Source organism: Hyperoodon ampullatus (genome assembly GCF_949752795.1).
Source record: "Hyperoodon ampullatus genome assembly, chromosome: 4".
Classification (NCBI taxonomy): Eukaryota; Metazoa; Chordata; class Mammalia; order Artiodactyla; family Ziphiidae; genus Hyperoodon; species Hyperoodon ampullatus.
In genome coordinates this window covers 51,956,648-52,100,826 of record NC_136917.1, presented here as the reverse complement: position 1 = coordinate 52,100,826, position 144,179 = coordinate 51,956,648, and the positions used below count along the sequence as shown (strand labels likewise).

Sequence of the window (144,179 nt, the reverse complement as noted above, 5' to 3'; positions counted from 1 at the left end):
AGGCAACCAGTCTTTTTGGAGAATTGAAGGATCATGCCAAGTTTTACAAAAGACCATTCCTAACCCCTGAGAGACCCAGCTTGGAGCAGAGCCACTGAAACTTCTGTGCCTCTGTACCCTACAGAGACCTGTCCTGAGCCCAGTGTGGAGGGAGGGTGGCTCGCTCTGGGGCAGCTGGTTTTTCCAGCTTCAGGGCCCCGGAAAGTGGAGGAAGACATTCTTTGGGAGATTGATGACTCAGTCAGAAGCACCTGTTAAGAAAGGTAGCCCCAGATCTTGGCCACTGCCAAACTGTACGGTAGCTGGAAAAGGGAAGAGGATGCAGTAGAGAGAACAGTACCTCAGGAGACACCTTGCCAGTTTCTAGTTTAACCAACCATTAACCTGAATTTGACCTCATGGCAACTTGAAAGTGGAGAGAGTAGAAAGAGCATGGGCTTTGCAGTCTGTAAGACGTGGGTATGAATGCCAGCCATGCCACTTACTAGTTATGTGACCGTGGGCAGATCTCATGGCTTAGCCTTTCTGTTCTTATCTGGAAACTGAGAATGATGGTAATAGTAATGAACATTCATTGAGTCTCCACTATGTGCCGTGCAGTCACTCAACTAGACTCTGGGCAAAGACAGGTGAGATGCCTGCTCTCAATGAGCCTACATTTTAATTAGAGCATAGGAAGAGATAGGCAGCACACAGATAACGTAGAGACTTGCAAATTGTGATACACACATGATGGAAAGTAACTGCAGGGTTGCAAGTACCCACTTTAGCTGAGGTAAAAAGGGATGGGCTTCCTGTATAAGTGACACTTAAGCTGAGGATGATTTTATTTATTGCGTCCGTACCACGAACCGGTCACCTACCTTTGAATGCAGGACCTCATTGGAGGTAAGCACCAGTGTTATCCTCATTTTATACCTGAGAAAACTCTGGCACAGAGAGGTTAAGTATCTTACCCAAGGGCACACAGCCTAGGAAAGGGCCAGGTAGGGACTTTAACTAGGACTTTATGACACCAAGTCCCCTACTCCTTTTTTCATTCTATTTATGTTACAAGGTGTGCTGAAGCTCGAATAAGAATATATGTGAAGTGCTCAAGCTGCTTATTCAATAACAGCCCTGCCCTTAATCCCACTCCTTTTTTTTTTTTTTTGCGGTACACGGGCCTCTCACTCTTGTGGCCTCTCCCGTTGCGGAGCACAGGCTCCGAACGCACAGGCTCAGCGGGCATGGCTCACGGGCCCAGCTGCTCTGCGGCATGTGGGATCCTCCCGGACCGGGGCACGAACCCGTGTTCCCTGCATCGGCAGGCGGACTCTCAACCACTGCGCCACCAGGGAAGCCCCATGTCTAATCTTTTGGGATGTCTTTCCTGGGGTCTTGAGGTTAAGCCACTAGAGAGCAGGCCCCCAGGCCTTGATCCTGGAGGATTTCTACAATGAAATAAGTCTAAATGAGGTTCTGCAGCTGGGACCCCACCCCTTTCTAGACCACAGCCCAGCAAATGGGCAAGGGAAGTAGGGATCAGTTCAGGGCAGGAAGACATTAATCCTTACCTAGATTTCCAGGTGAGCTCAACAGAGTGTATTGTTCCAGGAACGAGAAGCCATTGCCCCAAGGACTATGTCTCTTAAGGCGGGTTTCGGAACCCTGCCGTGTCCCCCACCTCCTTTTCCCATTCTGGCATGCTCCTTAATATCCGGCTTTGCGTCTCCCGAGAACTGGAGCCTCGGAGATGAAAGCCAAGAAAACGCGACGAGCCATCGGCGGCACTCACTCAATTGATTTTTACACAAAATTTGCCTTCATGCACGAAGGATGGAAAAATGATCCCATAAATAATGGATAACAAAAACAAATGCAGGGAGGAAATCAATAGTCGCACACTTGATACCGCAGGGAGATGGGAGAGGAAAATATGGAGCCCGCTCCGGCTAAACAACGCCCCAGGGAATCCCTTCCAGCAGGGGAGGGAGAGGCACATGTTGCCCTAGCAGGCCTCAGGGGACAGTGAGCTGGGAGAGTTTGTCTGAGCTTCTCTCAATGTGTCAGAGTCGATCTCAGGACAAAGAAACTATCTGCCCCTCAAGGATCACCCTGATTTGCTGCCCACAGACCAGGGTACCTGCCCTGGTTCTTTTCCTGAGCCGTCCATGGCCTCAGGAGCTCCGTCTTTCAGAGATGCCAAAAGGCTTCCATGCTCTCTCTGAGGTTTTCCCCTTTTTCTATTCACAGCAAGTTGCCTCCAGATCTGGTTACCTGCTCTGGTGCTATGGAAGCCCCGTGAGTGGTGTGGGGTTAGGGGTTTGAATGCTGGTTCTACCATTTCCTCTACCTGTGTGACTGACTACTGGTAAGTCATGTAACCTCTCTGAACTTTCGGTTCTTCATCTGTAAAATGGGGCTAGTAAAATCTTTTATGCTGGTAGGAAGGATTAAATGACTCGATGTGTATAAAGTGCCTGGCATATAGTAAATGCTCAAAATAGGGCAGGTAAAATCACCCTCGCCTGATCCCCCAAATCTGTGCCCTTCCTCCATGCTCACCTCCACTGACTCCAGGGCTTCACTGCCTCACGATTGCATGGGTCAGTAGCCTCGTAGTTAGTCTCCCTGCCTCTGGCCTCTTTCCTCTTGGGTTGTTGCTTCTCACAATCTTCATCTTCCTGAAAAATATGTCTGATCATATCATAACTTTTTTTTTTTTAGTTTTAATCATATTCAATTCATTTGACTAGGTGTTACATTCACATGGTTCCAAATTGGAAAGGTGCCAAATGGTATACAGCTAAAATCCCTTCTACTTCTCTTCCCATCCACCCAGCACTATTATCAATTTCTTGTGTGTCCTTCCAGAGAAATTTTACTAATTATAAGCATATGTATTATTTATGTATGTGTGTATCAATACATATTTATGTATATGTGTTTTCATGTATTCTTTTTTCTCAAGATGGTAACAAACTATGCATACTGTTCTATGCTTTTCTTATTATACTTAATATATCTTGGAGCTAATTCCCTGTCAATATATAAAGAGTTTATTCTCTCTCTCTCTCTTTTTCTTTCACAGCTTCCCATTGTATTCCATTCTAGGGATGTATCATAATTTATTCAACCAATCCCTGTTCATGGAATTGAAGGTTTTTTCCAGTCTTTTGCTTTCACAAGCAATGCTGTGATAGGTAACCTTGTACCTATGTGACTTCACAACTTATCTCTAGGATAGATTACTAGATGTGTCATTCCTGGGTCAAAGGGGATATGCATTTGTACTTTTGATAGATATTGCCAGTTTGTTCTCCATAAAGCATATGCCTTGAACGTACCCAACAAGCAATGTGAGAAAGTGCCTCTGTCTCCCACTCTGGCCCGGTATTCCCAGGATGTCTTCACCATGCCACACAAGTCCCTTTACCCATCTTTCAGCCTCCACTCCACGTGCTCAGGCTCTGCATGGATTCTCTGCTCCAAACATTCAGAAGTATCCCTGTTTTCCTGTTATGTCATACTCTTTCCTGCTGTCATAACTCTCACATGCTGTTCCCTCTCCCTGGCAAAATTCCATCCATCCTTCAAGTCCTTACTCCAAGGCCACCTCCTGTGTGATGCTTCCCTGTCTTCCCTGGGCTGAGTCAGCCAGTAGCTCCTTTCTCTGTTCTCCCACACGACGTGCCGTTTGTATAGCACTCATCCCACATGTCATGTTTGTTGATGTACTTATTCTCCAGGTCTTACTCATCTGTGTAACCTCAGTAAGAACTGTAAGCGCTGAGTTAATACTTACTGGAGGGACATGCAAGGTACTACGCTGAACTGTACTGGGGATACAGCAAGAAAGAAGGCAGGGGGCCTCCCTGGTGGCGCAGTGGTTGAGAGTCCGCCTGCCGATGCAGGGGATACGGGTTCGTGCCCCGGTCTGGGAGGATCCCATATGCCGCGGAGCGGCTGGGCCCGTGAGCCATGGCTGCTGAGCCTGCGCATCCGGAGCCTGTGCTCCGCAACGGGAGAGGCCACAACAGTGAGAGGCCCGCGTACCACAAAAAAAAAAAAAAAAAAAAAAAAAAAAGAAAGAAGGCAGGATCCCTGCTCTTGAGGAACTTGCAGAGCTTATTAGAACTCTTTGATCTTAGATAAGTGGACAGCTGTTCATTTTAATCATTTTTATAGCTGTCGCAGAATTCACGTGAACCTTGCAGTGAACTCTACACAGAGGTTAGGGAATGTATATGTGCCCTAGAGATAAAGGAATATGCACATAAGCAAGCCCATCCTCATCTTAAATAGGTTTTCTTTTCTTTTTCCTTCCATCCTCCTTCCCTCCCTCCCTCCCTCCTTCTCTCTTTCTTTTCTTCCTTCCCTTCCTCCCTCCCTCCCTTCCTTCCTCCCTCCCTTCCTTCCTTCCTTCCTCCCTCCCTCCCTTCCTTCCTCCCTCCCTTCCTTCCTTCCTTCCTTCCTCCCTTCCTTCCTTCCTTCCTCCCTTCCTTCCTTCCTTCTTTCCTTCCCTTCTCTCTCTCCACTCTCACTCTCTTTCTGGAACAGGTAAGGGAAAAATGACTTTGCCCAAGTATATAGGAACATTTGAAATGTCAGATGCATGCCAAAAACACATTGTCCTGCTTTCTGCTTCTAATATGTGTATTTCACTTTAAGACCAAATCAGAGAGCTCTCAGGAAGAAGTCATAGCAAATACAGTTTATACTTCAAGAAACCACAATAAGGTAAAGGAAAAGTTATAAGGAGGAGAAAACATTGACATGAGACAGAAGCCAATCCTGAGAAGTGAAGCTTGAGCCCTGCCAGCACCAATCACTTCACTGAACTGGAAGAGAATTTAGAGCTTCTCATTCCCTTGGCTACCCGATTTGAAACCCCAAACCTAGCAGAGGAGCTTGATTCTTAATGTGGATTATTATTTTACAAATTATTAAGAAGACCAATATCTCTCTATTTACTGAATGTCATAACAAAAGAGATAGGAGGGAAACCAAGACATAGTCTACCCAAAGAGCCCAGCATTTGGACAGTGTAAAGTCACTAAATAATTCAGCATCTATTTGAAGGTATAGTGTTTTGTAATTTCGACAGAACCGTCTTAGTCTGGCTCTCTGTAGCACAGAATTTTAAAAAGATGCTTGCCTTCATGAAGATCTATTTCTAGGAGAAACGGGAGTCGGGTAGAAACGCTGGGCAGGAGAAAGAGGGCTGTCTAATTAGAGAGCCTCGTGTTTACTCGGATGTTAAACTTTCATGAGCCTGCCGAGGGTCTAACCATTTTCTAGTAATATCTTTCTTTCTCTGTGCCCACACACGTGCTCTAACTATACAGATCTGTGCCCTGTATGCCCATGGAAAGGGAGAGCATCGTGTCTGAGGTGATCATAACATATTGACAGAAAGAAGAATGGAGAAAACAAATGTAGCCCCATGAACTGTTGCAGTAAGGTTGATCGTGTCTGGTTTGTCTTGTTCAGAATAGTTGGAGACTCCAGCCCAACGGCACCTGGGAGAGGCTGCACCCTGACAGGACGGGGGTGGGATGAGGCAAGGAGGAGGAGGGCTGATTCCAAAGGATGCCATCACTTATGATTTGCTTGTTTGTTTCTGACCTTACTACAGGGAGGATTTCATGCTGCTTACCGTGGTGCACAAAATTAAAACAAAGCATGCTTAGTATGACTGGGAGGCAGAATAGCATGATAAATAAGAGAGTGCTTGGGTTGGTATCTAGGCTCTGCTACTCCCTGGCTACATGACCATGGGAGAGTGACTTCAGCTCTGTGGGTCTCAGTGTCCTGATTTTTTTTTTTTTTGGCGGTACGCACGCCTCTCACTGTTGTGGCCTCTCCCGTTGCGGAGCACAGGCTCCAGACGCGCAGGCTCAGCGGCCATGGCTCACGGGCCCAGCTTCTCCGCGGCATGTGGGATCTTCCCGGACCAGGGCACGAACCCGTGTCCCCTGCATTGGCAGGCGGACTCTCAACCACTGTGCCACCAGGGAAGCCCTCAGTGTCCTGATCTTTAAGATGCAGGTCATCATTGCGCTTACCTCCCAGGGTTGTTGTGAGGATTCTACCAGAAAATAATGTAAAGTAGCAGAACAATGCTTGGCACGTGGTAAGTGCTTACTATGTGTCAGCTACTATTATTCCTTTGCCATTAGTTCCTCTGAATCCCAAGAATTAGGGTAGGCAAGTAGCTAGTTATAGGAGCTCTGTGTTTTATGTGGCTATTGAGTGAGAGCCTCTGCAAGTGCTTATTGGCAAGACAGACTCCTGTGGATGAGTTATGTAAGTGGCATCCCAGAGGTCCCGGCATGGATACAAACCAATTAAGTTAAGCACTTACCGCAATCACAAGTGCAACTCATAGGTTTAAAAGTGGATAGAGAGGATATGTGAACTTGGCTTTGCAGAACTTGGCTTTGTCAAAGCTACTAGAAATACAGCCCGTGAATTCTTCACTCTTGTTCTTCTAAATTCTGAAATACTTTTTGTCGAATGAAGTGTAGAATTCTGGCTCTATTTTTTCCTACGCTGTGCAATCTTGGAGATCTATTTATATCTATTATATTTATACTCTCTTAAGACTCAGTTTCGTTATCCATAAAAAAGGTTCAGTGTAGGAATCAGAAATCACCCTAAGAATTTTGAAACACAGAGATTTATTACTGGGAATGAAGTACTTACAAAATTGCTGGAAGGGCTGAAGGCGTGGGCTGTAAGTTGGACATGTAAGGATGACTCTCAGAATATTATGGGAGCTATGACCTTTGTCACAATCTTGACAGTGAGTAATTGGCAGCTCACTGGAACAACTGAGGTCCAGAACGTATCATCTTGCTGCTATCCAGGAATCAGGAAAGCCTCCAGTGCCAATGCAATGTCCAATGTGGACACTAGATCACTGAAACCAGCTGCCACTACCACTACAACTGCCTATGGAAGCTGGAGATGAGACATTAGTGTCTCCATGCTTTTTCTTGCCAGCTGAAAACAGCATAATAGTAGGAAATTGCCCTTCACTTTATTTCTGCCTTCTAAATCTTGCCTGAGCATATCTACTTCATGAAATCTATCTCACATCTAGAGTCCTACAGGGGAGCCTGGAAATGAATTATTAGCTTTCTAGCCTCTCCAAAACAGGAAGCTACCTTAAAGAAGATGGAGATTGGGACTCCCCTGGTGGTCCAGTGGTTAAGACTCCACACTTCCAATGCAGGGGGCGAGGGTCTGGTCCCTGGTTGGGGAACTAGGATCCAACATGCCGCATGGTGTGGCCAAAAGAAAAAAGAAGAAGAAGATGGAAACTGATGCCAAGTAACAACTGAACCATATCCAGACCAGAAAATAATAATAGTAACCATGTCATAGAGTTATTGTGGGGATTAAATAAGATAATGAAATAGTTTGAACACTAGCAAAAAGTAGACAATCAATAAATTAATTATTTCTAACACTACTCCTTCAGTGGGATACAATGCTTCATCTTCTAAAGATAACCAAAGGGCATGATTCTTTCTTCAGATGCCAGGCTTAATTTCCGGCAAGGATAGGAGAATTCTCTACCAGCTTAGTGTCCTCAGTGCAACCAATGGTTCCCTCCCTACCTGAGGTGATAGCACAGGTGCCTATAATAGCCCTCCTTGTCTATATGTCAGTGCTTCAGGGAAACTTTCCAGGCCATTCCTCCTGTTCTCCATTCAGCCCCTTCACACCCCCACTCCCCATTCTGGACTCTAAGTTCCCATCCTGTTGCTTCAGGCCAAATTCCTAATTCTCTGCTTGCCCCTGTCATGGTGAGACCTGAGTAGAATGAATTATTTGCTTCATCTTTGTTTTATTCCTGGTCAGTACTGTTCCTATTTCATACCTAGCCCAGGCCTTTGAACCCTGTACTAAGCGTGGAGACTTAGACCCCACTAGTCATCAAGGAAACTATAAATAATTAGGTCAAAGATGGAAGAAAGACTGAGAATTCCAAGACAAAGCTCTAACAAAATAGGTTGGTCTATGGCAAACACAGAGAAAATTTATCTTTAATGTCTTCCAAACCCTGTTTTGTTGTTAGGTATTTTCCACTTACATATTGAACTTGAGAGTTGCCTTTTTACTTGGTATCATAATAGATATTCTCAACCAGCCTTGCTTGTTCTACATCTCATTTTTTTCAGGGTTTTATAAAGTGGCCAGTTGGCTCAGGGATTCTCAAGACTGCTTGTGCCTCACTTCAGCTCAGTTGAATCTGAATCTCAAGGGGGACAGCTGAGGTCTGGGCAGCAGTATATTTTAAAGCTCTCCAAAGATAATAATTATAATGTGAAGCCATAGTTGAGAACCACAGGGCTAGCTAATCTGACAATCTAACTGGGGTTGACATGACAATGGGTGCAAATGTCTTAATATACTGGCCCAACTAGGGCAGTCTGGTTCTCTTTCACAAGGACTGTCTTCAGGCAATGCCATAAGTCAAAAAGTAAGTTCATGATGGCATCTCCAGGCCCACTGGCAGGAGAAAGTGATAGGTGAAGTTCTGGGGTCAGGACAATATTTTAATATCCCTCAGGTTATACCGTTTAAGCAGGTGACTTTTACACCTATTCACAAAACTAGTTCTGGCAGTTAACATTTAATTCTTGATAAAGAATTTTTTATTCTATAAAATGAAATTATACTCTTAATTCTCTATTCTGCTGTGTAACCCCAGGCAATTACCATTTTGTGTAATCTCTGATCCCTGATTTCTTCACTTATTCAATAGGGATAATAATAGTAAGAGAGTTGTACTGTGATAGTTATATGTGATTGACAACATATGTAAAATATCTGGCATATTAGAGATGAAAAATAAATTTGATCTACTATTAGTATTATTGAATTATTAGTGTTTATAAAACTAGGCATAGTGTTTATAAAACTAGGTGATGTCAGCAGGTAAACTGGACATTTTCTGGATAAAGAAAATGTGGCACATATATACAGTAGAATATTACTCAGCCATAAAAAGAAACGAAATTGAGTTATTTGTGGTGAGGTGGATAAACCTAGAGTCTGTCATACAGAGTGAAGTAAGTCAGAAAGAGAAAAACAAATAACCGTATGCTAACACATATACATGGAATCTAAAATAAAATGGTTCTCATGAACCAAGGAGCAGGACAGGAATAAAGACACAGACGTAGAGAACGGACTTGAGGACACGGGGAGGGGGAAGGGTAAGCTGGGACGAAGTGAGAGAGTGGCACTGACATATATACACTACCAAATATAAAATAGATAGCTACTGGGAAGCAGCCGCATAGCACAGGGAGATCAGCTCGGTGCTTTGTGACCACCTAGAGGGGTGGGATAGGGAGGGTGGGAGGGAGGCTCACAAGGGAGGGGATATGGGGATATATATATATACATAGAGCTGATTCACTTTCTTATACTGCAGAAACTAACACAACACTGTAAAGCAATTATACTACAATAAAGATGTAAAAAAAAAACTTACTTGATATAAAAAAAATTGGACATTCTCAGTTCTGTGATCAATGGAAGAAATAGAAATGTGTCCTCTCTGGGAACCGGTGGAGTACTACTTAACATGGAATAACCCTCATGGAAATTTCCAGTAAGGATGGCACGTTTAGGGTTACCTGCTTGGTTTGTTTATCCAAGTTGAACTGCTCCTGCTTGTGAGCTGCAGAACCAATGAAATAGGTAACATGTTCTGAGTTGTTTACTCCACCACTTTTCACATGAAATGGATTATCAAAGTTCGTTATATGAATGAGGCTAATATAGATGCAGGGAGAGAAGGGGTGATCGAAAATCCAAGATGTTCTAACTACCATATGTTCACAACAGCATGAATGAAGATCTTGAAAATTTGGAAACAATTCACTTGTAGCCATACGCAAATACCAAAGTAAACTATGGTGTGTTCACTCAATTTAATGAGCTTTAATGGACATTTAAATGTGTGCCAAGCACTGAGCTAGTGCTAGGAAGAAAAAGATAAATAAGACATAGGCACAGCCCTCAAGAGGTCAAGGACCCCTGGCAAGATTGATAAATAAAGAAATAATTATTAAACAGTGTGATCGAAAGTAATGTTTTTTGGACTATTTGATAACATTGAAAGAATAAGGAAACATTAACTTAAAAATGTAAGATATGGGCGTCTCGCCTTCTGAGATGGCCCACACTCTGTGTGTGGAGTGTGTTTCTCCCTTGGCTTCTCCTAATTTCTGAGATGACCCCATACCCTGGGGCTGCTCTCGTCTTTTGAGATGGACTGCATTCTGTCTATAGAATGCGTATCTCTCTAAATAAATCCTCTTCTTACCTAAAAAAAAAAGGTAAGATATGAAGTGACGTATAGAGTATAATTCTCTTGATATTAAAATTTGCCTAGAAAAAGACTGAAAAGAAATACAGTATATCAAATCATTTTGCTGGACACCTTAAACTTATACAGTGTTATATGTCAATTATTTCTTTAAAAAAAACTGAAGAAAAAAAAAAGTGCATGGGACCAGAAAAAAGAAAAGAAAAGAGAATTGATGGATTAAGATTCCTGTAATTTGCAAATTAGAGAAAGCTTACCCTACTATCAATGCAAGAAGTTCTAACTAATAAAATGAATGTATTTAAAAGATTAATTAATTTAAAAATATAGCATATAAAAATTCTGGCTAGTAGTTTTATTAAGGTGGTGGTATTATGGCTAGATTTTCCCCTTCAGTTCTCTAGTTCGAAAGTTTCTCTATTTTTTAAATATATTTTTTCTTAATGAATTCAAGCATAAAATATTTTTGAAAGTCCTGAATCAAACAAAAATGATCCACCTTCTATCTCTTTACTCGCCCCAGCTTCATACTTGCCTCAGTTTATATGTTTCCTGAAAGCCGAGACACAAACTTAGGAGCAGATATTTTCTTTGGGAGGTGATCCCGGGAAGACTGATTGAAAGAATGAGGAAAGTGAGACACAATGAAGAAACGTTAATACACACAGCGTGCACTTGTGAGCTGGTTATCACTGGAGCAACTGGAGCTCAGCCTCCCTAGCAGTCCTCTGAGGAACCACGTGATCTGTGCTTCAGCTGAACGGTCCCTCTGAAAGATGGGAAGCTGGGCATTTATCCACTGACATCTATGCACCATTGACTGAGGGTTGCTCTTGGAAACTTCAACTCCCTCCCAACTTCCAGGCTCTGCTGTGCCAGGGCTAAGTGGCCACCCTTGGCCTTGGAGAAAGCCTGGAAGTAGAATAGCAGAGAGACACCAGAGGGAGAACTAGATGCTGACCGTGTGTGCTGAGCTATCCGCCACTGCACTGAAATCAGGTGCACAGAAGGCGTGGGCAGGGCACGCAAAGCCCCTGCAGTATCCAGACATGTTCAACTTCAAGGCTCTCTCCTCGCTGCTGTTTAATGTTTATCAACAACTTAGAAACCTGAAAGGCGGGCTTATCATGTTTGGAAATAGCACAGAGTTGGGAGATGAGAACAAATTCAATGAATATCAAGTTCTAAAATATCTCAAGAGGTTGGACTGATGGACCAGATTTAAGAATGGAATTGAAATAGTGAGAAGTGCACATTAAAAATGTATACGTAGTTCCAAACAAACAATTGCAGAGGCAAAGGACTGGAAAACATGGTTTAACAAAAGAAAATTTTATGCAACAAAACACATGTGGGTTTGAGTCAAGCCTAAACATGAAATATGAACCAACAGAAATTTCATCTCACACTGCAATGTCTTCACGGCCTGTGGGGAGTATAAGGCCCATGGTATTCTGAATGAACTAGCCAGCAGGAGTGCTGGGCTGGGTTGTGGGCACCCACCTTGAAGTGGGGCGTAGACCAAGTGGAGAGTGGGTACAGGAGAATCATCAGCGTTGGCCCCCCAGTGAGGGGGAGTCAGAAACCATTCACTTTGGGCTAAAGAGACTGAGGATTTTCACCTAGAAAGAGAAGCCTCAGAGAGTCAGGAGGGGATGGGGGTAACATGAGAGCTTACTTCAAGTATCTCAGGGGTTCTTGAGAGGGAAGCAGTGAGAGGCTGTGTGGCACGATGGTAAAAAGCATGGGGTATTGAGTCAGACACACCTGGATTTATTGGAATCCCATTCCAGTGTTGACTGATGGCCTTGTTCAGGTCATCTGAAAGATGAGAACACTAATGATACCCACGTCACATGGTTGTGTGTGGATTAAATGAGATGTGTATGTAAATTGCTTAGCATAGTACCTACCTACAGGTGTGCTCAAATAATGATGATAGTTAGAAACCCACTTAAAAGAGGAATTAGACTTGGTTTCCTTGGCCACAAATTGGTGAATTAAGACCACTAGAAGTTAGTAATTTGATGTTAATCTACAGAGGGTCTGTGGCACCATCAGAATGATCCAAACATTGGATAGGCTGCCTTTGGAATAGTGGTGTCCCTGACACTGGATGTATGTACTCAGCCAGATGGTCTCTGGCTGAACCCTTAAAGGAGATTAGAGAGCTCTTTAAGTCTCCTACATCTGGGGTTTTCTCTAGGCTTTTGCTGCCCCCTGTGACTGGCATGGAGTCACGAGTGGCAAGGGTTTCCATGGGAACCATGAGGGGCTTAGAATTCTGTATCTGAACACTGCATCCCAGAGGAAAGAGGCAAGCACTGAAGCAGTCTCCCCCGTAATAGTATTCATTTTTTAAAAACCTGTCTAATTAAATATTAACCCCAGAGATGGAGCATTAACAGGTCTCTTATGTAAACTTTGTACATCTCATAACCAACCGGGAAAGGACTTAGGTAGAACACTCCAAGGAAATTTAATCTATATACTTGTCTCTTTCTTCCATGCCGTCACCAGCAAACGGCACAGAGGGTGGTCCTGGGCTCACCGCCCTCTCTGTATCTCCTTTATTGACCACGGGTGCTTGGGAGGAAGGTGGGGTAGAAGTGTCAGGAGGGAGGGCCCAGGGCCAAACCTGACATCCTCTGTGCGCCTATCCTGCCTTTCCTTCTCACCTTCTACATTTTGTCCATCTCTGCAGTCCTAAAATAATGGATTCTTGGGAGGTGATGCAGGCAGAAGTAGTAGGGGTGGTTAAAGAGTTAGGGGATAGAGGTGAGTGGGAGATGGGAACATTTAGTGGAGTAGCTGGGAATCAGGAGACATAGGTTTTTGCCTTAGTTTTGTGATTGTGGACAAATCCAGTGATCTTTCTGGGCTCTTCTGGGGGAAAAAAAAGAGGATTTGAACTACAGCTCATGGATTTCTTGAGCAAGAATTTTTGAGCATTTCTGATGCACCTGGGATACAGTAAGGAAAAAGGTCCAATTCCTGCCTTGGAGGACCTCACAGTATAGCTCAGAGGGTCTCAGTCTGGGGTCCATGTATATCCCTTGTGGTCAAGGAAGGGCCTTCAGGGGACCTGCAAGAACCTTGCCTTTGCACCCTAAATTTGTGAGTATTTGTATTTGTGTGTGTGTGGTGCAGGTGCAAGCGAGTCCTTTGCTTTAATCAAATTCTTAAAAATTTTTTTTCATCAAGTTCTTATAGGGATGCGTGACCCTCCAAACTATTAAGAATCCCTGGTTCTCTTGCAGTTCTCTGTCATTTGTGTGTCCTTTATCATCTTTGCCCTCTTTGCATATCAACTGTGTGTAATTTAATATTTCTTTAAAGTTGAACGCTGGAGTATATCTGCTTTAACAACAATATTAATGAAATTGTGAGTATGGGTTTGATGAGTGAGCTACATCTCCGTTTCTATCTGTATCTGTATCTCTGTCTCTGTCTCTATTTCTTCTCTGTCTCTGTCTCTATTTCTATCTCTAACTCTATCAACTTTAAAATAAATACAGATCCATGAAAATAAAAGTGTTATCACCCCAATACTCTCCTTACCATCGACACTGCATATTTCGCCAGCAGCGTATTTCCAGAAACACGGGTCTTGTTGTTCCCCCAAATCCATCCCAGCTGTGGGCTCCTTAGGAGTGTTCCACCCATTTTCCATCTACTCCCTCCTCAGCTTCCTCTGGGGCCAGTCAAGGGGCAGATTTTTTTTTTTTTTTTTACATCTTTATTGGAGTATAATTGCTTTACAATGGTGTGTTAGTTTCTGCGGTATAACAAAGTGAATCAGCTATACACATACATATGTTCCCATATCTCTTCGGAGGGAGGGAGACGCAAGGGGCAGATATTAACGTCCCTCCTTTCCACATTGTCGGAGGCAGCTGCCAAACTCCAGAGCTGTCCCCAGACGCCAGCTAGCGGCAGGGAACGCCAAGTTTCCACCTTGAGCATCCCCTCCCCGCCGCCAGGGCCCGCGCCGCTGGCCTTGCCGCCGCCTAGCTGACTTCCGCGTGAGTGACAGGGGCTGGCGGAGGGCTGGCAGTGAGTGGAAGCAGTCCTGACACCCGAGCTGTGTGAGGCGCGCTAATTACACGGGTGTGGGGTCTGGGCCGCTCGGTCCTTTGCTCAGAGGAAGGATGCGATGCAGGCGCGGGGAGCGAGCGGCTCTACAGAGGAAGCAGGGGAACAGCAGCACCTACGCGCATCCATAATTTATAAAATGCCAGCAGCAACAAAGGCAAAGAGGGACTAGAACCAGGAGAACAGAATAGCATAAAGCTTTTTAATGGTCTTTTTCTATTAATGTCAGATGGGCGACCGTTTTTCAAGTGGGTGGAAGGGTTCCAACGCCCGCACAGTTCAGTCACAAAAGCTAAATGCTGCCATTTACCCCTCCTCTCCCAGCTTTATGGAAGAGCTTAGCTGTCCTCTAAGCCAAGTGTAATATTTGAGGTTCGAGTGGTCATCTGATCCTCCTAGAGAAGCTGCCTGCTCTTTTAGAGGAGTTTCTAGCAGAAGAACTGACACTGCCCTGTTCTTTTGTAATGATAATATCCCCAGCAATTTAGTATTTCTAACACTTGTAGAAGGCTCTAGAGTGCAGATTTGAAGAGCACAGACTCTGGAGTTGAAACTCATCAGCAGTGAGACCATGGAAACCTACTGACTATCTCTGTGCCTCAGTTTCTTCACTTTTCAAATGGAGATGATAAAATTATCTACCTCTTGAGACTATTGGGATGATTTGGTGATAATGTATATAAATTGACCTAACAGAGTAAGGGCTTGTTAGCTTAACACTTTCCAAGGGCTTCCAAATTCAGTCTTATTTTTTCTGCTATTCACATTCTCCCAGAAGTAACTGGTCTGCTAAAGTTAGGCGTACTTTACCCATGCCCATTAAAAAATTTTTTTTTTTTTTTTTTGCAGTACGTGGGCCTCTCACTGTTGTGGCCTCTCCCGTTGCGGAGCACAGGCTCCGGACGTGCAGGCTCAGCGGCCACGGCTCACGGGCTTAGTCACTCCGCGGCATGTGGAATCCTCCCGGACCGGGGCACGAACCCGTGTCCCCTGCATCGGCAGGCGGACTCTCAACCACTGCGCCACTAGGGAAGCCCTATATTAGTATCTTTAAACAACTTCCTATTTTGGAGATTTGTCCATGTCACTACATGTAGCTCTGCTTCATTTATGAATTCTGCTGGACAGAATCCCATAATTGATTTTTCTGTTCTTCTGTTGCTATTCAAAATATATAATAATTAGATCATTCCAATTCTCTTGCTTTACTCATAGTCCCCACTCTGTCTGAATCTACCCCCATTCTCTCTTTTATGGATTTTCCACTTGGTTTTCTAGTAAGGAGCCTGCACCAGGCCCCCAGAATTATTTTCCCATTGGATCAGCATTTCTTAAGCATTAGATTTAGAAAAAATATATATCTTTGACAAATATTTTCTTCTTACACATTTTCTGGAGGCAAGTTTTCTCTAAGAGTCAGTCTCCCATTGAATCCAGGAACACCTTGGGATCAAGGATACCTTTTATGTCTACTGTATACTCATAAGTAGCCTGTGTCATTGAACACCGAAACTGGAAAAATTATCTGACATATTAAGCAGGAACAAAGTAAATGCTTTCAGTTATATTGAACAATAGCTAATCCCCCAAAGTGCTGTGCAAATGTTTTAAGCTCAAAGGAACTTTAAGGGCTCAGTGGATAGAATTAGGCCTACAGAACAAAAAGCAGAACGGTAAAGAGCTAAAAAAGACCAAAAACAAACAAACAAAAAACCCAAACCAAAAAACCCTAAAAAATATCCATGGTGACAAAGGGAAGAGAAATAGATGTCAAAGCAGATATCCAGTAACCTCAGATCATTGATCTTTAGTTTAGATGCCAAGATTACTCGTTCCAGTGTGCATTAGTTTCCTAGGGCTGCTGTAACAAAGCACTACAGTCTGGGTGGTTTAAACAACAGAATTTTATCGTCTTCCAGTTCTGGAGGCAAGAAGTCCTAGATCAGGGTGTCAGCAGGGTTGGTTCCTTCTGAAGGCTGTGACAGAATCTGTTCTAGGCATCTCTCTGAGCTTCGGGTGCTCTTCTGTCAATCTTTGGCATTCCTTGGTTTGGAGATGTTTCACCCTAATCTCTACCTTCATCTTGGCCTTCTCCCTGTGTGCGTATCTCTGTGTCCAAATTTCCCCTTTCAATAAGAACACGGTTGTCTTAACTTGATCATCTGCGAAGACCCGATTTCCAAGGTCACACTCACCAGGACTAGTGGTTAGGACTTCAACTTCTTTTTGGTGGACACAATTCAACTCATAACACCATTTATGGGAAGCATTTTAGAGATCTACTAGATTTTTGAAAAGTTTTTACTTTTCAAAAGGATTCACCACATTTGGCCACAAAAAATCTGTACATGAATGTTCATAACAGCATTGTTCATAATAGTCAAAAAGTGAAATCAATCTAAATGCCCATCAACTAATAAATGGACAAATTGTGTTATAGCCATAAAATGGAATATTTTTCAGCCATAAAAAAAAATGAAGTACTGATACATGTTACAACATGGATAAACCTTGAAAACATTATGGTAAGTGAAAGAAGCCAGACACAAAAGGCCATATATTGTATGATTCCATTTACATGACATGTCTAGAATAGAGAAATCCTTATAGACAGAGGATAGACCAGTGGTTGCCAAGAGCTGGGGGAGTAAAGAATAGGGAATGACTAGTAGTAGGTACAGGGTTTTGGGGGGGATGATGAAATTTTCTGAAATTTGATACTGATGATTGTCTCACAACTTTGCAAATGTACTAAAAACTACTGAATATTATGAGAGGGTGAGTTTTATGGTATATTAATTATATCTCAACAAAAAATTTTTTTTAAAAAAAGATTCACCTGTAGGAGCATGGTTCCTTTAATTAACAGTTATTTTAATACTTGGAAGAACTGAGTACCAAAAAGGCATCTATATGCATGAATAACATTAGAGTGTTAGGAATGATATCTCTCAGAAGTGGATTAAGGATCATTATTTATGTTTTTCTTTATTCTTTCTTTATATTTTCCAAATTTTCTACAATAAACATTTACTAATTTTACAATAATTTTTTTTTTTTTTTTTGCGGTACGCGGGCCTCTCAGTGTTGTGGCCTCTCCCGTTGCGGAGCACAGGCTCCAGATGCGCAGGCTCAGCGGCCATGGCTCACGGGCCCAGCTGCTCCACGGTATGTGGTATCTTCCCGGACCAGGGCACGAACCCGCGTCCCCTGCATTGGCAGGCGGACTCCCAACCACTGCGCCACCAGGGAAGCCCAATAAAATTTTTTTAAAATAATTGTTTTCAAGTAGTGTTGAGCGTAGCTAGAGAGCACAGAAATTTAAAGAAGAGCTAAAAGTAATAATAACTGCTAAAATTCATTGGGTATTTTACTTTGTGCCAAGTACTGTGTGTTGTTATGCACTGTTCACTGAGACCAAGACAAACTCTCTTTTACACACATAGAAAACGGGATTCGAAAACAGTAAGTAATGGGCTCAAGGAGATGTAACTATTAAAAAGTGGAGTTGAATTCAAACTCTCCAGCTGGCTGCTTCAAAAGCCAGAACACTTTACTGCCACATTATCATACTTCGAAAGGCTGAAGCTTAGGCCGCAATGAAGCAATTCTGAGCTCATTAGCCAATGGGAAAATGAGTATTAGTTAATTTAACAACACCAAACAAAACACTTCCCAAATTATTTACAGGTATCTTTGCAGAAATACATCTCTGCAAAATGACTCCTGTTTAAAAGTCTTATTTACCTATCACCCTTTTGCTCCACAGCTTTTTCTCCATGATTGAGTTTAAAAGGGAAAGATCTTGACATTTCCTTTTTCATACAATTAAGTGATGACTGGGATGCACAAAGGACAGTTGTCTGGGATAACAGTGAATTGTGTGAGGTTATTTACTACAAAGGCATTAGGACTCAGCCGGCTGCATGTGCCCAGAACAAAGGAAAGTGGGTATTTGATAGCTCTCCAGTCCTCCTGTCTGGGGATTCAGCCAAATGGAATCATCCAGACTCAACACACACTTTGGGGTCTGAATTTTCTATTGCAGCTGTCTCCACTAATCAAATGAACTAGGTAAGAGAAGTACGGAGCTCAGATGCTCTATCCATCAATGTCCCAGGCTGAATTTGGGGATTTGAAACTCTAATTTGGAGGAAGGAGGAAGATTGGCCAGAGAGAGGACAACAGCATATTCTGCTGTAGTGTCCGAAGACTTGTCTGTATGTTTAAGCCCAGGAAGGAGATAGAGAAAGAAGGGGCAGGTGGAAATCATAGCCAAAGGAGCGTTGCTGGTAAGGAAAGCCACACTGTAAGGAATCTTGGTTTGAATAATTATCATTCAAAGATCAACTATATGAGGTCTTATATGCAGCTAGGTACTCCAGACTTGAATCTCCTAGGGGCTGTGGTGAATGTCCAACCTCTATTTCCTGTTCTAGCACCTCACTTGTCCTTGGGGGACATCCATTTTCCCTCTTGATGAAACTGTCAATCAAGGCATCTTTGCATCTCTTGGACAAACTAGGTTTGTGATCCAGGCAGGCCACACTGTTCCCTGAGAGCGCTACCCTCAAGAAGAGTTCTTATCAGTTCCTGCCACATAGATACCCCAAGCCACTTTGGTTTCTGCCCTTTCTGGTTCTTTAAGTTTTCTGTGTTTGTGTGAGCTCCTCCATAGCTTTTTAACAAGTGTCCTCCCCCTTTTTTGGCCCAAGTTAACCAGTCAGTCTTTTTCACCTAGATGATGAGTCCCTACCATGTAAACCTTTCATTCATGATGCATCAGTGGTTGAATAGAAACTTGAAGGATTTGGAAAGCATTCTGAGGACAGTCACAAAAATGATTAGCAGATGATAGATTTGTGGGGCCCACTTAAAGAAACCTCATTTTGGGCTTCCCTGGTGGTGCAGTGGTTGAGAGTCTGCCTGCCAATGCAGGGGACGTGGGTTCGTGCCCCGATCCGGGAAGATCCCACATGCCGCGGAGCGGCTGGGCCAGTGAGCCATGGCCGCTGAGCCTGCGCGTCTGGAGCCTGTGCTCCGCAACAGGAGAGGCCACAACAGTGAGAGGCCCGTGTACCGCAAAAAAAGAAACCTCATTTTGTCCCAAGAAAGGAAATTTGTGCTTAGAATAACCATTTTTGTCTGAGTCTATGCTCTCAAACAAGATGAAGAATTGAGAAAATTGGAAACTCATGTGAAAATGTTTCCCCTGAAATATTTTAACATCTAGGACCAAGGTGTCTTTTAAGAGATAATTTGTGTGAAAATTTGCACCCAATTCTCCATTTTATTTTCTCATTTTTGCACGGAGACATATCAAACTTCTTCAAAGAATCGTTTACATTTGTTGTCTACAAGTTTTCATGTCCATGTCACTCTTTAATTCACTACAGTCTGGTGTCTACCCTCACAGCTGCCACAGTCAAATCTAATGGGCCTTCTCTAGACATCATTTTACTTGGCCTCTTGGCAATATTGGACACGGGACCACTCCTTTCTTCTTAAATCACCTCTTCCTTTGGCTTCCATGACTCCACATTCTCCTGATTTTTTTCCCTCCCACTTCTCCAGCTGATTCTTCTCATCTTCTTTTGGAAGCCCCTCTCTTGCCCATCCTTTAAACGCTGGTATTCTTTAGGGCTTGACTTAGGTCTTCCTTTCTTTATACTCCATAGAGAGGATGGGTTGTTTTATCCGCTCCCATGGCTTCCATTGTCATCTAGTTGCAGATAAATCTTAAATGTACATCTCTCTCTTTCTCACTTCCCTAAGTGCCAGACCCTGTGTATAACAGCCCCCAAGAATATTCTTTTGAATATGTCATGCAAACCCAAATTTTCAAAACTGATTTATTTATTCCCTCATGTGCCATATTTCAGCAAATGGCATCACCAGCCACCCAGTTTTCCAGGTCAGAAACTGGAGCATCCTCTTTGACTCATCCTTTTTCTTGACTCCCCCAAGCCAACAAATCACTAAGACCTATTAATTCAACCCACTAAAACATCTCTTAAATCTATTGCTTTCTCTCCAGCTCCATTGCCACATCCCTATTCCAGGCCACCATCAACTCTCACTCCATGGCCTTTTAGCTAGTCCTGCTATCCCCAGAGGTGTTTTCCTCTAACTCTTTACCCACACCAAGGCAGCAAGAGTGAAGCTTTCAAAGCACAAATTGATGGTGTCCCTTCTCTGTTTAAAACACATCAGTGCTTCCACTGCCTTTAGGATAAAGTCCAGGTTCTTAATATAAATGGGTAGCCCTTCCTAACATGCTCTTGTCAGCCCCACCCGCCTCATCTTGGTTGCTTTTCTCTTGCCTCCCTGTGCTCCTGGTGCACTGAATGTCTCACACTCTGCTCTCTCCCACCCTCAGCCATTCACACATATTCACACATGTCCCTTTTGCTTTTCATCTAGTCTTTTTTTTTTAAACCCAAGTTCTTTTTATTTTATTTATTTATTTAAAAAAATTTTTGGCTGCGTTGCGCGGCATGTGGGATCTCAGTTCCCCAACCAGGGATCGAGCCCGCACCCCCTGCATTGGAAGCATGGCGTCTTAACCACTGGACCACCAGGGAAGTCCAGCTTTTCACCTAGTCTTTCTCATCTTCCACATCTCTTCTTCCTGGAAGCCATCCATGCGCTTCTCCTTCCCTCCTTCTCTACATCAATTAGATTACTGCCTCTGTTATGTGTTCATATAAGACTCTGTTCCACCCCAATTATACCTCTTATCACAGTATATTGAAATCACATATATTTAGCCACTTGACTGTATAGTTGGGGAGATAAAGGACCATGGTTTCCCACCATTCTACACCCAGTATCTAGTTCACAGTCAGTACTCATTTTACATTTCATGAATGAATGAATTAGTAGCATAAAAGAATATAAGCAAAGCTGGCAATTCATTTTTTATCACTACCATGAATACGTGATGAGCAAATAATTACATAAGAGCAAGGGAAGTTTGATTAAGCTACTTGGGAAATATTTCTGTAAGCTTGGGTTATTCAACATTAGTCTTAGCTTTCTCTGGGGAATGGTGGCATCTTCTTAGGAAACAAAATACAAAAGAGAGTCTTGCCTGCTTAGGAAAGCAGACAGAAGATGGTGACATCTTCATGGTGGTCCTATGAATTTATGAAATCTTGCCAAATTTGGGATCTGGCTGACTCGACAAAGTGCTTTTTATCCATTTCTATGCTACAAAATCACACCTTCATTATGAAAATGCACGTTATTAAAAGATAAATAGCTTAAATACTGAGAGGAATTATTATAATGATTCCTCTTCATATATCCTTAACCCCTTGGCTCTTCTGTCACTTCTTCACAGTCGATGAAAACCAAAGCTTCTGTTCATTCTAACACCTACATACTCTGATCCTGTATCCATGCAGCTGAATGTGCTGGAGGAAATCCCACCACCACACTGACTGGATTCACTTTAAAAAGATGACTTTGAAACTCCAGTGGCCCCCTACCAGGCAATCATATTACTTGTCCTGGGTTCATTCATCCTCCTATATCCTACACAATTATTTCACACATTACCTTTCCCATTTCCTAATACCTCCTCCCCAATCCTCATTTTCAACTGGTAAGTCAGTTTTATGCTTCACTGAGAAAATGGAAGCAAACAGCAACCAAACCCAAACCTCCCAGTGTCTTCGTTCACCTACTCTGCCTTCTTTTTACTGTAGAGGAGCTTTCCATATTCTTATCTAAATCCAGTACCTTTGCTTCTGTGCTAAATCCTCTCTCCTCTCAAGATGTAACTTCGAAAAGTCTGTCCTCACTCCCCACATAATCAATTTTTGCTCTCTACAGCATATTAATCCCATCTTACAAAAGTCTTCTCTTGACTCCATTCCCCTCACCAGCTACTGTTTGCTCCCCTTTTCATCAAAACTTCTCTATAGTTGTCTGTGCTTCCTGTCTTCAATTCTTCTTCTTTGCATCTCTCTTGAATCCAGTTCACTCAAGTTCCACCCAAACTGCTCTATCAATTTTATCAATGACCTCTACTTGTCTAAATTCATTGGTTAATAATCAACCCTCAGCATCCTAAACCCATCAGCAGTATTTGACCAGTTGATCACTCCTCTCTTTGATGCACCTTTCACTTTGCTTTCAGGATGACACGTTCTCTTGGTTTTCTCCTACCTCATTGGTTACTCCTTCACAATCTCCTTTGCAGGTTCCTTCTCTTCTCTCCCAGCTCTTAGCGGCAGTGCCTCAGGCTCAGTCCTTGGACTTCTTCTCTATCTACACGCTCTCTACTGACCATCTCATCAAATCCCATCTCAAGTGTGTTGACTCACACATATACATTTCCAGCATTCATCTCTCTTCTGAATTTAAGACTTGTATATCCTACTGCTGACTTGACTTCTCTATTCAGATGTCTAATAGACACCTAAAACTTAATATGTCCAAGGACAGAACTCCTGATCTTCCTCAGTAAACCTGCTCTAGCCCTAGCCTTCTCCATCTCAGTTTATTGTAATTCCATTCTTCCAGGTGCTCAGGTCAAAAAACTCAGAGTCATTCTTCATGTCAGTTCATCAGCAAGTCCTGTTAAGTCTTCCTTTGAAATAGATCTGCCCACTTCTCACTGCCTTCATGGCTACTACCCTAACCCAGGCTGTCATCATCTCCTAGGGTAGCCTCCTAACAAATGGGTTTCCCTGCTTCCACTCTTGCCCCTCTTTGGGCTGTTCTCAACAAAGCAGCTAATATAAGTCAGATCATGTCACATCTATGCTCAAATCATTCCCTTGGGGTAAATATCAACATATTTACAATGGCCCACAAAGCTCTGTGTGATCTAGATTCCTGCTCCCTCTCTGTCCTCAGCCTCTCCCTGGCTTACTCTGTTCTGCACTCTGGCCTCCCTGCTGTTATGTGAACATGCCAAGCCACTCTGTCTTTGCTGTTACTGTTCCCTCTGCTTGGAATGCTCTTCCCACACATATCTATTTGCCCATCCTCCTCACCTCTCCGAAATGTTTGTTCAAATCTCACCCACTCACTTTCTGACCATCCTATGTAATACTTGCCATGTCCCCTACTCTTGACTCTCTTTACCTTGCTCAACTTTGTCTTTCTTGTTGCAGTACCTATCACCTTCTAATTTACTTATTACTTTAACAATCTGTTTTCTGACTCCTTGTAGAATTTATTCATCTTTGTCTGTTTTGGGATATTACTTTCCCAAGCCTCTAGTACAGGGTTTCTCATCTGCAGCACTGTTGACCTTCAGGCTTGTGATGGGCTGCTGTTCTGTGCTTTGTAGGATGTCAAGCAGTATCCATGGCCTCTAAACTCTACTTGTCAGTAGCGCCCCTTAGATGTGACAACCGAAACCGTCTCCAGACATAGCCAAATGTTCCCTGGAGAGCAAAATTGTCCCCAGTTGGGAACTAAGCTTCTAGAAGAGTGCCTGCCACCGGCCGACATTCAATCATTATTTGCTGAAAGAAAGAAAACAAGGATGAGCAATTTTAGGTGTGTGTATTCCTCATGGGTTCTCCCAGCATTCATAATTTACCATAGTCATCTTAGGAGCAGCTTTCACCTTAGAGCAGTAAAAGCAGTAAATCTCACTGAACACAATGGCTGGCTCTGTCCTTGTTTTTGTGCAAGACAACGTGTGGGAGAGAAAGGTACAAAGTTAAGGATAGTAAAAGAAAATTAGGTATCAGAATAAAGACACACTGAGAGGCAAGCTGTCTAGGAAGGTACTGCTTATGAGAATTATGTGGATTTGTTCAGGAGGATTTATAAATCTCGGGACATTGAGTATTTTTCCGTACTGCTTCCATTCCCTTTTACAGTCATCTTTCCTCCTCAATATACATATAAATCGGTCTGAGGTTTCAACAACTGGTTCTGTCCAAAGATAGTAGTAATAAAAAAAAAAAACTAATAATAAGAATAATGTTTGTTGAGCCCTTATGTGCGCTGTCATTTAATTCGTAACAGCTTTGTGAGGCAGGTCCTACTATTATCCCGCATTTTACATATGAAGAAACAGGCTCAGAAAGGTTAAGTAATTTGTCCAAGACTCACAGCTAGAACTGAGAATGAGCTGGAATGATAAAGTATATTAATGTAAGTATATTAGAAGTATATTATATATAGTACTACTTATTAAAAAAATAGGTTTTATTAAGTAATACAGTGCAATCACAAGACCCATGCAAAAGTCAGTCTCACTGACAGCTACGAATGCTGTCTGAGGCCGTCGTTTCTTTTCCACAGTCAGAAAAGATATAGCACACCAAATCATAAAGACAATAATAATTTAAGACTTTGGGCTGGTGCTTTGATTTGAGCGTTCTTTTTTATTTTCAAAGGAAGAGTACTCTGTAGGAAAGAATGAGGCCAACAGTTCTGTTCAGTGAATAGACTCAGTGGGTTTGACATGATCTGAGGGATAAGGAAAGGCTGCCTTTACCAAAGAGTATTTTTCCTAAAGGATGTGTCCTAGGAGCCAGGATTCGGTTGAGCTTATTTATTTATTTATTTACTTACTTATGTATTATGTTGAAAGGCAAATCATGCACATGGTACAAAAATCAAAAAAAAAAAAAAGATCTAGAATGAAAAGTCAGTCTCTCTCCCTCTCCTGTCTCCCAGTCACCGAGTTTCTTTTTCTAGAGATGACTCCTGTCTCCAGGTCTATGTGAGTCCTTCCAGACCTCTGCATAAACAGGCATGTAGGTGAATTCAGGACTTCATCTGGAGAGGGTTTCCTGTTTCCAGAGCACATCCACATCCAGAGCATCTTCTCTTCTGATCCTCTCCGCAAACAGCCCAACCGTGTGAAGGAAATCTGCTGATTAGCTCCACACGTGTCCCCTTCACAGCGCTCATTCAGGGTCCTGAGACATTTAATTAGGTCTGGTGTTTCTCTCACAAGTGGCTACTCCCTCTCCATCCTCTTAGAAAAAATCTGAACACAAATGTCCCACAGGTATTTAGTCATAAAACCCAAATAAAATGGGTAAGCACTTGCCAGGGTTGGTTTTGTTTTTTTTTTTTAAGTAGTGATCCTTAAATTTCCCTACTCAGGCACACTTCTCCCCTTCTCTGCTGGGCTCAGATGCCAGCTGTATGTTGCCATGGTCTGAAGAAGGACCTGTGGGTCTCCCCTGGCAGATGCTGCCACTGTTTTAGCCTGAAGGCCCTGCAGGCAGCCCCTGGCAACATTTTTAATTCAACATCAAACTTCAACTTGAAATTTGAAAAAGAGGGGGAAAAATGACAAGATGTCAAAGTCTCGGAACCCAGCAAGCAGGGCTTGCAAATGTACCCAGTCTGGATTGCTTTGAGCAGGGAGGTGTGTGCGGAGGAGTTCAATGGCCCAATGTGGCCGTTGAAAGTGACTGTACGCTATCAAAGGGACCCTAAAGGATGCTGGAAGAACTCGAAGGGGCTGCTATATCTCAAGAAGAGTCCTCCAGGGCTTCCCTGGTGGCGCAGTGGTTGGGAGTCCGCCTGCCGATACAGGGGACACGGGTTCGTGCCCCGGTCCAGGAAGATCCCACATGCTGCGGAGCGGCTGGGCCTGTGAGCCATGGCCGCTGAGCCTGCACGTCCGGAGCCTGTGCTCCGCAATGGGAGAGGCCACAACACTGAGAAGCCCGCGTACCGCAAAAAAAAAAAAAAAAGGAGTCCTCCAGATCTGGTCAGAGAGCCTTTTAAGTGAAGTCAGGTGAAAAGCTTTCCAGGGTGTATTTTTAATCAAAAGAGCAGGTTGCGAAACAGTGCATATAAAAGGCCCCATCCTTGGAAAAAAATTATGTGAATATATAGCAAAAATTTTGGCAAGCTATACTCCCTAAAATTCACAGTTCTAAGATTGTATAATATTTAAAATTTCTTCCTTATACCTTTCTCTATTTTCTGAATTTTTTTTGTGCAGAGACCCAATGTATTACATTTATAACCACAAAAATGCTATCTATATAAAATTTGAAAATAAAAACAATAACAAAGCTGGGTGCCTGTCCCCTCAGTGCCCACAGACTCCTAGAGCAGAAACCAGCAAGTTCTCAACTGCCCAGGCAGCTTAGCACTCAGATCTCCAGGTGTATAGAGTTCAGGGGGCAAGTTCACTCAGCACAGTGCCTGGCGCAGCGTGAACCAGAGTTCAGTAATAATAGGGTCCATCTGGATAGAGCTTCAGAGCACGGCACTGCTTTCATCATCTCATTCCATCCCACAGCAACTCTGGGAAGTATACAGAGCAGCCATTTTTACTCTCAATTTGCATAGAAAGAAACTGAGGCTACTGAAATGTAGAAGGTAAGTAGTAGCCTGGGACTTGAAGTCCGTAGCGTTTACCACCACATATTTTAAGATGTGCGCGCATTTGGGAACGATCTCGTGAACTCCGAACCATACACTGCTCATCTGGGGTGGTGATGAGAAAATTTTCCTCTAGAATCACAAGTGTCAACTTGGCAGTCATTTGGGGTGAAGACTTCTGAAGGTAATACATTACCAACCCCAGTTAGTTGCATTACTGGAAACAGATCTGATGATCAGGGAATTGTGCTGTCCTACCTGGCCTCTAACGAAGATTTTGCAGGATTTTAAGGGACTGAAATTTGGGCAGGGACTGCCTCTTGTTCTAGCTTTAGCTCTGGCCCCTAGCATGCGCGTGACACAATGTGATACTCTTTTCTTTCTTCCTTTTTTTTTTTTTTTTTTTTTTTTTTGCGGTACGCGGCCCTCTCACTGTTGTGGCCTCTCCCGCTGCAGAGCACAGGCTCCGGACGCACAGGCTCAGCGGCCACGGCTCACGGGCCCAGCCGCTCCGCGGCATGTGGGATCTTCCCGGACCGGGGCACAAACCCGTGTCCGCTGCATCGGCAGGCGGACTCTCAACCACTGCGCCACCAGGGAAGCCTGATACTCTTTTCTTGATGAACAAAAGAATGAATGAATTTGAATCAGAGCCTTAGAGGGAGACCCTTCCTTCTCTGTCCCAAGTTCTGAGTCTGTTTCCCCACATGGCTCACCTCTGATCCTCTCTGCTTCTCATCCCCTACCGGACTCCTCCCCTGCCTCTGATTAGAACTTCAACTTGGGGGTGGGTGGCATGGAGGGTAGAGGTGAGGGAAATATGGGGAGTATAGAAAATAAGATATTCTAAGAAGAGGGGTGAGTAGTCAAATCTAAGATATTTAAAAAAAAAAGGAATCCCTTTGCTCCCCCATCTCCCAGAAAAGGAATGCAATTTCCCCTCAATTCTAGCTGCCCTGGGCACTAACCGTAAAAATACTAAATGAGAAACGGAGTTGGTTGTTGTCATTTCAAACACAAATGGGCATGTACATTCAGCCTTTATGGCTAGATAACTTTCACTTCCAGTGGTCTGTATTTATTGGCTTTGACTTATCGATAGAACATCCTGGGGCCTGAAGTCCTCCTTCCCACAGAGCAAAGATCCCATCAGCAACCGCTTTCTCCTCTCAACCCATGACTAATAATGTGGAGGATGATGATGGTGTTATTATTATCATTTGGTATTTAGCCAACGTCTTTCCCCGAAGTACTTAAAGCACTTTATAGGCATTGCCTTATTATTCCTCACAATACCTCCCCCGAGAGAGGGCCAGAAGAGAGATTTGATTTCCATTTCACTGAGAGGAGAAGCTGAGACCCAGAGCGATGAAAGGGCTGCTCCAAGGTCACCTGGAAAAATTGGGCCGAGGTTAGGAGAAGAACTGAGGGCTCGTAATGGCTGTTTAAGGGCGCCTTCCCACCCACCTTGAGGGAGAAGGAGTCATTAGCTCAGTCACTGAACATAAGTGTAATAGGATATTAAAAGGGAAATTTTCACTGAGGCACTTTCTAAAGGGAGGTGCTTGAACAAAACAAACATTTTCAAAGGGGGCGGCTGAGAAACCCCTCACTTACCTCAAGGGCATAAAAGGGCCATTAGTTGGAGATGAGAGGAGTTTCGAAGAGGATTTCTTCACCCCAGGGGGAGGGTGGAGGTTGAACTTCACCTCAAGTTCAGGGAAAAAGACTCTAAGTAAACCATCAAATTGCTTAAAATGAGTCCTTTGCTATTCCTGGTGTACAGTGGACGGGTGTGAGCCATGTCCGAGAAATCTAAGGAAGATGAGGTTGGCTGGAGTGGCCTCTGGCACTGAATGGAGGCCTGAAACTTGGGAAATAATTGCTCTCCTAGAGTTTAATGGAGCAAAGGATACGTGAGTATTTCCCCTGATCAGGTGTGGACCATGTGCAAGAGAAAGTCAGCCTGGGGTCATTGTGGATTCTGCCCAAGAAGACCACCACAAGAGGCAAAGGGGTCTTGGTAGAAAGAACATGGAAGTGGAATCCAAGATGCCCAGGGATGATGGGTGGAGGCACGAGCAATGACCAGAATAGGCGTGCAGTCATTCACATCAAGGAAATGGAAGCAAGCGATCTGCATTGATGGGGGTCTCCAAAGAATCCAAGAAAGCGCCTCAAGAGAAAGGGTGAGCTTTATGCTTCTGCCAAGTCTAATATTAGCATTGATCAGGGAGAACTTTCCTTCTTCTGTGTATGGTCAGGTCACTCAAGACGGTTGTTCTCTTGCTCTCCGTACACCCCCTGCCCAACCAGTGCCCGCTTCACCTACACCCTGTGCACGTGACTGACCTTCCTACGTACTTGCCCCAGGCCCAGCTGGTGACTGTTCTCATCAAAGGGGCGGTGAGGGGAGTGCAGCTCTGCTGGTTTCCCTGGTAACTAATGAGCCAACCTGATGTCAGTTCCCCCTATAACTGGCAATCTCTTCCTCCTCGCAGAGTGAAGGCTGCCGCTATGTCCTGCCCACTGTCCGCTGCACACAGTGGGGTGTCGCTCCAGGACCTTGCTTCAGACCTGTAAGATCCCCCATCCATTAAACCACTGATGTCTCTGTCACTGACTCTGAGCTCTTTCTTTGGCCTTAAAGCTGGGCAAGTGGAGGGCTTGCAGGCCTGTGAGGTCCAGTCCAACATCCTGTTATCTCTTCTTCCTCAGCCCGCCTGGCCCTGCAGGACTTAGGGGGAGTTAGGAATAAGCAGTACTTACCGAAGTCTGTCACATCCCATTCCCCAACTCCAGCTCTAAGGCAGGAGAGCTGAACATTTAACTTTAAGTCATATTAGATATATTTATTAGTACAGGGGGACTGGGCATCTTAGTTACCAAACTGAGATGATGTTTTATGAATTAAAGTGAATAAAATTTGCCTAAGGGTAAACAGCGTAGTCCTGGGAACCTGCCTAAATGTTTATCCTGTGGCAGAAGACCTCTCCCCACAGGGCAGATTTAAATGGACAGAGGGGTCAAACATTAAATTTCTTTGTGATTACACCCCACAAGATGTGCTTGTTTAACAGAATGGTTATATAAGCTTTCAGGAGGTCAGGGGTGGCACCAAGAAGCAATGCTGTGCTGCAAACCTGTGATGTTCACCATCATTTATACCCAGTTTTATCCAATATCATGTAAGAACAGCTACCATTTTAAAGCACTGATTTTGGGTGAGGCACTGACAAAGCACTTCACATACATCATCTCGTTTAATGCTCTAAGTTACCCTAAGAAGTAGATTTTTCCTCCCATTTTCTAGATGAGGAAACTGAGGCACAGAGAGGTAAAATAAACTTGCCCACAGGCATGCAGCTTGTTAAGTGGCAGAGCTAGAACTCACCCCAGGTTTGTCTGACTCCAAAGCCTTGCTTCTAAACCACGCTACAAGTCTCCTTTAGAGTCATAAAAACTGTTCTGGGCCCCTTCTTTGTCCAGTGCTCTTCCGAGATAGGGTGGCACACATTTAACCTTTGATCTTCTGTGCATCTATATCACAGTCTGGAAGTTTGCCCAAATTGAGTACCCTGAGCTCAGCAGTGTCTTGGTCCATAGTCGGAACTTAAAGGCAGCTACTGACTGGCTGAAAACACACATTCAACTGTGGGCTTTGGAGTCAGGTCGACATCTGCCATTTACTAGCTGTGTGATCTTGGGTAAATTACTTATCCTCAGTTTCTTCATCTGTGAAATGGGTTGATAATGCCTTCCTGGGAGGGCAGCTGGGAGGATTGAATAAGCCTGTTATCACTCTATACGCCTTCAGTAGTTGGTGTTGAATGAAATCACTAAGTCTGGTGCTGCCTTGTGTTGTTCCGTATTCACACATTTAAAGTCTTATCTTTCCAGTCAGCTCAGAGGCTCCATAATGGGTCAGCTCTCATCCTCTGTACAAGTGTTAGGCAGCAGTGCTGGGTGGATGTTAGCAGCTAATTGACATCATCTTTGCCATGGAAGACTGCATGGTCTGGAAGCCCTCCTATCAATGTAGAGAAGTATATAGTCAGGGAAGTGCATTTCAGGGAAGTGAAGTAAGGGTACATGGCTAATAAAGGTGCTCAATTAAGTTGATGGCTAAAAAATATATGTTATGAGTCAGTGCATATCCGAAGTGCCTTACGTATAATCTCACTGACTCCTCACACAACGCTGTGAAGTAGACTCTATTATTGCATCCTTTTTTTTTTTTTTTTTTTGGCGTGAGGAAACTGAGGCTTAGAGACGTTAAGTAACTTACCCAAGGTCACATGACTATTATGGGGATGATGGTATTGAAACCCATTAACCATTTACTGGACCTACGAAGTCTGCCCTTAGTAATTCCTACTTCTGGTCTTCCTTATACATAATTCTAGTGCTCACCTAGCATGAAATCAGTTGTTACATGTCTTTTCTTACCTATTGTTTTATAAGCATTTTGAATTCAGAGACCATGTCCTCCCCATCCTTGTGTCTTTTCTGGGCCTTGTTCAGAGCATGTGCTTAATAAAGTCTTGTTAAATACACTCTTGGCCAGATCGACACCCCAAATATGTATCCGATCTGTCCACGTCTCTCCAGCTCCACTGCAACTCCAGTTCAAGCTGCTAATATTTCCTCTGGAGAACAGTAAACCAGCTTCCAACTTTCTCTTCAATTTCCACACTGCAACTGCAGAGATGTTTTTATATCATTTGTAACAGTAATAGTAACTTGGAAAATTTAAACTAATATACCATTCTTTTCCCCATGAAGAAGAATCTCAAACAGCTGATTGGCCACCGCAGCCTCTGGTGAGAGTGAATGGTGATGTCTCTTCTGGAGGAAGGAGAAAGTGAAACAGGAAGTCCCGACCAGAGGAAGAAGAGGAGGGAGGCTGAATCCCTCTACCCCAGGGGGCTGGAGGTAAGATTAGGGGACAGAGATGGTGAAACACGTGTGCGCAATCTCCCTTGTTAGGTGGATTGAGGGGAGACTTTTACTTGGCTTCCTGATTCTGATTTGGACTCTGGGAGGAGACTGCCTTGCTGGTGCCATCTGAGCAAATGTAGAAAATCCACTTCAGGGTAAAACCAGTGGCATAGCATCAGTAGAGTTAAATCGCAAAGAAATCCAACCTTGGCCCCTTATAGCATGGAAAGTATCCAGAAGCTCCCATGTGCTCCGTGGAGGGATGTAGCAGAGCTGTTTGGAAAGCTTACTGACCGTGGAATAACTGAGGACTCTAAGGCTGACCCCCAAGCCCAGAGTTGAATGGGAGTCGAGGACAGGCTGCAGGTCTGTAGCACCAGCAAGATCAAAACTGGGTCAACTGGGCTGGGTTGTTGTGGGTTGGGAACACCACTATGGATAAAAGAGGCATGCTCACTTTTTACGGCCTTTCTGCACCAGGGAGGTAAGGAGAGGAAAGCAAGGGCGCATTCCTGCTGCAGAGTCTAGAAAGACTCCGAGACCCTCACAAGGACCCACATTAGGTCCAAGGCCCTCCCCCAGGCACCACAAGGATTTGTGTGTAAGCTTCCATACCCCAGGGGCCATCTTGAGAAGAAAAAGGCCAAATCCTCCTGACATTTTCTGAGACCAAGATACGATGAATACTGAAAAGCCAAGTTCCTGCTGGAGTCAGGAAAATTTTAAGATTGGCCCCACGTGAGGAAATAGAGACTGCATTTTCTTTGCACATCTGAACGCAGTGGAGTAAGTTTCCACTTGCAGGTAAGTTATATGCAAGCTCCTTCCCACGGCCTACAGAGCTCGGCACCATCTGGGCCGGGTCAAACTCCCCCGACTCACGTCTGACCTTGCGTCAGTTCTGCGAGCATGCGCACCTCTCTCCCGGGGACTCGCATCTGCTGCTTCCCTCCCTGGACCCTGCCTCGCCCTGTGTTCTCACAGCTGCATCCTCCTCTCTCTTCAGGCCTCAGGTTACAAGTCACCCTCTCAGAGAAGCCTTCTGTGACTACCTCAGCGAAAATAGGTGCCTCTCCCCCCTTGTCTGTTATCCTCTCTCCCGGTACTCGACTTCCTTCGGAGCAATGGTCACAATTTGGAATTATTTTGTGTGTTTATTCACTTCCTTGTTCACTGCCTGACTCCTTACTTAGACTCTAGCACCCTGAGGACTAGTTTACTAAAGTATCTGTTGGAGGGAGTGAGGAAAGGAGGGAGGGAGGGAGCCTCGTTCACAGATATTGTCAACGTGAACAGAACTGCTTAGTCATTCTCATACTCTCAAAAACTGTTTTTCTTTTTTTTTTTTTTTTTTTTTTTTTTTTGCGGGACGCGGGCCTCTCACTGTCGTGGCCTCTCCCGTTGCGGAGCACAGGCTCCGGACGCGCAGGCTCAGCGGCCATGGCTCACGGGCCCAGCCGCTCCGCGGCATGCGGGATCTTCCCGGACCGGGGCACGAACCCGCGTCCCCTGCATTGGCAGGCGGACTCTCAACCACTGCGCCACCAGGGAAGCCCTCAAAAACTGTTTCTTAAGCACCGTAGCAGACGCAGTTGGTACCCAACCTGGATCCCTTTACCAGGGCAGCGCACCCATCCCCCAGCTGCTGCAGATGTTGGCTGCTACCGGCTCCCATACTTGTACTCTTCTCTAGAGCGCTATCCGCGCTTGCAGAGAGCCTCATGGTGGGAGATGCCTGGGAGGTTACCTCCCACCCCAAGGGTGGGAATGACATGGCATTTGGCTTCTTAATGGGGGTAGCATAACGGTCTAGCCCCTTTACCTGGGCAGGACAACCTTGGAGATGCAATTTATCCTGCAGAGATCCCAGGGAGATTGGATCTAGGCTAGGTTTTTCCTAAATCCCATCTTCGCCCAGCTCCTTTTCCTGCCCCGTTCTCCTTCTCGCCCTCTTTCTCTCCCCTCTCCCCTGACCCAATAAAGGCTGCTTCTGAGGGTAGTCCCTCAATAAATCACTTGCACAAGAATCGCCATCTGGGCCTCTGCATCTAGAGAACCTGATTTAAGACAAACTTCTTTCACGGACATGGCGCTGGGCAAGGGCGATGGAGGAGGGGGTACAGAGAAGAGGACACAGGCCACCGCTGAGGCTGCTGTGAGGCCACATCAGTGTCACCTTCCTCTTCCCCAGCCTTCCCACCCCGATTCAACCCTGAGATGCCACGGACGTGCCACTCAGAGCACCATCAGTTATGGGAGAAGCTCCGAAAAGGGGGGATTGTAAACGAAGATGAAAGATTCCAGTGGAAGACACACAGGTCCCACTGCTTGGGGAGGACCGAAGCAATCATGTCTGGGGGAAAAAGCGTTTTAGTTTCCTGCCGTGAGAAAGCTCCAAATGCTTTGGAGCCTGAAGAAGCAGTTCTGACACAGACAGGAGTTTGAGGGCGGGGCTGATGGGTCTTTTGCATCTCCCCTCTCTTTAGCTGATCAAGAGGCAGGCGCTGTAAATCTGATGGCAAGGGCTGAGATGGTAGCAAACCTCTTTTCATCCCCCCTCTTGTGTTTTGGAGACAAGAAGGCGTGGGAAGCCAGCCAGGCCCCAACTATCAGGAAGGTGGCAGCCTCAGAAGGAGAGAGACCGGGTCTGGGGAGTCTCGTCCTGGTCCTCAGGTTTGTATGTGTGTGGGGGGTCAGCAATAACAATGCCTGTGTGAGGCGTAGGATGGCAGTCCCTTCCCAGTCATCCTCAGGGTCATGTCAGGCACTTGCAGCCAAGGAAGAACGGGAGTGAATTCAGGTCAAGAGTAAAATCAAAGCGGGAACATTTTAAAAGGGATATTTAAATGAAGTGTTTTCATATGAAGCAACCTGGCCACCCCCCACCCCTTTTGGAAGCCTAAATGTCAAACAACTACTAATATTTATTAAGAACTTACAAGGATGCAGCCACTGAACTAGGCATTGATACAAGTCCCAGCCCCCCAAAATGAGACATGCTCAGTGGTGGATTCAAACCAGCCGAGGAATCCAGTCGTGCTGAAGATGTGCATCTTCCACCACATCTGTGGATGGGAGTCCAGATTTATGATTCAGGCTCGATCGGGACGCTGGGGAGGTTGCAAGCTCCTTGAGAACAGGGGGCTTTTTCTGCCTCCTTCCCCGGAGTATCTCCAGTGTTCAGAATAGTGGCTGGGACCTAGAAGGGGCTCAACAGATGTCTGTGGAATGAAAGAATAAATGGGCAAGATGAGTGTACTGACTTGGGAGTCACTGACCACTCAGTTCCTTTTCTCATGAGCCAGGTTTCTTGGGCAAGCTATCTTGAATTTTCTGAGCTTTGGTTTCCTCAACTATAAAGTGTGAAAAAATACTATCTGCCTCCTAGGTTACAGATGAGGTTTGAACAAGCTATGCTGTACGTAGCACAGCGGATGGCACAGGGTAAGCACTGCCAAATAGGAGTGACTGTCATTATGAAGCCTTGTATATTTCATAGGACAAATGAACAACAAAAGAATTTTATAGGAGTGAAAACTGAATGCAAAGGAAATCTGTGAATAAGCAAAGTAAAACAGGGCAGTGACATCCACATTTTCCTGACCGATTATTTTTAAAAGTGCCAGAAAAAACTAAGGCCGTTCTTAGTTGTCAAGAAGCCTAAAATAGCAATTTTGAAATAAAGGAGGCAGTAATGTGTTACAAAACCCAACGTGTCTATTCACATCTATTTCAAAAGACTCAAAATTAAATGATCATAAAAAGATCTTGGAGAAATACCATTAAGGGAAGAAGGCTAGTTATCTAATTATGTACTGTGTGAATTATATCTAATTCTAATCCAATTTAATATAAATGCATTCATTTATAATAAAAACCTAATGATGATTTAAAAGCATCCTATTCAGCTTTGATTTTAAAATGAAATACTTACTCCCTCACACAGATTTGATGTGATATGTCCCAGACAGCCTATGAATATTCATAGCCAGTATATGAACTACATGTCCATATTCATACAATACACTTCTTACCCAAGCTGAGAGATGCACCCTTTTTCCTCTGGAAAGAAAATCATGAAAGTGTAGTGGAAAATGGAAAAGCCAACAGTCCCTTAAAGAAAAGGTACAGCATCCAGAGGGGCTGCCAGCCTAATAAGTTGTTTGTTTAACTGGTTTGGGATGATGAGGTTGACAAGGCAACAGGAAGCTTAAAAAGGAAATCTGCCTCGGTGGCTGATATGCCTGGGGCTCAGGCTGCCTGCGGTGCCTCCATCAGGCATGATGAAATTCTCAGAAGCCCTACATGCTCTGCTGGAAGTAAAGGCACAATTCACTGACTGTGTCAGTTGGAGGTCTCGCCTAGCCCCTTCCAACCACAGGCAATCCTGATCTTGGGACCCAGGAGGTTCTTTGCTACTTAGTGTTGCATCTGGCTGCTCCACCTCTCAGAGGACTGCCAGGTGGAGACATCTCAAATGAGAGGCTGGGGTCCTGAGCCAGGATGTGGACGTACACAGGTGGACGTCATTTTACTCACTAGATGTGGCCCTTAAAATCACTTGCGTGTTCAACAGATTTTTCTAAGTTGACTTGTTTTCCATGTACTATACAGTAAAAGAATCCTAAAACAAAATCTGTTGTAAAATAAGGAGTGCTTTTGGAGAGCTGCTTTCTCTTCTACAATTATGGGGTGCAGTCTGGCACACAAGGAGCTCTCAGAAAATACGAGGGAGTGGCTTAGCAATGTAGTGCCTGGCCTTTGGGGTCACACATTCTATTGAATTTGGGTTCTACCACTGAGTGAAGTAAGACTGTTTATCCTAGCTAAGCCTCTGAATAGAGGAATCTTCATCTCTAAAATGGGGATAGTAATATCTGCCCTATAAAGGATCAGAGAGAAGGAAATAAGCATGGACACAGTGACAGGAAATCCTCACTCAGTGTCAGCACTCATTAGTTGATGCTCCTCGAAGTGGAAAGACCCCCCCCTCCCACACACACACACACTCACACAGGATCCAGGCAAGTCAAGACTGTAACTCATACAGGGTTGAAGAGGGTAGACCTCCAGGCAGACCTCCTGCTACTCCTTTCCTGCTCCACAGCCTTTGTTGGAGCCTCTGGGGAAGCTCTTACTCTACTCTCCGCTGACTGTTTGCATGTCTGTCTTCCCGTCTAAACTGAAGCTCTTGGAGGGTTGTCTTAGATGTGGTATCAACGTGGGCCCAGCACAGTGCTTGGCACACACTAAGTGTGGAACTGGATTAATTCAAATTGCTGTTTTAAATATCTCCACATGTGGCTTTGGGTGGCAAGAAAAGGGGAAAGAAAACCTTGTAGGTTAGGATTCTTTGATTTGTAAGTACAGGAAACTCAATTTCAATGGGCTTAGACACAGGTAACTGTGAAGTCCAGGAGTTGGGTTGCCTCAGGTGATGCCACCAGGAACTGACTTCTCTCTTCCTCTGTCATTTGGCTCTACTTTCTTTGATTGGCTCTGTTTCAAACAGGTTGTTTGCCTCTAGCTAGCAAAATGGCTGCTTAGCTCCAGACCTAAAACTTGCCCAGTCTCTAATCCAGCAGGAAAAAAATAATATCAAGAGTTTTTGTCCCAGGAGGAGACTTGTGCAGCTTTATTGTGGTCATACGTCCATCTTTGAGACACTCTTGATGTGACAGGTTGACTGGCTTAGACCTGAGCTGTATATTCCTCCCTGAGCCAGAGGTGAGAACAGCTCCCCTTTAATCATGAATTGAGATTGAAGTTGGGGTGGGTTCTCAGGGTTGATACTTGTTTTAAAATGTACCTAGGGCACTTCCCTGGTGGCGCAGTGGTTAAGAATCTGCCTGCCAATGCAGGGGACAGTGGTTCGAGCCCTGGTCCGGGAAGATCCCACATGCCAAGGAGCTACTGAGCCTGTGCTCTAGAGCCCGTGAGCCACAACTACTGAGCCCACACGCCACAACTACTGAAGCCTACATGCTCTAGGGCCTGTGCTCCGCAGCAAGAGAAGCCACCACAATGAGAAGCCTGCTCACTGCAACTAGAGAAAGCCCGTGCACAGCAATGAAGACCCAACACAGCCAAAAAATAAATTCATTAAAAAAATGTACCTAGGATTTTGTTTTTATTCAGATATGGACAGGTCAACACATCAGGAGGTGACTGCTGTTGAAAAGATAGTTTGTTACCCAGAGTTCCCAAGAGGAGGGGCATGCCACGCCATGCAGGGCCACAGAGGGGAAGCACCAGGAGTCAGATGGAGCAAGGGCAGAGCATGAATAAAAGCCTTTATTGTGGCTTCCACAGGAAGCAATGGGCTAGGGAGGGTAAACAGCTGAGCAGGTTTAGAGTTTGAATAATTTGAATAATCTTGGAGGGCTCTGGACTGTAGGGGTGGTCCCTAGTTACCTGGTATCTAGCCCTGGGTGATTTAGGGTAGGGGGATGGTGTCCGGGAAGGCAGGAGCCTAGTAAAAGGAGGTAGATATGGGGTATGGGCTCAGGATTGATTGGTTTGCATATTAAAGATGCACTCACTGGTAAATTGTTTGCTATTCTAGGAATTAGCTACCCCTGGGAGGGGCAGTTCTTCTCTGGGTCCACAGGGCCTCAAGATGTCAAAGCATCACAAAATATAGAAAGTTAAAGACATGAGTAATAACAGTATGGGGTGATAAAAAGCCACAGATATGTACTACGAAAACCAAGGTCTAACATAGGGCTGTCATCTCACTGATTTAGCCATTCATTCATTCACTCATTCAGTTATTCACACAGCATTTACTGAGCAAGTTTAATGTACCACACCCTGAACTAGGTGCAAGGGACACAGAAGTGAACAAACCAGGCATGGTTCTGCCCTCCTGATAATTAGAGCCATTGATCAAATAATTAGAATTCTTTTTTTTTAGTGATGACTTTTTATTTATTTGTTTGTTTGTTTGTTTGTTTATTTATTTTTGGCTGCGTCGGGTCTTCGTTGCTGTGTGCGGACTTTCTCTAGTTGCGGTGAGCGGGGGCTACTCTGTTGTGGTGTGCGGGCTTCTCGTTGCGGTGGCTTCTCTTGCTGTGGAGCATGCAGCGCGCAGGCTCAGTAGTTGTGGCTCGTGGGCTCTAGAGCTCAGGCTCAGTAGTTGTGGCACACGGGCTCAGTTGCTCCGCGGCATGTGGGATCTTCCCGGACCAGAGATCGAACCTGTGTCCTCTGCATTGGCAGGCGGATTCTTAACCACTGCACCACCAGGACAATCCGTTAGAATTCTTAAGAATGCTTCGTTCTGTCCTACTAGGACCTGTTCTACATGATTTGGGATCCAATAATTCATTTTTAAAGGCTTTAATCCACTTATTTATTTTAGGCTACAGTGAGATGTTTGGCCTGGAAGTATATCCTGGGCCACTGGGAAAAAAAATCTGATACCCATAAATAAAAGCACTACAAGTGAGGCTAATCCTTCATGACATGTACAGCATTTCAGAGATTACAAAATGCTTTAACTATTCTCATGTATTCCTCACAACATCCCCATTACAGAGATTATTATCATCTCATTTTACAGCTGGGGAAGCTGAGGTTTTAAGAAGAGGTGAAGTGATTGGCCCGAGGATTTATAATCAGCAAGTGGCCAGGCCAGGGCTAGAAACCAAGTCCAACTCTCCTTCCATTTTACTGGTACTTTCCAAACTAGGGACCGCTACCAGTGGCACACAGGCAAGAGCATCAAAGTACATGACCTCACCTGGTGAGAAATTTATTTCCACTCCACTTCTCCTTCAATCTTAGTTGCCCTTTAGTTCTGCCAAGGGCAAAGTCTCCTGTCTGTGCTAATATATCTTTAACACCTTTTACTTGCTAATCTCCCTCTCTCTTTAGAAACCAAGAAAGTGCAGGACTCTGTCTCAGAACCTTTGGCAGATAAATTCGATCTAGAATCTAATAACATTGTTTTGCTTTATTTATGACAAGCGATATTGGTTTTTCCATTGATGGTTGAGGTACTTAGTTTCCCTTTGAAATAAATTTATTTTTGAAGTTAAGGCAAGTGTTGATTTAAAACAAATGCTAAATAAACAATATATAGATGATTTGTGGAGATGGGCAAGTCGTGAAAACAATACCCAAATTACTGCAACCTGGGAACACTGCATAGACCAAGCAAGTAGGAAGAGACACCTGGAAGGAATTAGAGGGTCTCTCTCACTTCTCTCTTTTCCAGGGGGGAAGAGGACTGGGTCAGATCCCACTCCCCATAGAAGACATGGTCATGAGCCTGGAAGACAGTGGTTCTCAAGCCAGGGTCCACAATCCAAGATGCTGTTTCCAAATCCTTTGTGAGAAGAAAAATAAGGATGCTGTGTATGTCAGGGCAGGAATGCCAGTTGTTCTTTCTTAGGTAAGAATGTGCTTTATTCTGGCATTATGTTCTTATTTTGGTATCAGTGCATGTGTGTTAAATGTTCATACTTTAGTGGTTGCCTGATGATAATAGATGGCCATTGTTTCTTGTGATTGTTCCAATAGCTTTACTTGGCAAAACAAAAAGCTGGCAATCTTATCTTAACAATCTCCTCCTCTATTTTTTTTCTATATATCACTGAATCTCTGTTCTAGGGGACTTCAATTGCAGGAAACAGCTTGCCTTCTATAGTTAGAGGGAAAAGGTATTGATAGACCCGCCATTATAATTGTGGTTAATAGCAATGCAAAAAAGCAAGCCATAAATCCTTATTGAACCCAGGAGCTGCTGTTTATCACTGAAGAGATCATTCTTTCTCTCCAGTGTAACTAAATAAAGATGGGAGATTAGCGAAATAAGATAGCTGTTAAATTAAAGAGGGAAAAAGTTCAAGTTTCAAGGAGGCTGTTACAAAAACAAACAAATATACAAATAAACCAACCCCCAAACTCCTAGACCAATATGTAGCTCTCAGTGACCTTGAAGACCATCTCACTTGAGATGGGCAAGCTGATAGCCCATTAAAAATGGAGCCCCACCCCCTCTCATACTCTGATGATGGAAATGCAAACTGGTGTGTCAGGCTAACTCCTTTACCTAGTGATTCCTTTTCCACTCATTTGCCTGAGAAAATACCATAACTGGGCACAAGCAATTAATTACAAGGCTACTTAGCAAAAACATCACTTACAGTAAATAGTGAAAAGCTAAATACAACTTAAATATCCAATCCCAAGAGATTGGTTGGGTAAGTCATGGTACATCGATAGACTAGAATAGTGGAAATATATAAAAATATGCTGTAGAAAAATACAAAATGTTGCATAAAGATGTTAAGAATATATTGTTAAACGAGAAAAGCAAAAGAGTGAAACAGGTACAGAACATCGGATACAGGATGATTTAATTTTGACTTAAAAGACTGGTGTATTATATCTGGATGGTGACATTATGGGTGAGTTCTCTTTTCTTCTTTTAGTGTAAAGGTATTTTCTAAAAACGTCTGCAGTGAAAATGTACTACTTTTACTTTAAGGGGAAAAAAAAGGTGATTTCTTTAAATCGGGCCCCACTTAACCTGTTTAAATGGGTCAGCAACCATACGCCTAAGCTTAAAGGTATGTATTTGTGGACTTGCATTTTGCAGTGCTGACGTGCTTCCCCTAGAACCAAAGGGAGACACTAAACCTCTCTGCAAACTCTTTGTAGATTCCCATCTGTGACTTGATAAATATTTGATGCAGTGGCCAGTCAACATCCCTACATTAGTGAAACTTCTGCCCAGGAGCAACTGCACAGCTCTCAGCGATGAGATCGGAATAAGTTAAAAAGAGTGTATTCATTAGTTACTTCAAAAGGTTTGGTTTTTTTAGCTGGCAACTTCACAGACTGGATTATTGGCTCTGCTGTCTACTGCATGACAACCAAAAAACATACTATTGCAAGGAGGAGCCTGCTTCTTCCCTTAACAATATTTTCTTTCCTTTTTGTTCACAGCCCAGGAGGCAAGTGCAGCATGACTCACCCCCTCCCTTCCCCTTGGTTAAACAGCTGTGAATATCTAAAATGAATTTAGGGTCTGCCCAGTAACCTTGATGCCCCAAACCTGGAATCTGGTCCCCTTGTCTGATATAGTTTTACATAATGAGATGGACCACTTATTCTCTCCACACGTTCATGGTTACAATGGATAATTTAAAAGTCAGCACTTTTGTTCCTAAGTAGCTCGAGTTGACAAGTAGAATGGGTGAACAAAATGTAGCAGGGCAGAGAAGGGGCCTGAAACTAGCTGAAATTAATTGCAACTGTAGGGGCCTCCAGAAGGACCTGGGCAAATGCCTACTCATTCCTCAAACCTCAGTTTAAATGTCACCTCTTCTTGGAAGCCTACCAGGATCGATCTCCACTATTTCAGGCTTGGTGTCCCTCCCCTGAGCTTCCATAACTACTGTGATTCTCCTGCAAGAGCACCTAGGCTGTATTATAGTTACATGCTGGTTTCTAGCTCTCTGTAGCCAACTGAGTTTCAGGAAGACTGTCCCGTTCACCACTGCCTAGCATAGTATCTGGCACTTTGAAAAGTGCTGAATAAATAGTTACGGAATTGAATACATTTGTCTGGAAATTACTACTGCAGAGGACTTAGAACATTGCAGGATCATATGGCATCACATTTGAAAGTTTCCTCCATTCAGTGCTCCATGCCCTACCTGCCATAGCTCTCCAAGCAAGCAGTTGTTCAATCTCCTTGCACACTTCTAATGACAAGGAGTTCACCTCCTTCAAAATAGAGGTAGACTTTGAGTGACTTAGGAAGATGAGTAAAATAAAAGATGAGCATGACCAGTCCTGAGCTAAATCAGGAAGTAGTTAATCCAGCTCCTCATTTTTCTGCTGGACCTTTATCTCAACTGGGGAGGTCAAGTAAACCCCACCCAAGTGCCCACTAACAGCAGTTTAAGGCTCTGCTTTCTAAGCCAGAGGGCTGGACAGTATGCCAAGGAGTTCTTGAGCTCTAAGAGGAACATGGAGTGAAGCATCATTTTTACTTGGAGATCTGGAGGGAAACATTTTTATATTAAAAAATATATATATATATATTATGGAGAAAAATATATGCATGATTTTAAAGAAATAACGCAAGACTTAAAAGAAATTGACCAGGGCTTCCCTGGTGGCGCAGTGGTTGAGAGTCTGCCTGCCAATGCAGGGGACACGGGTTCGTGCCCCGGTCCAGGAAGATCCCACATGCCACGGAGCGGCTGGGCCCGTGAGCCATGGCCACTGAGCCTGGGCGTCCGGAGCCTGGGCGTCCGGAGCCTGTGCTCCACAACGGGAGAGGCCACAACAGTGAGAGGCCCGCGTACCGCAAAAAAAAAAAAAAGAGATTGATCAGAATCTTTTGGGCTGAGCCTTCAAACTCCTGGGGGTTAAGAATTCAACTTTGGTCCGATGGGTTACTTTGGTGGAAAAAATATGAGAAATACTCCTGGCTTCACATGTTAGCATCTTTTACCCGCTGGGAGGATTTGCATTTCCATTGGTTTCTTTTGGAGACTGGAAAGGCTTTAGAACTAAAAGCAATCACTGTATATAATGATGGAATTTCAGGCAGCATGAATTGGGATAGAGTGACAGACATTTCCCAGAAGAGGCCTTGCATTTATAAAGCCCATTCCCTAGTACTCTGTCAGCCCTAACAGTTAGTCCCAGTTCAGGATGGGTACAGTAAATGTCCATTTGATTCAATTTTGACACTGTTTGAGCAGTGACTTTAACCCCTCTAAAGCCTTAGTTTCCCTAGCTGTAAAATGAAATGAGAGTATTTGCCTTGTAGAGGTGTTGTGAGCCTACTGTATAAAAAGTACCTAGCTCGGTGCCCAGTACATGATAAGCACTTAATGGTAGTTCTTGTCAGCATTACTTATAAAATGAACATGTGCTGAATTAGACCCACCCCTGAATTTGTGGACCTGGGCAAAAATATAAATGGAGAACCATATGTCTAAATATTTAAAGTTATAAACAAGCTAACAACTGTTAAATATAGTAAAATATGTCCTATCCTCCTACTGTTAAAACAAAATTGAAAATAGGTCCTTTTTGTCCTTAAACATAAAAAATTTTTTTTGTGTGTGGTAAGAACATATAACATGAGACCTAGAGAACAAGTTTGCTTATTTATTTATTTGGCTGCATCGGGTCTTAGCTGAGGCACGTGGGATCTTTGTTGTGGCGCACAGGCTTCTCTGTAGTTGTGGCATGTGGGCTCAGTAGTTGCGGCACACGGGCTTAGTTGCCCCACGGCATGTGGGATCGTAGTTCCCCAAACAGGGATCGAACCTGCGTCCCTTACATTGGAAGGTGGATTCTTAACCACTGGACCACCAGGGAAGTCCCTACAGAACAAGTTTTATATGACTGAATATCAGCAGGCTTTAAAGTTGACCGCTCTTCTTTTTGTTTTAATTTAATTTTATTTATTTATTTTTGTATACACCAGGTTCCTATTAGTTCTCTATTTTATACATATTAGTGTACACATGTCAATCCCAATCTCCCAATTCATCCCACCCCCCACCCCACCCCCACGCTTTCCCCCCTTGGTGTCCATACGTTTGTTCTCTACATCTGTGTCTCTATTTCTGCTTTGCAAAGCACTTCATCTGTACCATTTTTCTAGGTTCCACATATATGTGTTAATATACGATATTTGTTTTTCTCTTTCTGACTTCACTCTGTATGACAGTCTCCAGGTTCATCCACGTCTCTACAAATGACCCAATTTCATTCCTTTTCATGGCTGAGTAATATTTAATTATATATAGGTACCACATCTTCTTTATCCATTCATCTGTCGATGGGCATTTAACTGCTTCTGTGACCTGGCTATTGTAAATAGTGCTGAAATGAACATTGGGGTGCATGTGTCTTTTTGAATTATGGTTTTCTCAGGGTATATGCCCAGTAATGGGATTGCTGGGTCATATGGTAATTCTATTTTTACTTTTTTAAGGAACCTCTATACTCTTCTCCATAGTGGCTGTATCAATTTACATTCCCACCAATAGTGCAAGAGGGTTCCCTTTTCTCCAAACCCTCTCCATCATTTGTTGTTTGTAGATTTTCTGATGATGCCCATTCTAACCGGTGGGAGGTGATACCTCATTGGAGTTTTGATTTGCATTTCTCTAATAATTAGTGATGTTGAGCATCTTTTCATGTGCCTCTTGGCCATCTGTATGTCTTCTTTGGAGAAACGTCTATTTAGGTCTTCTGCCCTTTTTTTTTTAATAAATGTATTTTATTTTATTTATTTATTTGTTTGTTTGTTTGTTTGTTTTGGCTGCTTGGGTCTTTGTTGCTGCACGCGGGCTTCCTCTAGTTGTGGCGAGCAGGGGCTACTCTTCATTGTGGTGCACGGGCTTCTCATTGTGGTGGCTTCTCCTGTTGCAGAGCATGGGCTCTAGGTGCACAGGCTTCAGTAGTTGTGGCACACGGGCTCAGTAGTTGTGGCGCACAGGCTTAGTTGCTACGCGGCATGTGGGATCTTCCTGCATCAGGGCTTGAACCCATGTCCCCTGCATTGGCAGGAGGATTCTTAACCACTGCGCCACCAGGGAAGTCCTTCTGCCCATTTTTTGATTGGGTTATGTTTTTAATATTGAGCTGCAAGGGCTGTTTATATATTTTGGAGATTAATCCCTTGTCCATTGATTCATTTGCAAATATTTTCTCCCATTCTGAGGGTTGTCTTTTTGTCTTATTTATAGTTTCCTTTGTTGTGCAAAAGCCTAATGAAGCAAAAGCTTCATTAGGTCCCATTTGTTTATCTTTGTTTTTATTTCCATTACTCGAGGAGGTGGGTCAAAAAAGATCTTGCTGTGATTTATGTAAAAATGAGTGTTCTGCCTATGTTTTCCTCTAAGACTTTTATAGTATCCGGTCTTACATTTAGGTCTTTAATCCATTTTGAGTTTATTTTTGTGTGTGGTGTTAGGGAGTGTTCTAATTTCATTCTTTTACATGTAGCTGTCCAGTTTTCCCAACACCACTTATTGAAGAGACTGTCTTTTCTCCATTGTATATCCTTGCCTCCTTTGTCATAGATTAATTGATCACAGGTGCATGGGTTTATCTCTGGGCTTTCTATCCTGTTCCATTGATTTATGTTTCTGTTTTTGTGCCAGTACCATATTGTCTTGATTACTGTAGCTTTGTAGTATAGTCTGAAGTCAGGGAGTCTGATTCCTCCAGCTCAGTGTTTTCTCCTCAAGATTGCTTTGGCTATTTGGGGTCTTTTGTGTCTCCATACAGACTTTAAGATTTTTTTGTTCTAGTTATGTAAAAAATGCCATTGGTAATCTGATAGGGATTGCACTGGATCTGTAGATTGCTTTGGGTAGTATAGGCATTTTCACAATATTGGTTCTTCCAATCCAAGAACATGGTATATCTCTCCATCTGTTTGTGTCATCTTTGATTTCTTTCCTCAGTGTCTTATAGTTTTCTGAGTACAGGTCTTTTGTCTCCTTAGGTAGATTTATTCCTAGGTATTTTATTCTTTTGGTTGTGATGGTGAATGGGATTGTTTCCTTAATTTCTCTTTCTGATCTTTCATTGTTAGTGTATAGGAATGCAAGAGATTTCTATGCATTAATTTTGTATCCTGAAACTTTACCAAATTCATTGATTAGCTCTAGTAGTTTTCTGGTGGCATCTTTAGGATTTTCTATGTATAATATCATGTCATCTGCCAACAATGACAGTTTTACTTCTTCTTTTCCAATTTGTATTCCTTTTATTTCTTTTTCTTCTCTGATTGCTGTGGCTAGGACTTCCAAAACTATATTGAATAACAGTGGCAAGAGTGGACATCCTTGTCTTGTTCCTGATCTTAGAGGAAATGCTTTCAGTTTTTCACCATTGAGAATGATGTTTGCTGTGGGTTTGTCATATATGGCCTTTATTATGTTGAGGTAGGTTCCCTCTTTGCCCACTTTCTGGAGAGTTTTTATCATAAGTGGGTGTTGAATTTTGTCAAAAGCTTTTTCTGCATCTATTGAGATGATCATATGGTTTTTATTCTTCAATTTGTTAACATGGTGTATCACACTGATTGATTTGCATATATTGAAGAATCCTTGCATCCCTGGGATAAATCCCACTTAATCATGGTGTATGGTCCTTTTAATGTGTTATTGGATTCTGTTTGCTGCTATTTTGTTGAGGATTTTTGCATCTATATTCATCAGTGATATTGGTCTGTAATTCTCTTTTTCTGTAGTATCTTTGTCTGGTTTTGGTATCAGGGTGAAGGTGGCCTTGTAGAATGAGTGTGGGAATGTTCCTTCCTCTGCAATTTTTTGGAAGAGTTTGAGAAGGATGAGTGTTAACTCTTCTCTAAGTGTTGGATAGAATTCACCTGTGAAGCCATCTGGTCCTGGACTTTTGTTTGTTGGAAGATTTTTAGTCACAGTTTCAATTTCATTACTGTGATTGGTCTGTTCATGTTTTCTATTCCTTCCTAGTTAAGTCTTGGAAGGTTATACCTTTCCAAGAATTTGTCCATTTCTTCCAGGTTGTCCATTTTATTGGCACAGGGTTGCTCGTAGTAGTCTCTTATGATGCTTTGTATTTCTGCAGTGTCTGTTGTAACTTCTTTTTCATTTGTAATTTTATTGATTTGAGTCCTCTCCCTCTTTTTCTTGATGAGTCTAGCTAAAGGTTTATCTTCTCAAAGAACCAGCTTTTAGTTTTCTTGATCTTTGCTGTTGTTTACTTTGTTTCTATTTCATTTATTTTTGCTCTGATCTTTATAATTTCTTTCCTCCTACTAACTTTGGGTTTTGTTTGTTCTTATGTCTCTAGTTCCTTTAGGTGTAAGGTTAGATTATTTATTTGAGATTTTTCTCATTTCTTGAGGTAGGATTGTATTGCTATAAACTTCCCTCTTAGAACTGATTTTGCTGCATCCCATAGGTTTTGGATCTTTTGTTTTTGTTGTCATTTGTCTGTAGGGATTTTTTGATTTCCTCTTTGATTTCTTCAGTGATCTCTTGGTTATTTAGTAAGGTATTGTTTACCCTCCATGTGTTTGTGTTTTTTACTTTTTTTTCCCTGTAATTCATTTCTAATCTCATAGCATTGTGGTCAGAAAAGATACTTGACATGATTTCAATTTTCTTAAATTTAACAAAGCATGATTTGTGACCCAAGATGTGATCTATCGTGGAGAATGTTCTGTGTGCACTTGAGAAGAAAGTGTAATCTGTTTTCGGATGGAATGCCCTATAAATATCAATTAAATCTATCTGGTCTATTGTGTCAAAAGCTTGTGTTTCCTTATTAATTTTCTGTCTGGATGATCTGTCCCTTGGTGTAAGTGAGGTGTTAAAGTCCCCCACTATTACTGTGTCACTGTCGATTTCCTCTTTTATAGCTGTTAGCATTTGCCTTATGTATTGAGGTGCTCCTATGTTGGGTGTATATATATTAATAATTGTTATATCTTCTTCTTGGATTTTGATCCCTTAATCATTATGTAGTGTCCTTCCTCGTCTCTTGTAATATTCTTTATTTTAAAGTCTATTTTATCTGATATGAGTATTGCTACTCCAGCTTTCTTTTGATTTCCATTTGCAAGGAATACATTTTTCCATCCCCTCACTTTGTCTGTATGCGTCCCTAGGTCTAAAGTGTGTCTGTTGTAGACAGCATATATATGGGTCTTATTTTTGTATCTATTCAGCCAGTCTTTGTCTCTTGGTTGGAGCATTTAATCCATTCACATTTAAGGTAATTATTGATATGTATGTTCCTATTACCATTTTCTTAATTGTTTTGGGTTTGTTTTTATAGGTCCTTTTCTTCTCTTGTGTTTCCTGCTTAGAGAATTTCCTTTAGCATTAGTAGTAGAGCTGGTTTGGTGGTGCTGAATTCTCTTAGCTGTTGCTTGTCTGTAAAGTTTTTGATTTCTCTGTCGAATCTGATGAGATCCTTGCCAGGTAGAATAATGTTGGTTGTAGGTTCTTCCCTTTCATCACTTTAAATATATTGTGCCACTCCCCTCTGGCTTGTAGACTTTCTGCTGAGAATCAGCTGTTAACTTTATGGGAGTTCCCTTATATGTAATTTGTCTTTTTTCCCTTGTTGCTTTTAATAATTTTTCTTTGTCTTTAATTTTTGTCAATTTGATTACTATGTATCTCAGCGTGTTTCTCCTTGGGTTTATCGTGCCTGGGACTCTCTGCGCTTCCTGGACTTGGATGGCTATTTCCTTTCCCATGTTAGGGAAGTTTTCGACTATAATATCTTCAAATATTTTCTCAGGTACTTTCTCTCTCTCTTCTCCTTCTGGGACCCCTGTAATGTGAATGTTGGTGCATTTAATGTTGTCCCAGAGGTCTCTTAGGCTGTCTCCTTTTCTTTTCATTCTTTTTTCTTTATTCTGTTCCACAGCAGTGAATTCCACCATTCTGTCTTCCAGGTCACTTATCCATTCTTCTGCCTCAGTTATTCTGCTATTGATTCCTTCTAGTGTATTTTTCCTTTCAGTTATTGTATTGTTCATCTCCATTTGTTTGTTCTGTAATTCTTCTAGGTGTTTGTTCTTTAATTCTTCTAGGTCTTTGTTCAACATTTCTTGTCCTTTCAAACAGTTCTCGATCTTTGCCTCCATTCTTTTTCCAAGGTCCTGGATCATCTTTACTATCATTGTTCTGAATTCTTTTTCTGGAAGGTTGCCTATCTCCACTTCGTTTAGTTGTTTTTCTGGGGTTTTATCTTGTTCTTTCATCTGGTACCTAGTCTTCTGCCTTTTCATCTTGACTATCTTTCTGTGAATGTGGTTTTCGTTCCACAGGCTGCAGGACTGTAGTTCTTCTTGTTTCTGCTTCTGCCCTCTCGTGGATGAGGCTATCTAAGAGGTTTATGCAAGCTTTCTGATAGGAGGGACTGGTGGTGGGTAGAGCTGGGTGTTGCTCTTGTGGGCAGAGCTTAGTAAAACTTTAATCCTCTTGTCTGCTGATGAATGGGGCTGAGTTCCCTCCCTGTTGGTTGTTTGGCCTGTAAGCTCCAGCACTAGAGCCTACAGGCCCTTTGGTGGGGCTAATGGTGGACTCCAGGAGGGCTCATGCCAAGGAGTACTTGAGAGAACTTCTGCTGCCAGTGTCCTTGTCCCTGTGGTGAGCCACAGCTGCCCCCTGCCTCTGCAGGAGACCCTCCAACACTAGCAGGTAGGTCTGGTTCAGTCTCCTATGGGGTCACTGCTTCTTCTCCCGGGTCCTGATGAGCACACTACATTGTGTGTGCCCTCCAAGAGTGGAGTCTCTGTTTCCCCCAGACCTGTAGTCCTGCAATCAAATCCCACTCGCCTTCAAAGTCTGATTCTCTGGGAGTTCCTTCTCCCATTGCCAGACCCCCAGGTTGGGAAGCCTGACATGAGGCTCAGAACCTTCGCTCCAGTGGGTGGACTTCTGTGGTATAATTGTTCTCTAGTTTGTCTTGACTGATGTTTAATTTTTTGCACATATGTGAGAGTTTTGTTGTTTGGCTAACAAAGGCATATGTAGTTCATACATTATGATATATGTGTACTCAGCCATAAAAAGAAATGAAATTGAGTTATTTGCAGTGAGGTGGATGGACCTAGAGACTGTCATACAGAGTGAAGTAAGTCAGAAAGAGAAAAGCAAATACTGTATGATAACACATATATATGGAATCTTAAAGAAAAAAAAAAGGTTCTGAAGAACCTAGGGGCAGGGCAGGAATAAAGATTCACATGTAGAGAATGGACTTGAGGACATGGGGAGGGGGAAGGTTAAGCTGGGATGAAGTGAGAGTGTGGCATGGACATATATCCACTACCAAATGTAAAATAGATAGCTAGTGGGAAGCAGCCTCATGGCACAGGGAGATCAGCTTGGTGCTTTGTGTCCAGCTAGAGGGGTGGGTTAGGGAGGGTGGGAGGGAGACACAGGAGGGAGGGGAAATGGGAATATATGTATATGTATAGCTGATTCACTTTGTTATACAGCAGAAACTAACACACCATTGTAAAGCAATTACACTCTAATAAAGATGTTAAAAATTTTTTTTTCTTATTTTCACTTTAGCAGTATTGCTACTTATGTTGCTATAATTAGGATTTTTACATAATTTGTGTTCCAATGATAGTAATACCAAATTATTCAACCTTGCTTAAGTCATTGTATTTTTATTTTTAAATTAATTTTCCTATGGAGAAAATTTGCTGTTTAGCCAATGGCAACTGAAATAGTCAATAAAATTATTGTAGTAACATTTGCATTCAGAAATCAACAGTGAATTTTACAGATAAAGTTCAAGTAGTGTGATGGAGTCTTATGTTAATTATTATCATAAAAATATTATAAAATATTCTAAGTTCATCATATAAATCATCACTTGTATTGCAATTTTCACCTTCTCTAAAAGCAATATCTAGATCCATATAATATTGAAGTCCTTTTTTAAAAATTTCAAGTCTGAAATATTGTAAGGAAGACCAAAAATTGATAATATGTTCTACGATTTATTCAAATCTCTATTTAATTGACACTGTACCTTGATCCATAGTAACCCAAAAATAGTCTCATTAGAAGTTAGTTTGGAGATTATTTATATGTGAATACTCTTTTAGAGTGATGCAAATATTTTTATTTACTTGTTTCGATTTTCTTATACTTTATAAGAATGTCACATTTGTTACATACTTCACATACCGTTTATTTCAATTTAGGAAAAATAGTTTCTCTAAATTAAAAAGAATTCATCTTAAAAAGGCAAAATAGCCAAACTTGTATCAGTTTGAGTTTTTGGAGTTTCTGCAAGCTTTGGCTAATATTATTATAGCAAGCAGCAGTTCACAGATAAATGTGGGTAGTGCAAATTCAAAAATAATTTTTTGTCAAAGATCACCATTCTCTTTACTTAAGGATCATCTTTTCTCTCTTGTACAATTCTAGTGCATCTTGTCATCTTGTGTAAATTAACTTTTATTGGTTTAATGGTGTTTAGTCAGCATTCCCTTTCTGTGTCTGAAAGTGGTTGTAGTGGTAAATATGACATGTTTTTCTTATCAAGATATTTCATATTTGGGCAAATATAGAAAATATCTTATGTAATCATCAAATTGCTCCGAAGATGCCACACTTAGTACAGTTGAGAACATGTCTCTGAATAAGGAATTCAAATGATACATTGTCCATAGATCACACAAAATGCTTGTTCCTTCCCAATGGCTATTATTGTTAGCTTGCCCTCACTAGTCTTTCAATCAATGCCTGAAATTCAAAGTTATTTTTGCAGTTCAACATTTTACAGTCAGCATGAAACCAATAAAATGTTCATTAACTTTGACTTCCTCGATTTTTATCTTTTGATAGTTTGACAGTACATGTGATGAATGTTATTTGTTCAATATGATTTGTCCCAGTGTACACTAGTTAAATTAGTTATCATTAATGTTAAAAATTGTATGTGTAATTTCTTTTCTCATTTTTAATACTATTTTGAATTCTCTCTATTTTTATATGATTTTTAAAAAATTAGTTTTTAATCTATCTTATATTCTTGGCCATTCTGGCATCAAATTTGAAAGTAATTTTTTCTACCAAACTAGAAAATGTCCATTGTTTTCTATCAATGTTGTGCTGTTGCCACACAAAGCTTAGCTAAATATGGAACACCTATGATTATTCTTTTTTTTTTACTTGAAGTATAGTTGATTTACAACGTTGTGTTAGTTGTAGGTGTACAGCACAGTGATTCAGTTACATATATATACGTATATACATATATACATACATATACATACACACACACATATATATTCTTTTTCAGATTCTCTTCCCTTATAGGTTATTACAAAATATTGAGTCCTATGACTATTCTTTAAGAATATCATAGCAATATTTTATATCAGTATTTACATGTTTACTGGTTTCTTGGTTGATTACTATTTGCTATTCTTTTAGGTTTTTTTTTTTTCAGTTCTAGTATTTGCATATGCTGGGGTTTTTGTTTGTTTGTTTGTTTTTGGTACAGGTAACATCTTGTATTCTTTTAATTGAGAACCTCAGCATTTCCAGTCACAAATAGTTTCACTGGCCAAAGCTAATTGTGAAATATGTAACAATAGTAACAAAATACTTCGGTCTTTTTCAACTTAAAATATTAAAAAGTTTCTGTGGTTTCTTTCTCTGTTTGAAAAACATTTTATTTTGATGTGAAATAATTAAAATAATTAAATTTTCTGCCATGTTTATTCAGTGGAAAATTCATAGCCAATAATTTGAGTCATCTTACATTTTTCCTGAAGTAGTCTCATGATTTCAGAAGGGTATGACAGACTTTTTCCAGGATACTTTCCAACAAACAGTAAAGAGCCAAAGTTTTCATATTTCTCATCCAATTTGCCAATTTTCTTGCAAGTTCTTTATCTTCTGATGGGCAGGGCAGAATTGCATGTGTTTCTTCTGAGTTGTGAATTTTATAGGAAAAGTATGTTTTTCATTGTTTTCTTTTGATCAGGAAAAAAATTTCATTAGTAAAGAACATAAAGTAACAGGTGTTTCATTCAATCTTTTCCAGTTGTGGATGCTAAGAATACTTTGGTTGCGTATTTTCCTTGTTTTGCTCAGTAACTAAAATACATTAAATAAAGAACTTGTCATGCCTGTTTGTGAATTGTGTGTGGGTCATGCTCAGCAAAAGTCTGTTTACTTTCAATGTCTGCAATTTAAAAAATTGAAGCAGACCACCTCTTTGAATGTATTTTACTTATATCTTTTTAGTCCTTAGTATCCTTAGCCCCACTTTCATATTTTGTGGATCTACCCCAATCTCAACTTGTTCTCATTCTCAGTGATCTATAGAATTAAAAGATAAAATGTAATCATATTCTAAAGATTCCAAAATTGAATATGTGTCAGCAAAAATATAATTAACGTAAATGTTAAAATATTGAAAAATTAAAATTATTTTTCTTATTTGTTGTGTCTCACAGAATAGGGATCCCTGAGGAGAGGGACCTCCTCTCCTCAAAAAGTCACTTTTTTTCTAAAATATCCAAAATAATCTACTAAAATTAAAAAACAAAATAAAAATAATAATTAATGATCATTAAAATTTAAACAAAAATTATTCAAATAAAGCTTAGTTTTTACTTTAGTTTTTAAATGTAATTATATCTTATAAAATATTCTCATAAACAAAATTATTTTCAATTCTTGCATTCAATATCCATCAGTTGCTAATGCCAAAAACTGGTATTATGCTTCATGCCTCAAACATGTTATATCTAGAGTATGCATAAAAATGATTTAAGGATAATATTGTTTAATATTGCAAAATGTTCTCTGGTTGCCTCATGTAACTATTGCAAATACTGCAGTAATTCACAAGTGCTTACAGGTCTAGAAACTGGAACTCGAAGAAAGGAAGAAAGTAGATGCTCAGCGCTCCTGGGAAATGACACTTTATTATGCAAGAATCTATAGCATTCATGATATCTGAAAGGAAGGATTTGACAAGTGAATTAATTTGTCTTTTCTCTTACCTAAATGCTTCCACAGCTCAAATTCTCCTTACGCTCCTAAGCAGTGTCCTTCCACAATGCTGGCAGCAAGACAACCCATGATTCTTCTTGACATTTGAATCAAGTCACCTTTTGCTTTCAGGACAGAGGGCAAGAGATGTGGAGAAGCATTTCCTGTGACCTGAATGGTGTTAGTCATCAGTGTGGATGTTTAGGGTGATGGCTGCTCTGTGTCAGCAGTGGGTACCCAATCTCATAGGTTCTTTAATAAGCTTACCTTTTTGTTGTGTGTTTGCAATTTTCAGACTAATACATGAGGTCCAAGGTAGGAGCCCCTCTTGACCAGATCTGAGGGTCATCCTGAGCTCAGTAAAAGAATTCAGGGCTTCCCTGGTGGCGCAGTGGTTGAGAGTCCGCCTGCCGATGCAGGGGACATGAGTTCATGCCCCGGTCTGGGAAGATCCCACATGCTGCGAGCGGCTAGGCCCGTGAGCCATGGCTGCTGAGCCTGTGCATCCGGAGCCTGTACTCCACAACGGGAGAGGCCACAACAGTGAGAGGCCCGCATACAGAAAAAAAAAAAAAAATTCAACACTACTTATCTCTGCAACCCATATGTATAAACTGGAAATAGCTAACCCCCACTAGTACCTGAATAAATTACCATATAAACAGTTGGATGTTTCTTTTTCTAGGCAACTTTTACACTAACGTACACACAAATATATTTTTAACGTTTTAAAAAATATATAAATGTTATCATACTATAAAAACTTTGTAAGCTTCTTCTCTGACTTAACATATTATATACTGCTTTCCATATTGTTATATAAAATTCAACATTGACTTCACCTTATTAAAAACTACAATGATATGACTAAATTTTTAAGCCAGTTCCTTCTTGATTGACATTTGTTTTTTCAAATTTTTATTCTAGATGAACAAGATATTCTCATGAACCTCAAAATATGAGCAGGTGGAGGAAAACTACCAATAGCTCAAGAACCACATCGTATCAGTGTCTGCACGGGAGGGAGCCATGAGGTATCTGACAGACCTGAGAACAGAACTCTAAAACTGGCAATAGTACTCACTGAAAAGTGGGGTAGACCAATTTGAGAACAACTACTAAAACTGGGAGGGGGTTTTCTACACTTCAGTAAAGATGTGGGTGTGTGGGGTCCAAGATAAGGCCTAAAGGAGCTGGTGTGGTTTTTGGCTCTGTGAACTTCAAATTACAAAGCTCCTTTTCAGAAGAAAGTCTCACACCAAAAGAATACTTCTGAGAGTAGAATCCAAATGAAGAAGGATGGGGTAATAGAAGCAAAGGAAAAAGAAAGTCTAGATAAAAGAGCAGAGGAACTACATCTCAGAAAGTACAGGACATTAAAAAATTATTGGTAAGGACACCAGAAGAAGGAAATCTAAAGTAATGAAGCCAGAAAAGTTATCCTGATTCACCCTTCCTTCATAAAAGAAAAAGTAAATTCATATAAAAATGAACAATAGAATAAGATTGTGTTCAAATCCAACACTAAGTTAGATGTGTTAACTAACCATATTGTGGTGATCATTTTGCAATGTATAAGTGTATCACATTATTACGTTGCACACCTTAAACTTACACAATGTTATATATTAATTATATCTCAATAAAGCTGGAAAAAAATCCAACACTAAGTCATTATAAGTAAAAAAGAGGACTTCCCTGGTGGCGCAGTGGTTGAGAATCCATCTGCCAATGCAGGGGACATGGGTTCAAGCCCTGGTCCAGGAAGATCCCACATGCCACAGAGCAACTAAGCCCGTGCACCACAACTACTGAGCCTGCGCTCTAGAGCCCATGAGCCACAATTACTGAGCCTGCATGCCACAACTACTGAAGCCCGTGTGCCTTGAGCCCATGTTCTGCAACAGGAGAAGCCACTGCAATGAGAAGCCCATGCACTGCAACTAAGAGTAGCCCCTGCTCGCCGCATCTAGAGAAAGCCTGCGCGCAGCAATGAAGACCCAACACAGCCAAATATAAATAAATTAATTTAAAAAAATAAAAGAAAAAGTAAAAAGAAAGGGCAGAATAACATTTTAATAGTGAAAACATATCAGAAAGACATGCTTATAAAACAGATGAAAAATTTATTATTTCAAAATGAGATAAAAAACTAATAAAATAATATCAGAGGGGAAAAGACTATATAAATCAGAATTAGAGAAGCTCAGAAATGATGTAGGAGAACTCAGAATTAATATTAATCATTTGAGAGATGGGGACTAAAATAGAAAAAAAAAACAGAAGAGTGAATAAATATATCAGATAACAGTAGGTGAAAAGGAGGGAATTCCAACAAATCAAAGAGATCTGTGAGAAAGTGGTAGATGTAGAAAGGTAAACAAATGAACAAACTATGTATAATAAAAGAACCACAAAAAAAAGCAGAGGAAATTTTAAAATAATTTAAATTTAAGAAGCAAACATTTAAGAAAAGTTTTCCTGAAGTAAAAAAAGATTTGACACTAGTACCTAGGAAAATCAATCCAGAATGACCAATGTCAAGGTATATTCTCAGAAAACTTCTGGACTTTACAAGAAAAGAAAAAAATCTTTTGGGCATCTAGTCAAAATATCAAGTCACCTAAATGGGAAAGAAATGATTATCTTTGAACTTTATTCCAGAAGAAGTAGAGAAACAGGGACTTCCCTGGTGGTCCAGTGGTTAAGAATCCGCCTTCCAATGCAGGGGATGCGGGTTTGATCCCTGGTCGGGGAACTAAGATCCCACATTCCACGGGGCAACTAAGCCCGCGTGCTGCAACTACTGAGCCCACGTGCTCTAGAGCCCATGCACCACAACTAGAGAGCCTGAGTGCTCTGGAGCCTGCACGCCGCAACAAAAGATCCCACATGCTGCAACAAAAGATCCCGCACGCTGCAACAAAGATCCTACGTGCCACAACTAAGACCCGAAGCAGCCAAATAAAGAAATAAATAGAGTAACATATTGAAGATATTCAAGGAAAGAAAACATGAGCCAACGATTTTATATCTAGTCAACATGCCACAAATGATGAACATGAAAGAACCAGAGACTACTGCTCCCGTGAATTTACTGAAGAAAGGTTTTTTAGACAACCAAAATGGAAAGACATTGGCATAAGGACTGATGGTAAGCATAAAATATGTATTTATCTATAAAACTATGATGGTTATAAGAAGAGTACATGACCAGGCAAAGTAGATATTATATAATAATTAAAAGGGAAGAATGGCAAGAGGGATGAAATATAGAATATACTTGTTGCTGATGAGGATAAAAGGATATTTACTCAAATGAGATACTGCTGGATAGGGATAAGAGAGGAAAGAAGAAATTATTAATTAATTTCAATATTGTTGAGGAACCAATAGAAAATAACAAAAATAAGATGGGGGGGATGGAGTTTATTTTAGTTTTAGTATAAAAGTAACCATTAAAGTAAAAATAAAACCTTCCTAAATACCAAATACATTTGAGAGAGCAAATAAGGGAAACACCAGTGCTATAAAACACTTGCATTTGTATAACATAAAACAATATGAAGTGAAAACAATAACGTGCAAAAGAGTATATGTTGTATACTACTATTTGAATAAAAAAGGCAAAAATGAGGATATATGTCTATGCATGTACATATACATATATATTATTTGCTTATTTTTGCAATTAAGAAAGGATAAACCAGAAACTTATGCGCAGGGGTTGAAGAAAACTACTCTGAGTTACATTTTATATAGTTTTGACTTTTTAACTATGCTACTGTTTTACATATTCAAAAAATTAAATTAGCTCTTGCTTTGGCAGCATGTATACTAAAATTGAAATGATACAGAGAAGATTAGCATGGCCCCTGCACAAGGATGACATGCAAATTTGTGAAGCATTCCATATTTTTCTTATGGATGTTAACTAAACTTTGGTAATTGTATCAATATATACATATGCCAAATCATTATGTTGTATACCTTAAACTTACAAATCTTATATAGCAGTTATATCTCAATAAAACTGGAAAAAAATTAAGAAGCCCACTATCACAAAGAAAAAAATAAAGTCAACGAGGAAAGGAAAACTCTAACACTGAATATAAAGAGAAACAAATGAACCTATTTCGAGGTTAAAAGTTTTTTTAACAGATCTTTTTACCTTTAGTGGGCTATATCCTAGGGATTAAAAAAAAAGCACTGCAAACAATCTGGAACTTTTTTTTTTTTTTTTTTTTTTTACGGTACGCGGGCCTCTCACTGTTGTGGCCTCTCCCGTTGCGGAGCACAGGCTCCGGACGTGCAGACTCAGCGGCCATGGCTCACGGGCCCAGCTGCTCCGCGGCATGTGGGATCTTCCCAGACCGGGGCACGAGCCCATGTCCCCTGCATCGGCAGGCGGACTCTCAACCACTGCGCCACCAGGGAAGCCCAATCTGGAACTTTATTAGTAGATTTGTTGTTGGTAGTGGTATTGATACAGTAATTCTGATACTATTGGGTGTATTGTAGGGAGGAGCAAATGAGTAAATATATTGATGTTGGATTGAAAACCAGGTTTTCACTGTGGGAGAAAAGAGATAAAAATATGGACTGAGAAGAAAAGAGGAAGAATCCTGAGGTGTTGGATTGGAGTTGGGGAATCAAGATAAATTTATGATTTAAAATCAAATAGGGGCTTCCCTGGTGGCACAGTGGTTGAGAGTCCGCCTGCTGATGCAGGGGACGTGGGTTCATGCCCCGGTCCGGGAGGATCCCACGTGCTGCGGAGAGGCTGGGCCTGTGAGCCATGGCCGCTGGGCCTGCGCATCCAGAGCCTGTGCTCTGCAGTGAGAGAGGCCACAGCAGTGAGAGGCCCGCGTACCGTAAAAAAAAAAAAAAAAAAAAAAAAAAAGACTAAAATCAAGCATACTTCCTGGCTCTGTCCACTGAAAGGACCTAGACACAATGACACCCCAACAGCAATGAGCACTCTTACCACCCAGTTTTTGCTTTCTATGAACTACTTCTCACTAAAAGTAATCAAGTTATCTTGGGGAAATGGCTGATTCTAGGTCTGAATCAAAGGAAAGTACAAAATGAGCTTGGGGTTTCCTCTGCTAGAGAGCAAAGAAGTGCTCAAACAATGATGGGGTTATGTCTGAAGGACAGAGACCAGCTGGAAGGGGCTCCCACCTTGAAGGGGCCAAATTTGGGACAAATTGAAAATCGAAAAGAAAATGAGTGGTAATGAAAAACTGAGTTCATAATAATACTCAAGAAAATTTAAAAGTGAGTGTGAGGGAAGAGAAAGCTCTTTTCCTTAAGCAGTAGAATGCCAGCTAATAAATGTAGAGAGGAAATGATAAAATTCAAAAAAATGTGATCTTTGTAATCACATAGTTGATTCAGGCAAGGTTTACTAATGGCTGCTAAAACACTGGGTGAAAGTTGTTGGGGAACAAGATATTCGCAAAGTACTATCCCACAGATTACTTATTAATTGTAAAGACATCTTTTCAAACTCTTTATAATGGAGAATTCTAGCAGATAGCACCTTAATCAACTGATTAAACTTAGCCCGACCAATAATAGGACACAGTGGCTTCCTGTGCCTCTTGTGATGTGCTAAGAAGGACCCAACATCACCTCTGTAGAGTTTTTGCTAAAAATCTTTAACGAAATCTAATTCTGAAGAAACAACCAGATAAAAACAACTGGCCTGAAAGTGACAGGAAAGACCAAAACAAAAAACAAAAAAACAGAAGAGCTGTTTTAGAATAAAGGAGACTGGACCAAACAAACCAAAAAAAAAAAAAAAGCTCCGAAGGACATTACTGAGAAAACTGAAGAATTTAGCAAGATTTTTATATTAGAGAATAATCAATATTAAATCTACTATAATGACTGGTTATATAGGAAAATGTTCTTGTTTCTTAGGAGATAAATGCTGAAGTACTTTGGGGTGAAGCTTCATAAACTCTCTAACTTACTTTCAAATGGTTCAGTGAAAAAAATAACCTCATATATATGGAAATATTATACAATGAACATATACAGCATTTAGCTGCATATGTTAACAATCTAGGTGAGGGATATTTCAGTGTTCACTGTATTATTTCCTCAACTTTTCTGTAGGTGTAAAAATTTTCATAATAAAAGTTTGGGGCAGGGGAATAAACACATGGATTGGAGGTAGGTGTGTGACAGGATAGCCAGCTAGTGACCTGGAACCTGAGTGATCTGGCCTGAAAAGATGAGCTATACTGTATCGGTCAGGATCCTTTTGGCTTCATGTAACAGGATACTGGAGTCAAAGTAGCTTAAACTGTAAGGATACCTAATTATCTCATGTAACAAGAAGTTTAAAGGTACATGGCTCCGGGGTTGGTTAATTTGTCAGCTCAAGGCTTTGTAGCCCGATTCTGCCAGTTCCTCTCTAAGTCTCTTGGCTTTACTTCATGGCTGCAAAATGGCTGCCATGGCTTCATATATCATGTCCTCACATGACATATCCAAAGTAGGCAGGAAGGGGATGGACTAGCTCCTCCTTGGGCTTTGCCTTCTTGTATCAAGGATAAAATTCTTTCCATAAGCCTCCCAAGAAGATTCCTTTTACATCTCATTGCCCTTAACAAACCAATTCTGGTTCATCACCTTGGGTTGTTCACCTGAACAAAACTGATTTGGAGGGATGATTGTGGGATGGGCAGCCAATAGTGTTTTGCCACATGAGCCAATCAGACTCTCTTGCTCAGAAATCTGAGCCAAGAAACCCAGCCTGGGTTTGCTGTTAGTGAATGGACAGCAAACCAGAAGTTGAGTTGAGGCCATGACACACCAAGCCATGTACAAGCTAAGGTTATGAAAAGAAAAATTCTATAGAGAGGGTGAGGAAGCCATTTGGTAGAGAAAGGAGAATGGCGCACATCTGCAGAGGTGGGTGGAGCTGCCCTGAGGGTTAGAAACAGTTCCCTAAACTGCCTAGATCCCTGATGTTTTCTGGTTATGATTTCACTTCCAGGCTAGAGAGAATGTACCAGTTAGGACTCAGTAAAAAGCAAACAAACAAAAACTGCCCTAGCACAAAAGAGGAATTAGTTATCAATGTCTTTCCTACCCAAGGCAGGAAGTTTACCCTGTCCTTAGGAAGTACTGGAACCAGAAAGAGCCAGAATGAGGTGACTTCTGTCTGCCTCTTCCTCTGTGTTTCTCCATAGTTTATTGCATTTTTTTGAAGTATAGTTGATTTACAATGTTGTGTTAGTTTCAGGTGTACAGCACAATGATTTAGTTATATATATATTCTTTTCCAGGTTCTTTTCCATTATAGGTTATTACAAAATATTGAGTATAGTTCCCTGTATACAGTAGGTCCTTGTTGGTTATCTATTTTATATATAGTAGTGTGTATATGTTAATCCCTACCTCCTAATTTATTCCCCATCCCCGTAGTTTATTTCATTCTTATCTCTGCAGTAGGATATCTCTGCTTCATGTTCCCCACATTATCATACATCCGCCCACATCTTCTAAATTTGCGTTTAAGTTTTGTCCCCTTGAAGAATCCAGCTGGTACTCAGTCCCTGGGTCCTAGTTTCAAATTCCCAAAGGAAAGAAGCTGAGAGACCTAAGTTGGGTCAGATGTCCAATCTGCCCAGTCCATAGACTTCAGGTCACAACACACAAGCATGGAATAGTGAGGAGCAGAGCTAGGAGAAAAAGGGGTCATTGACTCAGGCTGGAAAGACACCCCCAAAAGATTTCCACCATGATCCTTAAAAGAATGGCTTTCAAGATTGGGGGGTAGGGACTTCCCTGGTGGCACAGTGGTTAAGAATCCGCCTGCCAATGCAAGGGACATGGGTTCGAGCCTTGGTCCGGGAAGATCCCACATGCTGCAGAGCAACTAAGCCTATGCCCCACAACTACTGAACCTGAACTCTAGAGCCCGTGCGTCACAACTACTGAGCCTGCATGCCACAACTACTGAAGCCTGTGCGCCACAATTACTGAGCCTGCGAGCCACAACTACTGAGCCCGTGCGCCACAACTACTGAAGCCCGCGAGCCTAGGGCCCGTGCTCCGCAACAAGAGAAGCCACCACAATGAGAAGCCCGCACACCTCAACGAAGAGTAGCCCCCGCTCACTGCAATGAGAGAAAAGCCCGCATGCAGCAATGAAGACCCAATGCAGCCAAAATTAAATAAATAAATACAATTAAAGAAAACAAAAAAAGATTGGGGAGTGGGAATTTGCCCCTCAGGGACATTTTGCAATGTCTGAAAACATTTTTGGTCATCACAACTTAGGGGATGAGTACTACCTGTATCTAATGGGGAGAGGCCAGGGATGTTGCTAAAATCCTAGAGTGTTCTCACAACAAAGAATTATCTCATCCAAAGTGTCAATAGCACCAAGGTTGAGAAACTCTGCCTCCCTTTTGATTCTAGTAACTGTTCTTTCAATCAAATGGATCATCTGTACCCACAGAGCACACACCCAGGCGTGGTAAGTCACAGGGCTCAGTAAATATTTGTAGGGCAGAGATCAAATGAAAACACCATCCTGGGATTCTGTGGATGCTGATTCTACTGCTGATTACCTGGATTCAGGGTGCATTCTTGAAGGAGCCCACAAAGGCAGGAGATGCCGAGGTTCCTGCCCTGGGTGGGGGATTGTTAAAAAAAAAAAAAAAAGGGAAGATGGAATAAGCAGAAACAGATCCAAGCAGAAGACAGAACTAGAAACATACACACAACTTGCTCTTACAAATGCTCAAAACATAAACAGCAGCTGCCTAGCTGGTACCTGCTCCTCCCCAAACGCCATAAGGGAGAGCCGTAAATCCTTATGTCCCAAACAGCTGTTGGTGATGACAGGAGCATCTTTTTTTCCCACACTGACTTGTCTGGCAGGGAGGTACAGGCTCCAGGCCATTGGGTTTCTTTTTGGCTTAGTCAATACAACATCTGCTATCATCTCCTAAGGAGCATTGTCCCTGGAATCTTAAAGCAAACAAACAAAACAAAAAACCTGTAAATGACTCAGAGAGGAGAAAGCTTCAGGAATAAGGAGAAGAAAGAAATTTTAAGGCAAGACATTTCCCTGAAATTCCTGATAAACTCGACGCTGCCATTTGGCAAAGGGGAATAAGTTTTCAAAAGTTTCTGGAGGGAAACCCCAGAAATTAGATAACTTAGGGTCTTTGCTGCCCTCTACTGATTATGATGAAGACTAGCAGGGGGTTCGAGATGGAGAGCGGTGTTTCAGTGGATTGCTTCATTCCTTCATTTAATTTTCAAACACATATTTACTGTGTATAAGTATACTTTGCCTATACCCCGTGCAGGTGCTGTGCTAAGCATTGGTGCAATGGTAAAAAAAAATACATGTCCCTGTTCTCCTGGGATGTACATTCTAGCAAATGAGACAGACTATGTGGAAGTCAACAAATAAGAAACATTTAAAGTTTGTTCAGATGGCTCTGAAAGCACTTAACAGGCAATTTAAGACTCGGGGGCTGGGAGGTGACACGTGAGCTGAGACTGGGAGGTTGAGACAAACTCAGCTGAGCTGAGAGCAGAGCCCAGGGCTCTGCGGGCAGATTGAGAAGTGGGTCCCTGAACCTGGCGTGGGAGCAGGGACCAGTGTGGAGGGAAGGCCAGAGGGGCGGGTAGGGGCCGGGTCATGCAGGGACCCTGCCGTCTGCGAAGGAACTTGGATTTTCTTCTGAATAAATCTTACCCAATAGAGGAAGCTGTTGAAAGGTCGCTATTTTTGTTTTTAAAAGATTATTCTGGGACTTCCCTGGTGGTCCAGCCGTTAAGACTCTGCACTCCCAGTGCAGGGGGCCCAGGTTCGATCCCTGGTCGGGGAACTAAGATCCCACATGCTGTGACTAAGCCCCTGCAACTACTGAGCCCGCGTACAGCATCGAAGACCCAGCACGGCCAAAAAAATAAATAAAATTTAAAAGAGATTATTCTTTCAGTAGGACATTTTCGCTCTAGGATTTCCATAAAGATTTTTCCAGAAGTATCAGAAAGTTTACAGGTGCGTACATGAAAGAACTGAGTAAATATCTAGAGGATCACTCTGTCTTCTGTGTGGATCATGGAAGGTAGGGCAGGGGACAAGCCTAGGAGGCAGAGCCAGGCGGGGGCTATGTGGGAGGTAGGCTGGACCAGAGTGGTGCCGTGGACATGGGCAGAAATGGATGGACAGAAGATGCCTTTGGGAGCTGCATCTTCAGGACCCACTGATGAGTCAGACGTGACAGAGGATGACTGACAGCTGCCAAGGCTATGAGGGCAAGCCGATCAGCCATGACACGCGATTGAGGAAATATGGCACCTGCAAGGCTCCGATCCGGGCTCTTTGCGGGTCCGGGGGTGAGGACCATTACTCACAAGCCCTTGCTCTCTCCTTCTGCTTGGCCTGGGTGACTATACCTGACAGGTCTCAGGGAGGCAGCCCTCATAAAAATGGCTGTAAAGCCTTTTGCTAATACGCAGCCTCCCATAAATGTCAGGGGATGAGAATTACAGCCCCGCAGGCTCATCAAAGAGAGAGGGGGCCACAGCTCGAGGAAGCCACAGTGACTGTGAGGGCACTGAGCTGTCTTTCCAAGCTGTATTTTAGTGTCAGGGAAGATGTGACCAGAGGAAGTGGAGTGCTAGCTGAGGCCAAAGTGGCCCAGAGCCTTTCTTGTAAGTTTAGTTATCAAATCTGTCTGCAAAGCTCCTCTTCACTCAGCCCAGGGCTTCTTCAAGGTGAAGAGGAGCATAGTCTTCACTTGTACCAGTTGAGCCAGGAGGAGTGGCAACGTTAGGGAACCTGGCCTCGGGGCAGCCTCTCATTCTGGGAAGTAAACAACATACTGTTTCCCGCCTTTTCCAACCCTTGACCCACCTGTCAGCTAATTAGTACCTAGCACCTAGGAGTGTTCCCCTGCTCACCAGCTGTCTGGCAGTCCTTTGATGCACCGCATATGTCTAACAGCCCTGACCCCCAACTCCCTTTCTTTCTCCCCTTTCATTTCACTCTTTCTTTAATATGCACTCAACATACAGCTAAAAATCACTGGGATCATATGATAAGCATGGCATTGTATTGGGGTCCTGGAAACTGGGCTGGGGAGGGTGGGTAAAGAAATAGGATATGAAGACCCTATTCAGAAGAAGTTATTCATCTAGCTGGCTGCCAGCTGTATGAGTAACTTCCGGGAGCACAGACACACTGAAAAAGTAGAACAATAACAAGTAATGGTGGCTAACATCTCTTCCAAGGGCAGACTGAAAGCCAGGTACCTGCCAGGGGCATTGTCTCAGGGGGTCCTCATGATAACCTTACGAGGTGAGTACTATTGCCATGCTTGCTTTCAGATGAGGAGGCGGAGGCTCGGGGAGGTGGTGACTTCTGCAGGGTGACAGCTAGTGAGTGATGGAACCCTTTTTTAACCCAAGTCTGACCAATCCTGAAGCCTTTGCACTACTCTGTCTCTGGCCCATCAATTAGGTTAACAGATTACTAATAGCATGGGGGGTAATCTACATGCTGCTCCATTTCTGAGGCCATGCTGCCTTTTGTTTTTCCCTAACTTCTACACACTTGTGCACACAAACACACACACATACACCCCTCGATCCATACCGCCATCCTGACCCTAATTTTTTGGACCCTAATGGCATTTTTGACATTGAATCAAAATTATACCAACACTGTTACATGTTCATTGAGAAAGCATTTTCAGGATCAAAATCCAATAAAACATAAACCCCAATAAATAATCCTCCCCCAAAACACCAGTACTTTTCTGGATCAGTTTTCTGTATTAGACAGTATTTTTTCATTTTTTGCTATTAGTTTTTTATTTACTAAAGTTTCTTTTTTAAACAAATTATTTATTTATTTTTGGCTGCATCGGGTCTTCGTTGCTGCGCACGGGTTTTCTCTAGTTGCTGCGAGTGGGGGCTACTCTTCGTTGCAGTGTGCAGGCTTCTCACTGCGGTGGCTTCTCTTGTTGCGGACCACGGGCTCTAGGCGCGCGGGCTTCAGTAGTTATGGCTCGCAGGCTCTAGAGTGCAGGCTCAGTAGTTGTGGCACGCAGGCTCAGTAGTTGTGGTGTACGGGCTTAGTTGCTCCACGGCATGTGGGATCTTCCTGGACAAGGGATTGAACCCGTGTCCCCTGCGTTGGCAGGCGGATTTTTAACCACTGTTCTACCAGGGAAGTCCCTAAAGTTATTTCTGGCAGAATTAGTTCTTCATTTAAATTTCAGAGTGAAGATTTGAGTCATCCAGCAGTTCTGTCTGCATCAAATTTTACCAATTGTTATATAGTTGTGTGAGGTTTCTTCAATGACTGTTATTTCTACCAGGCTCAACTTTGCTGGCTCAAATTTTGCATATTTGCACTTTAAGATTTGATCTTCAGTCAATTTTTAGTCAATATCACATTTTACTACATGCAGTGATAGCTATTTTCAGTTTCAATTTGTATTGGTTATTTTTACCAGAAATATCCATTATGAATTGGACATCAGACTAACAGTTTGTATTTATTACTTAGCTAACCTATGAGAAAATTGAGAGCAGTTTATGCAACAGAGAGAGCCAGGTAAAACAGAGAGAAAGATTCAGACATGAGAGATAAAGACAGCAAGAGGAGGTCAAATAATAAGAAAAAATATTATATTTATAGAAATGATAATAACTAATGTTTATTGAGCACTTACTATGAGCCCTGTTCTAAACACTTTAAATGGGCTTACATTCATTTAACCCCCACAGAAACTCTGCGGAGATACAATTATTATTCCCATTTTAAGATGGGGAAACTTTGGCACAAAGAGTGGAAATAAATTGTCCCAAATTATGCAGCAGGTTAAAGGCAGATCCAGGATTCAAACCCAGGCAACCTGTGACAGAGAAGCTGCAGCAGTCCTTGGATATTGCTTGCTTACTTCTTGGTATGGCAGCATTGAAACATCCCCTGGAACAAAATGGTGGGGTGAGTCAAAATGTCCTTCTTCCATCCCATGCTTTGCTGCTACCTGAAATGCCCACCACATTGTCTGTGCCTAATACAATCACATGCTTCCTACAGGGTAGGCGGCCTGACCTCAGGGAGGAGGGGCCACTGCCCACAGGGCTGGGTCTCCTTACCCTCTGCTGGGCTTCCCAGCATCTGAGCTAATCCCTGTTGGAAATTTTACCATCTATGCTGCAGGTTTTGCTTCTTAGTCTTCCTAAACTAGACCATACGCTCCTTGAGGGCAGGAGCTGGGTCTCATTATACTGTTTCCATTTACAAGTGTAGAACTGTACAAGTTAGAAAGGCTATGAATGAATGTGTCATTTCACTAATAGTGAATTCCACTAAAAGTGATTTGCTTTATTATTTACTTTTTAGTATGATTACTTTGGCCTAACAAGTTCTTCTGCATAAAGGGACCTGTGACCTTTTATGTTAGTTCTGGAAACTTCCTAATTCAAGTCTCATGAAGTTTTGATGTTCTGATGCAAGTGACTGGGCTGTGGGTAAACCATTTAATTTCCACATTCCTCCATTTCTGTTTCGTTCTAAAAATCCTACAGTATCTGATTAACAAGGAAATTTGAATATGATACAGAGAGTCCAAACGCAGCAAGTCTATTTAGAATTTACGTCTGTGACTATAACTATATACTTGATCTTTAAGGTTGGAGAAGTTATCCCTGTGTAACCCAGGCTGCCCCAGTTAGAAATCTTAATGTGTCCTAAAATTCCCCACCTGTCCCACACTCAAATCCAATCACTCACCTAGTTTTGTTGATTCTACCTTTTAAGTAGCTCCTGCTCTGGGGCAGTGCGAGAACCAGCAATCTGTCAGGTGAGGTGCCCCGGAGGAGGTAGAGCACGTGTGCATCTCGCGAGGTCAGGCATGAAAGAGGGCTGGCGGAAAACAGCGCCGGCGAAGGGAGACTGTCGGCATGGCCTTTGACAGGGGTGAAGTAACAGATTAGGTATGAAAGCTAGTCATTTCCCTTCAACACGTGTCACTTTGCTGCCTTCCCTTCTCTTAAATTGTCTTCACTTAGCCATTAGCTTCAGCAACGCGGATCTTCGGGGGCTGAGGCTTGTATAACTGACCATTTTGCGTTTCAACAGTCATCATAATCTCATTGAGATTTAAGAACCCTTGGGAGTTCCCTGGTGGTCTAGTGGTTAGGATTTGGCACTTTCACTGCGGGGGCCAGGGTTCAATCCCTGGTCCGGGAACTGAGATCCCTCAAGATGCATGGGTGCAGCAAAAAAAAAAAAAAAAGAAAAAGGAAAAAACAAAACAAAAATACCCCTCACTTTGTTTCCACCTGAGTGGAAGAAAGAGAATAGACGTATGTTCCAAATGGAATATGCCAATATTTCGGGCAAGGGCTACCCACAAAAAAGTTTGCAGAAAAGTGGACAAATAGCTAAAAGTTTCTAAAGTCTTCTTTTTTGATATTACACCTGCAATCTCCTTGTTTAATTACAGGTGATTCCATCCTGCTTTACAAAATACATTTCTGAAAAGTTATATACATATATATACACACACTCTTACATGTAATAAAGACGAATCTATAAAAGATTACAAATTCACACTTACACTTAACCGTTTGTTTAGAGCTTATCTTTGATGATGTATTTGCAACATTTCATATCTCTGGTCTTTGACCAACTCAAATCAAATAACTTCTAATCAGAAAAAAAAAAACCAAAAAACTCCTGAACCTGTCCCCTCTTCTCCAGTCTTGCTGTCATTGTCTTAGCTCAAAGTCTCATTATGGTCAATCACAACAATTTCTACTGTCTCCCTGACTGCAAACTTACTCTTTTCTAACTCATCATACTGACTGTAGTCAGCAAATCTGATCCTGTCACTTCCCTACTTGAAACCCCTGAATAAAAACTTATTACCGGGCTTCCCTGGTGGCGCAGTGGTTGAGGGTCCGCCTGCCGATGCAGGGGACACGGGTTCGTGCCCCAGTCCGGGAGGATCCCACATGCCGCGGAGCGGCTGGGCCCGTGAGCCATGGCCGCTGAGCCTGCGCGTCCGGAGCCTGTGCTCCGCAACGGGAGAGGCCACAACAGTGAGAGGCCCACGTACCGCAAAAAAAAAACACAAAACTTATTACCTATGGAATAAATATAACCTCACCCACCTTTCTAGTTCATCTCCTGCCACTCCCCTGTACATCAGTGCTTTAGTTCCTAAAATTGCTTCCAAAATGCTATCCCTTAATGCATCCTTTCCTGGTCCTTGTTTGCTTCCTCAGTTTCCATCTTCACAGTGGACTTTCCCTCCAATCAGAGCCCCTGCTTCTGTGTTTCTGCCTGAATTACCAGCAGTATGGCGTAAAGATTCAGGGCAAATGCAATAGTGTGGAATTGCCTGACTACCCCACTTAAACTGTATGAGTTTGGGCATTTCGATGAACCTTTCTAATTCTCAGTTACCTCATCCGTGAAGTGGGGATAAATTGTTGCCACATATGATTGTCATGAGGACTTCACTGGGAAGTTCCATGTAAAATGCTTGCATGTGGTAATCATTTAGTCAACACTAGTCATTTGCCATGGCTATGATTTGGTTTATCTACTTCCTCTTCTAGGCTGTGTACTCCATGGACAGCGACTCTTGTTTCTTTAGCAACTGTGATAGATAGTTCCTGGCTCACAGTAAGTGTTCATCAAATGTTTGCCAAATGGACAAATGAATGGATTTGTCCAAATGGACAAATGAATTATCTTCTGAATTCAAAGTTAGAACACTTGGTCTGATATGTATTTGTAATGGAGAGGAGTTCATGTAACTTCTAAGATGGAGTTATTGCTACAGCAATAACAAATTATTACTTTACTTTGTCCTGAGACTGGTGTGGTGCTTAATGATACACTACAGATGTTGAGTTTTGTAAATTTTAAGAGACAGAGCTTTCAAATTGAACTGAGGAAGCACAATGTTGTCAAGACTTGGGTTCTAGTCCTGTTTTTGCCACTAACTGGATATGTGACGGTGAGAAAGTTAATAATCAAACTCTCAGGGTCTCTGCTTCCTCATCAAATTTGTGCAAAGAATGTTGGATTAGATGATCTCAAAGATTCTTTTTAGCTTTCCAATTAACTGCTTTTGTAACTTCTCAAGTTGGCAATTTGGGGAAATTGTGTATGACAGTATTTAAAACAATTGCATTATAATAGAGTCTTAAATATTACTTTTATGAAAAAAAAAAGACTATGAATGCTCTTTAGCCAACTTGAACCCTTTCCCTTGGGTACGAGGATTGCTTTAGGGACACACCTCTTCCTTAGACAGTACACCCATTCATTTTACTATGTGTAGGGAAAGGATTTGTTGTTTTAGCTAGCTAATTCAAGTCTTTTAAAAATAATGTTATCTTTTAGAGCTGTCCTTTCACAGCTTTCAATCATAACGTCTCTTAAACAAAATCCTTAACTTCCTAATTAAAAAAATAACCATTATGTGAGGATTCCTGAGATGATGTTGTTTTAATTTTGAAAAGCAGAAAAATTTTAATAGTATGATTTTAGAGCTGGAATGAACCCCAAAAGACATAATTGTTGTTGCTAAAAGAAGGAAAGAGAAATGCCTCACCAATTTAGTAAGATAAATAGCAGTTACTTTAAACAATGCATTTGATTAACAGTTTATATTAATGAACCAAGAGATTATAAATGTGTCATTGAGTATTTTGGAACACATCCAGAGTTTCTTGGAGTTAAACTAGTAAAATGCATATATAATACAATGGACTTAGGTATAGTCATTTATGTTAATAAACCAAGAGATTGCAAATGAGTGGTTGATTATTCTAGGACAAATCCAAATGAGGGTAATCCTAGGGAATGTGATTATCACTTAATAAGTGGAAGCCTAAATAATTATATGGTATTCTATTGGGAAAAAATTGTGGAAACGAAACATAGATGGTCATCCCAGAGTACTGTACTCTACCCTGTGGCGTGCAGATCTCAGGAGGTCCCTGAAATTATCTTAAAGGACTGCAAATTCATGAGCTCACTAATTATTTATTGTTTGTTGACTGAATCAGCCAATGATGTTAATAATAAAAATGACTTCCTTTCTGTTTGCTTCCTATAGAGCGGAACAGAAAAGAACACACCTCTTTTTAAATCTCCTATTAGCTAGAGAAGTAGGCTTAGCTATATATGCAAGGAAGAGGTTCTTGGGTGGGACAGAGAGTTCCCCAATGCAAGAGTAGGCAAAGATGCTCTAAGTGGAAAGTATATCTCTATTTGGAATAGTGAATTTTCGGACTATCACGACCCAATCCCATTAAAGATTCAAATCAAATAACTTACTGCCCTTGTTCTGCTTCCAGTCACATTGAGCTGCTTTCTGATAATTTTGCTTGCTCTGTGAATCTGCCCACAGAGAGGATAGGAATGTCTCGCTCACCTGACAGGTGTAATTCTCTGTAAATAAATTGGCATTGTGGTTTATCGAAATGGATCTTTGGTTCTAGTCTAGTTGTGGTGAGCACGGGCTACTCTTCGTTGCGGAGTGCAGGCTTCTCATTGTGGTGGCTTCTCTTGTTGCAGAACACGGGCTCTAGGTGCGCAGGCTGCAGTAGTTGTGGCACTTGGGCTCAGTAGTTGTGGCTTGCGGCCGGTAGAGCGCAGGCTCAGTAGTTGTGGTGCACGGGCTTAGTTGCTCTGCAGCATGTGGGATCTTCCTGGATGAGGGATTGAACCCGTGTCCCCTGCATTGGCAGGTGGATTCTTAACCACTGTGCCACAAGGGAAGTCCCTGGTTCTAGTCTTATTTTGCCAAGAAAATATATTTGGAGAACTGTAAAGCTAGGAGTACAATCCTTAACCACACGTATTTCCCAAGGTCAAGGGTACCTTGGGTGCTCTCTTGGCACTCAGGTAACTGAGCCTTTTCCAGGGACATTTCTGTGCACTGCTTGCCCTGATCATTGGATGAGCATCTTGTCCAACCTCTCATTTTATAGATGGATAATAAGGCATACATCACAAGATGGCTGTGGTTTCCACCCTCTGCACTTGGCATCATTGAGAGTTAGCTATCTGGAAGCTGAAAACATATTTTAAAAACTTTTTATTTTGAAATAATTTTGGATTTACAGAAGAGTTGCAAAGTTAATACCGAAATCCTCTGCACCCAGCTTTCCTTAGTGTCAACATAACCATGGTACATTTATCAAAACTAAGAGGTACAAGGGACTTCCCTGGTGGCACAGTGGTTAAGAATCTGGCTGCCAATGCAGGGGACACAGGTTTGAGCCCTGGTCTGCAAAGATCCCACAAGCTACGGAGCAGCTAAGCCCATGCGCCACAACTACTGAGCCTGTGCTCTAGAGCCCGCGAGCCACAACTACTGAGCCCACGTGCCACAACTACTGAGCCCGCATGCCACAACTACTGAAGCCCGTGTGCCTAGAGCCTGTGCTCTGCAACAAGAGAAGCCACCGCAATGAGAAGTCTGCGCACCGCAATGAAGAGTAGCCCCTGCTCGCAGCAACTAGAGAAAGCCCACACGCAGCAATGAAGACCCAAGGCAGCCAAAAATAAAACAAACAAACAAACAAACCTAAGAGGTACAATACTAACTAAACTACACACTGTATTAAGATTTCCATGGCTTTTCCCGCTAGTGTCCTTTTTTGGTTCCAGGATGCAAGCCAAGATCCCACATTGCAGTTAGTTGTCATGTTTCCTTTGTTGCCTTAAACAGTTTCTCTGTCTTTACCTGTCTTTCATGACTTAGACACTTTTGAAGAGTAGTGATCAGGTGTTTTGTAAAATGTTCTTCAATTTGAGTTTGTTTAATGTTTCCTCGAGTTTAGATGAAGGTTACAGATTTTGCGGAAGAATAGCACAGAGGTGAAGAGCCCTTCTCATCATGTCATATTAGGGGTGCATGCTGTCACTGAAGATGTTAATCTCCATCACTTGGTTAAGATGATGTCTGTTGGGTTTCTCCACTGCAAATGTAAGCTGTATCTGGTGGTCACTAAGTCTAACTTACACTCAAGGAGAGGGGACTTAACTCCACCTTCTGAAGGGAGGACTATCAAAGAACTTGTGGACATATGTTAAAACCGCCACAGTGATTTATAAATTTGGGGTGGAGATACTTTGAGTAATGCAATATCCTGTTTCTCCTTAAAGTTTCACCCACTAATTTTAGCACTCATCAGTAGATCTTGCCTGCAGCAATGATTACTGTGGCGTTCTAATGGTAATTTTCTGTTTTCCTCATTCCTTTCATGTTTATTTAAAAACAAGGTTTTAAATGGATATCTCTTTGTACCCCAGTGTGTTTTGTGACCTGGTCTTTTTTTTTTTTTTTTTTTTGCGGTACGAGGGCCTCTCACTGCTGTGGCCTCTCCCGTTGCAGAGCACAGGCTCCGGACGCGCAAGCTCAGTGGCCATGGTTCACGGGCCCAGCTGCTCCACGGCATGTGGGATCTTCCCGGACCGGGGCACGAACCCGTGTCCCCTGCATCGGCAGGCGGACTCTGAACCACTGCGCCACCAGGGAAGCCCGACCTGGTGTCTTTTTATCTGGCTCCTCAATTTGGTCAACTTGGATAAGTCCTTCTCTTGAGGATATCTTTTCTCCTAGAAGACAGATTCACAAGTTTCTTTTCCCCTTCCTTTTGTAGTCATCAGATTTTCTACAAGTTTTGGCATTAAGAAAAAAAGCATACAGCATTGTTGGCTTTCCAACAAAAGGTCAAACGAGTTAATTATATCTCAATTTTTGAGAAGTCAAACATGAGATTTTTGTTACCTTAATCTCCCTTATGAAGATGTTTTTACTCTTTACGTGTGTTGGGGTACCTCATATCATCTCCTTTACTTTCTCATTGACTGTCCAACTAAAAACTAACAATGTAAGCAGACACATTTTGCTGTGTATCAGTTTAAATACTTTTAGGCAGCTTCCTATAGTTGAATGTTTCAAGGGCTTAGAATATTTTCTCTATGAATGGACGATTTCAATATTAAAAAAGTAGAGAGGATAGTATCATAAACCCTCATCTCCCCATCATCCAGCTTCAACAGTTATCAAGGTATAGTCAACCTTGTTTCATCTATAACCTGCTGCCCTCCCCTCACATTCTCTCCCTGACCTTGCTGCTCCCCATTCTTGTTTATTTTGAAGCTAATCCCAGATATTATTTTATCCAAAAGTCTTTAGTAGGTATTAGAATTTTTTTTTGGTGTCAACTAGAAATGATAATCATTAACTAATTTGCGCATTGACTTATTTATTAACTGGCACTGAGCTATATTCAGGAGAACCTGATTAAAAAACATGAATGCATTCCTACTCTCTTGGAGTCTGTATTCAACTGCACATTGAAATTACTCTCTGAGCCACCTTAGTAAATTTCTTAGTTACCTAGCTTCTCTTTGTCTCAGTTTCTTGATATGTAAAAGAGACAGTGATGTTACCTTACTTAGATGATTGTTATGAAAAGAAAATGGATAATGTATGAAAATTCTAGCATCAAAAATGATTATTGATTGTAGCTAATTGAAATGGATTGAATAACTGAAAACCCGTGTGTCCGTAATAATACTTAAAGAAGTCAGAAGAAAGAATCTGTTCCCAGTTGAGATGACTCTCAAACCATCATTTTATTTTGAAAGTTGATAAATAAAGGGAAAGAACTAAGCATGTATCCACTTTTAGCATAGAAATTGTATTTGGGGGCAATAGCCCCTATTGTTGAAGGAAATCTCTAATTTACAGAAGAATTGTTAGCTAGTAAATGTAGAAAGTAACATGTAATTAGAAAATCATTATTTTGCTAGCCCTAAGGAAAGTATTGATTCAGGAAAAGATAAAATCATTAAACCATTAGGTCATGGTGGATAGGTAGGGTGACCATTTGTTCAGTTTTGCTGGAGATGGTCTTGGTTTATGACTGATCAGACAGATCCAAAAGCTGGAACTGGCCTGGGATCTTCAGCAAGTCAGTGTCATGAAAAAACGGACTGTTCTAGGTTAAAAGGGTCTTAAGTGACATAGCAACCAGATGCATTGCATGGTTCTGAATTGGATCCTGATTTGATCAGAACAAACCAGTTGAAAAGGACACTTTAGGGACAGTTGGGGAAATTTGAATATGGATTTGGTATTACTGCTAATTTTGTTAGAAGTGAAAATGTTATTATTATTATTATTATTATTATTTTTTTTTTTTTTTTGCGGTACGCGGGCCTCTCACCATTGCGGCCTCTCCCCTTGCGGAGCACAGGCTCCGGACGCGCAGGCTCAGCAGCCATGGCTCACGGGCCCAGCCGCCCCGCGGCACGTGGGATCCTCCCAGACCGGGGCACAAACCCGTGTCCCCTGCATCAGCAGGCAGACTCTCAACTACTGCGCCACCAGGGAAGCCCGAAAATGTTATTTTTGATATGTAGAAAACTGTGGGATTTTTAAAAAGAGATAAATACTGATGTATTGAGGGATGGAATGTCATGATGTTTATAATTTACTTTAAAATACTTCGGAATTAAAAACAATAAAGTGAGTTGACAAGAAATAAGGTAAAATATGTAAAACACATTATACACTTAATGCTCAATGTTACAATAGGTAGTAACAAGTGCTTGGAATGTTACAAAGGCATCTTGTGTGCTATAGGAGAATATGATAGCGGAAATTACCTAGATGGGGGTGGCTAGCGGTCAGAGTTTCTCTCTGAAGAATGCTTCCTGGAGGAAGTAATTGTGTAAGTTGAGACCTGAAAGGAAGTGTGGTAGGTGAGATGGCCCCCAGTGATCCCACCTCCTGGTATTCAGCTCTTGTGCAATCCGCTCCCCTTGAGTGTGGGCTGGATGTATTGACTTGCTTTAATGAATAGAGCATGGGCAGAGGTGACGGAATTTCACTGCTAATATTAGGTTACAAAATGTCTGTGGCTTCCATCTTGGGTATTCTCTCTCTGTCTCTCTCTCTTCCTCTCTTTCTTAGATTGCTCATGCTGGGAGAAGCAAACTGCCATGTTGTCATCAGCCCCATGAAGAGACCCATGTGCTATGTCCTCAGTCTAACAACCCACAAGGAAGTGACACATGCCAACAATCATGTGAGTGAACTCACAAGCAGATTCTATCAATACAACTTGGGTGAGTCTTACCCCTGAGCCTCAGTGTCCCCATATGTAAAATGGGGACAGTATGCCTGCCCTGCAGGGGATTAAAAATAGTGTATGCAAAGTACCTACCATGGGCTTAAGATAAGTGTTCAAAAATGGTAGTTATTAAGAAAAAAAAAACTGACTCAGCATTGGAAACACTCCTCAAGAGTCACTTCTGAAGAGTGACTTCATAACAAAGACTTAGAGCCCTGATGATATTAATCAGTTTTGAGCCAACACTGCCTCTTCAGTTCACTTTGATATACTAAATGTTAGGATCTATAACTCAGTTGCTGCCAGTTGGGCAAAGATGGTATTTGTTTTTCTGTTCTGTACAGCTATGCCCATCTGTAGTATCTTAAGAGTTATCAAGCTTTGACTACAGGAAGTCTATCTGGTTTCTTAAAAGATTCACTGAATTTCTTTAATTCTTTTTTTACATTGATTTAATAAAATGGTTCACTGAAGACACAGCTCATATTTGCATTGTTTTTAATAACTATTGAGTGCAAAATACCTGAATTTCAAGGACATGTTTATGTGAGTCAACTATAGTAGTGAAGCAATGAAATGATTTTATATCTATCTATATCTATCGAATTATATCTATCGAATTATATCTATCTATCTCTGTATCTATATCTAATATGTGTGATACGTCTACATATGTATATATGTCTGCCCCACAAGGCATTCTTCCATCTATTCAAACTGACAGTTTGTTGTCATCTTTTATAATATGCCAGTGACTATCTTTCTGTAAGGTATCCATTTTGAGGTGGGTTTTTTTTTGTTTTTTGTTTTGTTTTGTTTTCCAGAACTGGGGATTAGTCTGTCTTGAGCCATCTATATAAGTATTATTTTTGTAATAGTTTGCCAGGACTTGGAGATGCATGCTGATGTTGAAAAAGGGATCTAACCATTCACTCTCATTCAAGCTCCAGTTTGTTCAAATGTTACGTATTTAGTGAAATTTTAACCATACTTTCCTTTTTCCAAATGGTCATGGTCAGAACTGTGTTCAGCCTTTATGACATTTTATCATACTTAGTTGATTTTGAATATTTAACTGGCATTCAGTATAGCATGGTACTTATTGAAATACTGTAATTCACATACAATAAAATTCACTCTTTAAAGTGTACAATTCAACAGGTTTTAGTATATTCACCAAATTGTGCAATCATCACCACTATCTAATTTTAGAATATTTTTATCATCCAAAAAGAAATCCCATACCCATTAGCAGTCACTCCCCACCCCCATCCTGGAAATCTACTTTCCATCTCTATGGATTTGTCTATTCTGGGTACTTCATTAAATGGAATCATATTGAGGCAGGAGGTAGATGGGGCTCCCCAAGGTTAGCAATTGGAGTTCATTCCCTGTGAACAGAAACTCCAAAATATCAACAGCAGGACAATTGAGAGAGGAGGCTGGGCCCTGCCCAGCCTTAAAAGATAAGAGACCACATATTTCTCATTCTTGAAGTCAAGGAGACCTTCTCGACTAGAAAGCTCCTTGGAGGTCAAAAGGGGAATGATGTCAAGTATACCCATAGGCCTCTTCGCTGGGATCCATCTTGACTGAGAGATGCACGCACACACATGGGAAGATCCTGAGATATACCAAATACGGACTCTGAACCAGGCAAATCAAAATGATTGGCCAAAGAAAACCCGGAAGAAATACCCCACATAAGTGATTGTAAACTACCACGAGGGCACGACTCTATCAGCCAAGATTGAGGCAGGACATAGTTGGCCACCCACCCTGCCCAGGGTAAGCAACTGGAATTCGTTCCCTGTGGACAGAAACTCCAATTGCTTACCCTTGGGTGGGGGGGGCACCTATTTCCTGCCTCAATATGATATGTAGCCTTTGGTGTCTGGCTTCTTTCACGTAGCATAACGTTTTCCAGGTTCATCATGTTGTAGCATGTATCAGTACTTAATTATTTTTTATGGCTGAATAATATCCCTTTGTATAAATATACCATGTTTTTAAATTGATCCACCAATTGCTTGGACATTTTGGCTATTATGAATAATGCTGCTATGAATATTTTTGTACAAGTTTTTGTGTACATGTATGTTTTCAGTTTTTCTTGGATCACGGTGCTTAGCAATGGGGTTTGCTGACATACTGTCTCAGGTTTAAGGCCAGGCTCTGCCATTTATTAGCTGTGTAAACTTGGCCAAGTTACTTAACTTCTCTCTGCCTCAGTCTCATCTATAAACTGTGGCTATTCATAGTACTCACCTCTTATAAGGCCTTTTTATGAGGCCTAAAACAGATAATACATGGAAAGTAATTAGGACAGTGCTTGGTATATATGCTTAGGTCTGAGTAAAATATATCTATTATTATTAATTTTTTTAATAAAAAGATAAATGAATATTCAGAATTCCCTCTGGGTATCAGGGTATGCTAATTTCAGACAAGTGTATTTTGAAATTGAAGAACAGATGGTTTAAACGGTAAATTGCCTGAGGCTTGCCTCCCGCAACTTATTTAATACAGCAACTTACAACACTTCTTAGCCTGCGACTAATTATTTAATACAATTTGAGGTATTCTTGTAGTTAGTAATATATTATTTAATAACACAGGAATAATCCAGTGGTGCCTTAAGACTCCTGATTTTGAAAAGCTGGGAAATGGCTCATTTCCACAGCAACTCTGTGATTGGCTTGCCGGCGACCCAGGTCGATTTTTGATTGGCTCACGTAATGGACATGGTCTCGACCCGAGCCAATATGTCCAGTATGAGGCCAATATGGCTCCACAACTGACTTTTCTGGAAGCCGGCAGACACGTGGCTACCGCAGGCCGAGCAGTACGTGGGAGGACCCAGTTTCACTTACCGCGAGAGGGCGCCGGCAGTTCCCCGTTGCTGAAGTCTCGTTTCCCATAAAGCCTCCGAGCGACCAATCAACTGGCTGTCTCCATACCGCTTTCAAAGTCGGCGGGCCCTTTCACCAATAATAAGGCAGATACCATCCTCAGCTCGAGGATTGATGGAAAGTCTGACTAGTCATTTCACAGATCTCTGCTTTCTCCGCCTCTCTCGCGCGAGATTGACGATCCGCCCGGCCAATAGGGGACGCTGAGTCGGCGGGTGGAAGAACGCGGCCCTCTGTAATGGCGGAGCGTGGCGGGGACGGGGGGGACAGTGAGCGATTCAACCCGGGGGAGCTCAGGTAAGGACGCTGCTCTACCTTACATCTTGGCGCTCCGGCGTCCCAGGGGCTCGGCCCGCCGCGCGGAGGGCCGCAGTGGAGTGTGGGCCGAAGACGTGCGGCGGCTGGGGGCCAGGACCGCATGGGACTGGAGAAGGGGGAAGGGAAGGCGACTTGAATGAGGGAGCCGGGCCGGGGCTGGGTCGCGGCCTCTTGCACGTTCTCGGGGCGCTTCCTGCGGTTTTCGCGGGGCCCCGGCGCCCTTCGCGGCCTGCGGCCCTTGGGCTGGACCCGGCGTTCCCACTTTGGGGCTCCGCCTCAGGCGCTGGCCGTCTCAGCCTTACTCCCGGCGCGACGCCGGCGCGGGCCCGGTTTTCCTCCCGGAAGCCTTGCACGCCTCAGGCAACTCCCCGGCTCGGCCTTCTCCACGCCCTCCGCCGCCCTTTGAGGTCCCCACGTCTGCCCTGTTCCTTCTTCCCCACGTTGCTTGCTTTTCATTAACTTCGTGCAGCCTTCCTTTCTCTTATCCTTTGGTTTCTTATCCCGTATTTGTGAGTAGTAACAATAGCAGCAGCCGTTTGTTAGGTGCTTCCAGGGGCCAGAGGACCCTTTCCTTAGACTTGTCTCTTGTGATCCTCACACCCATCCTTTGGAGTAGTTGCTGTTCTTATTTTGCAGGCCCCAGTGCAAGAGCCATCTTCAGTTAAGTGACTTGCCCATCTACAGGTGAGGAAACTGAGCCTCGTAGAGGTTGGGGAAGTAGAACCGGCTCGGTTTGGTGGAATCGTGGCTCCAGGAAGTGGCTTGAACCCAGGCAGCCAGGCTCGGTGCACTCTTCCATTCCTCTCTCTTCTGTTTGTCTGCTCACGCCATCGCCCTAAGGATGGCAGTGACCTTTCTTGCCCTGGTTGTTTCCCTGCCTCTGGAATTTGTAATTAAGTGTCTTGGAGAGAAAACTCTTTAGTCAGTGGTTTTTAAGGAAAACGAGGTACTGAGCTTTACGTGTATTTGATACTTTTCTTTTTTTTTTTAATGTTTCTGGGTGGGAAAAATGTCATGTCAGATGTTCAGCTCCCATTCTGAATTGTGCCACTGTCAGTCTTTGAGAATGAAAAAGCGCAGAATAAGTTATGAGGACTCTAGTATTGTCTAGAGCACCAGATGAAATTGTATAAGGAAAACGGGTTATTGTTACTCAAGTTTTCAGGGAAAAAGAAAAAGTCATGTCTTTTAGATTCTGAATGGTCACAAAAATTCTTACTTTGGCAGGAATAAAGTCTTATTTCAGGGATGTATCTCAAATCCTTTAAACCCCACGTGTACACTTCAGTAATGAGTGATCAAAGTGCATTGCCACGGTCGTTCAGTTTTAGTGATGAAAGGTTCATTCCTGATTCTGACCTTAAGAGAAGGTTACTAGTCTTACAGGTTTATTTGGGAACATTACTTTGCATTTTAGAGAGTATTTTACTTCAGTTTTACAGTGAGTAGCCTTTTAGACTTTAATAGTAGTCTAGACATTGTTGCAAAACTGATTTGAATAGGGCTTTAAATTAGGTGTTCTGTTGGAAATGTTTTATACCTTAGCCTGTTGGGTTGGAAGTTCCTTCCAGAGCATGTTGTAGACTTTTATTTTAACATTTGTCATGGTTTAAGAGAAATTAGTTGTTTTTGTGGGCTCTGATGGCAGAAATTGGGGCTTAATTTTTGTATTTGTATTCTGAATGCATGTCATGGTGTGTCACTACCATAGTGCCTGAAGAATAAGGTGTTCAGTGTATATATATTGTAAATAAATGAATAGAGGAGATTTAGAGATGGTCCATTTAGTGGACCCACATTTATTAAGTGTGTGCAGTGTGAGAGTCACTGACCTAGGTGCTGGCAGTAGAGTCTTGAACCAGACTAAAAACCTTTTTCCATGCTAATTAAGATTGATCTAAATGCCAAACTAACCACATCAAATGAGGAAATCAGACTGCAGGTGTGAAGAGACTTACACAGGGTCACCGAGGTATTGGCAGGGTCTGGATTAAAACCTAGGTCTCCTCACTTAGCCTTCCTTTTAATTTGCTTGCCATATATCAGCATTTAAAAAGTTTTTGCTCTTCCTGTTATATTAAAGTATTTGCAGACTTGTCTTTACCATTGGGAAGATTGCATATGTGGATTTAGTACTTATAGGGAGATACATTTGTTCTTGTAAAAAAATTTTTTTGCGTTTCTGTTTATGCAAGTAGGCTTCTGTTTTCCTAAAGATTGAAAGTGGTAGGAATGCAAATAACCTACAATGGACAGAATTTATTTGGAGTTCCAAATGCCTTTCTATTCCTTTATGGTTGAGGGCCATTAAGATTTAGAGTTATATTTGTGTAGATCCTTTACCCAAGGCCTTTATTTACTTATTAACGCTTTATGACTTATGATAAGGGACTTGCAGTCTAAATTTCCTTAGCTGTATAATGGGAATAAGAATATGTTGGTGTTACCACTGACTACCATAAACAAGTTCTTTTTCTGTGCCATAGTTTCCTCTGTAAAAATGGTGCCAAACTTATCTCATTGGGTTGTTGTTAGGATTGAAAGACCTAGTACAAATAATGTCCCTATAACCGTACCAGGTATGTAGGAAGTACCCAGGGTTCACTATCATTATTAAAACAATAATTGAACACTACCATCCTGGACACTGGGATGCATCACTATAATAAGGAGAAACTATGTACTAGTGGGTAGAGGTAATACAAAAGTAAACAAATAAGTGAGGTTTTTTTCATAGCATTTATCATAATTGTAAACTCAAATTGGGTAATGAAATAGAGGGGCTGGGAGAGACTAGGGTGAGAAAGGAGTTTAAGGTGAACTTTGAGCTGAGACTGAAGAATGAGTCAGTTATATAAAGATCTGGGGAAAAGCATGCCAGGCAGAGGGAACAACTGCAGAGGCTTCAGGGTAATCAAGTAGTTGCTCAGAAAGACTAGAGTCTGTAGAGAGGTCAGCAAGGGCCAGGTTATATAGAGCCTGCTAATAATAATTATAGTAATAGTTAACACTACTAATATTAATACCGTTTAACAGTAATTTTAGTATTTTACTAAATTATTAGTATTTTACTAATACTCTTACTATACTGATGTTACAGCAACAGCAATAATAGCTAATACTTAACGTGCTGGGTGCTGTTCCAAGTTCTGTATTAGCTCATTTAATCCTCAGTGCAGGTCTGGTGAGGTTGTTGTGATGAAGCAGTGTATATAAAGAGCTCAGCACATGTGCTATACATATCTGACATCAGAAAATGGCAACTTGAGGCTGTCGATAGAGGAAATTATGTGAATTTTGCCACCATTTTCATGGCAGACTTTGAAAGCCATCTAGTCAAATTGGCCACCAAGTGCTTTTCAGGTAGAGCACTATGCTAGGCTTTGTGGGGGAATGAAAGTAATGATAGTTAAAATAGTTTACTGTGTACCAGGTACTATCCTAAGTGTTTCATGGGGGTTAATCTCATTGAACAGAGAGAGGTTTTATTTCTATTCCCCCCCCCCCCCGCTCATTTACATGTGAGTATATTCAGGCTCAGAAAACATGTGAGCAGCCTGACAACAAAAGGCAGAGCCCTGATTTGACTCTTCATGGTTTTAGAACCTAAAATGCTTAACTTCAAGTTATAACTAGGAAGTGTGAAATTCTAAAGAGAGAAATAGTGTAGATTTTTTGAAAAGAACGAGGCAGATTCAGGAAATCTAAGATTAAGATACATTGTTAACTGAAGGCTGAAATGGAATATCTTTTCTTGGTGGTTAAGTTTTTTCCTGCCCTAAAGGTTAAGACATTGCTTCAGTAACAGTGACCATCTGTCTTTTGGGAGTGCATATAATTTGAAAAAGACTGATTATTCTTTTTGCAATCACTTTTAAACTCATACTTTCTAACGTTGAGTGTAGGATCATTTGCAGGTTTGGTGAAATATATTTGGTATAGTAGTTGTGGATGTGTTTACAATCCTAGTGCTCTCCTAGAAGGCAAATTGGTTCTTTATTAGGATTTCTTGTGTCAGAATTGAATTATGATGTGGAAAATTTAGAGAACGTTGAAAGGGGAGTAGTCTTAAGCACAGGATTGAAAAATGTAGGAAAGTTGGAAGAGCCTGGTGAGGAGAGAGTATAAGAATGATTACCATCAAATGTACATGAGGAATATAATTGTTAATCTTCTCTCGAGCACTGAAATGTAAATTTCATGTATAATGGAGAGATTTATCGTAGCTACTGGGAAGACTGTGATAGGTGCTCAGTAAATTGACTGGCAAATTATAGTAAATATTTTTTTTAAGATTCTATATACCCTATTTGTAAGATACAGTATTACCTAGGTGTTCAATGGTACATTCAGCAAATACTTATTGAGCTTACTATGGGCAGGCATAACTATGTGCTGGGGATATAAAGGTGAACAGGACAGACAATTCTTGCTCAAAAGGGGCTTAGATAGAAAGCATGGTATAGCGTTTAAGAGCCATTCACCTGTGTTTGAATTCTGGCTTTACCACTGAACCAGCTGTGTGGCCTTGGGCAAGTTATTTTACTTTTGTGCGCCTTAATCTGTAAAATGAGGTTGATAAAATCTACCTCAGGGTTGCTGTGATGATTAAATAACTTAAAAAGAGCTTATGATTACTGCCTGGCACATAGTAAGCACTTGTTAGAGTTAATTTTTTTTAAAAAGCACTTATGAGAGGAGATAGATAATGCCATCTTATGTGATATTGTTTATCTGCTTGAATGCCATGGAGAAAATAGGGTGTTTAGCTAGAGATTGAAGGGTGGGGTGGGGTGCGGTGTACAGAGGCCTTTCCCTTTAGTTAGAGAATACTAATGATCTCTTAACCTGCTACCCTCCCCTGCTATAAAAATCTTATATTTGGAAGTAATTTCAAACTTCCAAAAAGTTGCAAAAACAAAAATAGTACGCTTAGTGTTAATATTTTACCTGTTCTGCTTTCTGTTTCTCTGAGCCATTTGAGGGTAAGACACACACACACACACACACACACAAGACACACACACACACACACACACACACACACACACACCCCTTTACCCCTAAATACGTGAGTATTTTCTAAGGATAGAGATCTTCTCTTACTTAACTATAGCACAGGTATCAATGTAAATTTGCGTTGATAAAATACTTTAATCTGTTGTCCCTATTCCAGTGTTGTCTGTTAATCCAGTATGTCCTTTATAGCATTTCTTCTCTCTAGTTTAGGATCCTGCCTAGAGTTGGTATTGTGTTGTCATGTCTCTTTGGCCTCTTTAATCTAGAACATTTCCACAGCCTTCCTTTGTCTTTTTTGTATAACATCAACATTTCTGAAGAATATACTCCCTGCTGCCCCCTTGCCAGTAGAACATTCTTCATTCTGTGTTTGTCGAATAGCTCCTTATTAGATTGAGTTATGCATTCTTGCCTGGAATAGGTGATGTTGTGTCCCTCTCAGTCACGTTAGGTCAGTTTCTCTATTGCGTAGGTGTTTTGTTCATCCTTCTTTGCAACTGTGAGAAACATGTGGGAAGATACTTTTAAGACCATCCAAATAACCTCCCTCATCTAAATTTCCACCTAGATTTGGTGTGCATTGATCATTCTTACTGATGCACTCTATTGCAGTGGTACAGTATGACTTTCCAACTCTACTTGCTTAAGGGCTTTTAAAATTTGATGTAATTAGAGATGACTAGCTACATTTTTGTTACGTTGAGAAAGAAAAATTTATTCATGGCTTTCCCACACAGGATGGCTCAACAGCAGGCCTTGAGGTTCCGAGGCCCAGCTCCCCCACCAAATGCAGTGATGCGAGGCCCACCACCTCTCATGCGACCTCCTCCACCTTTTGGTATGATGCGAGGCCCTCCTCCACCACCTCGGCCCCCATTTGGACGTCCTCCTTTTGATCCTAATATGCCACCAATGCCTCCTCCAGGAGGGATTCCTCCACCTATGGGCCCTCCACACCTCCAGGTAAAGAATATAGAGGTAGCTGTTTCTTTGTTGGCATTAGTGTCAATATTATATATGAGTTTTGCCTTTAAAACCTGTGTTCTTGGTTTTATAGGAAAATGGGAACTAAAGAGAACATCCTTATATTAATGTGTTGCTCTAAAAGCACTGGTAACAATAATTAGTATGGAAATTCAGATTGGAAATGTATATGGTGATAGAAAAATGTATGTGTTAAGTTAGGATTGAATAGGGTAGTTCTAACCTGCCTTCGTCTCTGAGAATTGTCTTTAGTAATCCATCTTCTTTATGGGAAATGAAGTTTGAAATCTTATGTATAGAGTAGGGGAAATTTGTTTTCAGTGATACATATTGCAAGTAAATTTAAATATATATGTATGTATATTCCTGAGCAGTTCTCCCCAGAAATGATGCCTAGTATAGAATCTAGAAGGTGACAACGAACACATTTTGTAAGCACAATATTTGGATTTTTTTCCTTCCCCAGAAGAAAAATACGGTTATCTTACAATTTTAGAAATAGAATTGTTGTGGGATTTCTTTAAATAAAAACTTTTCTGGTGTTTTAACCTGAGGCATATATCCCTCTTTAGTGTAAATAGACCCAGTTATTGTCTGAAATGAGGTTATGAAGGTATCAACTCTCAAAAATATCTACTTTTGAGATTATATTATTCTTGACTGAATATGTTTCTTATGTTTTCTTAGTTTATTCAGCCTGTACCATTCTGAAACGAAATAAATACAGTAGTATCATCTCCCTTCTGTTAGCTTGGATAATCAAGAATGAACTTACTAAAAATAGAAAGAGATAATGAGCTACTGTTTAAGTGATGTTAACTCTGTTTCAATAGGGTTATATTTATGGAAGAAACACCAGGTTTTAATACTTTGCTTAGTAATTTTGTTGCCTTCCTAGTAATGAGCAGCCCCCCTTCCCCCACCCTTAAACAAATTGTTAAATGGTTTTATGTTTTCTTCAGGATTAGAATAGGAAGTAACTTTTTGACCTACTGACTGGTATAACTTGTTACATGTGAATTTATTCTGCTTTGTGCCTTTAATAGTTGAAGTCCTTGCAGAATATTATAAAATGTAATGGATTAATGTAACCCTCTAATGGAAGTATATCAGATGTTATAATGGGATACTTTCTAATGTTGTGATGCTTTTCTTGGTCTTGATGGATGATTGTATGGTTTTACAGTAAATCAAAGTGATTTCCAGCTCCTGGTGCATGAGATATATTTGGGGTGGATATTTTATAGAACATGGGCCAGTGTGCTGATTCTTGAAAGACAGTGAGCTGAATCCAGAAAGACTGGAGTATGGAAAAAAAAACATTTTTAGGAAAGTGAAATACAGTTGCACATTATTAGCATAATGTCAATTCCATTATCCAGATTAAGATGCTTTGGATAATTGAATTCTAATGTTACTTCTAGATTATAGAGGAAATCTTTTAATCCCTGTTCAAAATCTGTTTTCAAAATGGCAGACCTCTTTTCTGCTTTAGTGAGTAAGATACAGCAGTTACAGTTAAATTGTTTGGTTCAGGATCTTGGCTTGGATCAACAGTCGTTGAAGGAATTATCAGAGATAGTGTTGAATCAGTAATGAATGGTTCCAGGAGTTGTTTTTTTTTTTTAACTATAATATATACCACTTAGATTCTCATTTTCCTGAAAAGTAAAAGGGATAATTTTTTTTATTGTATCTTTTAAACTTACTGATGTTAACATCTTCGGTGAGCTACATTATTATTATTTGAAAAATAGGAAATGATGAATATTTTCCTAGCTAATATTCTTTTTTTTTTTTTTGTAGGTAAAGAGAACAAAGGGTTAGGTATATCTGGTTTTTCCTTTTTAGTTATTGATATGTTATTTGTAAATAAGAATCAGTTTTTTTCTTTTGGAAGTAATCTAGTGCCCAATGTATGAAATAGGCAGTTAGGGTATAAAGAACAAAGCAAAACTCACCCATAATGCTATAACCCAGAGATGACTATTGTTAGTATTTTTTTTTTTTTTTTTTTTTTGCGGTACGCGGGCCTCTCACTGTTGTGGCCTCTCCGTTGCGGAGCGCAGGCTCAGCGGCCATGGCTCACGGGCCCAACCGCTCCGCGGCATGTGGGATCTTCCCAGACCAGGGCACAAACCTGCGTCCCCTGCATCAGCAGGTGGACTCTCAACCACTGCGCCACCAGGAAGCCCTATTGTTAGTATTTTGATGTACTTCTTTCTAGTCTATTTAGTAATCATTTTTATTACAGAGAAACTTCTCTTACACAACCTAGATAAATGTATCTGAATTGACTATAAAACTAGTTTCTCTTACAGTGCTTTACTTTTGGGTAGAATTTAGTAATAATTTGAAGGAAAAAAGATAAACACAAGTGACATTACTTCTTGTGAATTAACAGAGACCACCTTTCATGCCTCCACCCATGGGAACCATGCCTCCTCCACCGGGTATGATGTTTCCACCAGGAATGCCTCCTGTGACTGCTCCTGGTACTCCAGCACTGCCTCCTACTGAGGAGATATGGGTTGAAAATAAAACTCCAGATGGGAAGGTAAATTATAAAATGTATTTAGGTTGTTAGCTTCTTAGTAACAGAAGAGTAAAACAGGAGTTCTCGCAAATTGAGATCAGTGACTGTATCTTTGCCAATTAGGAATGAGCCTTGGGTAAGCCAGGGTGGGGCAGAACTCCTGGAAAGGCTCACTGGATAGGACTTATGCACAGACATAAGGTGGCCTGGAGCACTTACATAGGTTTGCCTATGATTCTGGAAGCCTGTATTTTAAATATGTGCCTTGGGTCCCCAAAACAGCCCTCAGGTTTAGTGTTTGCTAGGAGAACTCACAGGACTCAGCATGTAGTTGTATTTGCAGCTAAGACTAATTACAGAGAAAAGATAAAAAGCAAAACCAGCAAAGAGAAAGAGGTGCATGGGCTGCAGTCTGGAGCAACCAAGCACAAGCCTTCCGGAGTCCTTTCAGTGGAATCATATAGAATGTGTTTAATTCCTGTGACATGGCATTGTGAACACACGGGTGAAGTGTTGTCTGCTGGGAAAGCTCTCCTGAGCTGAGGAGTCGAGGGTTTTCATTGGGGACTGGTCCCATATCTGGCACCATCTTCCCAGCACATACCACATTCCAGACTCCCAGAAGGAAGGCATGCATTCAGCATAAACTGCATTGTTTGCATTAACAGTTTAAACATGATGAGCCATTCTTATCAGTTAGGGAATGATGGGAACCCTCCTGAAATCTAAGTTTCCAGATGCCAGCCAAGGACCAACATTGTGGGCAGGGCTTTCTAAGGATAGCAGTCTCAGGCCCGCTGTGTTAACTTTGTGCACAAAATATAACCTTGGTTCTCCTTTTTTGGTGTGTGTTAAAAATATAGTGTGCTCATTATAGAAAACTGGGGGGAAAGAAAGAAGGAGTGAAGAAGTGCCTTTAGTCTCATCATATACAAACAGCTAATTTTGATGTACTTTCTGTTTTGTAAGGTTTTTTTTAATACTGTTTAAGATAAAATATAGTTGTATTATTGTTTATAAATGATAGTTGACAGATTCGTTGATACTGATGATTTCGCTTTCTCTGCAGGTTTATTATTACAATGCTCGGACACGTGAATCTGCATGGACCAAGCCAGATGGAGTTAAGGTTATTCAGCAGTCAGAACTGACACCTATGCTTGCAGCCCAGGCCCAGGTTCAGGCCCAAGCCCAGGCGCAGGCACAGGCACAGGCACAAGCTCAAGCTCAAGCTCAAGCTCAAGCGCAGGCCCAGGCACAAGCACAGGCACAGGCGCAGGCGCAGGCGCAGGCGCAGGCTCAGGCCCAGGCCCAGGCCCAGGCCCAGGCTCAGGCCCAGGCTCAGGCCCAGGCCCAAGCCCAGGCCCAGGCCCAGGTGCAGGCACAAGTGCAAGCACAAGCAGTGGGAGCTTCCACCCCTACGACCAGTAGCCCAGCATCTGCGGTATCCACTTCAACGTCATCATCATCCCCATCCTCTACCACTTCTACCACAACAACTGCCTCTTCAGTTTCACAGACAGTATCAAGTGAGTACTAGTCAGCATGTGTTTTTATTTAGGGGCTAGAGAAATGGACAAGTGGGAACGCATTCCAAAATGATCCTAGTGTTTTAGGTATTATCCTTGATGTTATTTAAAATACATTTTTAACATTAAGACTTTTGGCTAAAAAGAACAGAAATTTACATTAGTAGAAGAAATTATTTGCCCAGTTGAAATTCATGAAGCTAAACTGGGGAAGTGTAGAGTTAGCTATTCAACTTGTCCAACAGTAATGCTGGGTGATGTGGGGTTTGCAGAATAAGTGTAAGTTTTGGCCCCTGCCCCTATCTTGCAGAGTTTCCAGTTTTTCTAATTGAGGAGGCAAGAATAATGCATGTGAAACAATTAGAGAATAGCGTGCAAAGTTATGCAGCGAAAATAGAAGATATAAGAATTCAAGAAAACGGAGAGACAAGTGAGTGGACTACATGGGTATTGAGGTTTATCATAAAGGATGTGTGATAGGATTTGAATAGGTTCAAAGTTTCGGAGAGGTGTTTCAGGTAGTGGGAAACGTAGGTCAGGAAATGAGGATAAATATAGTTTATGAATTGTTAGGTGGGAGGATTTATATTGGTTAATATATTGAATAAGAGACCAGGTTATGAAGAGTTAAGAACCAGGCAAATGGGTGAGGCAGGCAGGCACTAGACAGTCTGTATGAATGCAGTATTCTGGAAGAATTTTATGGCACTCGTTTTTTGGGTAGTGTTGAAATCAGGGAAACTTAGGAACTTTTCAGTAATCTTGTTTAGAGGTAGATGGGTCCCAGAATGGGATGCAGGGAGATGAAATGTGGAGTTGTGTTAGGAGCAGTTCGAAAGGTAAGAGAATTTTCAGGTATGAAGACACAGAGGCCCAAAGTTTACATCTTTTTTATAAAGATGAGAGACAATTAATTTCAGGGATGAGGAGAGAAGAATTTTTTTTTTTTTTTTTTTTTTTTTTTGTGGTACGCGGGCCTCTCACTGCTGTGGCCTCTCCCGCTGCGGAGCACAGGCTCCAAGCGCGAAGGCTCAGCGGCCATGGCTTACGGGCCCAGCCGCTCCGCGGCATGTGGGATATTCCCAGACCGGGGCATGCACCCATGTCCCCTGCATCGACAGGCGGACTCTCAACCACTGCGCCACCGGGGAAGCCCGAGAGAGGAATATTAATTTGCTTGAAAGATTGTTATTAATATTTATGCTACTAGTTCTGGGTTTTATTTTGTTCTTTTTTTTTTGACATAAGTATGCTGCTACTTCTTCTACAGGCTGAGATTGAGCCCCCAAATATTTACATAATTTTATTGATTTGATTATTTATTATGATACTGGCATGAAGATACATAATTATCCCTACAAGGCGATTATAATTTAGATTATTTTGCTACCTGGATAATGGGTAAGAATAGAAAATTAAAAAAGCTGTCTCTCTTCCCTCCCCCAGTAGCTTCAGGGACTAGGGAATTATTAGTGTATGTTACCTTGTAAGAAATATGTACATGAGAGAAATTTAGTCATCCTACTAAATTTAAATTCAAATTTGATTTTATTTTATTGATGTGCGTAGTAACCGAAGAAGTAAGGTACATGTGATATGGAGACAGTTTTTTTAAAGGCCCTATTTGATATTTTTTAGAGGGCTTGGGAGAAAATGTACTTAATAGGAAGATGTAAATAATGCTTTACATGTCTCTTGTAGCTAAGTTGAATTCTGAAAATACAGATTAACAGTGATACTAGCTAGTTGGTTGAGGGTCTTTGCCTTTTTATAGGCACATTCTTCTAAAACCTGTGGGGCAAGGCAGAAAACAATCAGTTTTTATGGGGTACTTGTGGTGGTGATGGGAGAAGGAGATTAATTAAAAGCGGTGTGGTTCTATGTGGAGGCTCTGTGTTGCTTCTGTTTTATTCCCTGCCTCTTTGGAAGGAAAAATAGTAGTACTTTGTTTTAAGGGAGGTGGGTAGCCAAAAACTTTTAACTGTTCTCTTTGTATTACATTTCCATATCGGAGTGGTCTGTCAGTAGGCCCATAGGTATCTTGTCCATTACCAACCATTCTATTCAGAATTCCTCCTGTTTTTCATTTTTTGTACTACCCTTCAGTGATAGGGAGGCCTTTATTCTAAGAACAGAATAGCAAAATCTTGTTCTTTTTACTGCCTTTAAACATCAATTTTGATGTTGTCTTTCTGAGTATTCCTGATAGCTGTTTTTATTTCGCTTGATTCAGTGTCAAGAAGTGTTATCAGTCTTAATATTTCTCCATCTGTTAGAGATAGTCACTTGTCTTTTTTAGTTAAGATCTGAGGCTGGATTAGTAGTATATTTTGAGGTCTAGTGTTACACTAGTCATTTTAGCAAATGGAGTTAGTAGGAATTTACCTACTATAAAGTCCTAGCTACCATTCTCCCAGCCTCCCAGTTAATTCTTTTGTTGCCTTTGTCCCTTTTCTCTCATGACGCATGGCAACTAATCAAATTCAGAAAATCCTGTGTCAGCAAGAGGAATAGGTTGAGTGAATACTTTTTGCCATCTCCATTTGGTGTTCCTTTCCCCCTGAAATTTGATGCCTTTGTAACTCATTTTATTTTCCTGACTCAGTACTTTGTATTGTGAGTTTAGCAAATATTACTGAATACTATTACCATGATTTTTTTAAAAAATGTAATTCTATGAACTGCAGTATAAACCTGTGGGTAAATTGAACTAAAAATTAAGGAATTTATATTTTAACCTCAGTTGAGCATAAACTCATTTTATCCTATGCAAGTTTGTGAAAAATGCTGATGAAATCCTCCTCCTCAGGGAAGTTGGGAAGAATAACTTGATATATTTTCAGCCATTGCAGTAGATTACAAATGCTAAATGGTATATGTATGGGACTGGGCAAATGTTGCATGTAATTTGTATTTTTCATACTGTTATAAAATTATATTAATATGATACTGTACCCTAAGGCTAGGTCTATGCTAGACCACCAATTCATTCCTGGGCCCCTGAAGATACTTGTTTGGCCCTGCTGTCTATTTAGCCAAGGTGAGTCCCTCATTAACAAGTATGAAATTGCTGACATCTTCCCGGCCTAAGTGAGTTTTTCATTGTTAGGAGCTGAAGGAAAGACAGTGAGAAATTTTTTCAGTTGGATTATTGGGTGGTTTGCGTTAAACAGTGTGCTTTCCCTTAGAATAAAATTGGCATAAAGATTGGGAAAGCACTGTTTTATTTAATTTGATAAATTCATTCTTATTCCAGTATAGGTAAAGTTTGGCATTTTTCTTTATATCAAGATAAAGATGAAGTATTAGTTACCAATGAATTATGAAAATGAATTTTGTTTTGGAGCTAGATGGGTTGTGAATAAATAACAAAAAATGTTTTGTAATATTTGAGAACTGAAACTAAAAAAAAAAGGAAATACGAATTTTATATATTTTGGGGGTCACAAAGTGTGATTACTAGGGATGAAATGTTTTATTTTTGATATTTAAAAATAACGTATTAGCAGAACCCAATTATCCTGAATTTCACATTTTGCTGGTCTCTCACACTGGAAACCTGAGTTGTTTTGTTTTTGTTTTTTTTTTTACCTTTTTATTTTGAAATAATTATAGAGAAACCCAAGTTGTTTGTGACTCCATTTGTTCATATCCAGTCAGTCATTAGTTATTGCATACCTTTTTCTCTCTGTTCTTCCTTGCTTGGACAACTCCAGATACGTTGAAATTGATTTTCCCACCTCTGTTCTTCCTTTTCTTCCTATGCATCCGCCAGGTTAATTCATCAAATGAACAGTGATTGTTACTCTTCCATACAGAAACCTTCATTCTACCTCCCCCACATCCCTTTTACATTCATGAAGTCACATAAATAACACGTGAATGCATTCTTATAAAAAAAAATCAAACTCTAATGAAGCATGTGTAGTAAAAAGTAAAAGGTGTACACAGATACATTTTGGTGTTCATTCTTTTAGATCATTTCTCTACGTTTACATAAGTTCTTCCCTTTCCCTACCCAGTCAAGTGCGGACTCCTTAGTCGTCTGTTCAAGGCCTCCCACTTTATGCCTCTGGCCTGCCTTTCCAGCTGTAACTCACTGGTTCTGTTGGTATGCCTGGTGTTTTACTAGTTGACTGCTTGTCTTCTGTTTTTTAAACAATACCTTGTTGTCCCCTACTCTTTGCTTTTACTCACTTTTCTCACCACTTGCTTATTTTCTCCTTTCACTTTGTCATTTTCCTTGTTGAAATCCTAATCTTTCAAGGCCTATCACCACAGTATAAAATTTTCTGTACTGTCTCACAATAAGAAATGGTCTTTGTGTCTTGAGTTACACTCCTATACATTTATCCCATTTCACTTTGTGTTTTAGTTATTGTTTATGTTTCATTTAACTATTTTCAAGCTTCTTGAAGACAGAGACCTTGTTATAAATTCCTTGCAGTGCATGGAATGGGCCCTAAATACTTACATACTGAATGAGTGAATGATGAATGAATATAGTAAAATGGTTTATGAAGGAGTGATACATATTTCTGTTTTATCTTTTATCAGCACCCACAACACAAGATCAGACCCCAAGTTCTGCTGTTTCAGTTGCCACGCCTACAGTTAGTGTTTCAACTCCTGCTCCTACAGCCACACCTGTGCAAACCGTTCCTCAGCCACACCCCCAGGCGTTACCTCCTGCCGTTCCTCATTCAGTACCTCAGCCAGCAGCAGCAATACCTGCTTTTCCACCAGTAATGGTACCTCCATTTCGTGTTCCCCTTCCTGGCATGCCAATTCCACTTCCAGGTAAACCAATAGATAATAATAGTTTTTCCAGCTATGTTTTCATATTGTCAGTTAGTTTGTTCTCATGTGTCTGTTGCATTTGAAATTTGCCTTGAATCTCACTTGTTTGAAACATTTTTGAAAGATTCATGGCTAACTGCAGTATTTTTCTCTTCAGTTTTGGTAAATGTCCTTTTCTGTTGTTGTTGTTTACATGTCTTAAAATTAGAGCCACATTTAAAGCTACACTCATTTTGGATAATGGCCCCAATGAATTAAAAATGATCATCTTTTTGTGTAAATATGTTCTAAATGCAATATTTTAAGGGATTGAGTGTATGAAGTTAAGAAATCACAGGTCGCAATAGGTAACACAAGTTAAGTGATTTCTATATCATGCATTGGTCTAAGCACTTTACATGGAACAATTCGTTTAGTTTTCACAACCATCTTATGAGGTAGGTACACACACAGGTTAAGTTACTTGCCCGTGGTCACATAGCTAATAAGTGGTGGTGTTGGGGTTTGAGTCTGGGCATTCCAGATCCAAAAATCATGCTCGTAATAATTACATTATCCTGAGAAGAAAATGTGAGTCACTTAACTTTAAAAAATTCATCTAAAACAGAAAGCATAAGTTTCCCTTGTAACAATTGTGAAGTATAACAGGCACCATTTTAACGTTTAAATAATTATGGTGAGTTCATGTGTTTTATTTTTTTAGGGGAAATCATTTCAACTAGAGAAGGAATTAAAAGATTGTGGAGTAGAATTTTTCCCATAGGGATTAAACAGTGGTTGTGTTTGACATCGTAATTTGAGTGTGTTTGCTGTTGTCAAACATATTTACTCCTTAATCCATGGTCTGTTTTCCTAGAATTATAGTTGAAAACGTTGACGCCTTAGAGAGGTCAAACTCACAAGGCTAGTTTGTAGCAAAGATGAATAGAACCTAGGCCTCTTGTTTCCTAATTTCACACTCCTTTCACTATGGTTGCTGCTTTATTGTACTAGTTTTTATGTAAGAATAGGGTTGTGATACAGCTGTTTCTTAGATTTGCACACATTTTAATTATCACTATTTCCTTGTAACTACTTCGAAAAGAACACTTTCATATATTACACTTAGCAAGAAAGAAACCAAAAATTTAAGAATTAGTGGGTTTTTTGGAAAACCTTTTTACATGTTGTCGATGTAGTGTTAGATAATTAAATGACCAGTATGTGACGTTTAAGAAACTGAAATCACTTGAAAGTAAGAAGAAAATAAAAAATGTTGTTTCTAATACTAGGGATTAACCTTTTTCAAAATTAAATTTAAGATTAAGCAGCTGATACTTTCCTCTTTGGATATACTCTTTGTAGAAAATTAAGTGATGAATGGATAAAAGCTTGACATTCGTCATAACCTCTTGCAATCTTGGTCTGCTTTAGGGTCAGGGACAGTGTTAAGACCAGATCCTGGATTCTGAGTGATCGTAAGGAGCTGAGATTGTTAATTCTGTAGAGAGAAGATTGAGAGGTAGCATAATAACATACATGAGGTATTGGAAAGGCTGTTGTCTAAAAGGACTTTGGTTTTGCTTTACAGGTTCTTAATAGGACCAGTGAGTGAAAGAGTAGCAAAATTTATTTCTGTAGAAAGTGGAATTTTGTCACAGTAAAATCCCTTCAGTTATAGCTGTCTTCGGATGTCTTGGTCTTCTCTGGTCCTCATCCCACCGTTAAATTTTAGAACAAGTTGGTAACCGTTTGTGTTACCAGATGAGATAGTACCTATGAAGTTTGGCAGTAAAAGGCATTTAATAAATGGCAGCCACTAATGATATTTTGTAGGTCAGTTGGAAGAGAACCTGAGTTAGATAATCTGTAAAATTTTATGCAAGATACCAGAGATTCTTTGGAGAGGGAACTAATGTTTTATAGAAGTAATATTTGTTTTATATAGTAAGGCATCTTAGATATTAGAATTCGTTCATTTTCTCATTTCCCCTTTTAATTCAGTCATCTAAGGTACTTTAGTAAAAAAAAAAAGGATGGAAAAGAAGACTTGTTTTTCTCGTCCCCAAATCTTTGGTTTTGTGTATAATGCCATCTCTCTCTGTTTTTCCTTTTTTGTATCAATTCAACAGTAAGGTAAACAGGAGGAATTTGGATGTAATTTATCTTGGAGCCTTATATTTTATTTGAAATAGCAATGTATGGTGCTAATGAGGAGGATTAAAGAAGGGATAGTCAAGATGAAGAAAAGGAGTGGAAGAGTTAGGTAAAATGTAGGAGTAAGAGGTGGAGTTGGGGATAGTGAATTGGATTAGGATTACAGGATTTCTACTTCTTAGTCTGTAAAATCTTATTTGGAATTTTAAGAAGCTTATGGTCAGTGACATCAGGATTATCCACAATACTAAATGGAATTTTCTAATTTCCTGGTAGAATATAATTTGAGGGTAGAGTTGTAGGAAAATTGAACAAATTTTCCTTTTTAAAAGAAGGTTAAAAATTTAGATGTTTGGTTATTTTGTGAGTCTTCATGATATGCATATAGTCACCCTTAGAAAACCTTAAGTTGGTCTTTTTAACATGAGAAGAAACAAACATGTCCTTTTATTATGGCCTATAATGTTGATAGTCAAATACAAGAGTTCTGTGTTGGCCCAACTGATATTTAATAATGGCAGTTAGGCCTAAATATGAGTGTATTTGACTTTCTTCTGTTTAAGTTGTATAGTTGAAATTACTTATTAGAGGATAGTTTTGGAGAACAGTCTTTGAGAGTAAAGTTCATAGAGTCTAAGAATTGAACTTCTAGTGCTGACTTAGTAGGCTCAGTGATCCTGCAGATAGCAGTATTTATACTAATTTAAACCTAATATATGCTGTAACTTCCTTAATCAAATGAATTTTTCCATTGCTTTCTTTAACCGCATGGAAAATAAAACTATACATAAACTTTACTCAGCATACTTTTTTGATCCAGTGCGTTTGTTTTAGTGTCATTGTTAATAGAAAGTTTAGCTTTAATATTTTTATTTAAAATAGTAATTAAGAAATTAAGGCACTTTTCAAAAACTGGCAGTATTTTGTGTGTGTGTGCGCGTGAACATAGATATGTTATTTACAAATGCAGGGGTTTAATTTAATTTTTGTCTCTGAATTAGGAAAAATTTATTTTTATGTACTTCAGTGGGGAAAAGAATTTATTACTTTTAATTTTTATCGGTACCAAAATAGGTTTAGTTTTTTTTCTAGCCAAAACAAATAGAAAATAAAATTTAACTTCCCAACCCTTTGCCTTCAGCCTTTTCCTTTAAAAGTTTTAAAAAATTCACTCTTAATTTTGATTTTCCTCAATTAATCAGTCTTAGTTTTCCAGCTTTTCCTTTCATTCCCTTTTTATCACCATTGTAATGCATCATGATGAGTCTTCATTCTTCTAAGAACTGTACGTAATTTCCATTCTTTAATACAAGTGCTACTCCTTTAGCTGGCTTAAATGATTGAGGTTTCTAAAATAATCAGCCCATGTAGTCATTAATGATACTAGAGGGGCTGTCTTCTTAATTTGTTAGCCTGCCCCCACAGTGTTCCAAGCCCGTGGCATTCCATACAGCAGGCACTACACATGGATATTTTGTCATTAGTTGAATGCTACCCTCCTCTTCATCTTTGCCCTTTTATTTAAAGTATTATTTGCAGTGGTATATTTGGATCTGTCTCATACTTTATTTTCTTCCTTTTCTTCCCACCCCTCTTTGTCCTATCTTACTCTTTTTCTACTTCTGCATGGTTATGCTCCATACCTCTGCTTTTGCATGTAGTTCCCACTTAGCAGCAGCACAGAGAAAGTGTCTTGTTAGTGTCATGCTGCGTCTGCCTTTCACTGGTGTCTTAAGCAGCATGGGTTTGATGTCCTGTGGGAAAATGTCCCACATGAAAACATGTTATGCATACGTAATGAAGGGGCTTTTCTTTGTTGAATTTAAACTCCTGAGACTCCTTCAAATATTATCAGCTGGTTTGATAAAAAGGTAATTGATGCTATAATTTAGAATTAGTTATCATTGGATTTGGCACCACTTCCCACAAAATGTCAAACAAAAAGAAATTCTACTCCATCCTTGGTCTTTTTCATTGGAAATAACATTCTAAATTGTAGTGGTAAATTATTTCCCTGAATCCCAGTGGTAGCCGACATACAATGGCAGCTTTCCAACGTATGCTTGCTTATCCATTTTACAGGTGTAGCAATGATGCAAATAGTCAGCTGCCCGTATGTAAAGACAGTCGCTACCACCAAGACCGGTAATTTTTAAAACCATCTTAGTTTGTTTTGTCTGTAAGTTGGCATGGTAGTGAATGTTGTTGTTTATCCTTTTATTTATTTATTTTGCCCAAGTGAGTGGATTTTTTTATATTTTTCTTTTTAATGAGCAGTATAAATGCAGTTGTCATATTTGGCCAACACTTAATTTTCCCAATTGCCTGTAGTATTAGCTTCGTTGGTTCACAAAAGCAAATAAGGTCAAATCACTTTTATCTTAATTTTTGTAATAAGTGTAAACAACTTCATTCTCATATTCATAACATTTAATTTTATTTTTTGACGTGTGTTTTTAAGTTAAATATAAAAAAATCATTTCCATGTGTAAAGTGATGTGATTATGCTTGCATGCTAGTGAGTATATGTGTGTGAATATTTGTGTGTATAGTATAAATTTGCATTTTAAAGTTACTGAAGTTAACTACCTGAAACTTAAATTCTAGTATAGGATTTGAGGGGTTTATTTTCAATTTTGATTCACGTTTTTGATTATTTATAATACCAGCTTGTTTAGCTGCCTGGTGAAAAATATAGATCTTGGCTTATCTTTAAAAAAAAAAAAAAAGAAACATTGCTCTCTTTCCGGAAAAGAATAAACTGTCAAAGAGTTTATAGGGATATCTCACTTAATCAGTTAGTATATTAAAGTTGATTTGATAGTAAACTCAGTCATTTATTTTTACTTATTTATTTTTTCAGTCATTTACCTTAAAATAGAATTTTATTCATATCCTTTTTAGGTACCTTAGAACAAGAAAACAATTTTGCCTCAGGAAATATGCTTAGTAAATGTGCTTGTTGCCTTGATTTCGTTAGAATTTGAGGAAATTCTTTTTTTTTTTTTTTAAATACATTTTATTTATTTATTTTTGGCTGCACTGGGTCTTTTTTGCCGTGCACAGGCTTTCTCTAGTTGCACGAACGGGGGCCCCTCTTTGGCTGCTGTGCGCGGGCTTCTCACCGTGGCGGGCCCTCCCCTTGCGGAGCACGGGCTCCAGGCACACGGGCCTCAGTAGTTGTGGCACGCGGGCTCAGTAGTTGCGGCACATGGGCCCAGCTGCTCCGCGGCATGTGGGATCCTCCCAGACCAGGGATCGAACCCGTGTCCCCTGCATTGGCAGGCGGATTCCTAACCACTGCGCCACCAGGGAAGCCCAGGAAATTCTTTATAAAAATATATTTCTATTAATAAGTAGAGAATGTACCATTATTTTTATAATTTATTATGTTATATTTTATTAAGATTTCACTTATAAGTGTGACCCAAATTTCTGACTGTTCTTAAGGTACTTCTTGGGTTCAATTTCTGAATCTAATTGAATTTAGGCATTAGAAGTAAACCAGGGATATAGACTTAAGTAATTAAATCATAATTTATATGATTTTTTTTGTTTCAACTGGCTCATTCATTATTAATGTTTAGTAGAAAGATTTAGCTCATATTTTAAAGTTTTATTTTGTATCACAATTTGATACTTGGATCTAATTTTTTTATTATTCTTCTTCTAGGTGTATTGCCAGGAATGGCCCCTCCTATTGTACCCATGATACACCCCCAGGTTGCTATTGCAGCTTCACCTGCTACCTTAGCTGGAGCAACAGCAGTTTCTGAGTGGACTGAATATAAAACAGCAGATGGGAAGACATATTATTATAATAATAGAACATTAGAATCAACCTGGGAAAAACCCCAAGAGCTAAAGGAAAAAGGTATAGTTTTAATGACTTGGTGGAACATAGTATAAATAGAAATGCTATTTGAAATTCTGAGTTAATTCCTTTTTTAAAACGTTTGAGGGATTTTCTAGTTACATAGTGTTGGATTATTTATTTCCTCTGAATTGATAAATATGTATTTATTTAAAAAGCCAGTTCTTCTACTTACATGCTTGTCTATCACTTTACCATCTGGAGAAGTTAAATTATATGTACACGCTAATATATATATATATATATATATATATATATATATATATATATATATATATATATTTTTTTTTTTTACTCTTGTCAGGAATTGCATAATTATTCTACTGAATAATTATCGTTATCCTTATTGAGATTGATAGTAATGATCAGGAAGGAATGTGTTTATTGTATGTGTTCTGAAGAAAAACTTTAGGCTGTTGGAATCTTGGAGGAAGAGGACTCATAATTTTCTATTTCACAAGTCCCTGTTTCTTAGTATGTTATCCCTTTCAGCAAAATGAATGATTGCTACAAATGATATATGAATGACCTGAAAGACTTTATGTCCCTCTGAAATCAGTAGTTCTTTTCTACTGACAGTTTCCTGATTGGTATAGCAAGGTATTTGAAGTTGAACATTACATTAGATTCAAATCAATGATAGTACAAGGAAGAACATTTTAGTTTTGTGGTTAATAACTAGAAATATAATATCTTAACTGCCTAGTCTCTGAAAGTTCATCAGAAGTTACATCAGAACCACTGTGTGATGTTATCTCAATTTTTAATAGAAAAATTAGAGGAGAAGATTAAAGAGCCAATTAAAGAACCTTCTGAAGAACCTCTGCCAATGGAAACGGAGGAGGAGGATCCTAAGGAAGAGCCAATAAAGGAGATAAAAGAGGTAAAGGGCCATTACCTGTTTACCTGGGAGCCAGAATTGATTGTTGGGTACAGTTTACTTGTAACTGAAAATCCATTCGCTGTAGTTTTATTTTTATTTTTTATAAATTTATTTTATTTTTGGCTGCATTGGGTCTTCGTTGCTGTGCGCAGGCTTTCTCTAGTTGAGGCGAGCGGCGGTTACTCTTTGTTGCGGTGCGCGGGCTTCTCATTGCGGTGGCTTCTGTTGTTGCAGAGCACGGGCCCTAGGTGCATGGGCTTCAGTAGTTGCAGCATGCGTGATCAGTAGTTGTGGCTCGCCGGCTCTAGAGCGCAGGCTCAGTAGTTGTGCACAGGCTTAGTTGCTCCGCAGCATGTGAGATCTTCCTGGACCAGGGCTCGAACCCGAGTCCCCTGCAGTGGCAGGCGGATTCTTAACCACTGTGCCACCAGGGAAACCCATTAGCTATAGTTGTAGATAATTGCTGTAAATCTGACCTCTGCAATTTTAGGGTTCTTCGAAATTTCTAATTCAGTTTTTCCTTTGAAAGTTTCATTAAATTACTTCTTATACCAAACCAAGACCCCCTTAGAAAGAAAGGACCTTGGACCAGAGCTGATGTCCCCTCCTGACTTACAGACTGGTACATGTTATAATTAGAAGTACAACTTCATATTGGGGAATGATTGTTGTATTTTATTTGTCTTCTCGTGGCATAGAATCATCTCTGTACAGCCCTAAAAGAGCTCTGCTTTTTGGAAGCTTTTTTTATTCAATGAGGGACCCAATGGTAGTCTTGTCTTATCAGTAAGGAATTTAGCAGAAAAAAGAAACAACCTTAAATGAAGAGGTCTCCTCTAATCTTCTATACCCTTCTCCTTATTTCTACTCTTAAACAGGTGGTTAGTGAGTCTGTAAGATAGGACCTGCTGCTGATGGGGTCTACTGTTGTGCAATTCGGCTCTGTCTAGGGGGCAAGGATTTAGAACTTATTTAGAAATTCTGACTCAGTCTCTCCTCTGTATGCTAGCAACAGACCTTATGTTGGTTGTACTTTAAGGTATTTGCAGTCTTTCTTGTATTTGTGGGATATTCAGGTATAGTTTTGTAATATAAATTTAATGGGAGTAATATCATTTCCCATAGGAGCCCAAAGAAGAGGAGATGACCGAAGAAGAAAAGGCTGCCCAGAAGGCAAAACCAGTGGCTACTACTCCTATTCCTGGTACTCCGTGGTATGTACTTGACTTAAGCTGTTTGACTGATTGATTGCCACGCTTGATTATTACATTATTATCCAATAGGAAGAAAAAGTACTTTAAAAAAGCATGTGTCAAATACCTGTTTGCTTATTTAATTTTTTATTTTGGCTGCATTGGGTCTTCTTTGCTGTGCATGGGCTTTCTCTCTAGTTGTGGTGAGCAGGGGCCACTCTTCACTGCGGTGCACGGGCCTCTCATTGCGGTGGCTTCTCTTGTTGCTGAGCACAGGCTCTAGGCGTGGGGGCTTCAGTAGTTGTGGCACGTGGGCTCAGCGGTTGTGGCTTGCGGGCTCTAGAGCACAGGCTCAGTAGTTGTGACGCACGGGCTTAGTTGCTCCGCAGCATGTGGGATCTTCCCGGACCAGGGCTCGAACCCGTGTCCCCTGCATTGGCAGGTGGATTCTTAACCACTGTGCCACCAGGGAAGTCCTCAAATACCTGTTTTTATCCACTGAATATTTTTTGGTTCTTGTTCGTTGTATTTTGGGTGCTCAAAATTCAACTGCTCCAGTGTCTTCCTCCCTTCATGGAACTCTCCATTAATATTTATTGTTTAAAATTATAGATTTGAACCACTAAGATCCTGAATCTACTTTTTTATTGTTTAAAATGTTTTAAAATTGCTTTTGTGTATATATCCTCATATGTGATTATGTTTATAGAACTTTGTAAAATTATGTCTTTTTATCTTAGCATTGAATAGTCTATTTTTTCTTTCCTTCTTATGTTTGGTTTTCCCTTTTCTTCCTCTCCCCACATCAGGGCTTTCTCTCCTGTTCCTATTCTAACTTATTTAATCCGTGTACAGTCTACACATGGCAATGAGTTGGCTTGTTTCTTAAGTCTTATAATCTACAGATTCCCCTCCAACTTGTTTTCCTTGCTTTTTCCTCCTTGTTTTTATATTAAAAAAATACATGTGTGTGTTCTATAGAGTCCCACAGTCTGGATTTTATTATTGCATTCTCATGGTACTCTTTAATAGAATCCTCCATTCCTGAATTTCCTGCAAGTTAGCAGGCAGTTACAGAGATGTGATTGGATTCATGTTTGATCTTTATCTCATGTATTTTCTATTTCAGGCCTAGATTCAGCCATTTTCCAAGGATCCCTGGTTTCTTTTTGTGAGAAGTGGCATTTTTAGGCCATGTGGGATCTAGGGATAGTTGTTACTACTGAATTAGTCATTATTTTTAGACCTCTTTGGTAGACAGGTGGAAGATACATACATTTAAAGATACATCTTAAGTTCACACCATTACTTGCAGTTCAAGTCTACTACAAGATTTTTACTGACTCTCATCATCTATCTTAATTCAGTATCTCCTTTTCTTCTGAAAACCATCTTTGAGTGATAGCAACATAAACTCATTTGCTTTTCTCACAGACAAGACCAGTACTATCACCAACAGTGTGGTTACTGAAGACAGTTTAAGCTTTTTTTTTCCAGTTATTTTTATTTTTAGGGTATATTACTCTAGGGATGTATACTCAAATCATTGTGTTTTAAAAGCATTTTGGAATAGTTGTTTTTTATGTAGTTATTCTGCCAACTTGGTACACAGGCTCCCTTTCAAAAATAATTGTGCAAAATATTTACCCAGTTCTAGAATCAAAGTTATGAAAACAGTTTTTTTAAAAGAATGTATTTCTAGATTGTGGTTTCTCTGAGTATTGTACATGAAAAGCCAGTAACCAACTCCAAACCCTACCAGTCTGGAGTTTTGTGGACGTTATTAGTTTTCAGACTTGGGTCTTTTCTCAGATTATTAAAATTTTCTTCTGGAATTAGTTTAATTAATGCTTTTCTTCATCTGTTTCTTTTCCCCTTTCTGGAACATTTGTAACTTGCTTGTTGAGTATCTTGTATTTATGCTAAATCTCTTTTTCTCTTATGCTTTACATCTATAATTCCTGTACTTTGTTATTTTCTCATTGATCTGATATGATATTAGATGAATGCATACAAAAAAAGCATACAATATAAAGGAATTATATGAAGTAAAAAATTACAGGATTCCACTGTCACCAAGCCCTTCCTCGTTAGTAAAAGTTTGGTACATATGCTTTCTGCACCTTTTGCTATATTGTGTTTTATGCACATGTGTGTAGAGATGTGTGTGTGTTATACATGCACATAACAGTGTCTTTAGAAAGTATATTATTTCTGAATTTTTTAATAAATGTGTCCTAGACATTTTGCAATTTTAGTACATGTAAATCTATTTGTGATAGCTTAGTTTTCTGTTGTATGAAATTAGGTAGTTTGCCTACAAATGGGTGATTAGGTGGTCTTCTGTTTTTGTATTGTTTGTGTTTTCTGTTTGTTTGTTTGTTTTGCCCTGGCATTACGAAAGTTGCTGTTTAGGGCATCCTTTATACATACATATTTCTTTGTGAACACATGCAAGTATTTCTGTTGGATTTATTTCTAGAAGTGAAATTGTTGAATCAAGTGATAAAGCTATTTAAAATTTTGGTGAATATTGCTAAATAGACCTCAGAAAGAGTTTTTTTTTGTGGGAAGAAGAGGGTGTACCAGTTAATATTCCCAGCAACAGCCTGAGCGTACCAGTTTTCTCTCACTCTCACCAGTGTAGGGATATTCCTTTTAAATCTTTAGTATCCTGATAAGAAAAGAAATCTTATATGTTTCCAGAATGTTGGTATAATTGAACCTATTTTATGTCTCTTGGCTGTGCATTGCCTCTTTACAGTTTTTGCCCATCTTTTTATGGACTTGTTTTTTTCTTATTGGTATGTGGGAGCTTTTTATGTATACTGCTTTTAACTCTGACATAAAGAACTCGCACACCTCAATAATATGGAAAACAATCCAACAAAAAAGTAGTCAGGAGACATGAACATGTACTTTACAAGCAGCACATGTGAAGGAAGCTCCTTGTCATTAGTACTCAGAGAAATGTAAATTAAAACCACACCTATTAGAATGGCTAAAAGTTTTGAAAATTGGGCATGTCAAATGTTTTAGAGGATGGTGAGCAGCTGAAACTCTCGTACACTGCTGATGGGGATTTCAAAATGGTAGGACCACTTTGCAAAGCAGTTGGGCAGTTTCCTAGGAAGAATATATAATAAATAATTCAGCCATTCCACTTTTCTTTATTCGAGAGAAACAAAAACATATGTCTATACTTTTACAAGAATGTTCGTAACAGTTTTATTTGTAATTTATTTGGGCTGTTTCCAGTTTTTGGCTATTACAAATAAGCAGGTATCTAGGAGTGGAAAAATAGAAAACTAGAAACACCCAAAATGTGCATCAACAGGTGTATGGATAAACAAATTGTGGCATGTTACTCAGCAATAAAAAGGAACAAACTATAGATACACTCAACAACATAGATGAATCTTGAAGTCATTATTGCTAGGTGAAATCTTTTGTGGAAATCATTTTTGTCATGGAATCCAACCAAAAACTAGGGCTTACTGATCCTAGGGAATACACAATACTTCTAGTTTTGATCTCTCTTTATAATTAATTTGAAGGCAGGAGTTGGGAGGGGTGAGTGTAATACATTTTCATCCAATTATTCAGTGCAGAGTCCTCTTCAAGAATTTGCATTAGAACCATCCTGAGACACTTAAGCGATCTTGTTAGATGTTTAACTTTATTGGGAAAAAACTAAGCCTAAATTTTCGATACCAATTTCTGAAACACTGGTTGATCCATATTAATAGCAATAACTACTTTGAGATGGAGGTGCTATTCTACTAACTCATGTTGGCTTCAAGATACCTAGGTGTGCTAATACAGCTCCAATGGTATTAGCGGTAAATGTGGAGTGAGAAGCTGTCAGGACATTTCAGCATTAATAGAAAAACTATGGCCAAAGAATTCTTGGGTCGCAAAACTACCCTGTGTTAATAATATGCATGATAAAGTGATTAGGGGTGAAGTGTACTGATAATCTGCATTTTTTAATGTATCAAGAAAAATAAGACTGGCAGATGCGTTGATGGAAGGATAGATAAGTGATAAAGCATATATGATAAAATGTTAAATGTAAAATCTAGGTGGTCAGTATATAGTGTTCATTGTTCTAGAAACATTCTTTCGATATTTCTGTATGTTTCAATTTTCTCATAATATTGGGGGTAAAAAACTATGGAAACAAAAGAAACCCTAGAAAAGCAGCAGTCGATTGATATAAATATATATATAAATAAAAATAAAGTCCCTGTGCCACTATAGGTAAATACAAAAGTTTAAATACTATAAGTTCAAAGATAAATTTTTCATAAGTTAAAACCCAACACAGATTACAGACAAATAAAACATGGCAAATACAGGTAGCCCTCAATTTGCACTTTGTACGGGACTGTAAAAAATTTATGGCAGGCTAAATCTTTGTGATGCAATCTTAGTAAGCAATGGAAAAAGTTACAGTTCTCAGTGACCTTAAAAATTTTTGTCAAAACATTAAAAACTCTCTTAGAACCAGAAACTAAAGCTTGCTGATCTAGGAAATATAAAATGCTTCTAATTTTGACCTCTCTTTATTCTTAAAACAACAACAACAAAAAGTCAGATTGATGTTCTGAAATACCAGGAAAAGAATTCTAGTATAGTTAAGGAAAACATGGAACTTCATGTTTTACATTTAGCTTCTTATCTCTAAAGAAATAATAATTTGAAGAGCAACATCTAAAGATATCAAAAAAATAAACTAATAAAATGTGATTATCCAAATGAAGTAGCATACTTGCTTAGCTGAACAATTTGTTTAACTTAGAGTTAGCACTTACTCATCTTATAAGAAATAGAAAATAAATTAGGGAATTAAGGTTACACTGATAGTACATTCCCTCATCGACAGAACTTGGAAGATAATTTGGACAAGTGGTTATCTTTCGTGTATTCAGATGGACTGTAAAAACACTAGGACCATATAGTTGCATTTTTGGAGAAGGAATGGGGTGCTTCCTAAGAAAGACACAAAACCTAGAAACTGTAAATAAAAAGATAAATAAATTTGACCCCATAAAATTTATATGTGATAAGGTTTCATATATTAATTTTGTAGACTAGACTCTTGCTAAATGCATTTATTACTGTTTTGTAGATTCTCTGGGATTTTCTACGTAAATAATCGTATCACCTGCAGATGGGAGTGCATTTATTTCTTATTCTCTGATCTTTAATGCCACTTATTTTTCTCTTCTTATTGCTAGGACTATCATATCAGAGCAGTGCTAAATAGAAGAGGTGAACATCCCTGCCTTATTCGCCATGTAGAATAAGAAAATTCAATCTTTTTTTAAATTTTATTTTAATATAAATTTATTTATTTTTGGCTGTGTTGGGTCTTCGTTGCTGCATGTGAGCTTTCTCTAGTTGCGGTGAGCAGGGGCTACTCTTCGTTGTGGTGCACGTGCTTCTCATTGTGGTGGCTTCTCTTGCTGCAGAGTATGGGCTCTAGGCTCGCGGGCTTCAGTAGTTGTGGCACACGGGCTCAGTAGTTGTGGCTCGCGGACTCCAGAGCGCAGGCTCAGTAGTTGCGGCACATGGGCTTAGTTGCTCCGTGGCATGTGGGATCTTCCTGGACCAGGGTTCAAACCCGTGTCCCCTGCATATTGGCAGGCAGATTCTTAACCACTGCACCACCAGGGAATTCCGAAAATTCAGTCTTTTACATCAGATATAATACTAGCTATAGGTTTTTTTTTTAATTTGCTAGTGTTGTTATCAAATCTGCATCTTTCGAAATGAGTTTTTCTCCTTCATTTTTTTAATATGGTGAATTACACTGAGTTTTGAATGTTAAACTAGCTTTGCATTTCTGGAATAAACCTTGTCATGGTAGATTAATCTTTTTAATATATTGTTGGATTTGATTTGCTAATGTTTGATTAAGTATTTTTGCATCTATACTCCTGTGGGATATGGATCTGTAAGTTTCTTTTGTAATGTTTTTGTTAGGTTTTGGTATTAGGCTTATGCTGGTTTCATAAAAATGAGTTGGGTGGTGATTGGTGATTTCCATTCCTCTGTTTACTGAAAGTTTGTAAGATGATAGTACTTTTTCCTTAAGGTTTTATAGAATTAACAAGCAAACCATCTGGGATCAGAGTTTTCTTCTTGGGAAGGTTTTTGATAACAAATTAAACTTCTTTAATAGTTATAGGACTATTCAGTTATTTTTGTTGTTTCTGTCAGCTTTGGTAAGTTTTTCAAGAAATTTGCTTATTTTATCTAGGTTGAATTTGTTCTAATTCTCTTAATATCTTTTATATTTTTATTTTAAAAAATATTTTCTTTATTTTTTCTTTTGGCTGCGTTGGGTCTTCCTTGCGGCGCATGGGCTTCTCTCTAGTTGTGGGTAGCAGGTTTTCTCTCTCTGGTTGCACCATGCGGACTCAGTTGCCCCACGGCATGTGGGATCTTAGTTCCCCGACCAGGGATCCGACTTGTGTCCCCTGCATTGGAAGGCAGATTCTTTACCACTGGACCATCAGGGAAGTCCCCTCTTAATATCCTTTAAATGTCTTTGTTCTTAATTATTCTCTTAATATCCTTTGATGTCTGATCTGTGGTGATAATCCCTTTTTCTTTCCACATAGTGGTGATGTGTTCTTTTTTTTTGGATCAGTCAAACCAGAGGTTTGCCAATTTTGTGGTCTTTCGTAAAGACCACCAGCTTTGGGGTGGTTGGACCCCTCCCCCCTTTTACCTCTCTTATTTCCTCTTTTCTAATTACTTTCGGTTTACTTTATGCTTTTTCTAGCTTCTTATAATGTCCTCTTAGGTCATTAGTATTAGTTCTTTTCTAATATAATAATTTAAAGCTTAACATAGTTTCCTTTTAAGCACTGCTTTAGCACCAGCCTACAGATTTTGATATGTTGTGTTTTCATTACCATTCAGTTCTTACTATTACGAAATTTTTTGATTTTGTCTTTGACTCATGTATTATTTAGAAGTCTGTCATTTCACTTCCTTAATTTGGGGTTTTTCTAGGTATTTCACTGTTACTGATTTAATTGTGGTCAAAGAATGCACTTTCTTTGGTTTTGATACTTTAAAATTCAGTCTTTTTTTTTTATTGTTCAGATGGCCTTTAGTACTGTTAGTTTTGGGGTTTGGTTGGTCTGTCAGTTGTTGAGAGAGAGTTCTATTAATCTTTTATAATAGTGGGATTGCGTATTCCTCTCTAATTGGGCCATTCATCTATTTTTAAGCTCTGTAAATAGGCTTATATACATTTTACAGTTGTTATGTGTTCCAGATAGTCTTTTTTTATCATTATGAAATGACCCTATTTATCTCATAATACCCTTTGTCTTCATCTGTTATTAAAATAGCCATGCCTGCCTTAAGGTTGTGTGCATGGTATATCTTTTTCCATCCATTTACTTTCACCCTTTCTATGACTTAATGTTTAAAGTTTGTCTCTTAAGACAGCTTATAGTAGTGTCTTGTGTTTTTATTCACTGTCAATTCTGATGCAATTCATGAAATAAATAGAAGAGAAATATGAAATCAGAAATAACAGAATATAATAACAGAAATTAAAGCCACATTGGAAATAGTAAAAAGGTGAACAGGCTCTGCTTGGTACATAGTCAAGAACAAGAAGAAACATTTGAGAAGGCTGAGAAAAATAAACAGAAAGAACAACCACATGAATGTAACTTTTAGTTGGATTTAGATCTATTATTTTTTCTGTCTTCTCTATTTTTGTTCCTCTGTTCTCCCTTTACTACTTGCATTTGAATTATTTGAACATTTTCTAACATTCCATTTAATAATTTTATCTGTTGGCTTTCTGGTGATATCTCTTTGCATTAATTTTTGTTGTTCTAGGGATTACAGTATACATACCTAACCATTATAGCCTACTTAGAGTTATTATTGTACCACTTCACATAAAATATGGAAACCTTGCTACCATATAGGTTCGTTCTGAATAATTTTTCATACATATTTTGAAGAACTTAAGAGGAAAAAATATTTTTGATATTTACCATTTCTGTTGTTTTCCCTTCATTACTAAAGATCCAGGGTTTTTTTTTTTTTTTTTTTTTTTTTTTTGAAGAATCATTTCCTTTCAGAAAAACTTTCTTATAGGGCAGTTCTGATGGAGATGAAATCTCTTAGTTTCCCTTCATTGGGGAATGTCTTCTTTTCCCTTGTTCCTGAAGGATATTTTTGCTATATATATGGAGTTCTAGGTTTGCATTTCCTTTTTCCAGAACTTTAAGGATGTTGTTTTACGGTATTTTTGCCTCTGATTTCTGGTAATTAATCCACGATCATTGGACTTGTTTCCCTGTTTGTTTTGTTCCATATTTTTCTTAGCTGCTTTCAAGGATTTTTCCTTTATATTTGATTTTCACCTGTTTGATTATGTGTGTCTAAAAATGATTTTCTGGAAGTTTATCCTGTTTGGGGTTCACTGAGCTTCCTTAGTATTTATGTCTTTTACCAAGTTTGGAGATTTTTGGGAGCCATTTTGTCTTCAAATTTTTTCTGCCCCAATATTCTCTTCTTCTGGGATCCCAATGACGTGTCTGTTAGGCATTTTGATACAGTCCCATAGGTTTCTGAGACACTCTTCATTCTTTTTTTTCACAGTTTCTCTGCTGAGAACTTCTATCTTCATTCATTTCAAGTTTTTGCTTATCTTTGTTTTTGTTTTTCTTATCTCATGAGACGTAATTATAACTGCTGCTGTAAAGTCTTTGATTATTTCAACAATAGAGGCTTTGTTTGATAATTTCAACATCTAGGTCACCTTGATGGCAGCTGTGGATTAACTTTTGATTATCTGGTCATAAAGACCTGGTTTCTCTTAGAGTTTTAGCTGCCTGTGCTACTATCACTGTGTAGCTAGGGGCCACCTCAAGGCAGAGGTTTGAGGGAGGAGGGGAAATTTATACCCTTGCTTCTCTAAATTTTGACTCCATACGTCTGTTTATTTTTTTAAAAAACCTTACAGAGTTCTTATGTACTTGTTTTTTTCTATATCGTTGCTGAGTTTCTAGTTGTAATTAATAGGAACAGTGGGCTGTAGTGGGCTACAGTGCCATAGCACAATAGGGACTTCTCTTTATTTTTTAATATTTGATATAGTCAAATATTAAAGCCTTCATAAATGATTGCATTTGAGTTTGTAATCTGGTTTGGTAAGAAACATTAAGAAGTATTATGTAATACGTAGGGTGCCATGGTCTGTTCTTTAGCTTCAGAACTGCTTAATAGCATTATTTTTTGCTAGTAAATTCATCTTTTGTGATAGGTTAAAATTGAGTGTGCCAGACTTAAGTTCCTGAGCACTCTAAATTCTGATCACAAATTGCCTTGCTTTTCCTGGTTTTCTCCGTAAGTATGTTGAGCTGCTATTTTACCCTTAGCCAGTCAGCTCTGTTCTGTTCTAAAAATCATATTTTGCTCTCTGTAAGTAACTAATAATAATACGAGTGTGCCCTTCCCCACCACCACCTCCCCTTTTGGTTGGATGGTAGTAAAAGACCTAACTATAAAATAATGTTCCATAACATAAGAAAATAATGTTTGAATCAATTCACAGGTGTGTTGTTTGGACTGGTGATGAGAGGGTCTTCTTTTATAATCCTACCACCCGTCTTTCTATGTGGGACCGACCTGATGATCTGATTGGAAGGGCGGATGTTGACAAAATTATTCAGGAGCCCCCTCATAAAAAAGGAATGGAAGAAGTGAAGAAACTAAGTAAGTTTTAAATTAGGAGTTACCCTCTAATTTTAATATTCTTTTAATATTTTTATGGAAAATGTGAGGCAATTTAGAAATCCTCTCTATTTTCAAGGAATATAAGAAAAGGAATATTTGAGAAATGGAAAATAGACTGCTCTTCTAGGTTGAGTTCAGTAATTTAAAAAATAGAGACTTTGGGTAAAATTATGTTTTGTAAAATATTATATATATATTTTTAACTTCTTGTCCTTTTCAGGGTTGTCAGTCCAAGATATGTAGGTACTGCTCATGCTTGCTCCATGCTTATTAAAATGCTCCTCAGTGAGCCTTTTAGCACCTTTTGTGATTAGTAATATATATTTTGAAATAATCAAACTGTACAGAGTATTTTTTAAATAAAGTTTACTAAAGTTTTGTAAAATAAAAATGCAAAGGTCTTTTAAACTTGATGAAATTTAGGGAAGGTAAGCCTTATTCCTGAGACTAGGGAGACTCCTGCACCTTATTAAGAGATAATCTTTTAATCTACTTTATGCTCAGTTAGCATTTCAGTATATATGATATATAATAAATAGAAATATTTGTACATATTTTTATTGCATGTGTTTTATTGGTAATTTTCCATTGTATTGATGTAGTTGTGTTTTTAAAGAACCCCCTTGTGTAGTATAGAAGCATGATAAATGAATCATTTAATAATTCAATTGAAACAAATCCTGGTACATCATTTATAATAATTGAGAAATCTTTGTAGATTATGTATACATGGTACTAACATTTTCTGCTTACTAGTGATTTCCAAATTAGTGAAACTTCATCTACCCGGTGCAGAAGATATAAGGATTTGATTCATTTATTTGATAAATACATGTGTTAATAAACATTTCCAAATGAATCAAAGATTTAATGTAAAGGGAAGATGAGTACAGGAGGTTTAGAATTATCATGCTTTGTTTAATGTTTTATAAAGAAGTGTTATGAGATAGATATATAAACAGTAATTTTTTAAAAGAAAAGATTGTGTACCATGTGCATGTAACTATTCATAATATTTGAAATGTTTTTTTTTTTTGCCAGGGCACCCAACCCCGACAATGCTGTCCATCCAAAAGTGGCAGTTCTCTATGAGCGCAAGTGAGTGAACTATAAGTTGCAGCTTTAAAAAAAATGCTGCTAACCCCAGTGTTCCAGTAGTGGTTAGTGGAAGGATTCATACCTAAATATTTAAATTTTTGCTTGCTTATTTTTTTTATTTATTTATTTTCTTTGCGGTACACAGGCCTCTCACTGTTGTGGCCTCTTCCGTTGCGGAGCACAGGCTCCGGACGTGCAGGCTCAGTGGCCATGGCTCACGGGCCTAGCCGCTCCGTGGCATGTGGGATCTTCCTGGACTGGGGCACAAACCCGTGTCCCCTGCATCGGCAGGCGGACTCTCAACCACTGCGCCACCACGGAAGCCCCTGCTTGCTTATTTTTATTCTGATAGTTTAATTAAATTTTCTTATAGTTAAAGAAGAACAAGAATTAATGGAAGAAATAAATGAAGATGAACCTGTTAAAGCCAAAAAACGGAAGTAAGTAATACTTACAGTTTATGTAATTTAGGTAGATTTTTACCTTTTAAAAGCTGTGATTAGGTGCAGTCAGTTCATGATTGGGACAGGTAATGTGTGTGTTAGGAGACAGAAGTCATGATTGCTGTCTTTAGGCCTGTTATTAAAAAGCTTTGCTTCAGGATGTAGAAATGGTGTCCCTTCTGTTGCTAAATGTGCAAAAGATTTGGTTATTTAAATATGTATTATGAAGTCAAATGACATTTTAAGGAGTTAGTTGATAAATTATTTTCAGACATTCATTATGCCTGAATTTTATAAAAATGTTACCTCCTTAATGTAGACCTCAACAGACACCATTCCAAAAATCTGATAAATGTAGACCCAGATTTCTCTCTCTTTTTATATACCGGTCACTTCACTAGTCCTTGTGTCCGTGGTCATTACTTGGAGGGAACCCATCAGCTTATTAGAAAGTGCTCTGAGAGGAAGAGAGTGGTATAAGTGGAAGTATTAGCTTGACCAGTGCTTGGTAAAATATGAATGTTACTAACTATGGGGGGTGAAAGGGTGGGGTAGAGGGTGTTTGTGTATGGGCCGGGGAGGCATGGGACCATTATTTAGCAGCAAAAAGGAAAGTTTGAAGACGTTACTATGGACTGGTTTATCATAGTCCTTATCTGAAAAGGACAGATTGAATGCAGCCAAATTATGGCAAAGAAATCAGTAAGACAACCCCTGTCAAGGGTGGTTCTTTTTTTTAAAATTTTCTTTATTGGCAACAGTGTTAAAGAAAGTAAGATATTAAAGAGTCACTCATAATTGACCACAGTAACAACAGCTGTTCGAATTTTTACAGTTGACTTTTTTAGTTCTTGACCAAATGTATACATATTTTTATTGGTTGTAATCAACTGAATTTGTGTTCTTTTTTAAAAAAATGTAGAATAAGACGTTTGTTTTCTTAATTATTATAAATGACTGTATTCATTCTGTTTATGTACCATAATTTTGGATGTTCCTACAGTGTTAAACTTTTAGGTTGTTTTTAATTGTTTGTTCTTATAGACAACTCTGTAAGGTTTTTAACTGCTTTTATCAGGAGAATGTCAAAGAAGTCCTTTATGTGGATTGCCCGAGCTTCTCTATTTAGGTACAAAGCTAAAAGCCTATTTTTCCTGGCTTAGTTTTTCTTTATTTCTTTTATTGAGATAGATAGTGATAGTTTGTATTGTGACATTTTCATTTAGTATAATTCTATAAAGGTTATTTGTTTTCATTAGTTGTATTTCTTGGATGTCTTTTAACTATTTAAATAGTTCTTAAATGAATTATTATAGAGGGTATATTGTTTGGCAAATTGCTTTTACCTGTTTGTTTTGTGCATATCTTAGGTCACAGACTATCTCGCTAAGTTCCTGCAGGTCACGGACTATATCTTCTATTTTTGATTCATTCGCTAAATTGCCAATTACCTCTCACTATATTTGTGGGCTGGCCTTATTAGTTCCATTCATCTCCTGGGCTACCTTCATTTTCCTATATAGCATGCTTTTGAATTTCCTGATGTTCTGTTTTCCTAATTCTCTTAAGTTTATGCAGGAAATATGAACCAATTTTATTTTTATACTTAGCAGATCGAATTTAAGAAGGAAAATCTGCTTAAACACACCTGAATGTTACTGAATTACTTTTTTTGATTATTCACATGAATGGTCCTTCTTCATAGGGCAGAGGTTTGAGAGGTGACTTAATTTCATGTTTACAATCTCACTTGAGTACCGTACAGCAGCAGGGTTGCCCTTAGCCCTGAGGTGCATTTTTGGAGAAACAAGAAGTAGTTTAGTCATTGATGAACAGTTCTAATTCCACCTAACTACTCCGGGGCCTATGTTGCTCTCTGGGACCTGTCCTTCAACTTAAATCTCAACTTATCACCCAGAAAGTGAGTAAAAAAAATGTCAGGTAGGTAAGGTATATATCTCACATATCCACTTGGCCAGGTTTGCAGATATTTTTATTTTATTTTCAAAATAAATATTTGAGATTACTAAGACCTTATACCAATTTTTATTAGATTAAAAATTGTATGCATTTATAATGTAAAACATTTTGGAAAATACTGTTTTTCCTATATCATTTCAAGAACTAAAAATTATATTCTGTGCTGTTTGATTCTAACACATAGAGTTTTAGTGCAATATTAGATAAGTTTTTTGTTTTTGTTTTTAAGTAAGGTAGTTCATTTTGTGTATCAGCTAGTGTCAGGGAGAGACAGCACATTAAAGGTATTTTTCATTCCTAACAATGCAGCCACTGTAACATCATTAGAAGCTCATTGTAACTTTATTATTATTATTATAGTGAAAGTTGCTTATCCCTTAGAGTTTATTTGAAACCCTCAATATAATTCTTTTTTGCCAAAAATATGCTGCTCAGTAGTGAGTCTTGAATATTCCAATGATTTTAAGATTTTAATAAGATTCCTTATTAATATTTTGTTAGTTGATGCCTATATTTTCTTTTTTATAGGAGAGACGATAATAAAGACATTGATTCAGAGAAAGAAGCTGCCATGGAAGCTGAAATTAAAGCTGCCCGAGAAAGGGCCATTGTCCCTCTGGAGGCCCGAATGAAGCAGTTCAAGGACATGCTGCTAGAGAGAGGGGTCAGAAAACAATCTTTGGGGGAGATATTTCTGTTTTGTATAAGTAATATAAATATGTCTTGCTAAAAGGTCAAATCTAAGGTTAGTGCTCATGTTGTGGGGGGCGGATAAGGGAAGCCTATCAAATCACTGTACTCTTTCAAACAGCCTTTTTCCTGGCTAATGATATCATGTTGAACTAGATGCCATTTTACTGTCCTTTTAAGTACAAATAACATTTAACATTTATTGGGTCATTAAATTTTGGTGAGTAATATAAGACGAATATTAACATTACAGAATGGCGGACTACACGGAATAGGTAAGGTATATGTGATTCTTTTAATATCTACAGAATGGCTTTTGGTTAAAGGAGAACTGGTACTTTATGATATTACTGTTAATGAAGCTTAATTGAGAAGGGATTTCAACCTTTTGATTATATTCACAGATTCATTTGAGTAAGTAAAATTGTTCAACTTTAAATCCCAACATTGTTCACAAGGTTGGAGCAAGCTTGGGAAGTCAAAATGCAAATCTTCAAGGCTTTTTCTGATGTACTGATTTTTAAAATGTCACACAGTAGTGGTTATTTTAATGAGTAATTAAGTGTGTGTTATTTCTATATAATATAGAAATGTTCAGAGCCAATTAGTGTGCAGGTGTGCTATTGCTAGCCTCCCACTGCTTGTCATTTATTAGTGATGGAAATGGCAGTATGGTTTTTATTATGTGTCCTTTTTAAGCAAATGTCCTGTAGATTTCAAGCAAAATTATATGACCTTTCTGTTTTTAGAGCCAACTTAATTATGAGGCAATACATTTTTTTATTTTAAAGGTGTCTGCTTTTTCAACATGGGAGAAGGAGTTACACAAGATAGTTTTTGATCCTCGGTACTTATTGCTTAATCCAAAAGAGAGAAAACAGGTAAAAGGAAAATAACAGTATATAAGTAATGTATATCCCTTGCCAGCACAATTTTTTAAATTAATTAATTAATATAAATTTATTTATTTATGGCTGTTTTGGGTCTTTGTTGCAGTGCGCTGGCTTCTCATTGTGGTGGCTTCTCTTGTTGCAGAGCACGGGCTCTAGGCACACAGGCTTCAATAGTTGTGGCACGTGGGCTCTAGAGCACAGGCTCAGTAGTTGTGGTGCATGGGCCTCGTTGCTCCGCGGCATGTGAGATCTTCCTGGACCAGGGCTCAAACCCGTGTCTCCTGCATTGGCAGGCGGATTCTTAACCACTGCGCCACCAGGGAAGTCCCCAGTATTATTTTTAAATTGTAAGGAATAAAGTACGATCCTTTTTTTTTTCTAACATAGTACTTTAAGAACAGTTTCATACCTTAGAACATAGTGATCCTTTGTGTGGACATTTCTGCCTCAAATACTTGGATTTTTTTGCCATTGTGGACATGGCTTTGCCTCATGCACATTTTTTTTTTTTTTACATCTTTATTGGAGTATAATTGCTTTACAATGGTGTGTTAGTTTCTGCTTTATAACAAAGTGAATCAGTTATACATATACATATGTTCCCATATCTCTTCCCTCTTGCATCTCCCTCCCTCCCACCCTCCCTATCCCACCCCTCTAGGTGGTCACAAAGCACCCAGCTGATCTCCCTGTGCTATGCGGCTGCTTCCCACTAGCTATCTGTTTTACATTTGGTAGTGTGTATATGTCCATGCCACCCTCTCACTTCATCCCAGCTTACCCTTCCCCCTCCCCATATCCTCAAGTCCATTCTCTAGTAGGTCTGTGTCTTTATTCCTGTCTTACCCCTAGGTTCTTCATGACATTTTTTTTTCTTAAATTCCATATATATGTGTTAGCATGCGGTATTTGTCTTTCTCTTTCTGACTTACTTCACTCTGTATGACAGACTCTAGCCTCATGCACATTTTGTCCTTATGCTTCATACATACTGATGTTATACCAAGGTTTCAGGGTCATTTCACATGCATTTATTAACTTAGTTTTTACTGGTCAAATGATGCAAATTTAGAGTAGAAAAATATCAAAATACAGTTGAGTAAAAAGGAATAAAACCTACCTCCAATCCTTCCCAACTGATAGGCCCATTGTTGAACACTTGACCTTTCCCAACTGTTATGTGCTAATATACATATACATATGTATGTGTCTGTATTGTAGATAGACAAGACTCAGCAGGTTTTTTTGTTTGTTTGTTTGTTTGTTTTTTGTTTTTTGCGGTACGCGGGCCTCTCACTGTTGCGGCCTCTCCCGTTGCGGAGCACAGGCTCCGGACGCGCAGGCTCAGTGGCCATGGCTCACGGGCCCGGCCGCTCCGCGGCACGTGGGATCTTCCCGGACCGGGGCACGAACCCGTGTCCCCTGCATCGGCAGGCAGACTCTCAACCACTGTGCCACCAGGGAAGCCCTAGACTCAGCATGTTTTTAGCTCACACATGCTACCCACACAAAGTCCACATCTATTAAGTGGCAACTATTAAAATGTCTTTTCATCGTAAACTTAGAGTAATAATGGACACTTCAAGGTCTCTACTGAACTAATAAGAATTATAAGAACTAGAGTCAACTTGTTACTGAGCTGCCATTTATTTCCACGATGATTCAGTGACACATACCATCTCATAGTGATTGCTGCTTCCTCTAAAGCATTGCACACTTCCAACTTACATAATTCCTGAATTACCTGGACCACCCTGACACTCATTTCTGTAAAATGGTCAGTTTGTCGAACCACTTGCTATAGTGCTGTTGAGCTACACGATTTCATTTGGTAGAAGTAGTGTCCATCTTCCATATTTATAATTTAATGGTTGTAATAATTCTCTGCACAGTTTGTACCATTATACATGTAGGTCTAATCATAGACATTTTATGAAGAGATGAAATTTACAGTGTGCCAGACATGTATTTTAGACTCATAATAGGAAGACATGACTTTCCATATGTATTTGCATCTGTGTTTCATGCACTGTAGTCTTTTTTATTTTAAACTATTTGTGTGTGATGGTCTCATTTTCACTTCAGTTGATGGCCTTATCAAAACCTATAAATTAGCTTGATTCTTTACTTTTCACCACTGTACATTTCAAGTCTTACCAGCAAAATCTACCTCCAAAACCTTTTCTAAATTATTTACCATTTATTTACGTCTTATTTACCATTTCCCTCGCTATACCCTAATTCAAGGTACCATGGTCATCTGTTTGGCCCCTAATTGATCTCCTTGCCTCCTTCCAGTCTTGCTCTCCTCTGTAGTCAAGTTCTTTTTCCACACAGCAGCCAGACTAATTTTAAAGTTTGACTGACAAATTAAGGCACTGTTCCCTTGCTTAAAAAATGTGCATTGCGTACTATTTCATTTAGGATAAAATTGAAACTCTTTTTCATGACCTGTAAGATTCTACATACACTCATGTCTGCATATTTCTCAAGCCTCTTTTCTTATGTTCATTTATTCTAGCCACGCTGGCCTTGATATGCCTTGGCCAATACAGGCATATTCTGGTACTTATTAGTCCCTTTTCCTGGAATGTTCTTCCCCTAGGTGTTTGCATAGCTGACTAAATCATTACATTCAGATACTTGACCAGGTGTCTTCTGACTAACCTCTTTGCCTTCTTTGCTTTCTTTGTAGCACTCAGAATTCTATCTAAAATTATCTTAACCATCTGTCTTTTCCTACCACAGAGGGCAGGAACTTTGTTCATTGCTCTGTATGTGGTGCCTGGAACAGTGCTTTAATCTGAGTATTCCTGAAGACTTAACTTTAAAACTTTTATGACTTTTACTCTTCATGGCACTGAGTGTTGCAGTTTCTGAGTTAAATTACAAGTGCATATTGAGAACTAAAATTCTTTTTTAATTTTGAAGGCATTTTATAAGCTGGTGGTATTATTAACTCCTTAATAGAGTTACAGTTAAAAAGAGAAAAAGTATCAAGCATTATTCTGTTTTAAATAAAAACTCAAAGGTTCTCATACTTTTTGAGTAGAAGTCTTTTTTTAAAACTGGAGTGTAAGGAATGAGGGAACGTAAAGCCAATTGTATTGGGAGGCATGGCACAAATAATTAGGAGAAACTTGGAAGCATACCACAATTTCTAATTTTCTATGAGATGTTCATCTCAGAGAGTGAATCCTAACCTTGGTGTGGGATATCCTAGAGGAGAGGATACGAAGTTTTTTCCAGCTTCTGAAAGGAAACAACATAAATTCACTTGGCTTTTATTTATAATTTAGTACTTTTACAAGTAAGAAAGTATATACTGAGATAGGAGAGGGGTTGGAAACAACACTCTTCCCCACTTCTGTTAGCCTGCAGATACTTTCATGAGCTACTATACAGTGCTGTATTTAGAAGGTTTTGAAAATGACCTACATGCCTAGCAGGGGACTGGTGAGATAATTGTATATATTTCTATATAGCTTTTAAAGATTTGTGGATATATATGAACTTACCTGGAAAGAGGTCTTAAGTATTTAAGTATTTATTTATTTATTTATTTGGGTGCGCTGGGTCTTTGTTGCGGCAGGGAGGCTCCTTAGTTGTGGCATGCGTGTGGGATCTAGTTCGAACCCGAGGTCTTAGGTATTAAAAAATAAAACCTTTTTCTGTTTTACCTTTTTCCAAGATGTGCATGCACATTTTTAAGGAGCCACAGAATTCTTTAAGATATGTTTGGAAAAATATTAGAGTGTTTTATCTTCCAGAAGACATTTCTTTCAGAGCTTTGTGACTTTCTTCAGTCTGGACTGGTTGCCCTCTACACCTGATGTACAGCTGTCATTTTTGAGGATGACAGCTCTTGATCATCATCCTGGGGATTTCCTTCATCTCTTTTTTTGTGGAGGGGGGAGTTTACCTGTCTCCTGCATTGTATGTCGTTTCTTTCTTGGTTTACTCTCTTTTAATGCATTCCATCTCTGTAGTAGCTTCCTGAGAGAACGTGCATGGGAAATAAATTTTTGAGGCCTTATGTATTTGAAAACACTTTTATTGTACCCTGATTTGGAATTGTTTGGCTTGCTAAGGAATTTGAAGTTGGAAATCTTGTTCCTTCAGGATTTTGAAGGCATTGCTCTGCATATAGTTTTCAGTGTTACTTTTGAAACTTCTGTTTATTACCTGTTCCCTTGTATGTGGACCTTCTTATTTTTTCTGTAACATGTAGGATCTTCTCTTAGTCTTCAGTGTTCTGAAATTTCATGGTGATTATGTATGGCTGGTGGAAGGGCCCTTTGTGCTAGGCACTTGGTGGCCCTTCCAATGTAGAAACTTTTATCTTTCAATTCTGTTAGATTTTCTTGCATTGCTTTTTGATTTCCTTCCAGCTGCTTTATTTTTCCATTCTGGGCCAGAGCATTTGTGCTCTGGGCTGGTCCTCAGAGTTTCTTATCTTTTCTCTCTTGTTTTCTATCTCTGTCTTTTTAAAAAATTTTCTGGATGATTTTCTCAACTTTATTGTCTAATAACCCTTCAGTTAGATTTTTTATTTTCTTTGTCACGCTTTAGGAGTTCTTTTTTTGTTCTTTGAGTTTTCTTGTTTCATGGTTGCAATGTCTTAGTTTTATGAGATAGTTTAGGATTTTTTTCTTATTTTTCATTTTCCTGTATAGTCTCTCTTTCCCCTAAGTTTTTTCTGTCTTGGTCTCTTTTTTTCACGTTGGAGAGTATCCTTAGATGTCTTTGTGGACCCTAACTGCTGATGATTAAGAACAAAACACTAAGATGCTATTTGGGCACTCTTAGCATCTGGGTGGGCTCTCATGATTGTTGGCTGTACTGTAGAACAGTGGTTCTCAACCAGGGCATTTTTGCCCTAGGGGACATTTTTGTTTGTCACAACTTAGGGAGTGCTGCTGGCATCTTTTGGCCAGCGATGCTGCTGAACATGATCTGGTCCAAAATGTCAAAAGTGCTGAGGTTGAACCCCCACCCCCCCGCTGTAAGGTGATTTAGGCTGGTTTGTTGTGATCCTGCAGAGCAAGTAATTTTTAGGCTGGTTAGATCCTAGATAAGGACTTTTAGTCTCCTTGCTCTTGCTGCATTGGTTCTGAAAGAACTGTGTCCTGATATGTGGTATGTAACTGCTTAATTCCCTGTTTTCTCAATCTGCTATGCCTCATTCTTAATTTCTGTTCCCCCAGACCAGAGACAGTGTTTTGCCTTTTAGAGCAAGGGTCAGTAAATTTTTAACATAAAGGGTTAGATAATAAATATTTTAGGTTTTGTGGGCCACGTGGTCTCCGTCATGATTGTGTAACTCTACTGTTGTAGTGTGAGAAGACCCACAGATTTATGTAAAGGAATGAGCATGACTGTGTTCAAATAAAGCTTTATGGACACTGAAATTTAAATTTCATTTAATTTTCGTGTATCATGAAGTTTTCTGTTGCTTTCCCCAACCATATAAAAATATCAAAATTATTCTTGTGCTGTAAAGAAAGAGGCAACAGGCCAGATTTGGCCAGCAGATTGCGATTTGCTAACCCTTGCTCTAGAGAATAACCCCTTGCCTTACTGAGTTTCAGGAGTGGCAGTGCCCTAGATACATAAAGTTGGCAAGGAGGATCTAGTGATTAAACTGCTTCTTAAAAAGCTTTATTGTAGCATTACCCTATCCTCACTTCATGGGTATCTGGTGCTATCAATTCTGGAGCTGTTTGAGGATTCTCTAATTTAAAAAATTGGTTACTTTGTTTTCTTGACTGCTGGTTTAGGGTCAGCTTTCTTGTGTCTGCCAAATCCTTTATCACATCTCCATGTGCTTTTCAGCTTCCAGAGTTGCTGTTTCTTTTTTCCACATTTCTCTGTCCTTACTGGTTTGTGACTTAAAAAGTTAATCTTGACTATACATTATTAAGTGGGAAAAAATATATAGAATATGTGTAAAGTAAGGTTACATTTTGGGTGAAAATAATTATGTCTTAAAGAGAAGCAGGGGCTTCCCTGGTGGCGCAGTGGTTGGGAGTCCGCCTGCCGATGCAGGGGGCGCAGGTTTGTGCCCCGGTCCAGGAGGATCCCACATGCCGCGGAGCGGCTGGGCCCGTGGGCCGTGGCCGCTGAGCCTGCGCGTCTGGAGCCTGTGCTCCGCAGCGGGAGGGGCCGCAGCGGTGAGAGGCCCGCGTACCACACACAAAAAAAAGAGAAGCAAAGATCCTACACTTTGGTATTTAGATTACCTATATGAAAGACTAACTTGTCAAATTGGTTTATTTTTGTAATAGGTATTTGATCAGTATGTAAAGACCAGGGCAGAGGAAGAACGCAGGGAAAAGAAAAACAAAATAATGCAAGCCAAGGAAGATTTCAAAAAAATGATGGAAGAAGCAAAATTTAATCCAAGGTATATGGTTTATTACTATCAAATATCAAAGTATATATATATTTTCTCCTAGATCAGTTGAATATATATATGTGTGTATACACACACACACACACAGAGACACACACACATTTTTTGGACTTCTGGACATGAAAAACTTCTTGTTTCATTATTGGTTTCTGCCTTTCTAAGAATCTTCGTTCTTTGGAGGGAATCCCTGGTGCTCTGTGAGGCATTGGTTTTCAAGAAAGGGTACCTTTGTTTTAAAAGCTTCCCTCTGAGAATAAGTTTCCTTCTCTGGAAACTGGTAAATGATTAAACATCTGTCCCTGTCTTCTTAAAGTTTTACACATAATGAATTGCAGAGTGGGAACATTATTTTGATTAAATTGAAGTGGTGAAGGACCTTTCATTTCAAAAACTTCTAGATTATTGTCTTGTCTGACATTTTCATTTAATTAATATATATTAAATATATGTAAAGGGCTAAAGAAAAGGAGACATTTTAAACTTATGTGCTTAGCATTATAATAACAATAATAGCATCAGTTATTGGATATTTTAGATGTATGAACTTACACATATATGCAGTTAAAGTACATGCATATGTGTATGTATATTATCACATTCAGTCTTCAAAACAACCAATATGATTTAGTTGCTCATATCCTACCTATTTTACAGATAAGGAAAGTAAGATATATGCAAATTAGGTAACTTCCCTGAGTGAATGTGGGATTTCAACTAGGTTCCAGTATTACACAGAATAGTCAAGACAGGAAGAATCACTTTCTTGTAGAGATACTAAGTTGCTTTGAATATACCAGAACATGGAAAATCTCTAAAACTATGGGGTAGAATCATGGAGTCTCTCGGTTAAATGGCACTTTTTATAAAAGTGTATCTTGTTTAAACAGTTATTTTTGTCAGTGGAGACAGGGAAGAGTATTGTTGTTTGGAAAAGTGTATTTGGTACACGTTTTCAAAAGTGTATATTTGAAAAATGAAGAGAAACTTAACGGCGTTATTAATACAGATTTCATAAAAGCAAGCTGAGTATTTGTGACCATAAAGAATGTAATATTCTTCCGAGGTTAACAGAGTTTCAGACTTCCCAGGGGGTCTTGGGCTTTTTCTTAATCAAAAGGGTAAGTACATGGGTCAATGTAATTGCGACTGGGTTATAAAAGACGTTTTGGAAGGCAGTTGAGGAAATTGGAACATGAATTGGTATTATATAATATTAGAGATCAGTAATTTTCTTGGATATTGTGGCTATGGAAGAAAAAGGATTTAGTCTCAGGAGATGTATGCTGAAATGTTTATAGATGGAGTCTCATGATGTCTACAGGTTATTTTCAAATGATTCAGCAAAATATATCTATAAAAACCCTTTATGGGTCTGGGAATAATTGAGACTCCAATGAGATTTCTCTTTTGTGGATTTGACAAATTAAATCTTGCTGTATCACAGTACCCTACTGATACTCTTTTGGGGCAGATAGAATTGTTGAAGTGATCTTTACTATGCAGGTTACTTCAGAAAGTAAAACCATCAGGCACATAACTGGAAGTCTTAGCACTTGGGGCATTGTGCTGTATTGCTAAATTGATGCATTTTAATACTAGCATAGAGATTAGGACCGATTTTAGTAAGTAGTAGAAAACAGAGGAAAAACTTAAAGTTGAAAAAATACTGTCCATAGACCTACTTTGAATTGGGAAAAGACCACTAGCACAAAGTTCTTCAGTACAGTTCATAGATACAAAGCACTGGAGTTTATTCCAAGGGAAAGAATGGCTGGGGAGAATTACCTAACTTTAGTGCCTGTTTCTTCTATGTCTTTTTTCTTTTTTAATGGAGATTTCAGGTATACCTCCTATGGTCAACTCCGAGTCACTATACTCTTTCCCATCCCCTACCACCAATCAACTATCCACCTCACTTTTTTCCTGCAAAGGATTCTCTGCCTTGTCTGTTATAAAATAGCATTTTTGGAGTTAAAAGATGAGTCATATGAAAACATATCTACAGGAATCTAATGCTTAAACTTCATTATAGTCTCTTCTGGTAAAATATAGATATATTTTACATATTTTTTAACCTATTCTAAAATAAATATAAAATAATTGAATTCTCACTTTTATACATTGATTTTACATTTTAAAAAGTTTAATCATAGTAATAATTGTTTTTTTTTTTTTGGTCTTAAAATTATAAAGCAAGGTATACTTAATTTATCATGAAAAGAAAATAGATTTAATGGACTACATATTATCCCTTTTCTGGGGTATGCATTTTTATTTTACCATATAATTTTATTATGGTTACATATCCAATGTATGTATATGTATGGTTACATACCCAGTTTTGCAATGTATCCTTTTGTTAAAAATGTTGAATTAATGAAGTTAGATATTTTGAGTAATACCAGTTGCATATAAAAAGATTGTTAGAATCTGGCTTTGGTTAGCAAAGCTTAAAAATAGCAAATGTTAGCAGTGAGTAGTACACCTATTCTTCAGTTGATGTTTTAAACTCTAAATTCTAAAGTTAACCAGCCATTTTTTTCTTGATAATTAAAGTAGTAATTTAATCTTTGTGTTAATACCTAAGAGGAGGTGTTTTATTTTTGAATTGAGATAAGTAGTTTTATAGGGGAAAGTAAGCTTTATTTTTCACCTCTAAAAACGTGCTAAATATGGGAATGTTTATTATAAGTGTGAATTCTTACTATGTAAGGTGAAATATATTCAAATATATGAAAGCATTATAAATGCCTTTTATTCATGAAGAAACTTTTAATACTTAGATTCATTAGCCCTCATAGACCTTAATTTTCCATATCTCTGCTGGAACTCCCTAATTGTTCATCCATTAAAATCATGTTTTAAATTCTTTGAACATATTTTTTAATTCTTCCAATATAATTGTAATAGTTTTAAAGGATTTGTCTATATCTAAAACAACATCTGGGCATCCTGGGATAATTTCTATTGGCTTAAAAATTTTTTTTCGTATGGATCCCATGTTTCTTTGTATGTTTAGTGATTTTTAATTGAATATTGGAAATTGTGGATAATAGGTAAAGACTCGAATCTGTCATCTTTCTCTCAAGAGTGTGTATTCTTATTTTAGCAGGCCAATTACAGGCCAGTCACTTTAATTTTAGGTTTGATTTTATGCTTTGTTAGTATGGATCTCAGAAAGTGGAAGGTGTTTTTGTCAAACTTCCGACTTTGTCTCCCTTGTGGATCTTTTGTGGGCTTTGTTGTCTTAATATTGTTCTTTTTCCAGCACTACTCAGTGTCTGGTATCTCTTTTTTGCTCTTAAGCATGTAGCAGTTTGGTACCAGGAGTGGTCTTTCCGCTGTTTTATAGCTTGGCTTTGGCTATCTACTTATTCATGAGGGATTTCGAAATGGTATTCTTCTGGGGTAGTACCCTCTTTCTATAGCTTATTCCTCTGCCATTTTAGCACCGAAACTCTGATCTCTGCTGCTTCTAGCTCATTGGGACCACTGTACTCTGCTTGGACTCTACCTCTTTGCATTTTGGGAAATTGTCCTGATGGACAGTGCCAAGGGGCTTCTTACCTCAGTCTTACTCTACCTGTTGTCCACTGCTTGAAATCAATTGCCTCATATATTTTGTCCGGACTTATAGTTGCTTATGGAAGGAGAGCTAATTCAATAAGAGTTACTCCACCATGGCTGGAAGCAAGAATTCAGCCTCATCTTAGGGTGGAAATAGATGGACTCTTTAAGTCTCTTGAAACACACAAATTCTTTGCTGTCAGATGTCTGTCCCCCTAACATCATGCTGATAGTGTACAGATCTCTAACCACATTTTCACTCTTTAGCCCTTTCACTCCTTCCTGTAGGCAGATGTTGGGACTCATTGTCTTGTTGGCACATATTCTTACTGGGAAGATGGTATCGTCTGCTGTACCTTTCTGCAAGTAGAAATAGCTCTACCAAAGTTAGCACACTTGCCATTTTGTTACAGAGCTACTTTTAGTGAATTTGCAGCCAAGCATGCTAAAGATTCAAGATTCAAAGCAATTGAAAAGATGAAAGATCGAGAAGCCTTGTTTAATGAATTTGTGGCAGCTGCAAGGAAGAAAGAGAAAGAAGATTCGAAGACCAGAGGTGAGAAGGTAAGAAGGTTTTAGTTCCAGTGGTGTGATTGATGGGAGTGTGAATGGGAAGGGACTGAACTGGTGCTGCATTTCTAATCTCATTCATGGGCATAAATAACAGGACCCACATTTATTGTTTAGCTTTTTAAGTTAACTTTTACAGTTGTTTATATTATCACTTTACTTCCATAATGCATACAGTTTAGTAGTGTCACTAAGCTGCATAGATTTTCTTTAAATTTTATTAATACTAGGATGCCCAGTAAACCCAGAACTGGTTATTAGGCCTATCTATTCACTGGTGCCTGCCTGCTAAGATTTCAAGGTTCTTTATAAGTAGTAACATTTAAGTTTTTCAAAAAGCTTCTTTATATTTTTTGCCCTCTAAAAGATAGCATTTTAGTGACTTTCTAATCTTCTAGTAAACATAGCTTACATATGAATTATTGCTTATCAGAATTAAAGGTCAGCTATTAAAGATTAATGAATTCCAAATGTCATTCGACAGTGGTGTCAGGAGTGGAGAGGAACTCACCACTGAGGAGGCAGACTGGTAGGGAGGTGGCACCAGTGGTGCGTAAACCATCAAAACATGCAGCCACTCTCCTTAGTGACCCTGTGTGCTTTGTGAATAGAGAAAAAGAACCTCTGAAGCTTTATCATTCTTGACATTTAAAATTGCCTCTTATCCTAGAAAGTTAAAATATTACAGATTCTATTAAGAAATGTTGTTATGGAAGTAACACCACTCTTACTGGGAGGAAGCCTCTTTCATTGAAAATAGCAACAGTATTAGGTGAAATAACTTTTGTCAGAAATAACTGAAATTTCCTGATTATCTGATTTATTATGCTTCAAGGTAGATTTTTCCAGAATTATTTCACTGTTGACTGTCTTTGGTAAATGACTATGCTTCTCAGAGGAAATGTGCAAGGTTACGTTCTGCATAAACATTTTGACTGTTGAATTAGAATCATGTCAATGAATTGTTTGCTACTTTTGACTTTTAGTAAGAACCTATTTTTTTTTAAGAAAACCAAGTAAATAAATGTTTGATACCGTATGATTGCTTTTAAACAAATTGAATGTTTTTCTCTTTGCATTTGTAACTAATGTTCTTTTTCTAAACACTTTTTTTGGTAATTATTTTATGTATTCTGTTTTATAACAAGTGGATAGACTTTACAGTTTTGTGCCGTGTGGCCTGTCAATCAGTTTGGTCTGACAGCTGTCAATCACTGCTATGCAAAGTATTATGGGATTCTCTAGTGAGGAAAGAATTGATATCTCTCTGTGTAGTCACTTTAGCCTCCCACAGTTCCAGTACATTACATTGTTTTTAGTCTTTTTCCTTATGAAGTAATGAGAGTTGTGCCCAGGATGTGTTAATTAAAATAAGAAATTAAATAGACATTACATCTAAATGAACTTAATATATTCAGCTTTACTTTCTTTTGATTGGAAAATTTGAATTCTCTAAATTAAAGGTTTATCTTTGTACTATTACATTGAAAAAAAAGGAAACTACCGAAGTAAAACTTTCTCAGCCAATTTAAAGAATGCAAAATCAATTACTAACTAGGTTATGAAAGCAGAAATCTTTATAAAGGTTTAAATGTACTTTTTATACTCACATTTTGAGAAGTATCTGGTTAATGAAGTTTTATCACTTGATGACTTTCACTGTGTATTTACTCTTGTGAAGTATATTGGCAGTACGTTTTTTAAAAATGGCATTTTAGCTATGTGTAATTGAACAGTAAACTGGTATACTGGAGTTTCTTTGTTCTTAAGATTCCTAACTGGTCTTTGTAACATTTAGACAATTGAATCAATAGCTGAACAGTAAAAATTTAAAGGTAATTACTTGCTGAGTCAAAAACCTGTGAAGGGCATTGACTTTTGGTGAAATCCTTTTTTTCCCTTTAGTAGGCATTTTCAAGCTAAAGGGTGCAATCATCATTTTCATGTAGCTTTTCACTGGTAGTTTTATAAAAAATGCCCCCCAAGCTGTTTTACTGGACCGTTTTGTTTACCAAAGTAGCTACCCTCTAGTTTTTGTTTATTTTATTATAATTTATTATTATTATTATAACCAATTTTTATTAAATTGTGTTTCAAATAATTTATTTTTTGGAACAACAGATTTGAAGTTGCATATAATGGAGTTAATCCTCTTATGAAGTTGGCATTTTTCTCTCTTCCCTCTCTTTTGAATTAGCTGCTGAGCAGTTTTTGTTTCAGTACATTTGGCTGAGGAAACTATTTCTCCTTTTTTAACTAAACAGCTTAGTCGGTAAGGTACTTCCATTTTTGGAGAGAAGAAAATAGGGACAGTAGTACCTTGAATTGTTGCTAATGGAAATTGACATTTATGCAGTTGTTAAATAATTCTTCTCATATAAAAAGCAGCTTCAGTAAGCCATTTGTAGCCTGTCATGGTAATATCCACAGTGAAAGAAGTTAAATTTTATTTAAAGTTCACTTTGTTTATACATCATATGTTTTTTTAAACTATATGATAATTCTTTATAGGCTTCATGTCTAATGTTTGAAATATTTTTAAGTTAATGTAAATTCTTATGGCTTAGAAAGATTCCTATTTGATGCAGCTTACATGTTTTATTTAACGTAAATTTTGCCTTCTAGCTATCCCATGCATCTGGAAATTTGGTGTTCCTTGTATCAGATACAAAGTTAAACAGATGAACAGAAAAGTTATGTTACATCGCTACCTCAAGTAGTTTCTTTATTGCCATCTAGAAATATTGGGCTTATGAGTTATTTCTCATTAATCCTAACAGTCAAGAGCCAAGTTAGGTGAGTGGAGAAATCCACAGCTGAATAGCTCATCTTTTAAAAAGTTCTCTAATGCAGAAGCTCTGTTTTTTATAACCTTACAAGTGTTTTCTAGAAAGGACACCTACCTCCCTTTTAATCCTCTAGTAGGAGAAATGAGGTTACAGCGAGAAGTGAGAGGGTTGGAATAGGCAGAAGGAATGATTCATTTATTTTGTGCCCACACAAAAATTCTGATTCCATTTCTAATTTCTCATTCCCTTGGTCAGGTAGGAAGGCAGCATGTTTAATTCCTATGGGGAGGAGAGGTTCTTGACCTGGTCAGAATCCTCTGTTGAAATGACTTTAGCTACCTCGGATGTCTTCCCTGGTAGCAGTACATAATAATTTAAATGAGACTGAATTTTAGAAGAGGTCCTCAAAGTGCATAAAAACAAATGCCTTGTTTATTTTTTTCTTCTCTTATTAAAAAGGTAAAATTTTTAACAATTCTAACAAATTTTTCCAGTTTTAACAATTTGGAGGAGATGTTCTAAGTATTGTATACGTTGACACTAAAAGGTTAATATTAATACCTTTAGTATAATGTTACTAACTTGGTACTTGATTTGTTAAGAACGTTAATTTCATTGACACTTATATTCTGGTGAAGGCATACATGTTTAATGGCTAAAGAGCACAGGAAATCTGAATGTAGTGTTTTTTTTTAGAAATGACTAATTATGACCATAGAAATTCTATAAATTTCTTTCATATAAAGGTAAAAACATTGCTCTTTTTTAAAACCAAAATACAAAAGTTTACTCTATTTTTTGTTTGTTTTTACACGTTTGACAGTATAGTTTCAGATTTGTAATGAATAAGACTTGCTCTTTGTGCTCAACTGTTTCTAAATTCCCCTATTAGTTTTAACAAACAGTTTTATTCATCTGCTTTTTAAAATATTCTTGCTATCTTGATGTTAAAGTATTTTTGCCATTAGTTCATAAGCCTGAATCTAATGGCAAATTCATATTCTTGATAAAAACATGGCAGTTCTGAGATCAAAAGTTATAAACAACCTAAAAAAGTTGTTTCTATATTTGAATAATTTCATTGAAGAATATGATTTATTTTGAATTTGGTAGATTTTAAATGAGAGCCTATATGTGTATCGATTTTTATATTTCTCATAAAAGAGCAATTCTGATTTTCTTTTTTACTAAAATTCTGCTCTACATTAAAAAAGTTATTCTCATCTTCAAGGTAAGTGAACTTTTTTTCTAGTTGTAAACATTTATATATGAGGAATTTCTTATGGCATATTGTTTTCTTCCCACCTCACACCTGTTTTGAAATACAGATAAAATCAGATTTCTTTGAACTATTATCTAATCATCACTTGGACAGTCAGTCTCGATGGAGCAAAGTAAAAGACAAAGTAGAAAGTGATCCACGTTACAAAGCAGTGGATAGTTCATCAATGAGAGAAGACCTTTTCAAACAGTACATTGAAAAAATAGCCAAGGTAAGCATTGTGTTTATTCATATAGTAACCATGGAATAGTAAAATTCTTAATTGCAGTATAAAGGCATTTGCTACTGTTTTGGGTTTAGAATTTTTCTTGTTGGTATTCCTAATAGACTCTCTAGTAGTTGACTTTGAAATGAGTGTTTAGGTATATTGGTTAAAAACTAGGTTTGAAATTTTGTATTTGGCAAACTAGTTATTCTGTGGAGGCATATTTTGATGGAGTTAGTAAGAAGGTTAATGTAATTTCACTTTTACAGAATTTAGACTCAGAAAAAGAAAAGGAGCTTGAAAGGCAAGCCCGCATTGAGGCAAGCCTTCGAGAACGAGAAAGAGAGGTGCAGAAGGCTCGTTCAGAACAAACAAAAGAAATAGATCGAGAGAGAGAACAGCACAAACGAGAAGAAGCTATCCAGAATTTCAAGGCTCTTCTGTCTGATATGGTATTACTCTTTTGCTTTTTTCTCTGGAGTACTGGATATTAGAAATCTATTACATTACCTCATTAGTGGACATTTTAATATTCTTTAAATTGACTCAGATATAATTTAGTAAGTTACCTATAAAGTATTTTAAAATTGAGTACTTGGTATTAACATCATTAGAATAGGAAAACCCTAGTTATTTAACATTTTCAGAGGTTTGATGTTTTGTATAAAAATTCATGATCTTTTAGTCTCAAAGCTTTTTAAAAAATTATCCTTGATGAAGTCATCTTAAATCATCACACACTTGCATGTCATAGTAATAAAGTGTGCTGAACATAAGTTCATCTTTTGATGATTTGGGTCATCATTGTGATGATCAGTTATTGTACATGTAGACGGTATGGAATGTAGGACTGGAGGTGTCCTGACCCCTGGGATTTTTTTTGAAAATCCTCTTGTATTATCCAGGGTTGTTGAGGTAGGTAGGGCTTTTTCTCCCTACACCGAATGCCCCCAGACCACTCTGCTGTTCTATTTGTTTTTCCCTCTTCTCTTTGTTACTGTCTCTCCTACTGTTTCTTTTCTTTCTTTCAACAAGGCTCTTCTGATCACTCCTGTTGCTTCTTCTGATTTCTTCCCTTGCTTCTGCTGATCTGTTTTCAATGACTTTTTTCTGTTCTCTGGACAATTACAGTTTCTTGTTTTCTCTCTCTGCCTCTGCTTCCCCCAAATTCATCCTCTGTATTGCAATCACAGAAGTCTTTGTAAAAAGCAAATCTGATGCTTTTGTCACTCTCCCTGTTACTTGAAGAAGGTAAAGGTCCTCCCTACTTCTGGAAGTTAGCTACATTTCAAATTCAGTCTCCTTAGCATAATATAAAAAACTGTTCATTCCTTGACTCCCTACCTTCATATTACCTTATCCTCTTTGGTTTCCTCTCTTGCCCCCTAAGCTGTAGCTTTGCTGAACTTACCTTTAATGAACCATACTTAGTTTAATGAATGCTACCATTACACATGCCAATCCCTTCACCTATAATGCTTTTAAATTTCCCACCACAGTGGCAAACTTTGTCATTCTTGAGGAGCACACTCAAGTATCTCTCTGTAAGGCTGATCCTGACCCATCTGGGCAGATTTGATCTCACTGTTGCCATTTACCAAACTTGTGCTCAGCATATACCTTTGCAGCACTTATTACATGTTAGTGCAGTTCTTTGCTTATATGCCTATCTTCCCTACAAAAAGTAAGCCCTTTGAAGGAAGACATAACTCTGTTATTTATTTAGTATTCCCAGTGCCAAGTTCAATGTTCACCTGACATGTTCTTAGGTGCTTGATAAATGTTGGTTAAATAAATGTTTCTATATTTTTCTTCTTTCTTACTTTTCTGTCTTTTCAGCATCCCATATTTCGTAGCATTGGCAGCATTGTGACTTAACTTGTAATGCCATTACCATCCATGCAGCATACCTTTCTGCTGGTTGCTGAACCAGCCAAACCTGTTATCTTGTTAATGAAGTTAATTCCTGCTTGTGTGTGAAAGTGTCACTTCCAATATGTAGTTAAGTCCCAAATTGAGCTCAAGAAAAAATTTTTTTATCTGGTGAGCTGCTTGTGCTGTGAGATGGTATATTTCCTCTTTTATTTATATCCATTTCTACTACTACCAGAAGTTGGTAAGATGTTCAGTACAGTACCTAGGTACTTAAAGTTCTTAGGGACCATGGTTGATGGGAGATAGCTTCTCTTCATCCTTGCCACCTCTAAACCCATACTACATAACTTAGGTGAGCTCTGGGAGGTGAGATTTCTGGCTTAAAGAAGTAGATTTTCAGTGACTGCTTGACTAAGATGGAGTCATCAGAAACTTCTTTTATTAAGTGTATTGTTCCTAAACCAAATAAATGAGTCTTTTATTGATGAAATAATGAAAAGGTAAGTCTGTTTGGTGATAGATACCATTCTCTGTTTTTAGGTACGTTCTTCAGATGTGTCCTGGTCTGATACTCGGAGGACTCTTCGGAAAGATCACCGCTGGGAATCTGGATCCTTGTTGGAAAGAGAGGAGAAAGAGAAGCTTTTTAATGAACACATTGAAGCACTTACCAAAAAGAAGAGGGAGCACTTTAGGCAACTTTTGGATGAAACTTCTGCAGTAAGCGGCTCTTACTTTTCTACTTTAATCTAGATGAATCTTTGTTAATAATTCCCAAAGTAAAACATTGATATGACTTTTAATGTCATTCTCTTTAGACCCATTACTGGAGTTCATGGGTTTTATGACACTTTCTTCTCTGATTTTTTTGTTCATTTACTTAAGTAAAATGTTGATGGTACTTCCACTGTTTAGAAGTTACTTCCTTTTGCAGTTTTTAAGTTCGTATCTGCTCCCTTAGTAATTCCATATGTCCTTAGCTGTGTGTGATCATTGATGCTTCCTGATGATAGAGTCAATAGATTCCTTCTTTTGCTCCATTTTCAATTTGGTACCGTGGCCCTCTTGTTTGGCAGTTTGTACCCTCTGTTCAGGTTTTGCTCCTATTTATCTGATCTCTCTTTGGTGATGGTTTCTTCAGAAGTTACGATGTTGCCCATGGAGATACAGGGTTTGCAGGTGATTGTCTTAGGTCACCTTGAAAGTATGGCCATGAACATAAATCTTTTGGCAAGCCAACAAAAAGAAATTGCATTAAAGCTGCTTCCCTGTCCCTAACTTAGTCCAGTTATGCCTGGGCATTACAAGAGATTGCAGGTCAGTGTAATATTATGTACTATATGTGCTGCAGTTTGATCCCCTCAATAAGTGTGAGTTCTATTTATGTTTTTTATTCACTTGTCTTTCAAAGATTACCTTAACATCCACGTGGAAAGAAGTAAAAAAAATCATTAAGGAAGATCCTCGGTGCATTAAGTTCTCCTCCAGTGACAGGGTAAGAAAATTTTGTCTGAGATTTACTTTCAGTTTATAAATATTAATTGGGTGCTTAATCAGCAGCACTAGTATCTTGACTGAAATGAAGTTGATGGTTTTAAGTGAATAACTTTTAAGTGTATGAGACATAAATCTGGATTTCAAGTTTATATTTTCTTTCTTGTACAGTATATTAACAAGATAGCACAACAGGAACTTTAAAAATTTAATCCTTGGGGTTAAACCTGTGTTTTGGGATCTTCTAAGAGACTAATGAAGCTATAGTTTTTATTTATTGTGTAGTCAGGTCCCACTAGATAGATATTATTCAGCCTGGCAATTGGTACCAGGCTATCAAAGTGCTTGACTTTTACAGCCACGCTAGCAGAAAAACATAACATGATCTCTAGTTCTTGTATGCTCCAGAGACTTTGGAGTAGGGGAACCTCAGGTGTGTGAGGTTTGTAGAAGCTGAGCTCTCTTCTGGTGCACTTTGGCTCCTGTGTAGGAGAAGAACTCACCAAGGGTCTGAAATAGTGAATGATGTCAAGGAAAGTGTAGCTTATTCCAGTCCATTTTGTCCCTCAGCCTTCATATGTTCCTTCTTCCCATCATTCTGTCCTGGTTGGTTTCTCTAGGTCTAGAGTCCAAAAAGCCCATGATCTAATAGTCTTCCCCCTCCTACTCCATGAGGTGGAATTTTAGATGTGTGGACCGCAAAATATACGTGGTTGGAAAAGAGTGGTAGACGGATAGCTGAGAGATCCAGTCTCAGTCTCTAACTTTTCTGATTTTTAGAATTGATAATAAGGTCTTTTTTTTTTTTTTTTTTTTTAAAGCTCAGAGTTTATACTTATCTTTGCTATTCCCTTACCAAGCTCCCTTACTGAGCTAAACGCTCAGTTGAACTTTAAAGTTCTGAGCATTATCTTATAAACTATGCCACATTATTTTTGTGCTTAAAGATATAAATACAGTCTGTAGGAATGCACATTTAACCCTTAATTTCCTTATTTTTATGAGTGTGTACCCCTTGAGGTTGTTATGAAGGGTAAAGGAGATATCTTATAAAACCCTCAGCACAGTGTAGCACATAGCAAGCCCTGAAGTTTTAGCTACTACTAATACATGGTTTGTCATTCTTGCTTTTTCCCTTAAAAACGTACACTGCAGATTTTCCTTTTTAATGAATGTTACATGGATAAAATATACCTTATTGCCTTTTTCTTTTGAATTATTTTATGTCGTGACTTACAGGTTGCTTGTTTAATAAATAATTGATACTAATTTTGGAATTAGTAGAATTTTCCCCCCTAATCTTACTGTCTTTTTGCAGAAAAAACAAAGAGAGTTTGAAGAATACATCAGAGACAAATACATCACAGCCAAAGCTGACTTCAGGACGCTTTTGAAAGAGACCAAATTTATAACATATAGGTGTGTGCAATGAAATGTTTCATATCAGCAGTCATTGTCTTTACTAGTCCTTACTCTGATGGCCAAAGCATACTTTGCATTCACACACATGTTGACATTATTAATTTTTAGGAATAAGAAGAAGGCAACTTTATCAAAGATTGAATACAGCCCATATCTACCCTTACCTTTTTTCTTTCTTTTTTCTCTTTTTTTTCAAAGAAAGGGCCCAGATGTTAATTCTTATTTTGTGTTACCCACCCATCCAGTTTTTAAACATACTTTTGTTTTCACTTCACTGCTTTTTTAGAAGTATTTCCAAATATATAAGAATTGTATTTCATGAAGAGACTAAAAAAAAAAATATCTTTCACTATCAATTATCTTTGCTTCCTCTGAAGACTATTCAGTGTTCATTCTAAAGCTTGAAATCATCTTATTTGAGCTCAGTAAAAACATTTTTTTCTCAGAGGAAAGCAGTTTGCTGGATACTTTTAAATTAAAATTTTAAATTACAAAATCAGAGCTTTAAAACAAATTTTCTCTGTAACATACCCAGTAGTTCCCCACCCCCAGCAAGTTGTCATCGGGAGAACAATTTTACATTGCTTAGCAATCAGTATGCAGGAAACCATTTTTGTTTCATGCTCCAGCTTTTCTTCTTTTAAGAGAAAAATTTGAAACATCTTAATAAAGGGTATGTGCACGGGAGGATAGATAGTGCTGAGGGTGTGGTTTTTAGGTATTTTGTGATTGGATTTTTTGGTCAGGATCCTTAATGTTTTGCATCAGCTTGGGCTTTTAAATTAGATGTGAAGTAAGACTTCTTTCTACATTTTTATAGTTAATTTAGTGAAAGATGTGAAAGTGAAAGCTTGTGAAAGATGCTGGGATTGGCAGCCCCGCAGACTGAAGTCCTCTGTTCATCCACAGAACAGGTACAGCACGGGCAAGATTTACCCACCCACCCTCAGCCCTGATCTGGAGGGACCACCAGTAGGGGTGGGAGGGTAATTCAGCTTCTGAGGCCCTTTCACTCCTTGGAGTCTTTGCTGAGGCGACTTACAAAGGTGACCACTGCAGTGAATTTTTCTTAAAAAAAAAAAAAAAAAAATGGAAACACAATTAGGAACTAGATGGACATTTCCAGCTCATTTCTGAAAGACCTATGAACAGCAGTCAGTAATTCTTGGACTTCTTTTCTTATTTCAGATCCAAAAAGCTAATCCAGGAATCTGATCAGCACCTGAAAGATGTAGAAAAAATTTTGCAGAATGACAAACGGTATCTAGTACTAGACTGTGTGCCAGAGGAGAGGCGCAAACTGATTGTGGCATATGTGGATGACCTGGATCGCCGGGGTCCACCCCCACCTCCCACAGCATCAGAGCCCACAAGACGATCAACAAAATAATTCTGAATACTCTTCCACAGGGGTGTCTGTTAATTCAAAACGCTTGCATGAGCCAATTTTCAGGTTTTTACATGTATGTGCATTAGTCAAACTATTGCAAAACCATCTGATGAACAGAAGGAGAAGCATCCGTGAACAGTTTCTGAACAGAGAACACTTTGGAAATATTTATGCTTTTCTTTGTGTGGCATGACTGACTTGCATACTCAAATATAGGCTGTCTCTAGTAAATCTAAAATCTTGAAGCTAAAAAATTATCCTTTTATGAGGTGTGGAAGTCAGTGACTTTTGGTGACGTTCTTTCTAGCAGTGTTACAATACATGCAAGACGTAAGAGCATTTGTGGTTTGAACTTGCAAGATGCAGATACCACAGACTCCAGAAAAACCTAAGTTGGGGTTTGTTTTGTTTTGATTTTGTTTTTTAAAGCGGGTAAAAGACAAAACACTGAAAATTGAATTCTTATCTTCCAGAGGCTAAGATTATTATAATGGACATACTTTTTACCTTTGTCTCTAAAGAACACTTTAGTTTTATTTGTTCACTTATGTGCTTTGATTATCCCCTTTGAATTATAGGACAAGTCTTGTTGTTTAGCCTAAGAGAAGATTTATTTAGTAATTTCTTCTCAGGTATGGAACCACGGTCGTAACTAACATGTTGACCAGACTAGGACTGCTGGTTAAAAACATTTTATTCACCATTAAGTGATCTTTATCAATATTCTGGATTAGACAACAAATTACCTTTCTTGGGTGTTCCCTGTAAACTGTACTCCTATTTGAATGTTAAATTTTTGTTTCTAAAGTTTAATTTTAAGATGTTTGAATGTTCAGTTTATGTATTTGAACTACAATAAACCAACCCTTTTTATATACGTGGATTGTATATGATTATTGTTATATAATTTATAAATACTTCTTTTAAGCCTGTTCTTAATTTGGCACAAAGAAAGTTTAAATTTTGAATATCGCATCATTTTAAAAGGCTTGAATATAATAAATTACCTGCATCATAAAAGGGAAGGAATTTGTGAAGAACCATTTTGGTGCTCAGTCTCTTAGCAGTATCTTATTGCTTCATAGCAAGAAGATGCTGGTTTTTGTCTGTCTGTTTTCTTGTTTTTGTCTTTTATATTAACATTGATGATGAATGCCTTTTTGGACTCCTTTCAATGTGTCATGCACATCATACCGTGAAACTTACCTTTGATTCCCAATCGCTCTTTCTAGCTTCCCCAGTTTAAAAAGATCCCTCTATTTCATTCCTTTATAGATTTCTAGTTTGAGTTACCACATAAACAAAATGTTTAAGAAAAATATATGTTAACAGGATAAGTTGTTTTCCCTGTTACCTCACACCTGCTATGATTGCAACAAAACCTAAAAAAAGGGACAGCGGTATTTGTATATGTTGTATGCATACAGACCCAGACATGCATCACACACATACAAAAGTACAGTCACATCTCTGTGACTTAGTGCTTAGCTTAAATATATGAAGCGCCACAGAAATGATGTGAGTTCTATATGTAGAAACCTGGAGTGGGTTATCTGACTAAAGTCTAACCTATAAAATTGGTAGTTAGCAGGATTTTTTAAAAATAAATCCATTGAGTGATTTTGAAGCTTGTCAGAAGTGAAACAAAATGCACGCCCAAAGGAACACAACTATTATAGAATAGGACTGTCCTACAAAGGTGGAAGTTTCTAGAATGCTTTATTTTGTTATTCTGAATTCCACATAATATTATTTGCCTACTCACTATGTTCCATTTCTCACCATAGAAAAGTGTGAAGAAAATGGTTTGGTGATACCTATTTTAATTTCCTACTTTTGCTGTAAAGTATTTGGGATTAATGTTTCACGTAAGGTGTAAATCAAACTTTTCTATGCAGATTTCTTAAAGGGAGCGAGGACTTTGTATATTAGGGTTTTTTTTTTTAATTGAAGTATAGTTGATTCACAGTGTCATGTTAGTTTCAGGTTACAGCAGAGTGATTCAGTTATACATATGTATATACTTTTTCAGGTTCTTTTCCCTTATAGGTTATTACAAGATAGTATAGTTTCCTGTGCTATACAGTAGGCCCTTGTTGTTTATCTGTTTTATATACAGTAGTGTGTGTATATTAATCCCAAGCTCCTAATTTACCCCCCCTGCCCCCCATTAGGTTCTTAATGACAGGGTCATTGTAATTACATTGTGTTTCAGTATCTTCATTTTGATGTGGAGCTTATCAGCAAGCTCTAAAAATACATGGTTTGTTGCGCTCTGATACCTGTGCAAGTGTTAAGGTCTGACCTCCCTGTAAAGCCCCCTTGTGCAATGATGATTTCAAAAGCAGCATTCAAGACAAAGACAGCTTTAAGTCTCCAAAACTATCTGAAGTAAAACATAATTGTTTTTATTTATTTACAAGTTAAAATGTCACACAGTGAAAGCTTACATCCTACATTTACTAAAGATAATGAACATAAAAATATTTAATTCAAATAGTTCATCCAGTTTTAAAGGTAACCCAATTATATAACTATTGTCTAACAAGACAGTATTTTAGGTACTTGGGTTAACTGTGCTCTTGTGAGCCTTAAAATGAAATATGTTATGAACCAAGGCAAAAAGCCTTACCTTCTGTGTTAAAATAGCAAATCATGACCATTTATAAAGAACAAACCAAAAACCCCACAGACTGTACATTAAAAAAAAATTTCATCCACAGCATATTTTTATATTTTCTCCACTGCTTGCCCTAAATGCAGTTTTTTTGTTTTTGTTTTTTTTTTTCAGAGAGAACCACTCGGTGAAAATATCCCAGAATTCCATTAGAGTAACCAAGAATCATGGATACATGTCTTTATTTAATAGGGGAAGAAATGTTATCCTCATCGTTTTATTGGGTATGCTTTACCATGCTGTAAATTGAACAGTTACTGCTTGTTATTCAAATTATACTGGTAATACATTTTGGAATACAAAATTTTATCACTTTTTCTGTATTGCCTTGTTTTCTGTTAGCCAGATTCTCTGTCTTGTGTCCATTGAATTTTCTCTTTTCCATGCTAACTCTTTCTCTCTTCCTCCCTCCCTTTCTTCCTCTCTCTCTTTTTCCCCACTCCCCCCCGCACCCCCCTTGGGTTACTCTTGATAGTCTTTGTAACTTAAAAACCCTGAGGTATTTTAAAAGTTGGGCAGGGTTCATGTTCAATGTTAGAGCTATGTTTAATGCTCATTTAACAAAAGATCACCATCTTTATATTTGAGGGTTACATTCACCAATTAATACCTTTATCATTAACCATAATGGTATGGTTAACAATAACATAGCTTATACTTTATCTTGAGAGAAAGAAGATTTTGGGAGAAACATTGATTTCAGCTTGTAGAAGATTGTCTCCTGCTACTCTTTGGAAGAGGAGTTAATTGGGAGGAGAATTAAGGGTGGTTTTTAAGTTCTTTCTCAAAATCAGAATATAGAATATCATGATAGGCTGCTAAAATCCCCAGACTTAGAAACTGAAGACTCACAAAGGTGCTTTAAAAAGATCAATGAAGCAGATTTTAGTATAAGGCAAAGTCTGAATTTACTTAAACTTAGCCAAAATAAGCCATGGTTTGAAATTAGCCCAGAATTGGAATAAGGTGATGTTCCTTATTCTTCAACCTTCAGTCATGGAAATTCTGTATGGATTTTCATCAAGTAAATGAACATTTCTTAAGCAAATGAAGATAACATTAAAATTTATGTGTTAAAAATCTCAAGTAGAAGTAGATTTTGAGCTCTGGTTATGTGCAATAAGGTTTGATAGGTGAAGTTAGAGTTAGCAGGTTCAGGAAGAAACTAAACGTAAAGAGATTGAACCTTTGACAGATAAGCTCCACTCCAGCCAGTACACGGCTGGTCCTAAGGACTACCCAGTAAAACAGCCATTATGGACAAGTGACAAAACAGCTGGCCTTTCTAATCACTTGTGACAGAAGCATCTTCAAACAACACAGTTAATTCTTTGGATAACCAGGTTATAACATAGTTATTCTAATACGGTGTCCTACTTACCAAATTGCACATTTTGGAAATGCAGACTGTGAAGCCTTTTTGTAATTCCTAATGGTAATTTTATTATGTTTCATATGGCAAAGTCAACAATATTGATAAGCAGCATTACAAATAAATAACAGTAATCGCAATTTGTTTTGCTTTGAAACTATTTATCACCATCTCCTGTCTCTTCGTGTTCCCAGGGGATAGGATCATTGTCCTGTACACAAGGGACTGTGTCTCTCTCATGCCAAAACTGCTCTACATCAGGGAGGATGGGAATCTCTGCCTTCTCAGCTTTCTCTTTGCTGGATGAGGGAGAGCCAGTTTTCTCTTTCTCTGGTATGGATGATGGGGATTCTGGAGATGGAACATTGTCAGGAAGGACCTGTGAGTTACCAGCGGGTGTTTCCTGAGACTCTGAAGCAGTTGGATGTTTTTTGGTTATCCATTTCCATGAGCCTTTTAAGCCTTCCTTGGACTCCTCTGACATCACTAGAAAAATGAGAGGATTTGCTGAAGAGATGGAAAACATTAGGACTTGAGACAGGGCTATAAAACCTTGCGGTGGGGCCGGGCCTCCGGCCTTCAGATGCCACATCCACAGCCACGCTATCCATTCAGGGAGCCACAGAATAGTGGAGGTGATGGCAATGCTCAGCAACATCACTGTGAGTTGCTTTGAGTGCATCTGGCTTCTAAGATTTTGAGTCTTAGTTCCTCGTTTCTGACATTGGCCATAAGCTCTCCAGAAATAAAAGCTGGCAAAGAGTAACGGAAGGCAAAATACCAGGAGAGGGTAGAGCTTACCAAACATTGACATGAACTCTTCGGCCATAGCGGGTACATCCATGAGGCACATTTCCACGCCTGCGTGATGCCTGGTGGTGCTAAAGAACCATTCTGGCAGAGGTAGCAGGCTAGCCACGGCCCAGATGGCTGCCAGCACTGACCAGATGGTGCAGTTGTGGATATTTTCTTGCTTGGCTGGGTCACATGCATACATGAAGCATACTTTGGCCACTGCAACGATGGTCAGGCTCTTGGCTGCCATGCACGTGTGGATGAACCAGTCAGAGGACTTGCAGACAAACCAGCCTAGATCCCAAACCCCTTTGGAGTATGCTGTAGCTCGGACAGGTGCAGAAAACATCAGGAGAGAGAGATCAGCCAGGCTGAGATTCAGAATCAGGGAGTGGATCATGGATGGCTTTCCCTTCCAAGCACTGTGGAGGAGGATGCCAATCACGCACAGATTCCCCACGAAGCCCACCAGGCAGACAGCCACCAAGAGAGCTGGGACTATGGTCCTCCAGTCCTTGGAGTCAGAAGGCAGGTACCCACCGGCAAAGTGGAGGTGAGCAAAGGACCCGTTCATGGTGCTGGAGTTGGAGTCTGCCAAGGCAGCTGTCAGCATCCCCCTTTCCATCCAGCTTCTACTTGCAGAAGTTAGCTTCTATTTGTCTTTCTGCCTTGGCTCTTTTGTGTAGGAAGTAAATACGTCATCGTCAGTGTCAACTGACACCTCTGGACCCTCCTCTTGCTTATTTCCTGAGAGCAGACTGTGGAAGAAGTTTGACTGCTAAGCTCGTCGCTGCTGCGTGTGCTATTTCTTGCCTGCACTGAGTGACAAGCCGCAGGAGAGCATG

General features: G+C 39.5%; 2 protein-coding genes across 13 annotated transcripts; one reads left to right on the top strand and one right to left on the bottom strand.

Annotated features, from left to right (window-relative positions):
• Positions 1-79,560: 79,560 nt before the first annotated feature.
• On the top strand, positions 79,561-138,616 carry TCERG1 (transcription elongation regulator 1; the record flags this gene model as incomplete). 12 transcript variants are annotated; one of them, XM_079701759.1, is made up of 23 exons in its annotated part: positions 79,561-79,619; positions 85,397-85,622; positions 88,048-88,200; positions 89,249-89,708; positions 94,266-94,508; positions 98,727-98,789; positions 100,318-100,518; positions 101,289-101,401; positions 102,527-102,615; positions 112,196-112,356; positions 113,419-113,475; positions 113,849-113,915; positions 114,997-115,047; positions 116,427-116,562; positions 117,380-117,469; positions 123,769-123,887; positions 127,877-128,027; positions 132,151-132,315; positions 132,579-132,761; positions 134,725-134,904; positions 135,596-135,679; positions 136,997-137,097; positions 138,289-138,616. In XM_079701759.1, 23 exons carry the CDS (start codon positions 79,561-79,563, stop codon positions 138,488-138,490), a joined length of 3,354 nt encoding a protein of 1,117 aa, XP_079557885.1. In that variant the 3' UTR covers positions 138,491-138,616. The 12 variants fall into 12 exon arrangements, with proteins under 12 accessions (XP_079557885.1, XP_079557896.1, XP_079557887.1 ...); XM_079701770.1 differs by lacking the exons at positions 98,727-98,789; positions 114,997-115,047 and having other exon boundaries at positions 89,249-89,362; positions 89,543-89,708; XM_079701761.1 differs by lacking the exons at positions 98,727-98,789; positions 114,997-115,047 and having other exon boundaries at positions 89,249-89,428; positions 89,555-89,708; positions 94,350-94,508.
• A 4,080-nt stretch (positions 138,617-142,696) lies between these two features.
• On the bottom strand, positions 142,697-143,959 carry GPR151 (G protein-coupled receptor 151; the record flags this gene model as incomplete). Its single annotated transcript, XM_079704114.1, has 1 exon — positions 142,697-143,959. One exon carries the CDS (start codon positions 143,957-143,959, stop codon positions 142,697-142,699), a length of 1,263 nt encoding a protein of 420 aa, XP_079560240.1.
• Positions 143,960-144,179: the final 220 nt, after the last annotated feature.